A 144,179-nucleotide genomic window follows, 5' to 3' on the forward strand; every position below is an offset into this window, starting at 1 on the left:
ATTCCAAGGTTGGGAAGGCGGTAATTCCACCTTCCTCCATTGCCCTTCCCCATTCCCATTCTTGCCCCATATGGCATAATGGGAATGGGGAAGGTGGTAATTGCGGTACCGTAATTAGCACCCCGGTCCCTTTGCGGGTTTGTTTTTTAACGCCTGCTAAAAGCAGGCGTTAATGTACCAACCCACAAAGGGACCTCGTAGTAAGGCCGTAAGGGTTTACCGGTACCGGTAAAATAACTGTACCGGTAAACCCTTACCGCCTATGTGTAATGAGGCCCTTAATCTCAGGCACTCCCATTCCCCCCAACCGTGGAGGACGGTAAGGACATCAGGTCCCAGAGCACCGAATTTCTTAAGGACTTTTATCCATACTTTAATGTCTTCAGCGTTATAATTAGTTGTATCTATCTGAGGGAGCCTGAAACTGAAATCAGTGTCGAGGTTTCGGTCACATATGTCACCCATTTCTCTTCTGAGAAGTATTTAGCAGAGTGGCATTAACACTACCTAAGTTACCATTTACCAAAGCCCAGTATTCTTTTGATGCTAGGATTCTGAGCATGGTTCACCATTTTTTATTTCTCTCTGACAGCCTGTGTTCTTTTAACCAATTATTATATTGTTTTTTAAGAGGTTTCATTTGCCTAAATCTATTCTCTACCTAGACCTATTTTTAGTTGTAATATGTATAGTCCGTCTGAGATGGTGCATCCGTGCTGCAATTTAAGCATCATACTATCATGTCCTGCTTTAAACAAATCTGGGGTTTGTTTCCCCCATTTGTTTATTACTAATACAATCCATCCGTTAAGCTCCTTCGGTGCCTGAGGGGGCCAAGCAAGAGATAGAGGAGCAAGCCATTCTTAAATTAAATTATAATTTAGTGTTGTAATGCTATGGTTGGACCAATAAAGACGAGTGCCTTATCTGTTAGTTGTAAGCAAACCTTTCATACAGGTCTCTGCAGCCTCCAACCTGATATCAATAGTCAAGTTTATGATGTCATGATCGCTTTGTTCCGTGCGAGTTATGGTCATCCAATCCACATTTATCCAGTTGCAGACATCCACAAAGATGTAATCCAGGGTAGCTTCTTTCAAGTCCATATGCCAAGTGGGTAGATGGGCTGTCTCCCCTCTAGCACGGTCATTTATCATGACCATCCCCTGTCTAACCATAAAATTCAATAACCTAGTACCTGATCTGTCACCTTTAATTATGTGTAAACGTGCTTCTGGAATGAGTGGTATCACATCTTTATAATGTTCATTGTGATAAGGAGGGCCGCAGTGGACATTAGAGTCAACTCTGATTACGGTTATCGTGTTTGCAGTTCTGAGATTGTGTGATTCTGAAACATTATTTCAGAAATAGCTACTAATACGGCCCGAAGCTGAGTAACACACAGCGGGCTATAAACATTAATTGCCAACACATGTATCCCTCTACCAATGATTTATAGGTCACCCTCTAGGGTCTTTTGCAGTACCGTTTACTATCGTGCTAAATCCGTCCAGGGTTTTTTTTAACCAAGATTCCTGTAAAAGAAAAATGTCCTTGTCAGAGAAGAAAGGAGAGGTCAGTGATTGAGCCAAATGGTTGAAGCCACTAGTATTCCATGTTAAAATCTACAGACAATTATTATCTGTATTAGGAATTAATTTTCTTCTTCAAAAGTGCCGACGGAAGCCACGCCAAATCAGTGGTCGGTTCCGGACTATGTCTCTCCAGTTTGGTATTTGATATCCTTGTTTGTCTACCTTCGCTGGTACATGTTATTTTTAGTCCTGGATAGTGCTCTGCACGTTCTATATTCACATGGGGGTCCGTAGATAAATCAAACCCCATCTTCAGAAAAGTGGGTAGGTACGACAATACAAACGTCACCACTTTTGAGGTATAACAGTGAATTACCGATATTTGAGGGTAGGAGGATGCAAGGATTTCCACATAGTCAATGTAATCAGATATCAAAACTCATAGGTCAGGAACCGAAAAGAATAAGGTCATACGACATTGGGCCTCATTCCGAGGCTGCCACCGGTATCCATTTTATTCCGGCATCCCCGAGTGGGCAATTACCTGATCATGCCAATTTTGGCAGACCCAGTAATTGCCCATTCGCGGTTGCCGGTAATAAGGGACTCCCCATTCCCATTCAGCCCCATATGGCTGAATGGGGAAGGTGGTAGCACCTCATGTTCTGCTTGCGGTGCCGGTACAGCCACCAAGTCAGACCTGGTGGTTACAAAGGCACCAGCGAGCCGAACTCGTAGTATGGCGGTACGGTAGCAACGGTGCCGGTAGCGCTACTGGCACCGTTGTTGCCTTACCGCCATACTTGTAATGAGGCCCATTGTCTATTAATAGCACCTTCTTCATCCGTGTCAAAAAGTTCCTTGATTGCAAAACTATTGCTGTTACTTTTATTAATAGTGATTTGGGTGGGTAAAAGGCAGCCTTCCTTTTCCGTTATGTGCCTGGGCCTCATGGGCAACATGTGCATAGATTTACGAGCACAGCCCCCATCTCCTTCTTCATTCAGCAAAGAAGAGGAAAGACCATCATTCTCCTCTTCAAGTTCAGCATTTAGACTTGAGTGTATAGTGTAGTGATTCTCTTCTTGCAGCTCTTGCTTCTTAGTAGTAAGGGTTAGAGAATCTTTCAGTTTTTTGTGTACTAGCCAACCATGAAGATTGTCACCCTGCTTCCGGCTTCGCTTTTTAGATAGCTTTTTATTTTTTCATCTACACAGGTCTGGCAAGGTGTTAGCAGCCTTGATGTGTTTACATCCTTTACCGTAAGAAGTTGATCCAGAGGTTCGATGTCTGCTTGATGTTTAGGTTATCTAATAGCCTTTTTCTTTTTTATTTTCTTGTGGCAGGTTTTTCTTTGTTTCTTATTCCGAGTTTTAGCATTCGTCCCTGGATTAGGACTAGATGAAAAGACAGACACAGTCGGAGAGGCATTGTTAACCAAAGGATAATAATCCTCATTACTCGCAATGGCAGCATCTTTATTCATTCTGGCAGCTCCCATACTCCTCTCAGACTGCGTCAAGTGCTCATTGTCCATGATCTCAATAACAGTAGAATTACTGGGATCCACAAGCTTTTTATCGGCTTTGTTATTTACTGACTCTGGCTCATCTAGGGTACTGCCCAAGGCTTCTTGCTTTTGCAGAGTCAGTTGGTCTACAATTTTTTTTAAGCAGATCCTCAATGTTTGCTCGGCCCACATGTTGATCTTTTTGAATTTTTTGTGGACCCAAATGTACCTCGTGTTTGGCTTTAAGTTGCGCATCACTACCAGCAGTACATTGACAATTTTGGAGCAACACACAGGACAGGAGTAACTCTCACAAGAGAGCAATACCACACAGTCCAATCTCCTGTGCCGACTGCAACACTTAATACACTTGTGAATTTGTAAATGTGATTTGTTTTCAAGGAATATCTTTACTATGTGTTTTGGGATACACAAAGTTGTACATTATATGGTCTATTGCAGCATTAAGTAGAGGAGACCTAAATGTTACTTGTGTGGCACAGGAAACAGTATACAATTTCAATGACAGTATTTGCAGATGTTTAATTTTACTTAAAATAAGGCGATATAGAGCAATACAGGAACTAAATAAAAAATCCAATTAATTCTAACATACACATGTTTCACATGGTGTCGTTGCATTCAAAATTCAAAGGGCCCTGTCTGAGTCTGGTAACTGAAAACTGGAGTTTTGAAACACTTGAAAGCAAATTCAAAACAATTTGCAGATTCATTTCCAGGCCTACCCAGATCAGAAATGAACAATAAAGAAACATAACAGAGGGCTGATCCGGACCTGTGAGCTTCAATGGGCTTGCCATCATTTTTCAAAGTCCAGGCCTGCCAGAAAAACTGCATTAGTAAAGGAGTCAAGGAAAGGTTATGAACCTCATGCACGGCAAAAGACATCTGGTCTCACACACATTAATACATCATACAAAAGGAGTATGTAGGCAATGCGCTGCCACTGCCAACTGCAGGAACATGTCAGCAACTCCACACTAGGAAACTTGATATATTAACGTGAGGGAAATTTACATAAAATGTTACAATCACTAATTTGACTGCTGCAATGCAATGCAAGCAGGAAATTATGACAGTTTGTAGATAGAAGTGATATCTATCAGAATATGTAAAAACATATAGACCTTGCCACATTTTGAATAGATAAAAAATAGTAAAAATGCATAACTGTGCCAAATGTTATCATAGCGCAATTATTCATGTGTCTAATTGTTCACACTGACATGTAGAATACAGTGATACATGGTTTTATTTAGCTAGCATATTTTAATCAGAAATTGGATTCCAAAAACAAAATAGGGGTTTCTTTAATGGGAGTGGTTTGACTCCCACCCTCCTGAATCATGGGACTGAGAAAATCATACCTCTGTCACAAGGCAGAGGTAGAGTCAGAAAGATATATAATTGCAGGCACCTAGGAAATAAAAACGGATTATGGAATAGGAGTGGATTATGGAATATCGGGAGAAGATCTTGGAGGATTGACCCCATGCAGATGGAAGACCAGTTAATTGTGAGAAATATGACCATTCTTTGTTTGAATTTGGGTTCCAGATAAACCACCTGAAGAGAGGGTTTCTGAAAGGATGATTCCAGGCTGACCTTGTTCCCTGCTGACACTCCATAATCAGAAGCCATATTAAAAAGTAAATGAAACCCTAGTCAACCACAAACTGTTCAGATTGATTAATCAGGTTAAAATCTGAGAGGATAAAGGAAAGAGGGCTGTGGGGAATGCAATTTGAAGACAGGAACACAGGTGCTGATATCTCAATGCCCTGTGTTCTCCCATCTACATTGAACACAAAGTGAGATGTTGTTTCTTTTAAGCCCAATCTACTTTGTATTGAGAAACAAAAATTTAAACTGACAGTATTCTGGTGCCACATTAATGTGGAATTGTGAAAAAATAGTCCATAGGCACCCCTGTGCGAGAACGTACCCGGCTAAATGACTTCTTTGGGAAGGTACCCACTCAAGAGTCCGCAGCCACACTTTAGCTCATTGTACCTTTCACAGAAGGGAAATATCCATTTGCATATCAGTCTTTGCCCTGGATGTCCCTAGGAAACTTAGGGTGACTAAACCTAAGTCCCTTAAACAATGCTGTTGGTACTCTTGTTCAGAGGAGAATTGCCTACCATTTCGGTGCTGGACTACTTACGGGTGGGACAAAGACTGATATGTGTATGGAAATGTATCCTCTGTGAAAAGCATAGTGAGCTAAAGCGTGGTGAAGACCCTCCCCGGGGCCATCCACCCAACAACAGATCAATGGGCCGTGTTCGTACCGGTAGAGGGTTTCCCGACCTCTTTATGCAAATTAATGTGGAATTGCCTTTGTAAAATGAAGCACTATTTAAATATAATAAGTGGCATAAGCCGGTCTAACATCATCTTGGGTTATAGCACCATTGCAAAATACTATCGCCTAGGGTGATATCAAGCATTAATGCAGCTGGGGTAGGCCATAGCGATAGATTAGATCTTGGTGCAACAACAATGAGTATAAATAATTAATTCCATGAAATGTGTGCAGAGTGCAAACCCGTGCATTCCATTATTTTTAAATGGCCAAATAGACTCAGGTGTAACGTGAAGGGCATGTTTTTTGACATTGTATATGTTACTGGATAAGGCTACAATTCCAGCCCAAAAACATATGCAGGGTAAGAATTACATGTAGACATACTAAGGCTGTACATGCATCCATATATTGAAAATAGTACACACACAACTGAATTTAAAGCTGCATAAATAGCTGTATCCCTAGTCTCTCTCACTCTCCCTCTGTGAGGAATCAACTTCCGGGGCACCAGTGGTCCAGGGATGAATATCGGTTTCAAAACCATCAATCAGCCACACACCTCTAGTATACAAGAAGGGATCCGAACAGATTAGAACACAAGTACATTATAAACCATCTTTTCCAATTTTGGTAACATGAATGGAACTGCAGGCTTATCTCTGCAGGATTGTGGATAATTGGTTGGTTGCAACACAGCGAAAATGTAATTATTACACAATAATAAAAGGGACTGTCGAGTCAAGGTTGTATAACAATATGCACTTTATTATTATTATTACAGCAGACAGTTCTAGCACACTACAACATACAACCCACCCTGTAAAGGAACACAGAGGACAGACAGTTTCACGAAGGAAAGGGATGCACTCTGGATACTGATAGGAGGGTAGTCGTTAAAGCAATCAGTCTTAACTGTTCAAGGTTATTTGGTTTCAGCACCAAGGGAGGAAGGGGTCGTACATGTCACTAGGGGCCTTCAGAGAAGGACCAGGGGGACAGAAGCAGAACCACACACACACACACACACACACACACATACATACACAGACATACAGGTTTGGACTGCAAGTAACACACTCATATTTAGTGAATGTCACACATGCATGATTAGTGAAACCTGCACCCATGTATTTTGAGAACACAGTATACATGCAGATTCAGAACAGAGTAAACAAATCCTTGAAAGCACTTTTGAATTTAAACCTGCAGGAGCCAAATGAAATTGAACATTGTCTACATCGAATGAAGTATACATTCATGCATTCACTCCCCCCGCACACCTGCACCAGGGAGTTGGTTGATTGTATCTATGATATTAAGTATTTATTCAAACAACTTTCTCTGTTACCATACTTGTCTTGAGACCGGAGAAAATCAAATGTTTTAAAATACATGTTTTATTTTAATTGATCTCAATGGTATGAAGCTGGAAACCAATTTGGTTGAAGTTGCATTATTCTTTTAAATACATTTCGATTCCTGATTACCTCACTGTCTGTTCTTTGCCCAGAATTGTGGGGTGGGATTGTATGAATGGGGAAGTTAGATTGGCATGTTCTGCCAACGTGAGCCTAGAATTTAAAAGATTTCAAAGCACAAATAATCCTACATAACCAATAAAACGTGGTCGGCATCACTACTAGAGTGAAGGGTTTACAATCTATGCAACTTTTAAAACACTACCAGATGGCCAGTTAAGGGTTATTGGAGAATGAAGTAACATTGACACAACGAAACAGTGGTAGGTCATGGTTATGGCGGTGGGTAAGCGTGATGAATTTCATTCTTCTAGTGTGAATCTCCCGGAATGTTTGAAATGTTAGGAGCTCTAGTAAATGGATTCTGCTATGAAAGGCAGAGGTGCTAAATAGTCTGACTTTCAGACAGCACTCTCTGTTTTAAAATATATTGTTCTTGAGGTTGTACCCAGCTGGTCCTTCTGGCCATTGGATGCAAATTTGTACTTACCAACATCCATAGAGAAGACACCCCATGTACACTTTCTGCTGGGAATTAGTAATTGACATGCCATAGGCTGTTAGGCCACACAGTACCTAACATGAAAACATGCACAGCTGAAAATGTGCATATGCACAAACTGAGTAACAGTTTCTCATGCATGTTTCCTTTTAAAAGCATCATTGGCAGTAACAGAACTCTTTCACATCATATAGATGTCTTTTGACACATACCACTTTATTATTCAAGTATTACAGGGTGAGGAAAGTATGTTGTGGACTTATAAACAGCTGGAACTAAATTCATGTTAGCAGCAATGGGACCACACTTTTAGAATATGCTGCATCCGATTTGGTTACTTACAAAGTGTAAATGCATTTTGGTTTGGCAAACATCCAGCACGTATGCTAGCGGTCTACACATTGGAAATAGCATGTTTGATCATATCAGGGAGATGGCCTCCAAAAGATTTCTTTCTATCATGCCTGCAACTAGAATTATTCTACATTTTGCATTGGCCTTTTATTGGACTCAAAACAGGAATCCCTTTAAAGTTAAACACACAGGTTTCAATTGAACTGTGTATCCCATGGCCTTGTGGCAGAATTGGTTGAAAGTAAATATAAAATGTTATCTAATTTGATATAGTGGGCTATGGGGAAATTCGATTCTCAATGCCAACATCAATCTGAAGTCATTTTGTTATAAACTGGTTTCCTGTGACTCTTGCAGCTGTCAAGGTTTGTGTGTATTTTTGTCTGGAGCTGGGGGTTTCAACAACAAATGTTGGGGCCGGCCCTGGATGCCCCCTTTCTTCTCAACTGTGAAGGATTGATACTTTCCCAGGAGGACAGGGCATACTCCCATGGGGTACGGTGGGAACTGGCACTACAAAGAAAGCTCTGCCACCACAATGGGCAAGTCACACCAGGGGGATAATTACTAGAGCCGTTTGGACCTTTGGCAAATGTGAGGGGGGAATATGGTGGAGCCCAGGAGGGGATCTGAGCCAATAAATAGGGTCCTGATATTTTTGAAATGGCTAGGCTATCTTCCTTCCTGTGACCCCTCCTACATGTTACAAGATAAAGCAGTCTGCGAGCTGACATTCAGGTGGCGACACTCTTGCTACAGTAGCAAGGGTTGGCCCCTTACAGAAGGCTTGGAATGGACCAATCCACTGCGGCAAATCAGAGTATATAAGGGGAAAACCCTCCCCCTTAAATCATCTTGAAGATTCATCTTGAACCAACCTGAAGAGGGTGTTGCTGTAAATGTGTTTTGGTAAAGCCTGCTCCAAGTCCCCAACCATTGGGGTGAAGATAAAGATTTTCAAGGAGGTAGAAAGGTCCTCCCAGTACCTACTTAAAGGCCACCAATTTGAAGTGACCTTCTATTGGTAAAGACCTGCCTTCTGCTTGGACACCGCTACCCAGGACTCTTCCTGCTGAAGTGGTTGGGAAGGGTGGAAGGTGGCCATACCTTTTGTTAGGGACCCAGTGCAGCATCACACAGCACACCAAGCAACTGCTGGAGGGAAACCTGACTTCTACTGGACACTGGTACCCAAGATTCTGCTGAGGTGGTAGCTCTTCACAGGCCCCTGGCAACCTTCCTGGATGGGAAAGCAGAAGATTGACTCATCTTTCCTCAGAGACTCAGGGAAGGGTCTCACAACACCCCAAGGGGGACATCAAGATATTTGAGTGGTTCTGTACCTCTGGCCTTCTTCTGAGGTCCATAGTGACATTAAACGCCCCACCTTTTACTTTAAAAGACATATTTTTTAACTTGAACCTGCAACCAAGTCTATCTGCCCGCATATCACTGTTCTTCATACCCAGAGTATCCATTTGTTTCAAAGGTTTGCATTACCTGTGTAATTCATATCTTGTTTTTAGAAAACCTAGCTTACACCTTCTCGAACAGTATAGCCTGCCTTCGGTCCATGCTACCTTAAAGACATAGAGGAGGTGTACCATTCATGTTGTGGCTTTGAACTTTATGACTGAGATCACGTCTGCTTTAGTAGTAGTGTGGGGCTGAGTAGGAGTTTAGTAATAGTATGGAACCCCTTTGGTGGTCTGTTTGGTTGCACCCCTTCTTGCCACACCTTAATCTGGTGACTGGCTTATTTATGTAGGATGGACTTGCCCTTTCCTCTCACTCTGATGCTTTGGAATCCTGAGTATTCTCTAAGGCTATCCTGAAAATTCTTTTCCCAAGTGGAGAGCGAGCACAGAGGGTTGTGCTTATAAGAGCTGTTGAATTGAGATAGTACTAAATCCTATCTGGAACGTGTGCAGGAATTTAGTCTGCGAGAGATGGAATGTCTGCAAAGTCTCTAGTTGTGACATTGGGTCTTCTACCCTTCTAATAAAGGGGTATAATAGACGCATATCGTTATTGAGCAATCTTTATGGCGATATATGAGAATAATCATGCAGACCTTGATAGGGAACTCGATGACCAGGAGCGGGAAAGTATCTGGCTCCGGTTAAGGAATCATCCACCTGTGTGCAATTTAAGCCAATAGCCTACAAGGTGTTCTTCAATTGGTACGGGACACCTTAGATGCTGCATGACATTTCTTCCAAATTCTCTACCTGATCCTCTACCTGTCGCGCCTTGAAACACTTGTGTATAGGCGCGTTACAAATGCCATATCATGTCCATATATTAAAATCCTGGACGTCTCCGTCTACGTGGCCTTTATGGACCTTAGCTCCACTGTAGACCACGTGGACAGGAACTGCCTGTGGAGAATGCTGAGTGAAATGGGTGCGCCAGGCCCACTTTTGCAAATTATCATGGCTCTCCACAGAGATTCTAGGGTGGAGGCCTGTTTTGGCATGCGAGGCATACTCAGTGAAGAAATAAATGTGGACAATGGGTCCGGCAAGGGTGTGTGCTGGCTCCTCTTTTATTTAATGTGTACACAAATTCACTTGAAGAGCAACTGCGTGCCTTAATATTAAGTTATGCAGATGATGAGGTTCTAATGGCAACTACAACAAATCACTTCAACTGTTAGCTGAAGGGTATCCAGCATATATGACGACCAGGGTAATGAGAGTAAATTTAAGGAAGTGTTTAATAATGTGTGTTTATGGGAAAAGGAAGCCTCTCCCAAGGATCTGTCTAAACGGGTACCAACTAGGGGTCTGCAGTAAATTTGACAACCTAGGCTCAAGATTTAACACCAAACTAACCCGGGGGGATCATATAGCCAAATCAGTGACAATAATTGGACAGATTTCTGGGGGGATCTTCAGATTTGCCAAAAATATCAGGCACCACTCAATTGAACACATGTTGACTATAGAGGTAACACAGTGGCAGCTTGGACGTATGGTTGTGAAATATGGGATCACACTAATGTAACCTCCCTCCAGACGGCAGAAAATGACTTCTTATGCAGACTACTCTCCGTCCCACAGTCCACTTCGGTCTACACAACCCATCCACAGACCGGATTGACGTACCTAACAGATATGATTCAATCTAGACCAATTTGATTCTGGCACAGCCTATGGTCGGACGGTGGGGACAACCTAACTAACGCTCTATTTACCAACGTATTGTCATTAAGCTGCCGGAGTAAGGTCGGTTGGCTTATTTATGTCAAGTCATTCTTAATCAAGCTGGGCTTGGCAACCTGTTTCATTGATCATAAACTGTGGATTAAGATACCAAAAAGGAACCTAAAGCTCAAGATTGAACAGTTTCTGGCAGAACGAGGCAAGATGAGAAGGTTATAGCATATTTCCCTTTCAGATCCATGATGGGACTGCCAGGGTATCTTACTTTTGTGACAAATCAACACCACAAGATCTTGCTTATTTAAGTAGGGCATTGGCAAGAAGAACTAAGCTAACCAGTGCCATTTCAGAGTAAAGTACTTGGCTTAAGATAATTCCGATGGTTTTGCCTGTTTGTCCGCTAGCACCGATGATCTCAGGTATTTTAGTAATAGGTAGCTTAACATTTCTTGAACTGCTGAAATCAGTTGCCCTCCCTATTTATAATAACCATGAATTTCTCTCTGCACTTGAATACTTTATCTGAGCCTCAGACACGACGAGACAAACCCAGTTTCCGGTTCTAATTTGCAGAAATGTGTACCTGATACCCGTATTATATAATTTTGAAAAGACGTATATTACATCTTTCGGTTGCCAATCACACTTACTCACTTTATGTGAGTACTGACAATGATCATTGCATTTAACTGTTAATTATATATTCTCTAGGAGCGATGCCCTTCGGAGCAAACCAAAAGTCATGACATCTATTATTGGCTAACTCTATTTAAATCTCCATTTTAAACTCACAGAGATTTTGAAAAACATTTTCTTAATGTGTTACTGTCTTGGATCATGTATATAAGATTGAATTATTGTATTATGTTAATCTTTTATGGCGGTTTCCGCCAAAATAAAGGAGACTGATTGATTGACCTGTTTCTCGAGGTGACTGTATGGGGGTCAGATGGGGAGAAATAGTTTGCATGTTGCATTGCTAATTCTTCAAGTTGGCATTGTGAACCTCTAATGTTTTTTGAGGTGCCAGTACAATTATTTCGTCCAACACAAATTGTCAGATTGACTTGTCCTATCCACTCCTGACTTTTGTTTGCTGTAGGCAGAGTCTGCAATGTGATATTTTCACTCTAAGTGAAAAGGTATTTTTAAAAAGATTTTTTAACAAAAAGATCAAATGGGAAGGAGCAGCCTTTTTAAATGGAACTGTCACACCCCTGCCGCACACGAGTGCATGCAGGGGCTGACTGGCACGAAGAACAATAGGGGTGGGGAGCGGGTGAAGCCCCCCTGAATATTTAAAAAAAAAACAAAATAAAGACTTTTTTTTTTAAGACCTTTACAATGCTGTTTTTACGACCAAAAGGAAATCTGGCATTGTAAATCGGTCTTTTTCTCTTGAGACCTTTAAAATGAGGTATGTTCTTGGTTTGAAAAATGCTTAATAAAAACAAATAAAAAAAAATTAGATCTATTCACATAGAATCGATATTTTCTCTCCAGTAAGCCACATACTTGCAATTTTCAGCAGGAACCATGAACATTTGTTACAAATCGTCTTTACTCAGTCTACAAAGTTTGTAAAACTGGTGTAATCTGGTATGTATTTAAATGGGCACTGGGAGGCTGCAGCAGCCAGGCCTGCAGGCTTGTGGGTTAATTTAGGGTGGGGTTACATCAGTAGTTATGGGCCCACAATTCCCCCACCCAGAAGGGGGACAAAATAAATATATGCCATTTATTTAATTTAAAGGAGAGTTCCGGGACTTTTTTTTTATTGTCCCTACGGTTCGGCCATGTGTTTTTAAGCATAACTCGGTAGATCGTAGAAAACTTTCCTATGGACCTTACCCGACTTTTCGTCCATTAACGCACTCGAAATCAGCCGCCATTTTATGATAATCCTATCACTTGCCGCATCGCCCTGGCTCACCTGCTTTTGCGGCACTAAATCAAATCCCCCGCCCCTGAGCCTGACATCAGCAGACGCGTACCGCCCATTTCCCAACGCCAAAGCACGTTTCGTGTCAACAATCGCTGCGCCTCAGCTAATGAAGTGTCGCCATGGAAATGGCAGGACGCCTCTTTCCTCAATAAGTATAAACACACCGTTTCACAACACACAGCAGCAGATTTTCGAATCCATTCCTCTCTCTGTGTTACTTTGAGTATTCTGTGACTCGTTTCTGTGCTCTGGTCAGCTACCTTCGCCGCTTCTAGGCCTTGTGAACACCTGTACCATCTCTGTAAATTATTTTACTTTCTTTACCACACAATGGCTACAATAATGCCGTATATGTACGAGCCCGAGTACACCGAGGAAGAACTACTGGAAAGGCAAGCACGCGAAAACGATGGGGATTCGGACGGCAGTTGGGAGGACCAGTCAACGGATGAAGAGCCTGGACCATGTCGCATGGACGGCGTCTCCACCTGGTGCACGTGCAATTGGTGCGAGCTAATGCCAACTGAGGAGGAGAACTGCTGCTGCCGTGAAAATTCCGGGTGCTTGGCCTACATTTCGGAAGGCGAGCCAAGTCCGCAATGCATCACCGAGCTGCCAGAGTTCAGGGAAGCCTGCCTCTCACGGACCGTGTTGAGGATGATGATGGTGCTTATGCACGAACTTTGCGGCACTGTTCGTCCGCGTAATCCGAGTAACGAGTAAGTATACTCTGGTTGTGATGTCAGTGATGCCACTACTATTTCATGGTCGTCTCCCACATATAAAACTACATCTACATATCATTCGAATGCATGTAAATTGGTTCCATGTTGTGCATTTTCTAGATAGAATTTTTTTCAAAGCAGAATGACATTTTTTACCTGAATCGACAGTGATAAGAAAGTTGTCATTTTAATACAGTTTGCATCTTTCATTTTCACAGGTGGTACAGGCTGGTGGCCTATCGTTGCTTCACTTGGTGGCTTCACGGGAGGCTCGGACACCGCGTTCGGAGAGTAATACCTGCCTGTGCGGTACTTGCCATTAGACAACATTTCCCCAGCGACAGTGGACAATATCGCGGATTTTCCCGGGATGTGCTGCAACCGCAACTTTACAATGTGTAATGTTTATTATTTATGTTCAATTGAAATTAAGATCTAAAATAAAACACAACATATATTTTAACAATGGTTGTTTTGATTTTTTAAATGAATCTAGTGTGTCTCCATTGAATAGTCTTCCTGTGCCTTGTCTTGTCACACCACATGTCTCCGGCCAGCATCCTCCCTCACGCTGGCCGCCCACCTTAAATCCACATAACCGTTGAACCCATATGCAGCAGACATACATATGTTATTTTGCGGGTTGGCATCAAGCCTAGACATCCAGGGTCTCCAGGGTGAACTGCACCCATATATTCTCCTGGGACGGTGAGGTATTTATAAACTCACCCCCCTGCCTTCCATGTACTATCAAAGGCAGTTCGCACCGGGGTACTTGTGCTGGCAAGTGGAGCTGTCAGGGAGCGATAAAGGCCAAGAGGTGCCAAAGACCATGTACACTTCAAAGTGGTCTATAGCGCATGGGTTGTTGTTCCCATGTCTACCTCCAGACCCCGTGTCTCCTGCCAAGCATCCCCCCTCACGCTGGACGGCCCCCTGCAATCCACATAAGTGTGTCTCCATTCACGAGTCTTCCTGTGTCTTGTCTGCACGACCACCGCCCCAATCCACCCCCCGCCCTATCAAAGGCAGTTCGCACCGGGGTACTTGTGCTGGCAAGTGGAGCTGTCGGGGAGCGATAAAGGCCAAGAGGTGCCAAAAACCATGTACACTTCAAAGTGGTCTATAGCGCATGGGTTGTTGTTCCCATGTCTACCTCCAGACCCCGTGTCTGCTGCCAAGCATCCCCCCTCACGCTGGACGGCCCCCTGCAATCCACATAAGTGTGTCTCCATTCACGAGTCTTCCTGTGTCTTGTCTGCACGACCACCGCCCCAATCCACCCCCCGCCCTATCAAAGGCAGTTCGCACCGGGGTACTTGTGCTGGCAAGTGGAGCTGTCAGGGAGCGATAAAGGCCAAGAGGTGCCAAAGACCATGTACACTTCAAAGTGGTCATTCATTCACAAACACACCCCTGTTTCGAATTCTTTATAACCCACTTCATATTTATAATGAGAACTTCTTTGCACTTTGCTAGTCAACCCGTGAAGGTGCTGGTTATCTGCTCTTCGTCTCTGTGAACTTCCGTGACCACTTCGAGGAAACTCGTCAGTTTGCAACCTGTGAACTGCTCCCTGTTCTTCGACAAGAAACTACTCTGATCCCTGCATCTAACTGTTTGCTCGTCAAGGTAAGGCCATGTACCATACTCATTTTGCGTCCAATTTCTTTTCGTTCAAGACAGTACATGCAAGGAACTAGTCATATGTTCTGAGTTTAGTCAAATTATTTTTCTATTTTTTTAAAGTTATTCAAATACTTATCCGCATGTGAATAACGTGTATAGTTCCAAGAACCAAAACATACCTTGCATTGAACCTTTTATGTGTCATTTAATTTTTTAACACATTGGTATTCATAGAGAATTGTTGATCTTTACTTTTCAGAACTTTCCACAATGCCTGCCTGTTCCATTGGCGGTTGCCCTTCGAAGACCCATAATAAATCTGAAGGTACTATAATGCATGTTTTCCCTAAGACAATAGATCAGATAAGAGAATGGGTCCGATATTGCGGATATCCACCCTCTGAGCTTGAAAGTAGAGTCCTAGAAGTCTTTGCGGACAAGAGGGGTGATCGATACCGCATCTGCAGCAGGCACTTTACCTCTGACATGTACTCCACATCATTGCTAATAAAGAAGAACACACCGCGAGCGAGGCGAAAATTGCTCTCCACCGCTATTCCCACTCTATTCGTCCACATGCCTCCACTGGTGAGTCAAGTTTACGTATTTATCTCTCGGCCTTGCGGTAGTGTGTAGCATTAGCTAACAATAATTTCCCCATTTATGTATCCACTCAATATGAAGGCGGAAGATTCTCCATCCGTGTCGTTATTGCAGTCATCAGCCACTTCAAGCGCCTATCGGGTAATCTTACTTAGCTATTCTGCCATTGACTTGTTTTAGGCATGTAAATCAACAGTTTTAATTTATCGTGTAATTATTTTACCTAATGGTACACCCTTGTACTCGTCCTCTAGTCTTTGTTTTGAGTTATAATTATTGTTATCCAAAATAATTCAAGTACTGTCTTTCAGGGAGATGCTGAGGAGTCCAACGTATTGACGACTACCGTTGATGTCACTCAGATGCTCGAGGTACGTTTCAGGACAGTTCCATCGATGGAGATCATCAGATCTTGCATTCTTGTAGCGTGATTGTTACACACAATGTTTCTTTCGTTTTTAGCCATTGATATGTCCTTCTGTCGTCGCCCTCGTATGTGTCTTCTTTTTTCAATATTGTGTTCATTACTAATGAAAGTCCTATGTTTCAGGGAGTCGATGGAGCATTAGTCCAAGAAGAAGGGGGAGCGTGCAGTTACGGGTCGGCGCAACAGCTTGCAGAAGTGTGCACCGCAGTTACATCGTCCCTTGATGTTCTTATGCATTTCGAGGTATGGATACTGACAGCTCGATCAAGCGAGATCATATGACGTGATTACATCCGCTATACTTCCTTCTTTATTAACGCAAGTACTATGTTTCAGGGAGATGACGGAGCTTCTTCTACAAGAACATCACCCCTAGTAGTTGATGCAGATTTCTGGGTGGTGACACTTCCAACGATCGAGCAAATCGAATCATATTTAGATATCCATTATTTATTTTAGACAACTGATCATTTGTGCAGGTCTATTTAGATGAGCCGTTGACGCCTGCACAAACTTTATGTTCTTTTTATCAAAATAGAAAACCATACTAATGCAATTACTGTGTTTCAGGGAGTCACTGAAGCATCATCTTCAATAATATCATCAATGGAAGTCTATGAGGAGCCCAAGGTATGGATCTTGACAGTTCCATCTAACTAGATCAACAATGCGTGAATAATTGTCGTTTGAATGTTCTACACAAAGCGTTCATTCGTGTTTTGCTATTGAGATGTACGTGGGTATTGGTCCCCAAGTACATTTTGTGTTTTCGATATTATTATACATACTAATGAAAGTTCTATGTTTCAGGGAGTCGATGGAGCGTCAGTGCGTGATGGATGTGCTTATCAGGAAAACATAGTCGTTGCAGCGCAAGAGGAAGTGGAGACATATACACACGAGTCGGAGCAACAGCGTCCTGATGTTGAAGTTCGAGGCAAGAAAGTTTCAAAGAAAAGAAAGCAAAAGAAGGTTAGTGTCCTGGTCACTATATTATGTTGTTTTTCACTGTTAATAGTTCAATACTGTAAGTTGTGTTTAAACTGAACACCCCTTTTCCAATCTGTCCTCTAGTTGCGAGTGGGTGTACGAACTAGATCTACACAGACAGTGAAGCGAACGAGAGATGTTGCTTGTCAAACCTTTTGGCAGGGACTTGAGACTGGAGAAGCATCGTGCCAATGGGAAGAATATGAAGTGATTGACAACGGAGCTATACCACCACCAGCCATTGATAGTGAATGTCCTCCTGGTAGTTCGGATGCAGTCGGAGATCAATTCACAGAATCCACACCCGCAAAAACTAAGACCGCGAGAAAGTTGAAGAAATTGTTTTATTCACCCATCGCCGGAGAAGGAACAGATGTTGCAATGGAAGAGAATGAAGTAGGCGACAATGAAACACCATCAATATCACTGAACATAGCGGAAGACGATATCAGAGATTCTACCTTTCATGTGAGTGACATGTCCTCAACGTTACAGGCCGAACCAGCTGGGATGCAGAGTGACAGTATAAGGAAAGAGGCCAAATTCATTGTATTCGATAGTTGTTTGATTGATATTATTATTCGGATTAAATGTGGGCATTTGGTTGGTGGGGAAGTATGTGGGGAGCCATTGATTAATGTGACTCGTGCAATTCGAGGCACTAACCTTAAAATACATGCCACCTGTACAAAATATCATCCTTTCACATGGTCTGCACAACCTATGCTGGGACAACTGCCAGCAGGCAATCTACTTTGTGCAGCGGCTGCACTTTTTAGTGGTTCAAGTTTTAAAAAATTAGAGTCTTTCTTTCAGTTTGTGGGAATCCATTTCATTGCGAAAACTCAGTTCTACAAATACCAAACCTATTATCTATTTCCAGCCATTAGCGAAGCTTGGAGAATGGAAAAAATGTCTATTGATAGTACATTCGCGGGCAAACGGTTCAGGCTAGCCGGTGATGGACAGTGCGACAGCCCAGGATTTTCAGCCAAGTACTGCACCTACCACTTTCAGGACATGGAAAGTAAGAAAATTGTGAGTTCGGTGGTCGTGCAGGTGTCACAAAGTACATCCTCAGTGGCCATGGAGAAAGTTGGCTTTGTAGCATCATTGCAAGAACTACAATCGCGGGGAATGGTGATCGACCTGATAGCCACGGACAGACACGTTTCAATTGCCAAGACAATGAGAGAACAGTACAAAAATATAAATCACCAATTTGACGTTTGGCATCTTGCAAAATCAATCAATAAAAAATTGTCGGCTGCAGGTAAAAAAAAAGAATTGCAAGGTATTTCACAGTGGTCCAAGTCAATCAGCAACCATCTTTGGTGGAGCTCAAAAACATGTGGAGGGTCGTTGGAAATTCTACTGGAAAAATGGCGGTCAGTAATGCCACACTGTACAAACGTTCACCGATGGAACACGAACCAACATTTCCACAATTGTGAACATGGCCATTTGTCCACAGAGGAGGCACGGAAGAAGAAGTGGTTGATTCCTTCATCACCCACTCACAAAGCCATTGAAAAGATTGTATTTGATAAAACTATAACAAAAGCTTTGAGGGGACTCACGGAATTCTGCCACACAGGAGATTTGGAGGTGTTCCACAATATGTGCCTCAAGTACAGGCCAAAACGATTGCATTTTGGCATGGAGGGCATGATAAATCGGACTCTTTTAGCGGTCTTGGCACATAACCATAATGTTGGCCGTCAACAAAGTAGGACGACCGGAACTTTAGGGACGCTTCGCTACAATAAGGCCTTCACTAAAAGAAGTAAACAATGGGTGATCAAACCAGTGTTTGAGGATATGCAATATGAGTTTATTGAGAAACTTATTGTTGACGTCCTAGATAGGCACATAAATGGAGTTGTGAACGAACCTGTGCAGGGGTCAACTGCATTGCCACCCAACATTGCATCTGTTCCATGTCCACCTAAAGAAGAACTCATTGAGAAATACACATCACGGTTTAAATGATTGTAATTTCATTGTCTGTTCTCTCAAGTCTCCTCATGTCGCAGGCCCATTGAATATGTGTATCTATCCAACCTTGTTCATTTGCGCATTAAATTAAACCAAACAGTAATATAAATCATTTTTCAAAAAATATAGAATGTCTCCGTATTTATGGTTCTGTGTGGCTGCAAAGCACGCAGACAAAATGCAAAGATGGAGTGTAAATTTCAAGTCCTGTGAGAATGCCTTACACTCAATGTAGCTAACTAGGAATGTGTGCTCGTTCAAAGTGAAGGTCAGCTGCTTTGATTTTTTCTCGGGTGCCAGAATGGCACACGACTCAGTATAAGGTTCTATTGTATTTTGACCTTGACAGGCCGGGACCACGTAAGAAACGATAATGAATATAATTTCAGAAACGAAAGCCATTTCATGTTCGTTCATTAGAAGAAATAACGTTGGCATAGAAGGAGTGGTATTTCGGGGCTGCCCTACGCACAGACGCAATGGAAAATGCAAATATAATGTAAGTAACTCTTTAGATGAGTTTATACCGCAATTTAATTACTATACAGTTGCTTTAAAGACGGGTTAAGTTGTACTTGTTCGTTCTATGTGGCATGTTGTTTTGTACCGCGCACTATCTTGGGGAGAACCGTCTACTTTTACGGAAGCACCTCAAAACCTTTGCTTCTGCTTTCTCTCTCCCTCTCCCCTGCAACAACTGGTCCACTGTCTGCAATCTCGGTCCTGGGCCCTTCCACTCTCCACCTGCACTCCCTGTCAACCCCTGCACTGAGGGACTGTCTCAGTATCCTACAGCCCCCCCTTGACGTTTAAAACCCAGTTGCACTGTCCTAGCTATGAAATAATTTACCGACCGAATATATAAAATGAATAATTTTAATAAAGATCTGATGGTGAGACTAATTTCATTGTTTATGTTTTTCAAACAGGTACATCATGCATTACTGCATGTGTCACGAGTAATAGACACCGGCGGACGGCTTCTTTAACCGCCAGTTGCTTCTCCGCGTGAACAACGTTACCACCCTGACCATTTTATGGGACGATCGCCAAGTACAAGTATGCCCTTACGCGGTACTAACGGCTAGATGCAACATACAGACCGTTGTGGTGGCCTAGTGCCTCGTTGTTGGAACAGCCATGCGATTATCAGTGCGACCGAAGAGCTTATTTTATCGTAAACCAACACCCTGTTTACTGCACACGAACATCGCTTGCCTCAAGACGAACTATTTTGGATCGAGAGCAAATAAAAATGAAAATCGCTGAATATTCTATAAACATTTGATGTCCAATAAATGTACTTTGCCAAATGTACAATCTTGCAGTTTGCTTTTAAACCACAGTTTGATATTCCGAATTGTGGCGCTGTATTGTGAGATGATCTAAGACCCTGTGTACAGCAAAGGAACATCGCGTGCCTCAAAACGAACTATTTTGGATCGAGAGCAAATAAAAAAGAAAATCGCTGAATATTCTCTAAACATTTGATGTCAAATAAATGTACTTTACCAAATTTACAATCTTGCGGTTTGATTTAAAAGTACAGTTTCATATTGCGAATTGTGGCGCGCTGTGTTGTGTGAGCTGATCTGTGTTGATTTCCGGGTTCTGTGTGGAGTCGCGTAGAAGACGCCTGGGCGCGTTTGCCTACGCAGCACAGTCACGTCACGGATAGAGGCGGGGAATATGAATGTTTTGATAAAGTCTGTTTCAGGGGCGGGGGATTTGATTTAGTGCCGCAAAAGCAGGTGAGCCAGGGCGATGCGGCAAGTGATAGGATTATCATAAAATGGCGGCTGATTTCGAGTGCGTTAATGGACGAAAAGTCGGGTAAGGTCCATAGGAAAGTTTTCTACGATCTACCGAGTTATGCTTAAAAACACATGGCCGAACCGTAGGGACAATAAAAAAAAAAGTCCCGGAACGCTCCTTTAAGTGTCTCCTATGTTTTTTGGGCTACCTTTCTAGAAGATGCTGGTTCCCAGTACCTTACAGTACTCACCAGTGTTAGGTTTCATAGAAACACTGTGATTTAACAAGATGATTAATGCACTTTTGAAAGTACAGAGCTTGGTAATTTATGGTGTGGTTGCTATGAAGCAAAAGTGGGGGTCAGAGCATTTAGGAAAAGTGGATCGCTGCGGGGCTCTGATTCTGTACGTTAGTATATGTCCTGCTGCCATTTACTGAGTACCCCTGGGATGCTTCAGTAGTCCCATATTGTGAGGTAAAGGAGAGAAAAGGAGGGGGGGAAACCCGGTCGGTTATGGCGCTGGACTTGAGGTATCTTGACCAGTTGTAGGTGCCAATCACATGAGGAGTGCCGACATGTGTTTGGACCAAGGGGCCTTTGTCAAGGTGGTTTAGGTAATGGGGGTATGTTTTCCTGATTGAGGTAATGCTGTTTAGCAGCTGTGAGGCCAGTGAGGCCTGTGTCAACGAGAAGCGCGGTCGCAGTGATCTTCAGGAAAACATACCAGCATTACCTAAACCTGCTTTGTCAAAGACCCCATGGTCCAAACACGTGTCGAAACTCCTCATGTGATTGGCACCACACGTGCTATGTGTGTAGCAACCTTTTACAAATAAAACATGACTTCATCTCAACCTAGCAGTGAGACACAACATTCATTCGGACCTTATGTACTACCATAACTGGTCAAGATACCTCAAGTCCAGTGGTTGCTATGAATTTCATTATATAGGCAAAGCTCCCATAATGCTTTTATTTATATAGGAAATATTTTTAAAGTATTTGCGCCTGATTTACAATGGCGCAATCCCATTGGAAAAAGATTCATAAATCAGGCCCTTTGTGTTGCTTCTAAATAGGTTGATCCCAGTTCTGCAAAGGATCAGGCAGCGGCCATTTTGAACGCCACATTTTTATAGACGGGGACTTACCTTATCACACAAACACTTACCGCCCAAGTATGTACAGTTATATTTACTGCAGGTCCTCTGTGTACTATTGAGGACCAACTTGTGCCCTGCCTCGGTGTAGGCAGACACCGTGAACACTTCGTTCGCTGGACTCAGCACCTCGGACTCAGTAGGAAATAAGGAGAAGTTAGCGATCTGAACCCCGAAGCAAGTTCTTATGGTGAAGAATGTATCGGTACCAAAGGCCGAGGCTGTACTCTTATCCAATGATATGGAAGTAAACTGTCCGTAACGGATTCTCTTTTCGGATCCACTCGGGGGTACAAACCGAATGGAGCGCACTCCTCGGTACACCACCTGCAGGCTTGTTCTGCAGCTTTTGCGTAAGAGCTGGAGAGCTCTGGTCATGTAGAAATGCAAGGACTTGAAAAGAAAACGTTCCATGTAATGGTCTCGAGATTGGCTCCCCACTCTCACAGCGTTGTTGAATTGCTTATGAATATCAGTACCAGTGTAGGTCAGCAATGCCATGCCGTACTCTTCCTTGAAGCCCTGCGGGAGCGGAGGCATTTTTCCAGTTTTCTTCTTTTGTGCCCACGCTTCTTTTGCTTTGGACCACTGATTTTTGAAATCTTGATTGAAATCCATTTCTTGTTTTAAGAGTCCACTTGCAGTGATTACTTTTTCCATTTTATCGGCACAGTCTATATATTGGTCATCAAAGCAATTGGGCGCCATGTCTAACATTTGAACTTGACCATTTACCTGTAAAAGAGAAAAAATGAGATTACAATTACTGCCTGGAGTTTACTATTTGAAAAATGACTAGTAAAGCGTCAATGACGAAGATGAGTCCTGGTTCAGAAACGGGCAGTGGAAACTGAAAACAGACGTCGGCGGTACAGAAGTAGCCATTTTGCAAATGGAAACGTCGTCCGACTGTAGTTTCCTGAGAGGATGCAGATCACTGCAAACTACAACCACAAACAGAAAGTACCAAATGACACGGCCGCCCAAAAACCAACATAGCCCCAACACTGCGTGCGATGCCACAAATACCACTGTGATACATTAGCGTAAAATAAGAAAAAAACGAAAGACTGTCCAAACGCAGGTCTACAAAAAGGCCTTAAATGGAAACAAGTGCCTACAAGAAGAGAGCAGTGGGGTAGGATGACTAACCACGAAACACATATCACCAAACTACACCAGGAAACAACGCTGGGACAGAAATGTGAAAATGATGCACCTACGACAAGCCCACGGAAGGTAACAGAAACACAACCTACTGTATTTATTTATTATGCATTTGTAAGGTGCTTATACATCAAGAAATTGTGTTTCAATGCACCCAGAGGGCAAAGGGGAGGGAACATGGGAACAAAAGCAAAAGAAAACAGAAGATCGGGGAAAAGGGGTGGTCCTACTAGGCCTTGTGAGCATTCAGAACGTGCAAGTGCAGGGAGAGAGGGAGGGCCGGAGAAGGGGGGTAAGTGCTAGGAGTTCCACAGAGGGAAGTGCCAAGGAGTCAGTTGTGTGCAACAATAAGTGACTGTCAGAGATTGCTTGGTACAGAGTGGTCACCTGCCATTTATAAGTGCTGGCCTGTAAAACACAGGCCAGTGGGTGCCTCAAGGCAAGTGCTGGGATGGGGCGGAATGCTGAAGGCGATTGGGCAGCAGGCCAGGACCCAGAGGGCACAAAATGTCCAGGTCACCAATCTCAGTGTCTGTGGGGAATCAGCACGGGAGTGAGGAAGAGGAAGGAAGAGGTGAAGAGGAAAGTCTTGAGGAGCTTCCGGAATTTGAGGAGGTCTATTCTTTGAAACTGAAAGCATACATCGTTTTCTAAAACAATTTTCTTGCCTGCTTAACTTGGGTCTTTCGTGCACCCACTTATTGCATTAAGGAGAAGAAAGAGACGTTTCCTCCGGTAGAACAATGCGTCTCTTAAATGAGGTCAGATATTCTCTCTTAGCAGGATGGGGGAATAATGCCCCATGTTATCTGCAAGAGGTACACACACTAGCTATCATGATCAGAGCAATTAGCTTTACATTTTGTGGTTTTCATTTTATTATTTTCTTTGCAGCAAGAGAACTGGTCCTCAATAATACAGCTAGACCAGTAAACCTGAGCATAACTACTGTGGCAACGACACATGGAATGACACCAGAAAAGTTCCCTGTAGTGAGCATGCAGATTAAAAGACTGAAAAGAAGTTTGCCATAATGACTCAAGATAATTGAGCAAGTATATTGAGGATTCTATCCATGTCACCAACAACCTGTGGTACAAGCACATGAGCAAAGTGGGGAGGGAGCCGTCTGATGAGAGTTGTTTTGTGTGTTCCCTCACCCCCTATGCCATGAATGCCACCAGATTGTTCATAGCCACAGAAATACCTGCGAACACAGCACATTGCCTAACATACCTTGCACTATGTATGACCCGAGAACAATTCCAGGCACACACAGCTTCCCTAAAGTGGGTAACAAAAGCAGGTTCTCCATGAGAGGATCATCTCATCAAACAAAAGAACACAATGATCAATGCTAAAACACAACACAGGGCGATGAAATAAAGCCCAATGAGTGGGAGAAGGATTAGAATAGAGGACCACAAAATGCTGCAGTGTACTGTTGCCCAAGGAAAAGAAATACCTAAGTGCTGGAATAGAGACCAGTTACAAATAAAAGGAAGTGTACATACTGATGAAGGATGGTTTGAAGGATTAATAGGGTGCAAAGCATTAGCACTCCTAGAACAGCCTAAATAAGTGGGGCAGCACACAAACAACCTGTGTCTTAAGGTATGGCCTGAATATAAGAAACGGCTCACCTGGGTAGAAGATGAGGGGGGACCAATGCCAATAAGACCACTGAAAAATACGACCCTATGCTTCTGAAATAATGGCATAGTGAAGGTGGGAATGAATACAGTATGTGGGTGCACCTTTGACATACCAGGCATGAAAGTAGGTACAGCCATGATAATGGACCACTACTGGGCCTGTGGTTCAAAGACCTGCATTCAGCTTCCCCCAAAGTAGGGATGCCTGTGCTCCCTGGTGGTAATAAGTGGTGATTTTCCCCGGATTTACATTAGAAGCCGACATATTTAGGACACCTGCAAGACTCCCTAAAAGGGCACACAGAGATGAGCTGCTCTACAAGGTGAAGTATTTTATTTATTTATTTATTTTATTTATTTCTTTTATAAAGTGCACAAACAGCCCACAGGCATCGAGGCGCTGTTACAACCAGTTACTCACATTCAAAAGGATCACATTAGGCAGCAGTACAAGATTGGCAGACAGACTATTCAAATAGCAAGGTTTTCAGCGCTTTGCAGAGTTTCCAGTAGGAGGGTCAGCTCTTAGGGCTGGGGGCAAGGCGTCGCAATGTTTGGTTGCGATGTAAGGGAAGCTTGTGCCCCCAGCTTTGGCGCATATGAATTTGGGTTGGCCAATGCGGTCGGCATAAAGTGTTCTCGTTGGTCTGGCAGGGTGGACTCTAGCAATTATCTTTGAAAGGTAGGGGGGAAGTGTTGGAAAGGCATTTGTGGGTAATGGACATAGGTTTAAAGATACTTCATTTCCTGATAGGTAGCTAGTGTTCCGTTCTCGTAGCAGCTGAGATGTGTTCTCTCTTGGGAATGATGAGGGCTGCTCGTAGCGTGTTGTTTTGGATAACCTGCAACTTCAGGATGTTTTTTGTGGAGGTGCCAACTCAGAGGGCATTGCAGTAGTCCAACCTCGAGCCAATGACTGCCCGGGCAATAGTGAGGCAGCTCTCTGTGATCAGAAAGGGTTTGGAGGCGTTAAGTAGTTTTGTTGCATATGCCGCAGAAGTGCCGATAACGTTAACTTGGCGGGACAGAGAAAGTGTGGAGTCCATGTAGACCCCTAGTGTCTTGACAGATGCCGAGACTGGGATCACAATATCTTCGATGAGGAAGGCTGAGTATTGGTCACTAAGATTTTTAAGCACCACCAGGGATCCTACCAGCAGGATAACAATCTTATCCCCATTCAAGCAAAGGCGGTTGGCTGCAATCCAGGCCTGGATAGTAGAGCAGGTTTTATTGAGAATGGTCAAGTCCTCCTCATAGTTGCCAGTAAGCGGGAGGAGAATTTGCGTGTCATCGGCATAGTTGGTGTAGGCTATGCCGATGGAATCAAGGATGTCAAAGAGTGGTCTGGTGAATATGTTATATAATGTAGGGGTTATGCACGAGCCCTGGGGGACTCGGCAATGTATGGCGGTCGGAGCAGCTGACACAATGCTTGAAGACTAAGGTTTTGAGGGCTTTTGCCAGGGAGGCGGCATGGGGTCCTTTGGATAATTGAGGCCCAAATGTAGGACTCCTGAAGAAATTTATTTAGAGGAGATCTTGTGGCTGTTTTCCAGGATGTGGAGAAGGTCCTCGTTGAAGTTGGGCGATGGGCCAGGAGGGCGGTAGATGATATGGAAGGTAATGGTGCAGGTGGGTGATGGGGACAACTTTAAGGACAGTATGTCTTTGTTCCCTTGTAGTGATGTGTTGACTTGTCTGAAAGGGAGGGAGTCTTTGGCCACCAAGGCCACGCCGCCACCTCTAGTGTTGGGTCAGTCTTTACAGTAAATTGTGTAGCCCGTGGGGAGGGAAAGGGCAAGAGCTGGGCCGGAAGCATCCGGAAGCTAGGTTTCAGAGATGGCTAAGGTGTCAAGGTTGCAGGAGGTCAGAGATGTCAAGGCATCTGCAGGTAATGAGCGAACGTTAATTAGAGCACAGTTTAGGTGCGAGTCCTTCCCTGGGTAAGGGGGTTGCGGTTCCTTGGGCTTGGCATATTTGGTGTGGGCAAGTCAGTTTGGGGGTCGAGTGGTGGAGTTAGAGGATGGCTGTCCCATGGAGTGGCCTTAGATTGGACAGTAATTATCAGGCTGGGGCTGTCTCTAGGAGATTCGGTGTGGGCAACTGTGGTAGGGGAGCTGCGAGTGGTCCCGTATGTGAGGCTACGTGGTAGGAGGTTGCGGCTCTCGCCGGGATTGACCCTGGGAGTGCTGGGAGCAAATAATGGGCCATTGGGGCTGGCAGGGGTGTGGAAGTGGCTGGAGGCAGCCGGAAGCCAAGGTAAGGCATGTTTTGGGGATATGACATTGGGGATAGTACAAAGAGATTGTCCAATCTCATGGCCTAGAAATGAGGGATGGTAACCTTTAATGGAACGAAGAACACTCCATGGGCCTCTCTCTCCCTACCCTCTGTCTGGCTCATATCTTGGCGATCTGTCAAGCGTCCAAGGTTGGTTAGCGCAAAGCTAACCTATCAGAACCCCAAATGTAAGGCCACTCCTTAAGTAGTATGCCAACCAACCCCTTGTCGTGGAGATTATGTATTTTTGGTATCCAGTAATATGGTTGCTGAAAAATCGCTGTTTTTAAAAGAAATTGCGGCAAAAAGGCAGTGGTGTGATCCGATAAAAGGGTTCCATGTGTTAATATCCCTGCAAAAATATTGCGATAAAAAAATATCACCATATTTTTGCTGCAATATTGAGGCATGGAACCTGCAGGGGACAACCCCGCATTATTTTTTAGATGTGCAGGGGACACCCCCGCAACCCCCGCTCCCACAAATTACCCCCCCCCCAAAAATATCGCCTATGGCGTTCGAGACAACCATATATTCGGCAATATTTTTGGTGGGGATAATATGTAGGGATACCAATAAAAGTGTTTCCACTATACCACACAAGGGGAGCAGAGGTTGCAGGGGTGTCTCCCGCTCCCTTTGTGAGGTATAATGGGTCCGGTGGTTGCAGGAGTGTCCGCCGCATCCATTGCATGGATTGCAGGGGCCATACCACTGCCTTTTTGCCACAATTCTTTTTAAAACTGACATTTGTGCGGTGACGTTATTACATGGAACCGTATTTTTCACGTTATCAATACAGGGGTGGTTCTAGGTGGAACAATCAGATATGTGTAACCCAATGAAATGTTTAACCACTATAGAATCTGCATGTAGCCAATCCCATTAACCTATCTCTGTTCCCTGTAGGTTTTGTAAACAGAGATTATGTTATGACAGGTTTTGAGTATTTAACGAAGGGTCTTTTATTAACCTGTGAGAGCGATGAGATTTGAATGCTTGTATGCCTTCCCGACTTTGCTTGGATGATAATAAAGCTGGGTTTTGCCTTGCACTTTGTCTACGCCATCATTGAGTTCTGTTAGGGCTGACTCTGATTCCTCTGGATCTGTTTGGGATCGCCCTTAACACCTTATTTATCAGCCAATCCTAACTTTGACTTGCTTCACCCAATTCTAACCTGCTCTTTTTCTGTAACCAGTGCCTAAGTCCCTATGGGTTAAGTGCTCTTTATAGATGCAAAAATAAAGAACTAAATGTACATGTACAGTGGGCACGGCCAAAGACCCTGGCTAGTGGGCCCGAAAGACATGAATAGCGGCCATGGCATATTGCAGAAACATGTACAGTGGGTGGACACGGCCGAAGGCTGTGGCCACTGACTATAGCCAAAGGCCATGGCCAGTAGCCCGGTAGTGTTTTAAAATATACAGTGGGCATGGCCAATGGCCGTGCTCACTGACCATGGCCAAAGACCCTGACTAGTGGGCACAAAAGACAAGTATAGTCGCCATGGCCAAAGGCCGTGGCCATCTATTGGGTCCAAAAGAAACATATTGATAGGACATGTACAGTCGACATGGCCACACGGTCTTTAAAAAAAACGATGGTAAAGCAAAACCCTTGAAATTCCCTGATAAAAGCTTATTTAAGGTGCAGTTAAGTTGTACAGATTTAATGGAACAAAATCCTTGAAATTCAGCGGATGTGGGAAGTCATGACCAGCTTAACTCAGCATGCTCCCGTTGCAAAGCCCAAGAACATGTACATGTTATCAGAGAAGGGATTCACAATGACATACAAAATGGAATCATGGGGGACATCAACTGGAGCCACCGAGTTAAGCTGGTCATGACTTCCCAAATCCGCTGAATTTCAAGGGTTTTGTTGCGTTAAATCTGCACAAGTTAAGTGCACCTTAACTATGTTTTTTTTCAGTGAATATATGGAGTAAGGATGAGGAAGTGCTGATGGGAGCCCAGGACGGAAGTGCCAAGGGATGCCAAGGTGGAATGCCACTGGCTAACTGCTGCGGTGGAGGAGTCCCAAGGTTGGAGTGCACATCCGCCAGGCGGTAGACACACAGGGCCACTGCTGTAGGGGGAAGGTACAAGTGTCGACTACATATAGGGCCTGGAACCTGTGAAGTTTGAGGGGCCAGGCCACCAGTCTCACTGGCAGTGCTATGAGTTAGCAGGGACGGAATACAGGGAAAGAAGAAGAGAAAAGCAGAGTTTTCAGAGGTTTCCAAAACTTAAGGAATTCCGACTCAACTCTGAGAGGGGCAGGGAAGCTGTTCCAAAGAGAGGCACCAGCCAAAGAGAGACCCCTTCCTCCCGCTCTCTGTTTGGAGAAGCATTTGACAAGCAGAGAATTGGAGTTAGAGGAACAGAGGGCTCTAGCAGAGGAGTATTTAGGGAGAGAAAGTTGGAGATAGCGTGGTCCCAGGCCCCAAAAACCTTGCTGATGATACAGAGGATCTTGACTTTCATCCTTGCAGCCACCAGGAGCCAATGTAGAGATTTTAGGGCTGCAGAGATATGATCCTTGGACTTGAGGCCAAATATAAGTCTTCTAGCCCTATTCTGGATTAGCTGAAGGGTGCTTAGAGAACAAAGGGGGAGGTTGATAAAAACACTGTTGCAGTAGTCCAGTCTAGACAGGACCAGGGCTCTAGAGATATTGAGCTTCTGGGGGAAGGTGAGGAAAGATAGAATGCCTGTAAAGAGGTGACGCTGAAAGTGGTCTTTTTTGACAAGATCCAAAATTTAAGAAGTGACGGAGAGAGAGGAGTCAAAGATGACCCCAAGGTTTTTGGCCTCACAGGATGGTGACGGTAGAGGGCCCAAGGAGGGTGGCCGGAGGGTAGGAGGGAAACAGGGCACAGGTGTCCCAATAAGAAAGATCTCCATTTTACTGTCATTGAGACAGAGATTTTTAGCCACACACAATGCCTGGATGGCGGTTAGACAATCAGGGATGAAAGACGGGGAGGAGAAAGTAGTAGAGGTAAGTTTCAAGGTAAACTGTGTGTTATCATAATAGCACTGGAAATGAGGAGAAAAGAAGGAGATCAGGTGAGCCAGAGTGACGAGATACATATTGAAGAGCCACAGCAATAGGATACAACCCTGGAGGATGCTGCAGGTATAGAGTGAGGTGGTGGAGGACAAACAGCCCACTTGCAGCTGGGTAGGGCAAGTCAGCCAGTGCAGTGCCCGGTCCGTGATACTGAAGGTATCATGCAGCCGTTTAATGAGGATAGCATGGTTGATCATGTCAAAAGGGGAGCAAAGATCAAGGAACACTATCCTCAATTGTACTACAATCATAAATACCACATATACTTCAATTATATCATTCCACCATATTAAAAATATGGTATACTCCCTGTACATTACCTATAATTACTATAACCATATTACTATAGTGTGTGTTGCCAGTCATGCCCCCAAGAATCTGGCCACTGGCCGCAACCACCACAATATAACTAAACCATATAACAAGAACGTACAATACACCTTCAAATAACAAGACTCACCCAGAACCCCCAGCCATCCTAATGATGTCTGCGGACACTAAAATTGACTCACCTATGAAAACAGCTCCATGTCAACTTTATTTCACTCCCCCACCCTTCCCAGCCCCTCTTTCAACCACCAAATAACCCAAAATGTGTTTTCCAGACTTTTTGCTCACCGCGCTGTTAGCAGTCGACGGCGGCTGTGCGTGTATCCATCATGGCGACCTTTTCAAAATATCTGACGCAGCTCACGTTTTTCACCAGCCAATCAATGGGCGTGTACGATGTCCGTGGACATCACGCCGCTCCCTGGTTGGTCCAAAGGCGTCCGCGGACTCGGAATCAGGAAATGAGTTACAACACACTTCCAAAAGCATTATTTCAGGACTAAGCCGCAGCTCCTGGTGCAAATTTGGTGAAAATCCATCCAGTTGTTTGGGCTATAGACGCAAGCAAATTATTTTCCCATTGTGTCTGAGGATTTCATTTTGGGCCCCCCCCACTTTAATTTTGCACCCCCCCTCATGGACCAAAACCGCACCAAACTTTGCAAAATCATACAGAGTGAGCCATATACTTTTTTTTTACAAAGTATGGTGAGGCTTCATCAAACGGCACCAAAGTTATAAGCCACCCAAAAAGTGTTCTTCACCATAACTACAGGGCTGCTACCGTAGCTAGTGGGCCCGAAAGACACAGCAAGGTCTGTTGAAAACTGGAACCAATCAGGTCTACAGTTAACAGAGCAAAAGAACAAGAGTGTTATCCTAAAAAGCTGCCGGATATCGACTTGGGAATCTGTGGTCTTAAGATGGCCGAGAATTTGGGTCTTGACTTCTGTTGCTGACCGCCAAAGATGGTGACTATCTCTGCCAGGTGGCAGGGTTTGAAGGTGATGTGTGCTCGTAGACTTAGCCAGAGAGGATCGAGGAGTGTAGGCAGGGTGGCAGATGCTTCTCCTAGGTGCAGAGTCTTGATGGGTTGGCTGTTTCCCATTCCCTCAATGTGAGATAGGACCAGAGGATGATCGTGTGTATCCAATGCTCTTGTCTGATTAAGAGGTGCTTGATTTTCTACGGCAGGGAATGGTGGCACCATGTTGTCTGGGCTTTTCTTTGTTATGTGTGGAATGCTTCAACAAACGATACAACAGATACTGATTCTTGGAGCTTCCAAATGAAGGGCTTGCCTGAAATCTACAGCAGCCTCCAGTTGCCTTTTTTTAGCAGGAGCGGGGACACTGTTGCCTTAAACTTGCTGTCTAGTGTACCCAAAATGAAAGAGGTGTAAGAGGTGTTAATAGTCAATTAAAATCTCTCTGCTTGCAAAGTGATGATACTTATAACCACATTAGCAAGGTGGAGATCGTTTGGGTAAAACTGAAGGTTTGGGATTGGTAATCACTAGGGTCATTTGATCTGATAGCAGCGGGTGCAAAGATATATGATTATTAGGTTATTCCAGAGGATCACATAGAGCCCTGAGACATTAAGGTCTACATTTAAAGCTTGCGAGACGAGATTGCTTTTGATGTCAATTTTAATATGGAAAACAGAATAATATCAAGTTTCTATGGCTTCAAGATTCTGTTTCCTGAAGTATAGATCTTGAGTTTTTTAAATGGCTCTAACCGCATGGGACATTGTGCTGCATTTTACTGTGAAGTTTTTTTCGTGAAGGGCCAGGCACCCATACCCCTGTTCTCCTGCCACTCACTCCTTGGCCTGCCCCCAATGCTCCACCCATATTTTACCACGCACCACCCCTCTACCCGGCTCAAACTTACTGCGATAAGATGCAGTGAAATGTCCCACCGCAAAATGTGGTCAGTCGGCAGCAGCCAGATGTGGGATTCCAATTAAATGAGAACGCTAAATAAATCTCTGGAAAGCTTTGGGGTCTAGAAGATTCTATCTAATAAATTTGCTTCTTCATTATGTGGTTTGTTTTATGTTGAACCTCTACTCTGAGAACACTTATATTGTATGATGAGTTGGTTCTCTTCATTTCCATTCTACTCGACAAATTGAAGCCTTGTAGGTCAACAGATGCATTGGGCATCTCGGTTGCTGTCTAAAGTCTGATTTTCTAATGTTCTAAGGGATCAGGGCTGGACTATAGGGAACTCTGGAGATTTCCTGGTAGGCCTCTGCACCTTGGGCCTCTTTTGTGTGGTATTTCCAAATGTTCCCATAGAAAAGGGGTTGGGTTTGCTGAAAATATGTAATGGGGCCACTTTGAAAATTATTTTCAGGGCTTGTTTTGGTTCCCAGCTCACCCCTGCCAGGGATAGGTCATACCTTTGGTGTGCGATATAATACAATTTAGGACGTTATGTGAGGTTTGAGGTCAATCAAATGCTTTTTCTTTAAGTAGGGAGTGTAGAGATTAAAGGGGGCATGGTTTGGGGTCCAATTACGGACAATTTGCATTATTTAATTGTTTAATTATGAAATAGTGCACGTGGAGGATCAGTCATAGAAAACTGAAAGGAACTGCCAAAATGGTCCATCTGACGGAACGGTTCAGGAGCAAAACTGATAATGGAGGAATCTAGGATACATTTGCCGTAGAAAAAATGTCCTAATGAGCTAGAGCCATTTAACATGTTGAAACAAGCATTGGCAATGCCAACAATGTGGGCTTTTGTGTAGGCATGGGAAATGGCCAATACTTATATACAAGCCAAAACTGTTGGCTTTGTCAGTGCTTGTTATTAACAGGACTTCAGTGAAGGACACGCAGAGTGTTTATAAACTGAGTGGCTGAAGACAGATCTGGTGAGACATTTTTATTACACCAGTAGCACTTTTACAGCTCCATTTAAGTCATTAACTCGCAGAAGGCTGCTTTGAAAAAACACTGGCAGGCACTTCAAGTGCAAAGTTTGATGGTAAGGCTTGACTAAAGCAAGCTCAAAGGTTTCCCATGAGGTGGTGTTTTGGGTGGGCAGAGGTGGGAATGGCCATAGGGATTAGCGTGGCCATGGGCAGGCAATGGTTGGGCACATAACCAAACAACACCTACAGACTCTATGTCCCGCCTCATATGGCATTCCCCCCTAGCTGTACACCAATGCAATAGTTTCGGCTTATAGGTGTTGCAACACCTAATAATAGCCAAAACTAAAAAGGCTAAGAATTTGCACCTTATTGAACAAAAATTGATTTAAATGCTGTATAGGTCTTACAGTCAAAAACAGGAAGCTGGTGAAACATGAATGAGAGCAAGATAGGCAAGGAATTCGCCACGAATGTTAGGACAATATGGCCAGGGTAGGATGGGGCCGGTTATCTCTGTACAGTCATATAAGTTGTAAAGACAGCTTTGGCCTATATTTACATGCAAGAGGTCAATCTCGCCATGCGGAGGTGCCTCTAGCCTGGCACACAAAATATTATTCTTATGAATAAGTGATCCTCCCCCACTCTGCTGATGGTTTTGCCGGATGGGGGTGGTGGTATGTTAGCGCACTAACATGTTCATCTGTGACTGAGGATTCAGTGATACAGAAGAAATAGAGATCCAGATCGAAGAACAGATTATCTCCCGGGCCTCCATGGGTTTACTGTACAGCCATGGACAGTGCCCTGATCTATATGTGGTCTTATTTGGTCTCATATCAGAAACAATGACAAAATAAAAACCTAATGTAGCTCAAATATATATCATAGAAATATATGGTAAATGGTCATTGTTTTGGGGTACAAAGTTGACATCTATAAATGATGGGGGAGGTAGAACCATGGTGCAAAAGATATTTTGTCTGTTTTCCCACCAGGGGACTGACTATTCAGTAACTATGTCTATGTACTGCAAATATGCAGCTGGTAGTTCCCTTGCGAGACCCATTCAGCTATTAGAGAGGAGAAAAATAACACTTTTGCATTTGTGAGAAATGCACATATGTCAGATGTATTTAATCAGTAAATATAAATAAAGGTAATAAATACATGTAAAAAGCTAACACTGGAAATTGTGTGACACACTATTATATTTTTCTTATTATCCACCTTATCATTCCTTTTATGCTTATATCGAAAGAGAACCTTCCCACTGCATTCCTTTCCACTGCCCAATGTTCAGCCCATTTCTCCTCATAGCCTTAGGTGACTCTACCCATTATAACATGTGGCCTAGCATTTTCTCTGTCCCTTTCCCCATGTTGCGGAACTGACTGCCTTTTTGCAGAAAACATCCTTCCCCATTCGGCTCTCTGATCACCAGCCCCAACCCCCAACCCCAACCCCACACTTATGACAGGAGACATCCGTACCATTCCACGGGCAGCTTAGATTTTGCTCTTTAACGTCACTGCAGCTCAATACTGAAGAGATGTTCCCTTTACTGTCCTCCATAAATATCTCCATTTATTTTTAATGGGTGAATGCAGTGTGTGAATATATGCAAATGGCTGCACTACGGAGATGGGCGGAGCCTCTACATTGGCCCACAGATCTTTATCCGGATAAAGTACCAATTGTGCCCAAGATCTTTGTATGTATGTATGAGTATGGCATTGCACAACTGTTTTTATTATATATATATACATGGAATTGAATGTGAACAAGCAACAGGTTGTTGCGAAACGCGTCATTGTTGGCTTCCATGTCCCTGTTAAGGGATCCATAAATAAATAAATCTTTTTTGTGCCACAAGGATTGCCTTCATGCTAATCTGTGCCATGTGATGGTGGAGGAGTGCATTTGCATCGTACTTTGTACGTTTGTTTTTTCCAGTCGCCGCCCTATAGTTAAGGTGAGTCGGAGACACATAGGAACCCCTCGAAACTTTTGATTTGAGTAACGGATTTGGCTGCAACTTCGAAAATGAATAAAGGTCCGGGCCCCCCTCCTGCCCAGACTGCAAAGTTTCGTAAAGATTCTTTAAATAATAGAAAAAGGTTATTAAGCGTAAAACATTTTTAAAAAATTCTTAAAGTGCGGCCTACTTCCCATTCATTTTTCCATAGACAAAAAAGGTTAATTTTTGCAATAGCGCACAGCCTAAACGTTGGATGGATTTGGACCATATCCAAAACAACTTGGGCACGAAGCGTTGACTCGTGATCCATGCGTGTGATCTGTGATGTCATCATTGTGGTCATTAATATTATAGTCTGCAACAGGGGTCGCAAAGTTAAGGTGGCTTTAGCTGAATTTCCAGGGTTTTGCTGCATTAAGTTCTCACCTTAACAACCCTGCAACTAAAACTTTTTCCTTGAATTTCAAAGGTTTTTTTACAATGTATTGCACACCTTAACGTCCTTGCAACTAAAGTTTTATCCTTGAATATATATAGTTATGGTTAAGTTGCTCAACCCATAGGAAGAGCACTTTTTGGGTGTCTTATAACTTCGCCCCCCTGGACGAATCCTCATGAAACGTTGCAAAAGAAAGTATATGGCCTAAATGTGTGGTTTTTTCCCATAGACGCAATGGTGAAAAAAATGTTGCTGATGCCTACAGCCCAAACTGCTGGATGGGTTTTCACCAAATTTGCGGCAGGAGCAGTGGCTTGGTCCCGAAAGCGTGCAAATCCATTTTGGTGTAAATCCATCCCAGATTTTTTTTTAAATGACCAAATAGTAGGTACAAAGAAAAGTGTTATTTCTGGGTTCGGTCTGCGGACTCACTTCCTTATGCTGACGCGGACAGGCCTCCAATTAGCCAAGAGGGCAATGTGGGATCCGCAGACACCGGACGCACCCGCTGATTGGTGAATACAAAACGTGAGGTGGTTCATATTTTTGGAAGCACCCGCTATGTTGGATCCATGGACAACTGCCAGTATCTCCGGACAGAGCTCTGGGGAAAAAGTCTGGAAAACACATTTTGGGTCATTTGGTGGTGGAAAGAGGGGCTGCAAAGGTTGAGGGAGTGGAAAAAAGATGATATGGGGATATTTTTGTAGGTTGGAAAAGGCAGTGCAGGTGACATAGCTGCCCGCAGGGTAGTCAACGGGCAGCGTTCTGAATGGACAGCTTGGGAAAGACATTTGTGGTTATTTGATGGCTGAAAGAGGGCGTAGAAATGGTAGGGAAGTGGAATGAAGGTAATGTAGAGCTGTTTTTATAGGTGGAAAAAAGGTTTGGAAATGCCACTGGTTCTGCGGTCAATGTGTCCGCGGACATCATTTCTATTGCAGGGGGCTGAGGGTGAGTTTTATTCGTTGACCACGTATGATAAGTACTTGTTATACAGTTAATTGTGTTGTGGTCAATTACTACATTCTGGGGGAATGACCGCAGGTCATGCACCCCAGAATATGGGCACTGCGCACAATGACCACAGTAGCAATATGTATTATAATTTTAGGTAATGTGGTCGGAGTCTGGCCAGAATAGCCATAGTAGCAATATGTGTAAAGTAATTGTACGTAATGTAATGGGAGTATAAAGTGTTTGTAATATGGAGGAATTATATAATTGAATTGTATATGGTACTTATGATTGTAGTACAATTGAGGATAGTGATCACAGAATATGTAGTTGATTAAGATTGCTGTGGCTACTTGTTGTAGCGTCATGAAGCTGCAAACTCTGGTTTCTTTTCTGTGAAGAAAAAAAAAGTACAATTGGTTAAGCATGATAGTTCAAAAGCTGTAGTGGTATACAGTTTTGAATATACATTTTCTTTTTCAGACCCTCATAAACAGTACATTTGAAGTACTATGTTTGGTACAACATTAGTGTATGACACACTGCTGTTGTTTTGACATTACATAATCATTGGGTCATTGGGGGAAAAAAATCTGTACTGGATAAAAAAAGAAACGGACTACAGTTACGTGAGTGTAAAGGTGATAGTATGTTTGTTTGTAGTATGTTGTAATTAAGGGAATGCTTGAAATAGTTAGATATCTGTTGGCATAGTCTAACTACATTAGAGGGGAGAAGATGTTTTATGATATAAGAATTGAGATGGCGTATTTGAAGTGCTTTATAATGAAAGGTGTTTTGAAGTAGTTGGATACCTGTTGGCGTATTCTAACTAGATTGACTTTTATAAATGTTCTTGCAGTATTATGGATGTAGTTAGATACCTGCTGGCGTATTCTAACTGTTAATTGAGCTATAGTTTAGTGACTAAATTTGGGTTGAAGGAATATTAAGTAAGCATTTGTTAAATTTGCTAGTAAGCTGTGTTTTGGGGAAACTGTGGTATTGTTACATTGAAACCAACAACATTTTTGTCCACATTTGCAATGTAGTGCCCTGATGTAGTTGCGACACTAGCGTGGTATATTATACCTACTGTTTGTGAAGGTTTGCTTTCCAAGAGATCCTTGGCCGGGTGCTTACAGTTATATTTGCAATGTACCTTAGAAGCATTAGTATGACATATTGGCTATGTGAGTTTATTTGTATGGTGGAACGATTGTCGGAATTGCAAAAAGGGGATAATATGCCATGCTTTGCATTGTGCAGAAGCTGGTGAAATGGAATACATTCACAATTTGGTATGGATACATATAGAAATCTTTCGGTAGGGATGTGGTCTTGTGAAAAATGGTTGCGAGAGTGCATGTATGCTTCCACGTGTATGAAATCCTGAAGATTTCATTTATAGGGATGTTTTTGGTTTCTAGTACTTGTAGTAAGTACATCAGGAATTCTTGTGGATCTTCTTCTGTGGTCATTGTACATTTTACCATTCCTGCACAGTATTCCAATTGTTGCTTTATACCTGAGACCCTGTAAGTGTTGTCAGGATTGTTTTTGGCATTTTTATGAAGGACGAGCATTTGCAAACACAACTGGTCCGAGTCGTTTAAGTAAATGTTGTGAACAATTGATGACCATTGAAAGGGTAGATTCATTGTTACATTGGCATAACAATTTACTCAATTTTTTATTACTGAATGTAAATGGACCAGAGTTCTGTTTGTGGTTCTCAAAATACAGGTACTGTTAATACGTTGTATGAAAAGGTACTTCATGAATGAAAACAATGCAGCACATTTTACAAAGTAGTGCAAAAAAAATGCAATTATTGCTTTCATTCCACTAATTTATGTCTATATTTGTTGCACAGGTGGTGCAGGTTTGTGGCATATCACGCATTTACATGGTGGATTCATGGAAGACTGGGATTCTGCGTCGAAGAGTAATACCAGTTTGTGTGGTTTGGGCCATTATTGATGAATTCCCCAGTGACAGCGGACAGTACCGTGGATTGATGCAGCCAGGATGTCACCCGCAGCAGTATAATTTGTAGTGTCATTGATATCCACCTTACTAAACTAAATACAGATATAAAAATAATTGAAGGTAAACAGTTATGAGAAACCGCACTACACGTTCAAACATATACGAGTATTGTGACATATTGGTGTGCAATAACACACGCATTGGCCTATGGCACTTGCCTTGCTCTTACATACCCCCAGTCTAGTATCAATGGTAGTTGAGTTGCCACCTGCGATGGTGCACTTGCAAGAGGGCTGGGTGGATGGGGACGCTCAAGGTGTGGTACACCATGTGCACCTGAAAGGCATCTTATGCACTGTGACTATTGTCCAAATGGCCACCGCAGTCCCGGTTTCTGCAGACTTCCCTTTGAATACCCCGTTCCTGCAATGAACATATGTATGTGTCCCTTGAACGTTGTCGTGGGCCTATTGCGCTTGCCTCATCCACATCGTCCTCCTCTTACTTTTGCCTAGAAGCTCAACATCTGTAGAGCAATAATGCTTTGCAGGCTGTACTATTGCAACAGTCTCTTCTTTAATCTACCCACTTTCTTTCTCGGCCCACTCCAGGTAATTCGAAATGAATGACCAGGGACCACATATCTCACCGTGGCTCTTCAACGTTTACTTGGCACCTGTAGCGCACCTAATGTCTACATTCTTTTTCTAACTTTCAATGTCATACGGATGACAAGCTTCAAGCCTCTCCTCTCTCGCTTACTGCTGACTGTGTATGTGTGATTCAGGAATTGTGTGCATCCAACAATGTGTGCCTTAATGCCAGTATGACTGAGATAATTTTTATTAGACCCCTGCTACTGTTTTACCTATTTCACTCCGCCGTCCTCCTTGGGTCCTGTACCTACATCTTTGACTCCACCTTATCCATATACCCTCTGTTAGGCAGAATCCTGTGCAGTTCCCTTAGGGAGCACTACAGAAGATTAGGACTACAGGTATGAGCAATAAATCCCCTTTGGTATCAGTCTGTACCACAAAGATTTAGTTGGTAGCTGTGGCTAAGCAGTCAGACGTATGTCAAGAGGGAGATGAGCAGTATTCAGGGTTTACGCAATAGGGCTACAATACTATGGTACAAGGAAACACTGACCAAAGCTTTGTATTAAAAAGAATATATATATTTATTTTACACACTTCTAGTTCAACACATTAATCACAGTTATTAAAGCAAGTTAAAATCAGTCAAGAAAAGTATACACAACTCCCTAGTTAAATTGTAGACAAGTTTGAGCAAGAGTGAAAACTAAGCAAAACGGCACAGTGAAAACCGAAGACAAATGGCACTCTATCAATTTCTCACAAGGGAGGGAAAGGACAAGTTATACAGGAATATACTCTTAGGCCCCCTCGCAACACTTCCCAATAAGATTGTGAACAAGTTTAGTCAAGGCAGTACTTTAGCATGTATAATACTTAGGTGAAAACCGAGCAAAATGGCACTTCACAAGTTTAAAAGTGGGAAGAAAGAGGTGGTTATAAGAGTTAGGTACACCAACACATTTCTAGGTGAGAAGCAATCTAGAGAAGACAGTTATAACAGATTTAGCCAGAGTCAATAGGCCTGTGCCAAAGTCAGTGGTACAGGGCAAAAGGGCCCAGGAGCAAAATGTTCTTGTAGCTGCAGTCAAGTCTTTGTTAAACGATTCGAAAAGGTGGTTGCAGAAGGTGAAAGACAATGTTAGATGATGGGGGCGGCCAACCCAATAGGTAGGTAAAGGATTTAAAACACCTTTAGCGCAACCAAACGAAAAGTGAGGCCTGGCGGAACAAAGTACCTTAAAATGTAGAAGAGGATCCTGCGGTGGCGGTTGTTCCTGGCAGTTCGGGAGATCCAGCAGAGGAAGAGAGACTCTCGTCATGGAGGAAGGTTCGATTTACTGCTTTGCCCAGGGGTGAAACCAGCCGCGGTGCTGCCAAATGAAATAAAAAAGGTACGCTCCTTTAAATCGCCGTCGGGGTGGACGGGTGCCTAGCTATCCGGTCTCCGAGTGCAGGGCACTGCCGATTCGACCAAGGCAGGTCCTGGAACTGCGATTGGCAAACTGGTTGGCCCCACCAGCTCAAGGGAAGAAGGCTCTTGTAGATGAAGATCTTCTCTCGTCGTGTGGAGAAATGTGGTGAGATGCTGCAGCAGGGCTTCACCAGTGGTTCAGTTGGTGCAGATGTCTTTGGCTTCTCTCCTCTTCGGCTTCTTAGTTCCAGTGGCGACGCCTTACCCTTCTAGTCTTCAGGACCTTGCTTTTATGCACAAAGATCCCCATTCATAAAGCGTAGCTGTCACTCACACATTGGAGTGGTCATCCTGGCGAGAGACGCTCCAGCCTATCAGGGCCGAGTGCGACATGAGTTGCTGAGGCAACACTGTCAGGGGTCCTACTCCCTCTCCCACACAATGGGTCCACCCCAGACTCAGTGGCGCCGAAAGGAGGGCTTCTGGGCAGAAGCCCACCAAAAGGACGAACAAAGTATCCCCAACCTGGGTTAGGATCTTAGAGAAAGACACGAGAAAGAATTTATATAAAAGTTCTGGCAAATTAAACCTACCAGAGTTAAGTTAATATAAAAATAAACCGGCGGTATGTTAGAGCCTGTCAGTAAATGTGGTAGCCACGAACAATGGGAAAATCCCATAGGGAAATATTCACAGTGGAATATTTTTGGTAGTAACCACTGCCACCAGCCAGAAACTTTTGAGAGAGGGACTGTACGGTACCCTCTCGAAAATGAACATAAGGGAAAAACTATTAACCCTTGCCAGTACCTCCATAGTAAGATGGGTTGTTCTGGTTTTGTTCATAAGGACTGACTAGTAAAATCAATGGGGACTTTACATGCCCTGGGAGACAGTAGTCAGTCCCAGGGTATGGAGTCTATGTTTGGGGGTCGCTACAACACCCCTGTGTCACTGCACGGAGGGTGCTGTGTCACACATGTGAATAAAGATGGTTCCTATGGGGGTAAGATAAACCCCATAGACATTAAACACAAAAAATAGCCTAGAACACACATAGCAAATATGCCTAAGAGTGGGAAAAAGAGTCTCACTCTTAGCAGGAGAAAAGAACAAACCCTTCAAATCCAGCAAACCTGCTGGGGGACTCTATAGGTAAGGGAAATTAGCTATAGAATGAGAATGCTTCTTAACACCCACACTTTACGGACGTCTTGAAAAAGTTACATTACCAGCTGCAGCTACTAAGAGGTATTGTTGCTTTTGTCACGTTCTCCCAGAGGTTCACTGTCTCAAGAGCTGTAGTTCTGTCTAGGCTGGACTATTGTAACAGCCTCTTTCTAAATCTTCCTACCTCTACTGTTCAACCTCTGCAATTTATCAAGACAGCACTGCAAGACATGTCCTTGGCCTTAACTGAAGGGATGATATATCTCCAGTCCTGAAATCTCTACACTAGCTCCATTGGTAGCTGCAAGGATCAATTTCAAGACCAACTGTACTGTTCCCAAGGCTTTCAAGGGCTAGGGACCACACTATTTGCAACTTTCACTTCCTAAGCATTTTTGTTCTTCAGCCCTTCGCTCATGCACCTTCAACTCTCTAAGGGTTAGACGCTTCTGTAGGTAGACAGTGGGGGGGGCAGATTTCTCTCTGGAACAGATTCCCTGCCTCTCTCAAACTTACGCTGGAACACCTCAGGGTCTGAAAGTAATTGAAGACTTTCCTTTATGCTTCTGGTCTCTCTCCCTCCCACCTGCTGAAGTTCTCGTTATGCTGCACTAACTGGTTACCTGGCCACCCAGTAAAAGGTATGGGGACCAGGTTGCCTTATCACCAGTAGGTCCATGCTCTGTCTCCGAGCCCACCACGCACTATGGACTTTATCTGCAAGCACATGGTGCCATACCTATTTGCACTTACTTAGAACTGGCCACCCCGTCATCACTTACTGGAGGTTGCTTATTGCACTCTACCCTTCCATCCCCCTGGCACCTATCCTCTGTTTCCTGTTGCACTTGTGTGATATGAATGACACAAGGCCTAGTAAAATCACTTATTCTGTTTCCCTTCGTTGTTCCCTCCCTGTCAAGATGCGCCTAGAAGCACCTGTGCACAGGTGTCTTACAAATGAGTTATTATATCAAATCATTGTTGTCTTGTTCCCTGGCCCCACCACCCTTTTTTGGTCTTGTGCCGATGTGCACATTTTTTCTTTTTGATTTTTGGGGCTTCACAAATAACCAAGAAATAAATGAATAAAGTAAAGGAAGTTTGGACACGCTGGAAAGTAGATACTATGATAAGTGGCTGCAGATTGCAATAGACGAAAAGTGTATGTGCTCCAGTGCTAGCCAAACTGTAAGTAACGAGTGAAGGTATTTGTATTGCCAATGTGCATTATGAACATGCGCCTGTGGTCTTTGCATATTTACATCTTACTGAGGGGCGCTTGCATGAATGCAGAAATTGATAGGATTGCAGGAATAGATGTACACAGAAGCTAGTAAGCTTATACTGCACTGTTCATGTTACACTTTTACGTGATCACTGTGCTTGTCTTTTCGTCACTATTATCCCTTCAAGTTCCATCAATTCTGCTGGACAAAGTCTGTGGCCTTGGTGGTGGCTTTAAGGATGAAATTGAAGAACCTTGTATTATTCACAAGGCTGTCTGGGGCGTGGGAACACACTACCTGCAGCTGGCTGTTTCTGACAAACTACTTTTCTTCACTATATATTCAATCTTGCCGCTCCAACTCTCTGCTAGGGAAATGCTTCTTATAGCTGAGAGCAGATGGCACATCATTATTGACGTATAGGGAAATCCGTTCCTGTGTGCGTTGATACTGGTAAAATAGAAGTAAATATTGTGATATGTGGTTTACTTGAATTATTTGGTTGTTTTTGTAGTACACTGTTTGCCAGTAATATTGTTCATTTTTGTGGCATGTGTTTCCAGAAATGAAACTGACTTGGGTACGCTGTGAACGCTATATGAAGAGTGCCACTGTTATGTGTCCTTCAATACACTGCACTCTGAATTTGAAGGAGTAAATGTGTCGACAATCCACAAAGAAATGATAAGATTCACTGTACTAAAAGCAAACACCGGAAAGTAAAGTTTCTATTTCAGTAAACTGTGTTTTGAAGTGGTTGGTCCTCCGCTACATCGGAAGAATGGATTTGCAAAACGCAATGTAAGCAAGATTTTAAATAATAGTTATTGAAGAGTGGAAAGTGTACTGTCTGCCATATGATGGACGCTCTGACGGATGAATGTTCAATTTGATGCAAAGAGTACACATTGTACGTTTTAATTGTAACTTTAATTTATAGCCAAAACAAGAATAACACAGTACATTCATGTTTAATTATAAAGTTATTACTGAAATATGTATGTTTTGCATTCTCGATTTTACAGTTATATACTCCCACTCTGTGCGTATCATGGGTACAGTCTACTGGCCGACGGCTTCTTCAACAGCATTTGGACAATAATTATCAACAAAGGATATGTGACAACAATCATTTGGGACGATCGCCAGACAACAATTTGTCCTTTTGCCGTTACAGTAACAAGGAGCAACATGGGAGCATATAGGTTCTAGAAAAGTGCGGATGTGAAAGTGTTGCATTTATTTCAATTTTAAAGCAGTCATTTCTCCTCTGAAATGGAGTGCCATGTGTATAGATTATTCGTCGATTATGGAAGATCATTTTTGGTGACGAACGCAAGGACTTGCATTGATGGATCGATGATCAGATTTGGCAGTAGAAGATTACCGTTGACATTTTCACTGAAAATGTGAATGCTGCGAAGTTCGGTAGCTATGAACTGTGTTCGAAAAAGTTAACATTGTTTTCATGGACGCAATTGAATGTTTTCATCGTCGTGTCAAAATGAAAAGTATTTGGAATGGTCCCGACAATTGCTGTTTTTTTTAAATAAACAGTTTCTATAATTTTTGTAAAAAGACAAACGTTTTGTGTTTGTTGTGGATGTCTGTGTTTAAGTTCCTTGTTTAAGTTCCTTGTTCTGCATTGCATAACCCTATAACGTTGGTGATGATGGGGTACGTTTGGCTACGCTGTCCATTAAAATCATTGAAATAGGTGGAGCTCATTCTGAGCGTATAGTGATGGGATTCCCTTCCCCAAGAGTTCAAATCTTCCAGCTTCCAACAAAACAACAAAAGGGGTTTCCTTCCCCCAACAGTTCAAAATCTTATAGCTTTCAATGAAACACCAAAAGGGGATTCCTTTCCCAAAGAGTTCAAAATCTTTCAGCTTTTCAAAACAACACAATTCCTCGGGACAAAAAAAACCGTTATCCTCTGCCTCTGCTCCCTGAACTCCTTGACCAGGTGAAGGACGCTTGCATATACACCAAGTTAGATCTCCGGGGGGCTTATCATCTGGTACGAGTTAAAGAAGGCGACGAATGGAAAACTGCCTTCCGTACTAAATACAGATTATTCGAGTATCAGGTGATGCCTTTCGGATTGTGTTATGCGCCGGCTGCCTTCCAATACTTCATGAATGATGTCCTTCGGGAACTCATCGATGTTTGTGTTGTCATATATATCGATGACATTCTGGTGTACTCCTCTTCGGAATCTGATCACAGAAAACACATCAAGGCAGTGCTTGAAAAACTGTGCCAACGCAAACTATTTGCTAAATTGGAGAAATGTGTTTTCCATACCACAGAAGTCGAGTTTCTAGGTTTCATCCTGACACCCAAAGGAGTCCGAATGGACTCAAGAAAAGTGGATGCCATCCTCAAATAGCCATCAACTAGCTCTGTAAAAGGGGTCCAAAGCATGCTCGGCTTTGCCAATTTCTATCGCAGGTTTATCCCGGAATTTTCACGCGTGGTACAACCCATTACTGCACTCTTGAGGAAAAATAAACGTTTTGAATGGTCTGAAGAAGCCGAGCAGGCCTTTCAGGATTTTAAAGCTAAGTTTACCTCCGCACCTATATTGAAACACCCGCGTCCAGATCTCCCTTATGTCGTCGAGACTGACGCATCCAGCCTAGCCATGGGAGCTGTCCTGTCCCAAAGAGATCCCGAAACCAACCAACTGCATCCCGTACCATTTTGGTCCAGAAAATTCTCGGCACCCGAGGTTAATTATGCAATCACTGACAAAGAACTGTTAGCCATTAAGTCTGCTTTTAAAGCCTGGCAGCATTATCTGCTTGGCGCTCGACATACCATCACAGTGATCACCGATCACCGGACTTTACAGTATTTGAAAACCGCCAAGGCTCAGTCATCACGGCAGCTCCGATGGGCTTTGTTTTTTGCTGAATGGCAAAGCAGACGCCTTATCCCGAATTGGAATGGGAGAATCTGATACGAACTCAGAACCAGTACCAATAATTCCCGAACAGAGGATTCTAGGCATGACTTTGTTACAGACGCTTGAAGACATTCAAGCTAGAGTGAAACAACTCCTGGACCCTACAACCTTACAGGATTGGATACAAAAGGGATCAGTCTTTACCATAGATGATGGTTTACCTTATTTCCAAGGACGCTTATTCCTGCCACATAAGGAATTACACGAACTAGTTATTTCCGGTTATCATGATACATTAATAGAGGGACACCCCGGTATTGCCAAGACAGAGGAAAAGGTAAAACGACAATTTTGGTGGCCCTCTTGGCGAAAAGATGTTAAATCTTTTGTGATGTCCTGTGGTGTTTGCGCCCAAAATAAAAGTCAAAAGAAAAGACCAGCCGGTCTCCTTCAACCTCTAGACATACCGCCAGCACCCTGGCACACCCTATCAATGGATTTTATTACGGACCTGCCTCCTTGTTCGGGGTACAATACTATTCTGGTAATTGTGGATTTGTTTTCCAAAATGGCCCACTTTATTCCTTTGAAATGTTTACCTTCAGCTTCTATCCTAGCCAAAGAATTCATCGAAAATATTGTTCGGCTCATGGATTCCCATCTATACTAATCTCTGACCGGGGAAGCCAATTCATTTCCCACTTCTGGCGCAAATGTTGTCAAATGGCACAGATCGACGTAAGATTATCGACCAGTCACCACCCTCAGACCGATGGTCAGACCGAGAGGACAAATCAGACCCTTGAGCAGTACTTGCGGTGTATGTTACAGCAATCTGAAAGCAACTGGAAATACATTCTTTGGATAGCCGAATACGCATATAATAATTCGGTACACTCTGGAACTGGCCACAGTCCTTTTTATACTTTGTTTGGGCATCACCCTCAAACCTCAAACCTTGACTCACCTCAGAACCTCGGAATGCCTGCAGTAGAACATCTGCATTCTACAATTAGCCAAGCCTTCAAAGAGGCAACTACGCATTTACAACAAGCCAAGAGAAAATACAAGGAGAATGCTGATCTACATCGGAGTGAAGCACCTCCGTATCAGATTGGGGATCAAGTGTGGTTAGCTACCAGACATTTACCACTCAAAGGGCCTCGAACTTTTAACCCAAAATATCTGGGACCTTATTCTATTACGGCAATAATGAACCCAGTGGCTGTTAAACTTGATTTACCAGCTAGTATGCGAATTCACCCTGTTTTTCGTGTCACTTCTGAAACCAGTGGGTCCCGGAACCCGACTACTCAAACCTCCAGAACCTATTCTAATAGATGGGGAGCCCGAATTCGAAGTGGAGAACATTTTAGACTCAAAAATGTTTAGGTCAAAACTGTTCTACCTAATTGATTGGAAGGGGTAGGGACCTCAGAAGAGGTCGTGGGAACCCAGCGACCATGTGCATGCACCTCGATTAGTCAGGAAATTCCACCGACTCTTCCCAGACAAACCAAAACCCCCAGAGGGAACAACCTTGGGAAGGGCCTTGGGGGGGGGGGAGTGCTGTCATGATGCCCGCCTATGGCGCCAGGCTCATAAAAGACATCAGTCCTGGCGCCATAGGCGCCACACTCATTATGGGAGTGCTTGGGTGCACTTACCAGATGCAGACCATGCTGCAGGATCCCGGCCTCCTTGAGGCCTGAAAGGAACTACTTTACCTGTGGGACTAATTTACCATCCGGGCGTGGTCGGGGAAGGATACATACCCGATTGGAGGAAGGATACATACCTGGAACTTCTTCCAAGGCCATTTAAACCCCACCCGAACAGCCACACATGCTTCGCGTTGTTCTGCATCTAGCAGCTGGACGCTCACCGTGTCTGCTCCTGCATCCTGACTTCTGCCACGCCTGCGAGCATCCTGGATCACCTGCAAAGGAAGAGAACAGAAGAAGGAAAAGTCCTTAACTGCTAAATCCGCATCCCGGAGACATCTCGCCGACAATCCTGAAAAGGAAGACTTTTATTTAAAAGCTCATTGCGTCGATCGCTGCAGCGCCGCATTCCACTCACCTTTACAGGGCGCCTCCATGTTCAGCAGCGATCATCCGGATTCGCAGTCACGCCCCAGCGCCTAGGGAGAAAAAGACAAGAACAAAAGGTGAGAGAGAGAGAAGGGAATAAGGAAAGCTAAATCTCCATGTTAAGACTTACCAGTTAATTCATTCCCTTATCATTTCGAGTCCTTGCCGCATCCTGGCATTTCCGGACCCCGGCCCCTAAGGGGAAAAAGAGACATCAGCGTTAATGAGCGAATGAAAAGACATTACCAAAAAACGCTCATTAAAGACTTACCTGATTTCTACAAGGATTTCACCTCTCATCTCGGGTCGGTGCCTGTTCTCTGGCATTCCGTACCCCGGCCCCTATGGGGAAAAAGACACTAGCATTAGTACATTAATGCATGGACACAAGGGGAACCTCTTACCTGGAAGCCAAGCAAGTTTGGGTCTCACCAATCCGAAAATCCAGTGAAGCAACTGGATACCAACGCGCCCCTGCATCAGAAGCAGGATGGAGAGCTTGTCCTTCCAGACCCTAAGGTAAGACGCTACAAGGAATCACAGAAGGGTTTCGAGGAGGGTGAGAGGGGAAAGTGGGAGGCCGATTGCATTACCCCACAGACAGTTAATCCCTATTTTCGCCTACAGAAGGATACTTCTGCGAGCCAGACATGCCAGATTTGGGGGCCCGGTCCAGTCCGTCATCCGAACCCTGCGCATCACCTTAGAAGAGGTCACAGCAGCGCGAACCAGGCCAGCGCCTCCGTGGTGAGTCAGGTGAGCGTTACAATTTGTTTGTTTGATTGCTAATGTTTCAGGGGGAGGGCAGGGATATAGATGTTGATCCCTAGCTTTGTTGGGCTTATCGGAGGGGGGTGGCTCAGAAGTGGTATTTGGTTTCATGCTAGCCCAGGGGGGCTGGGGACTGGTGGCCTGGCCCGGCGGCAAGTCCAAAGTCGCAGGCAGTCCAGGCGCTCGAGGGGGGGTAATTTGGGGGGTTTGTTGTTACTCATAGTGTTACTTATCTTTTACACAAGCTACCAAGTCCTAGTCCAGACCCTTAGGGCAGCGGTATTCAAACTGTGGGCTGTGAGAGAAATGGGCAGGGGCGGCTCACATGGTCGGGCTAAAGCATGAAACTGTCTCAGGCACCAATTAAAAAGTGGCCCGCGGTTGTAAATGGATATTCATTCCTTTAATCACAGACTGTTTCAATAGTACCAAAGGGGGTTCCTTTTGTTAAAATATGAGTAAATTGTGATATTTAAAGAATATTTATGCAGCAACAATGGTCAAAATTATTAACTGCATAGTGAAGTAACTCATCAAACTGGCCCACATTGGCCAAAAAGGTGGCCTATTTTGACTGGCCCACACTAGCATTTTGCATTTTTGGTACAGGCATTGCCATATTGCCCTATAAGCCAGTCTGGCAGCTCATCCATAATGGCGAGGGGGGTGCCCACCCAGTGGCCCCGTCACCCATTATGGAGGAGCTAACGAACAAGCCTAGTCTAACAGTGAGCACTACCTCAGCTGCTTTTTCTAGCTGAGGGAGTGCTCCTGGGCTGGCTGAACTGTCAAAGGTAAACACTATTTCCCTTTGACAGTTATGTTCAGTTCCCCAGCCGCACATGCTCACTGAGCCATGCTAGGTGGGGCCATTTTGCTACGCCAGCATTTCATTGCTCACTGGAAATGCTGGCTGGGGCACTGCATGTCTGTATGTGCGAAGGTGAGCTCCTTCGCCTCCTCGCACATATGGACAGAGCGGCCTGGAACAGGGCGTTTCAGCACCCACACGCAAGCCAATGCAGAAGGTACGTTTATGTTAATTTTTTTTTTAAAACATGTGTATGGATGCGTGTATGCTTGTGTTATGAGTGAGTGTATGGTGATGGATGCTCGTGTGAATGATAGAGTGATTGATGTATGAATGTGTGTGTGTGTGTGTGTGTGTGTGTTAGTTTGTTTTGGTCCATTGAGCTGATTTTGGCAAGTGGTGGATAGAGGGGGAAGGATGGTTGTACAACAAAGGCATTTTAAAAATGCCTAAATGCCTTTGTTGCACAATCCCCCTACCAACTTGCCAAAATCAGCTCTCCTTCTGAGGCGCTGCGGACCCCAGGGGACAGGGATTGTATTTTTTTTTACTGGATTTCTATCATAGATGCCCAGTCAAAAATACCATGCTCTACCCCTTGGCTCCCCAGCACCTTGCATACACACATAATCATGTTGATTGTGTTAGGCCCAGTGGGGCCCGGGGACAGGGATGGTATCTTTTTACTGGACATCTATCATAGATGTCCAGTAAAAAAATGTCATGCCTGCCCCTTAGCCCCCCCCCAGCACCAATTGCAAACTGTTTTTCTATTTACCCATTTTTGTAAAAAACTCGGAAGGGGAGGAGCATGGTGAACTTAACACAGGGGGGCCCATGCGATTGGTACGCCCCTCTGATGGATGATGTAAAACGCGCACTGGCATTGGGTTCGCTAAACGTATGTGGACTGAACTACCCACACAAAAGATCCCTAGTGGTGAGGACATTCAATCGGTTAAAATTGCATTTCATGTTCTTACAGGAGACCCACTCGGTGATGGCAAGGGAGCTGGCCCCGAGAGCCAGGCCAACAAAAGAGGTATTTGTTAGGACTGACTTTCTATACTTTGGCCTGGTGGACAGATGTATTGAAGGCCGACCTATATTGTGACAGGGACAACGCTGGGAAGCTGTAGCCAAACCAGTTTAGGTAGCAGTGACAGGCGGTCTAGGCTAAGTTCTTCAGAGGTGGTGAGCTTGTAAAGGGTCCACAATGAGGTCACACAATGGGAATCACAAATTACACTTAGACATGATGTATGCAAATATAGTTATTTAATTATGGCCAAAACACACTATAGAAAAATGAAGAGAAGCAGGTAGACTTATATGATATGGCATTTATAAAATGCACCTATACACAAGTGTTTCAAGGCCCAACGAGGCAAGGGAGGGGGAACAGAGGGAAGACAGAGAGCGAACCTACTAGGCCAGGTGTCATTCAGATTGCGCAAGTGCATGGAAGATGGAAGTGCAAGGGAGAGGGGGAGGGAAAAGTGCAGTACATGGGATAATAGACTATTAACAATAAGTAAAGTACGGTCAGCTGATGGCAAGTGCAAGAGTAAGTGCAGATATCAGGTGTCAAGTGCTGGTAGTGGGACTGTAGGGATACAGAGACAGTCCCGAGTGTGGGGGTTGCCAGGAAGGCAGTGCAGGAGTGCGACTGACGGTGGAGGGGACCTGGGTCCGAGATCAGAGGGTGTCCAGGTAACCAGTGCAGTTGCAGCCAGGAATTCAGCAGGGGAGAGGAGGAGAAAAAGCAGAAGCAAAGAGAAAGGTTTTGGGGTGCTTCCGGAACTGGAGATGATTCTCTTCAAGTTTCAGTGAGGCAGGGAGGCTGTTCCAGAGGGAGTCCCCAGCCGAAGAGAGAGATCTACCATCAACTCGTTGCTTGGAGAAGCGACTGACCCTGAGGGAGTTGGAGACGGATGAGCGAAGAGCTCAAGAAGGAATTTATTTAGGAAGAGGGAGTTGAAGGTATTGAGGCCCCAGGCCCCTGAAGGCCTTGTGGACAATGCAGAGGATTTTGAACATAATCCTCGCAGCCACTGGGAGCCAGTTCAGAGATTTCAGTCCTGGAGAGATGCGATCCCTGGGCTTGAGGCCAAGGACAAGTCTTGCAGTCCTGTTCTGGATAAGTTGCAGACGGTGGAGAGTAGAGGTAGGCAGATTTAGAAAGAGGCTGCTGTAATAGTCCAGCCTAGAGAGAACCAGAGCTCTGGAGACAGTGAGCTTCGGGGGGAAGGAGAGGAAAGGAAGAATACCTCTGAGGAGGTGCAGCAGGTAGTGTGACTTCTTAGAGACGTCAGAGATGTGAGGAGAGAAGGAGAGTGTGGAGTCGAAGATGACCCCGAGGTCTTTAGCCTCACAGGTGGGCGCAGGAAGAGGGCCAGAGGGGCCTGCCAGTGAGTGACAGGAAAGGAGTTATCACGCAATACTATCAAACTAATTGCACATTCACCAGGTTATAATGCACAATACAAATCAAATGCTCCTGCAAAGGAATGGATAGGTAAGTATTATACACAAAAAGGTCCACAGAGAGGGTCCCTAGCTAGAATTGTCTAGCCCTAAGTTGTCTGGGGCCTTGTGCCCTATTGTTCAGGATACAGGTCCACAGAATTTAGGATTCCAGAAAAAATGCAGGTAGGGTCTCTGGGGTCCAGTGAAGTGTTCTTAGAGTTAGGGTTCGATGTAGACAAGTGCCCGAAATTATCCCCAACAGTCAGAAGTGTTGCCAAGGCAAGTAATGGCAAAGCCAATAGTATTAGAAATAGGATTATTATAAGCCTATTGATTTATAATGGGAGTAGAGGGGTATGTTAAAAGCTCATTAACTCCCCCTCCCCTTACTCTGAATCTTCCCCAGTCTTGTTAGTACAAAGAAAGTGTGTCCTGACTTGCTTTTCCCACCAAAATCTGTGGTCCTCGATTTTCAGGGGTTGCCCGTTCGAGCTTCACACAGGTTGGTGGCATTTGCTGGTGCAAGGACTCTCGGTCATGGTATACAAAAACAAACAATGCAGCACCCCTCTCAGGACTGGACTCGTGTCAGAAAAGCAGGTTTCGGATGGTGCACACTGCGCACAGCGATGCAACAGGACTCAGTAGCCGCGGTCAGACTTTCCAGTGTTTCTCTCGTCCCCTTTGTGCTAGGGCATCGATATTTCGCAGATGGTGTTGTTGCAGTGGTAGCTGATGTTGTACCAAGTTTCAGGTGGAAACCCAGAACGCGAACGAAGTTAGCACAGTAACCCATAAACACTGCTAGTCAGCCACAGGATGGTTCCAGGGCACTTCCAAAGGTGGTTTTTGTGCTGAGCACCGAGCCGATGTCGGGAACGGATGGTCCCTCCACTCCAGGGGTCGTAGCACCTTTGCAGGGCTAATAAAGATTACAAGACAGACAGGGCTCTACCAGGGCTGCAGCAGAAGTCGGTTCCCAGGCCTCCTTCAGTTAGGTTTGAGGTTTCTTTGCAGGTCTCTCAGCTGGACAGGATACTTTGCTCCTTCAGGTTTCTTCCAGGATCTCTGAAGAATGTATGACGTGGTCCTCTTCTTATCCTAAAAGCCAGGTAGGAGCTGAAACTCCCACTAGCCAATAGCCAAACTAACCCACACACACACACCCCACAGTGGTCCAATCAGGACCACTGGCGGGAACACTCATGCATACCACTCAGACACACAGAAACCAGGATGTGGATTGGGGTCAGACTGACCCAGCCCACATCCTGCCTGCAAACACACACAGCCCTCCAGTAGCCCGCCAAAAGCTGCTGCTTTCCGGGGCACTGGAAGTCCTTATAAGGATCTTCCTGGACTCTGAGGACAGGAAGAAGGCTAAACAACAAGATGGCAAAAAGAACAGGCAAAAATATTGTGGCACAGCCATGTTTGACCAGTAGCCACAGTCAGTAGCCAAATATGGTAAACGTGGTAAAGCTAAAACGAAATTCCCCAAAAAGTGGGAAAAAGTCACTGCTGTCACCAGCCCATCTTTTAAGCACATCTAGAGTAACCAAAAATCCTTTGAGTGTTAGTCTTGGCCCTACAGAAAATGCACCCCATTGCACTTGCAGTGTAAGCTGCATTGTGTAATGATAAAAAGTTACCACAAGTGATCCAAAAGTAACCACAAGTAGCAACATAGTCACAAGACTAAGGGAAACACTGTTTCCCAGTACTGATAACCTGAAGGACATATCAGTTTCCCCATACCACATGTGCAAAGGCCAGTACAGTGAAGCTTAAGCTTCTTGAGTTTAAGGCTTCACTGTACTGCAAAAAGTAAAGGTCAGATTCAAAAATAAAAGCTAAAAGTTTGGGGTTCCATTAAGATGGAAGGAAAGGTGCAGTAAAGAGAATCCTTCCTAACAGTATTCCATGCCTCTGGCCCCTCAAAAAAAAGGAGTTGCTCTCCTGGTGTCTAACAGGTTGCAGTGTACACCAAAGGCGCAACGCAAAGACCCTACTTGATGATCAAGGGGGAGATTGGGGGAGCCATGGTTACAGTGGTTTTCTTCTATTGCCCAAATGAGGCCCAAGACCAATATTGGGAAGGGGTTAGAAACAAAATAATGTCATTTGCCGAGGGTGCCCTAATTGTAGGTGGTAATTTTAATATGGTCTTGCACCCCGAGAGTGATAGGAAGAGCAAGGGTCTCTACTCCGACACCATGGCGCAACGGCGGGTAGCCGCCCATTTCCGGGGGGTTCATGATGAACTTGGGCTGTCGGACACTCATACGAGAGGGCAGGGGCGAGACCCTTTATTCACATATTTCTCTAAGGTCCATACTGTGGTCAGATCATGACCTAGTGAGGGTCCGAATAGGTGTGCCCCCGAAACCCCAAGATAAAGCGAGTTGGTCATGCAATGATTCGTTGCTACGGGACAAATTGCTAGCCCATACACTGCTCTCAGCGATAAATAAATACTTTGAAATTAATGACAATGAGGACGTTCAAGGCTACGATAAGGAGAGTTCTTATTGGAATGGGAGCAAGGAGAAAGAGGGAAAGGGTGTACGAAGAGAAGCTCCTTAGAGAGAAAATTGAGGCCATCCAGCCGGGGGATAAACTGAAGTCCCATATGTTCCCAGTTAGATGGGCGGAACTGCAGGAACACAAAGCAAAATTATAGGCCTTCTTGGTTGGCCAAACAGAAAGAAAGCTGGCCTTCTTGAAACAGTACATGGAAAAAGGGGAAAAGGCCGACAAGATCCTGGCATGGAGGATGATGGAGCTGAGGAACAGTCGTATAGTAGATGTGTTTTGTTCTACTAAGGGGACGAGGCTTCTTGAGGATTGCCAGATAGCGGAGGAATTCCAACAGTTTTGCAAGGTACTTTACACCTTAGAATATGAGGGAGATGGGGCCGATGCTGACCGCTTCCTGGACTCTCTCCAGATCCCGTGCCTCCCGACGGAAAAGGCTGAACCCCTGGAAGCGCCCATTAAAGCTCAGTAAGTGACAGATACCATTAGTGGTATGAAAGGGGGCACCACTCCTGGGGACAATGGTTTTATGGTGTCGTTTTATAAGACATTTTGCTCCACCCTGGCCCCGTTCATGGTCAAGCTATTTAATCCGGCCCTTGAAACGGGCTCCCTTCCTCAGTCTATGCTAGGGGCCCTAATTGTAGTTATACCCAAAGAGGGGAAGGACCCTGCTCAGTGTCAATCTTATAGACCCATCTCCCTATTGAATACTGATGTTAAAATGTTGGCGAAACTCTTGGCCAATAGGTTGGCCGAGCAGCTATCCTTGCTGGTTCCTGGGGATCAAGTAGGGTTTATTGCGGGCAGACAAGTAGCTGACAACATAAGGAAGACCTTAAACTTAATGTATGAAGCCAGACGCAGAGGGCTAGTGGGCGCACCTGGTGTCTATAGATTCAGAAAAGGCTTTTGACCGGGTCAAATGGCAGTACATGGGCAAAGTCTTGCAAAGGATGGGGCTAGGAGAGAAATTTAGAGGGTGGATCGTAACACTATACAACGGCCCAACTGCAAGAGTGGCAGTCAACGGCACAGTCTCTTCCCCCCTGCAGCTCACTAGAGGGACGAGGCAGGGTTGGACGAGGCAGGGTTGTCCCATCTCCCCCCTGTTGTATGCCCTGGCTATGGAGCCCTTGGCTATCGCCATTAGATTGGACCAGGGTATTGAGGGAATCCAATGTGGGGAACAAGACTTTAAACTGTCGTTATTCGCTGATGACATTCTCTGCTACTTGACTAATCTACCGGAATCCCTCCCGAGACTCCTGAACCAGGTATAAACTTTTGGCGGATTCTCTGGCTTGAAGATAAACCTTTCCAAGTCCAGTGTGATGCCCATGGGAGGAGGCGACAGGGAAACCATTGGTAGCAAGACAATAGGTGGAATGACAATCGAGGGCAAGTCCTCCCCGTACTTGGGAATTCACCTCCCCAGTGATTTGTATAAGTTGTTTGATCTCAACTACACGCCAATCCTTGAGAGAATAAAATCAGATCTATTACGCTGGGGCCTGCTTACCCTCTACTGGTTTGGCCGAATAGTGTCGGTAAAAATGAACATCCTCCCCCGTGTTTTGTATTTATTTACAGCTCTCTCCACCCCCCCTACCAGATTCTTTTTTTTTCGGGACACTGCCGGCATTGGTGCAACAGTTTATTTGGAAACGGAAAAGGCTTAGAGTTAAATATGCAACCTTGACTCTCCCTAGAGACCTTGGGGGTTTTGGCCTCCCAGACCTTAAACCATATTACAAGACAGCACAGCTCTGGGTAATGATGGAACACTTGAGGGAGTATATGGGTACCTATTGGACATACATAGAGGACACATATACTTACCCCAAGAAAGTAAGAGATCTCTTGTGGTCATCGCCCAAAGAGCTCCCCCCCCATAGCAGAACTCACCTCACATTGGCGATGCTCTGGGAGTTGTGAAAGCGTAATAAGGCAAATGGACCCCTTTTATCCTGGTCTTCGTCCCTGAGATTGTTCCCCCCCAACCCCGAACCTGGGTGACAAGGGTTTTCGTAACATGCAGCAATGGTCAGTACCTGCTGATCTGGAGAGGGCAGGAGCCCTTTCCCATCCTGCACCTGGATCCTGCCACGCGACGCTGACCTTGCCACGAGGAGCTGCTGTAACGCACGCACCCACAGCAAACATTGGATCCACATCTTCCTCAGGTGAGCACTGATGTGCCCTGACCCCACTTCACCCAAATACCCCATTTGGCTGAGCATTTGCTCCCGTGCTGAATGAATACACGTTGTTTCTTGCCATTTCGGAGTTGCCTGCACCCAGGATGGCGCCCGAACCCGTTGCTAAGTAACGCTCGTGCATATTAATGATGCACATCCGCCGGTAGGCGGAAGCTGGCCGCTTGTTGCAAAGGCCCGCGTTTGATAAGGCACTGTTCTGCGCTGACTTTGCCTCAGTACCTGCTGATCTGGAGAGGGCAGGAGCCCTTTCCCATCCTGCACCTGGATCCTGCCACGCGACGCTGACCTTGCCACGAGGAGCTGCTGTAACGCACGCACCCACAGCAAACATTGGATCCACATCTGCCTCAGGTGAGCACTGATGTGCCCTGACCCCACTTCACCCAAATACCCCATTTGGCTGAGCATTTGCTCTCGTGCTGAATGAATACAAGTTGTTTCTTGCCATTTCGGAGTTGCCTGCACCCAAGATGGCGCCCGAACGCGTTGCTAAGCAACGCTCGTGCATATTAATGATGCACATCCGCCGGTAGGCGGAAGCCGGCCGCTTGTTGCAAAGGCCTGCGTTTGATAAGGCCCTGTTCTGCGCCTGTTATGCGCCGGATTGCGCAATTGCAATCATCATAAGGTACACTTCTTCTACACCTGTGCCTGCACCTGCCTGGGACCCCTATTCACACAGAACTCGAGGTGATCTCACCACCCCTCATTTGACTTGCTATCCACTGGAGGGCAAATGCAATCCACACCCAGCCACCCACCCAAACCCACCTATCCGCTTTGGGACAACCCATTCTCATGACTCTACTAGCCCCCATACTGCCGCCCAAATAGAGCCTGTCACCCGCACTGCATTTTATTCCCATATTGCCGGGATCTTGTTGTCCACACTGCTTTGAACCTACTGTGCCGCGATTTTGCTGCCCTATCGTATGAGCTCACTGCCTTACCTGTGAATCCTGCATTTAGGTGAAGCCTTTTGGTCTACTGTACCTGTTTGCACATGCCACGCCAGCCTTCCCTGTGAATCCTGCATTTAGGTGAACCACCTTGGTCTACTGTTAGCCTTACCTGTGAATCCTGCATTTAGGTGAACCACTTTGGTCTATTGTTAGCCTTACCTGTGAATTTTGCATTTAGGTGAACCCTTTGGTATACTGTACCTGTTTGCACATGCCACGCTAGCCTTACCTATGAATCCTGCATTTAGGTGAACCACTTTGGTCTACTGTTAGCCTTACCTGTAAATTTTGCATTTAGGTGAACCCTTTTGGTCTACTGTACCTGTTTGCATATGCCACGCTAGCCTCACCTGTGAATCCTGCATTTAGGTGAACCACCTTGGTCTACTGTTAGCCTTATCTGTGAATCCTGCACTTAGGTGAACCCTTTTGGTCTACTGTACCTGTTTGCACATGCCACGCCAGCCTTACCTGTGAACTTGCATTTAGGTGAACCCTTTTGGTCTACTGTACCTGTTTGCACATGCCACGCTAGCCTCACCTGTGAATCCTGCATTTAGGTGAACCCTTTTGGTCTACTGTACCTGTTTGCACATGCTACGCTAGCCTTACCTGTGAATTTTGCATTTAGGTGAACCTTTTTGGTCTACTGTACCTGTCTGCACATGTCACGTTAGCCTTTTCTGTACACATTTCTCGCCTCTAGCCCCAGTGTATTTACTGCCTCACTGCATTTTAGTCGGTGCCACCCGTATCTATAGACCATGATCTTCTGGCTCGCCCTAATCATGTTCCCATTCTGCTTAATACAGGACAACGTACCGTGTAGCAACAACAGCTACATAGCCCTCCAGGACGGCCTAGCTAAACTAGGGTGCCCCAGACACCACCCCATCCCATGCCCCACTCCGTTCCTACCCTCCGCATCCCCCTTCCCCTCCACTAACCACCCTCCCACCTCCACCACCACTGCCATCCATGGCCCACCTGCCAACAGCCACCCCAGCCCCATTGCTAAATCTAACCAAACTAAACTGACCACCAAACCCCCCGCCCGCTTTAAGCCGCCCGTCCCAACCACCCCATCCCTTACCCCCAACCTCACAGCACGCAATGATAGATTAGGCTCCAGGCTCCCCACCACAACTTCCACTCCCAGCTCCAAACCTTACACCAAAACTAACACAAAGCACATCGCCTCGAACAAGCCCACACCTCCCCCTCTAAAAGGCGCCCTACTCAACGTCAGATCCTTGGCTGCCCACCCCACAGAAATTGCAGACATTATCCTTACCAACGACCTCGACTTTCTAGCCCTAACAGAAACCTGGCTTCATGAGGCGTCCGGACCCCATTTATCGCTAGCCATCCCAGACAAATACTCTATCCTCAGAGCGGACAGACCAAACGCCAGAGGTGGAGGTGTAGCGATCATTTCCAAATCTGCCCTAGGCCTTAGACTAACCGACACAGTCGCTCTCACATCCTGTGAGCTAATCACAGCCAAGCTACAAACTTCCCCCACAACCACGATCACCATCCACCTTATATATAGACCCCCAGGCCCCCCTGGGACCTTTGAAGAAGACATCACCTCCCTCATCACCGAAAACTCCAAACCATCAGCACAAATCATGATCCTCGGAGACTTCAATCTTGGCTACCAAAACCCAAACGATGCACATGCTGCATCCCTAGCCAATGTCCTAACCGATCATGGTCTTATTCAACTCGTTACACTCCCCACCCACCTAAAAGGTAGAACCCTCGATTGGGTAGCAACTCACAACTGCAATACAACTTGCAAAGACCCCCAACCTCTGGCATGGACCGATCACCACATGATCCCCCTTAAGGTCAACACCAATCAGGCACTGCCCAATAAGCACCCCATGGCACCAGCATGTCCCACCATGAATAAACGCAACATTACTGCTGAAGCCCTACTACCACTGGTCTTACCCACCCTTAATGCTCTCCCCGCCAACGCTGACCTAAACCTGTTGATCGACACCTTCAATAATTCCATGGCTAAGGCAATGGACACTGTTGCCCCTTTAAAAATACGCAAAGTTAAACCTAAAGCTCATTTGAACTCGTGGTTCACCCCTGAGCTCAAAACACTCAGGAAAGAGAAAGCTAAGGCTCATCACACCTGGAAGACCAACCCCACCGCGGTAAACAAATCCAACCTCACTAACTTATCCTCAAGCTACAAAAGTGAGATAATCCAAACCAAAAAAGATGCTTACAACACCAGGATCACTCAGGCGGCAGGATCCTCCACTAAAGAATTATTCAAAATTCTGAAGGAACTAGAAAACCCTATTTCACCTCCAGAAACCGGCCTAAAAGACAAATCCTGGTGCACCGACATCCAGAACGCCCTCAACAACAAAACTTTAGGACTCCAAACTAAAATTGAAGACAAACGGCAACAACTCTTCAACAATAAGGTCACCAACCTTAGCCTACCCACACCCAACAACACTAGCGCAGGCTTCTCGTTTAAGAAAGTCACCATCCCGGAAGTTCAAAAAATCATCACCACCCTAAAACCCCTCTAACTGCAAAGGAGACAGCTGTCCGGCTCAGTTCATAAAAGATGCAGCCGGGGAGCTCTCCCCCTTCATTACCAAACTCATCAACCTATCCTTCACCAATAACTCTATCCCCAGCAACTTAAAACAATCGTGGGTTCTCCCACTCCTGAAAAAACAATCCCTCGACCCCGGCCATACCCACCAACTACAGACCCATTACCACAGTCCCCTTCCTACTGAAAATCCTGGACAGAGTTGCCTACATCCAAATTCAGGAATACCTGGAATCCAACCAACTGCTAGGAATACGTCAATCCGGCTTCAGACCTCAACACGGAACTGAAACCGCCCTTGTTGATCTCAAAAGCCAGATTGATGAAATTAAAGACAAAGGCAATACCGCAATCCTACTCCAACTAGACCTCTCAGCGGCTTTTGACCTGGTCAGCCACGAAGTCCGCTGTAATCACCTTGCCACCGCAGCCCACTTCTCCCCCTCCGCCATCACATGGATACAATCCTTCCTGGCAAACAGAACCATGCAAGTCTTTTCCACCACAGCTGCAGCAGACCCCATCCCCATCACATGCGGGGTCCCACAAGGATCCTGTGTATCCCCCACTTTGTACAACATATTTAAAAAGCCTCTATTTGACCAACTGGACCGTTTGGGTGTCACCTACACAAACTACGCAGATGACACCCAGATACTCCTCACCATCACAGGTAATTACCAAGCAGACTCCGCCCGGATCAACAAAATATTCTCCATCATTCAGGCATGGATGGCCTTGCATGGTCTCTGCCTGAATGAGGAGTAGACAGAGCTCCTCATCGTCGGCTCCCCCAACACTCTAACTAAACTCGACCCTAGCTATAACAACATCACTATAGACGGCCACGCCATTCCCATAGCCAAAAGCGTAAAAACCCTTGGTTTCTATCTAGATGCCAACACCAACCTTAGCAAACACACCAATATGACTGCCTCAGCTGCTGCCTATACTGGCAAGCTCATTAGGGCCAGCAGACCTTTCCTATCACCCAACAGCTGCCTCACCCTTGCCAGGGCCCTAATACAATCAAAACTCGATTACTGTAACAGCCTGTACCTAGGTGCTAATCAATCCGTACTCAACAAGTTGCAGGTAATACAAAACAACGCCTTGCGCGCAGCCCTCAACATTCCCAGACATGAGCACATCACCGCTACTAGGAAAGCCTGCAAATGGCTATCAATACGCCAAAAAATTGATCTAAAAACCATTTGCCTCACGTACAAATCCCTCAATCACCTAGCACCACCTTACCTTGCTAATAAATTCACCCTGAAACCAGCCACCAGATCCACCAGATCCTCCAACACTCTGCTTATCAGTGCCCAGGTTCCACCTAAAAAGAGCTGGAGGGGTAAGCTTCACAGTGCTTGCCCCCCAACTCTGGAACTCCCTACCGCTTAACATCAAAATGATCGAATCCTTCCAGGTCTTTAGGAAGCAGGTCATCAGCTGGCTTCTAAACAAAGAATAACGCCATTAACACCAGACCCGTGCGGTATCTGTATTTATATTGAAAACTGCATATTGTACGCATTTGCTCTTGTTTACTGTTCACTGTATAGATATATGCTTATATTATAAACTTGTACGAAGTATGCAAAACTAAGATACTTCACAACGCTGTAACCAAATTCTTAAGCGCCCTTCTACCTCTGGGTTTGGAGCGCCATACAAATAAAATAAACAAACAAACAAACAAACAAATGGGTCTGGAGAGCTGCTCAGCTGTTTAAGGGTCATAGCTTCATTGAGTATGAGACATTAGCGTAGGCTATGGGGGCTAACCCTTTGTCAGTCTTTAAATACCTTCGCCTGAAGTGCATCCTGATGGACCCCAAGTGGTGCAAGGAGTTCTCCCGTGCCCTCACCCCCTTAGAGAAAATTGTCGCTGAGTCCGCCAAAAGGAAGGGAGCACTGACGAGAATTTACAGAGTGTTGGTCACGGCAGATCTGAAGGGGAGACAGAATTTTAAACATTTCTGGGAGGAAAAGGTGGGCATGGAGATAGAGGAAGAAACCCGGGGTACAGTCTTTAAAGTATTGCTTGCTGGTTCGCTGTATACGGCAGCGATGGAACATAACTTTAAAATCCTACATGCCTGGCATTTTCCCCGGCTAAGCTATCTAAGATGTTTGCAAGAGTCTCTCTGCTCTGCCCAAGGGAATGTGTCCAACGGGGAACATGGTACCATATGTGCTGGGAGTGCTCGTCCATCCAAGTTTACTGGGCTGAACTCTTGAGCTGGATCAAGGACATGGCCGGTGTCTCCCCGAATCTGCACCCCATGGAATTGTTGCTTGGTGTCCCTTCCCCTGACTCTGACACATCTACCTTCCCGAGAATTGTTGAAGCCATGCTAAGGGCCACAGCGGTAGCTCTGGCTCAGAATTGGAAACACGTGACCACTCAGACCAAAAAGGAATGACTCACTAAACTGTGGGGTATTTTTACGTATGAAAAATTGTCAGTGATGGTTAACGATAAGATGGACAGTTCTTTGTTTGAGTGGAGTCTTGTACCATTAAAAGAAGGTTGTTATGGCCTAAATCTTTAATACCTGGTTAGCTCTAGTGTTGTGTTGCAGCCCTCGAGGTCAAAGGGGTCAGTGGTAATATATAGGCTCTGTATGTAGAACCCTCCTTGCCAGTTAAGGCTAAAGGTTTGGACTCAGTTCTGTTCAAAAGTATGATCCCACCAGATGGTTGGGCTTGGTAGCTTTAGTGCGGGAGGAGGGAAAAGAGGGGCTGGGCATAAAAAGGTTGGTGATAATTGGTGTTTTTGTTTGAAATATAATGAATTGTTTGATGAAAAATGTTCAAAAAAATCAAAGTGGCAAAAAAGTACTTACAATAGCTTTCAATTCGTTCGGCATTCAAAAGTACTTGTTTCAGGTTCCCGGAGCACCCCGGTATAAGTGCTTCACTTTTTTTAACTCACCGGTTGCACATGGCAGCTCACTTCTGCTTTCTCCCCGTTCGGCTTTCAGGCTTCCACGAGCTTTGCTTCCCTCGTGGAAGCCACAGAGAGAACTGCTTGCGCTGCTGCTTTCCTGCAGCGACTGGGGTTCCTGGTCATATGACAGCTCCTGCTGTGCACACCAGATAAGGAAGGCAGCAGGACCTCCAGACCCTCTCGTGACCAACCTCAGCCTCCATTTCTCCTACTTGACACGGCTCCCAGCTCTGGTGCCTCCAACTTCCTTCTTTCCAGCCCGTTCCCCTTCGCGCTGTGTGGCAAGGATTTTCATATCCATTAGAATTGTTAATTGACCTCACGTGTGGGTCATGAAGTCCAATTGCCTGACCCTTGCGGAATCCATTCGTTGAACGTGCCTGGTTGTTCCACCTGTACACCTCCATAGCTCTCTTCTTCATCTCAGTACCAGAGTGGTGTTTGGGGATATCTGAATTAATAAAGGAAGTCTGTATAAGTCTGTGTTGTCTCCTCCTCGTCTTGATACCTAACTGATGTGTGTCTGTATTAACAAAATAAAGGGCTGATATATGTTTGTCTCACCCAAATGAGGATGTGTCTTCCTAGTTGGTCTCTTACTCGTCACAGTGTGGAGGGGTTGTTTCTGGGGGACATTTTGGAGGGAAGAAAAGGGAAGGGGCCCACAGTAGCCCACAAAGGCCCGAGGAATAGACGGTTCATTCTGAAAAGTTAATGGGGGATACCATGTCTCACCTAAGTACGTCTTGTCTCCACTCCCCAAGATACCTCCACCCATGTGACCCTCCCTAGCATATCCACCCCCAAGGTCAGGATCAAAAATCAATGGCCTTTTCCTGGCCACCTGAGAGGAGGATACACAGGGAAAAGAAGTTCCTCACATGGCCTCATAATGAGAATTTGAAGCTAAGTACTGCTCCTAAATGCTCCAGTGCCTGATAAACAGCCCTTACTTCTCTCATGTCCTTCTCATGTCCTTCACCTGAGTTTTCAGGCTTTAAAGAACCATGATAGCCAACATATTCTGATTATAAGGCTCTATTACATGTCAAACCATGGGCTAAGATTAAGAATGCTTCTAACAGGATTTCCAAATGGAATCTCCCACATGTTTGTTATTGATATATTACACAGCAAACGAACAATGTACAACTTCCATTCATTGACCAGGATTTTCATAAGATTTTACTGCAAAGGGTATATTCTACCTTAGGGAATTCCACAAAGACGAGGGCTGAGAGAGCTGCACAAACAATCGCCATAGAATCTGCCGACATCATCAGATTTCCTTGTCAACCTGCAAAACAGTTCAAGTGATCAGTACCATGAAAACAGATGGATGGAGCTGATGATGATATAATTAATGTGCATAACAATGCCTTTAGTACTGCCAATCACTGAAGCTGACTTTGAGACCTGGAAGTCTGTATCAGGAAAAATGAGTAGAGGCCGGCTGAGGCTCGTATCCCCCACTGTTTTTATGGTAAGGATTTTACCGCTAAGGCTCGGGAGGGCCAGGGTAGTGTTCCACTTGGGGGGTTACCTAGAGATAGATTGGTGATTCTTGTCTGGATGTTTTGGACAGGATCTCCTTAATATGGAAATAAAAGCTGCTATCATATCCATAAATGGCTGCTCCAGTTCAAAGAAACCAGCTAGAGGCTGGTTAAACCAAATAGCCAATTTTTAGCAAGGGCTAATTCCTGACAGGCCGCTCTGTTCGAACTAAGGCCTATCAGGAATTGGCGCTCGTGCTTTTTTTTTAAAGGACGGGGGTAGGCAGAAAGAGTTTGATAGAACCAAAAAGAGGTATGGGATGGGGATAGGTGGTGATGATGGAGTTTTGTGTGGGGGGCACAATGGACTGGTAAGATAGAGGTGGGAGATCGGGGACTGCAGAGGTGTCCCCCATACAACAGCATGGTGGGGGTGTTTGAGACTCTGATGGGCAAGGTCTGTAGGGGTGTCCCCTGCACAAGAGAAGGGAAAGGGACAGGGGAACTGAATAAAAACATCTGCCGCACCAAAACCAGACCTGGGTCTGTAAAATGTACTGCAGGCAAATTTCATGGAACTACTTAAACGCTTGTTAAACACAACTATTATTACTTTACATTAATACTTTTCTCATGTAATTACATGATGTGGGGAAGAGTATGGCCAGACATGGGGAAATTGGCAGGCCTGGACTCAGTAAGCTGTTACCGATGTGATTTGAGGCTTAATGGTCTTAATCTCTGCCACGGGAATACGCTCATTTGAGATGATGAGAGGGAGGAAGGAACTACAAGAGTGTCGCCTCCCTGGCTAGATAGGGCGACAGAGACTGATTTTGTAGTGTTAGCATTAACCTTTTGTGAGGATTTTCAGGAAAAGTTGCTCCTAAGTAGCATGGACCTTTAGCAGTGTGGCACATTTGCCTTTTAGTTTGATACTAACGCCTTTGCAATAAGTAACTGGCAGGCATGTGTAAACATATTGTTAGGTTAGACTAGAACATCCAGTTCTGAGAAATAGTAAAACTCTTACATGTTCTCATTTGGAGTTGTCCGAAAATACTGAGATGAGGAGAACTAGAGCAATGAAGATTGCCAACACCGAGAAGTAAGAGGCGCGCTCTATTTGCTGGAGGCATTTGATAGGATGGGGGGGGAAGGGAAAAAGTGGGGGCGAGGGGGCAGTGCAGTACATTGGATAACAGTAAAATAAATAAACACAATAAATAAAAGTGCAGCCAGCTGGTGGCAAGTGCAAGGGTAAGTGCAGACATCAAGTGTCAAGTGCTGGTATGGGGCTGTAGGGATACAGAAACAGTCTAGTGCAAGGGTTGCCAGGGGGGCACTGCAGGTGTGCAACTGGCAGGGAAGGGCCTGAGCCCGAGATCAGAGGGTAGCCAGGTAACGAGTGCAGTTTCAGTTTCAGCCAGGAGATCAGCAGGGGAGAGGAGGAAGGGAAAGTAGAAGCAAAGAGGAAGGTCTTGAAGTGCTTCTGCAACCAGAGATATGATATGATATGGCATTTATAACACGCCTATACACAAGTGTTTCAAGGCGCGATGAGGCAAGGGAGGGGGAACAAGGGCAGGACAGACAACGATCATACTAGGCCAGGTGTCATTCAGATCGCACAATTGCATGGGTTGGGGGAAAGGGAGAAGTGCAGGGGGAGGGGGAAAGGGACAGTGCAGCACATGGGAATAGAATAATAACAATAAGTAAAGTAACGGCCACAAGAGGGCAAGTACAGAGGTAAGTGCAGACATCAGGTGTCAAGTGCTGGTAGTGGGACTGAAGGGATACAGAAACAGTCCCCAAGTGCGGGGGGATGCCAGGCAGGCAGTGCAGGTGTGTGTGACTGGTGGGGGGAGGGACCTGGGATCGGGATCAGAGGGTGGCCAGGTAACCAGTGCAGATTCCGTTTCAGCCAGGAGGTCAGCAGAGGAGAGGAGGAGAAAAGGCAGAAGCAAAGAGAAATTATTTTTTTATTTGTCTTTGATTCATAAAAAATGAACCTTTACAAAATAGAATTATAAATCCGACAAGAAATATCATTCATAGATTCATACATATAAAATTTGAAACAACAAGTAAATAATAATACAAACGCATCAAACACCTCCAACTAAAACAGATACAACTAAATAAAACAAGATAACGAAAATAACAAGTAGGTTCTCATTGTCTGCCTTGCTGCAATAATTCAATTTCTATAAATTCACAAAAATTCAGTAGGGCATATATTAAAGGTCTATATTTCCTGTGCATCATTCTTGCCCAAAGTGATTCAAGACAGTCATCATAGTCTGTATTAACAAATTTCATGAACCGAGTCATTCTCTTGACATTAAAATGCGAACAGTATAAAATTAGGTGTTTGAGCGTTTCTATTGGTTCTACACAAGGATCAAAACAACACTTTTCTGTCCTTGTAACCGTATGACCTTTGTTCCAATGCTTAGTCCTTTCTCGAGTACGGTATAAATTAAATTTAAACCACATATAGAATGTTGTATATTTATTGCAGGGGAAGATATCAATGTAAGTATATCTTGGAACTCGTTTTTTAGTACAGATACTATATTCTGAATACATTTTATATCTTCCTATTCTGCAATAGTTTCGCACCAATCGTTCTCATATAGTTTTTTCTTTGCATATGCTGGTCTCAGACACAAATCCTTGCCTGTAATACGGAGTTCCGCAAGTATATCCTGCATTGCATGATGGTGACAATTTATTGACGGAGTATAAAGCAGATGGATATTTGTTTTCAGATCAACATACAGGGAATTGGGTTGAGGAGAGCACATTTTGGCATAATTGCAAAGCTGACGCCATTTTCTTCGTGCAGATAAAGCAATTAATCCTAATTCATGCCTAAACACACAGTTAGGTAAACTCAATGGAAGATGTAATGCAGTTTTCAACAATGTACCTTGAAGGCTATCTAGGACAGTGTTCAAGTCAAGGAGACAGATGCCCAGGGAGTACAGAAGAACACTTTCGATCTTTAAGGTGTAGAAGTCTATTACCGGTATTAAGGAAAATGTGCAATATTTTGCACATATTATTTTCAACTGAGAAGGAAAAGGACGACTTTTAGATTTTAGTGATGAGACCCAATGTTTAACTGAATTGGCCTCATTAATAAAATTGCCCAAGTAAGTTGCATTTTCTATCAATGGTATAGAAATATTCTGAAGATACCATTTGAAGCCCGTTGTCTTTGTCTTAGGTCCAAATTTCATTATCATTGTTTTGATGGGGTTTGGAGTTAAATTATGCGCTATTGCAAATTTTTCAAATAGATGGAGTTTAGTTTGTATTCCTTTCGGAGTAGAATCAAAGATGATAATATCATCTGCAAAGGTGAGCCATTGCAGACGCATTGTACCCAGTTTTACCAAGAATAGACTTCTATCATACCTAGTGTGATCCATATCTGCTATGTACAAGTTAAAAAATGATGCAGCCAGGTTACAAGCCTGCTTCAAGGCCCAACTCGGTCTTTATTGGGGCAGTTGTTCTCCCATCAGCTGAACTACATACCCTATACGCTGTATCCGTATGTAGCTTAATGAACCAATAAATTAGTTCAATTGGGATGCCTTTTTTTGCCATTTTTTGCCCACAGTTGATTGCACACGACACAATCAAAAGCTGCAGACATATCAATCATGGCCATGTAAATGGGATACGAGTCTTTCAGCTTTGTCCCTGCTTTAATATGAGCAATGATGGTCGCATTTCAAGTAGTACTCATTTCCTTTCGATAACCTGTTTGAAATTTGGAGTACAATCCCAATTTCTGAATGACTTTATCCAGCTCATACAGGAGTAACATAGCAAATATCTTTGCCTCTGTGTTGATAAGTGAGATGGGATGATAGTTTTCTGGTAGAGAAGGATTTTGTAGATTGGAATTATATTAGAGGTGACCCATGAGTTGGGAATAGTCCTGGTAGCTGCTTTATTATCAAATTTATTCTTTAGGATTAGTGACCACATATTTACATATGTCTTGTAAACACAAGGAGGTAACCCATCCAGTCCCGCAGAGTTTGCGTACGACAGTTTGTTAATTGCCATTTTATATCGTCTACTGACCATTTATATCGCTCCAACTCATTATAACACAGAGGCAAATTTGGAAGATTTCTAAATTCTTCTGGTAATATATTCACTCCACTTATTCTCTGATTTGCAATTCTGCATAGGTGGAATCAGAGACGTGTCTGAGCTTTTTATAGTTTTCCAGATTGTTCTTATATCATGGCTGCATATTGCCTTGATCAACGTACAATTCACTTTGTTATAGTTTAGGATTTTGAGATGTTTTAACTTGGTTTTATAACTGACTATTATATGTTTACGCAACGCAACGTGTGATAGTTGGAAATGGTTTGTGCACAATTTCTTAGATTCCTCAGTTCTTTGTTTTTTCCCTTTTTAGGGTCTTAATCAGTGGGTCAAAGTGTTTTGGATATATTTTAAATTTGCACTTCTCGCGGAAATGTTCTAGGGCAGTGTGGATTATCTTCGAACATATAGTCTTCATAGTAAAGATGGAATTTCTCTGAACCATAGGGATGATAGCGATCTGCCCTGATACAAACCCAGCAAATTGTTGACATAGTTTTGGATTCCATCTAAGCGATTTTAAAGGCCTATCTACTTCTGGATAGACTAAGGAGGGATCTAAGTCTAGGAGGGGGTAATCAAATTTTAAAAATAGCGATAATTGGGCATGACCACCATGTACTATTAGACTGATAGCTAAAGGAGATACTAGTGGCATGATGTTGTGGGATAGGAATATATAGTCAATCTTTGAAGAGTTGCATCCCCTACGCCAAGTCGAATAATCACCTGGCTCAAGAAATTCCATACACATCTATACCCCAATCATCAAAGTACGAATTCCACATTGACCCTCTCTCTTTCATCAGTCGTTTACCTTTTTTTGGATGGTGTTCTAGTCTAGGTTGGCAATCAGAATTAAAGTGCCCACCATTTATGGTCGCACGTTCGCCTATTTCCATATTTGATGTTTCTAGGCAGTCATCCAATTAATTGAAGATGGAATCAATTAAGGTATTATTGGGATTCCAATATAAGCTTTTTATTAGCATTGTTTTCATTTTATTATTGGTCAGATCTATTGATATCGCTTTAAGATTGGATGACTCCCATATAAGTTTAGTTTGAAGTCCAAGTGTGTTATTCACTGCAATTGCTAATCCGCCAGCCGGGCGCCCCAACATTATACGTTTAGCCGGTGAGCAATAAGTAGTACATCCTATCAATGTGAGTGCATCCAATTTCATAGTTTCCTGAAAAAGTATAATAGAAGGGTATGTCGAGGCAATCAAAGTGTCAAAAGAGAAAGGTTTTGGGCTGCTTCCAGAATCGGAGATGGTTCTCCTCAAGTTTCAGGGAGGCAGGGAGGCTGTTCCAGAGGGAAGCCCCAGCCGAAGAAAGAGATCTACCACCAACTCATTGCTTGGAGAAACGACTGACCCTGAGGGAGTTGGAGGCGGATGAGCAAAGAGCTCGAGAAGGAAGATATTTAGTAAGAGAGAGTTGAAGGTATTGAGGACCCAGGCCCCAGAAGGCCTTGTGGACAATGCAGAGGGTTTTGAACTTGATCCTTGCAGCCACTGGGAGCCAGTGCAGAGATTTCAGTCCTGGAGAGATACGATCCCTGGGCTTGAGGCCAAGGACAAGTCCTGCAGTCCTGTTCTGGATGAGTTGCAGAGGGCGGAGAGTAGAGGAAGGCAGATTTAGAAAGAGGCTGTTGCAGTAGTCCAGCCTAGAGAGAACCAGAGCTCTGGAGATAGTAAGCTTCTGGGGGGAAGAGAGGAAAGGTAGAATACCTCTGAGGAGGTGCAGCTGGTAGTGAGACTTCTTAGAGATGTGGAGATGTGAGGAGAGAAGGAGAGTGAGGAGTCAAAGATGACCCCGAGGTTTTTAGCCTCAGATGGTTCTCCTCAAGTTTCAGAGAGGCAGGGAGGCTGTTCCAGAGGGAGGCCCCAGCAGAAGAAAGAGATCTACCACCAACTTGTTCCTTGGAGAAGCGACTGACCCTGAGGGAGTTGGAGGCGGATGAGTGAAGAGCTCGAGAAGGAAGATATTTAGGAAGAGAGAGTTGAAGGTATTGAGGCCCCAGAGGGCCTTGTGGACAATGCAGAGGGTTTTGAACTTAATCCTTGCAGCCACTGGGAGCCAGTGCAGAGAGTTCAGTCCTAGAGAGATACGCTTGAGGACAAGGACAAGTCTTGCAGTCCTGTTTTGGATGATTTGCAGAGGGCGGAGTGTAGAGGCCAACAGATTTTGAAACAGGCTGTTACAATAGTCTAGCCTAGAGAGAACCAGTACTCTGGAGACAGTGAGCTTCTGGGGGAAGGAGAGGAAAGGAAGAATATGCCTGAGGAGGTGCAGCTGGTAGTGTGACTTCTTCGAGACGTCAGAGATGTGAGGAGAGAAGGAAAGTATGGTGTCAAAGATGGCCCCAAGGTTTTTAGCCTTGCAGATGGGAGCAGGAAGAGGGCCAAGAGAGGCCAGCCATAGAGTGACAGGGAAGGAGGGAGCAGGTGTGCAGATGAGGAGAATCTCGGTCTTACTGGCATTAAGGCAGAGATCATTGGCGGCACACCACTCCTGGATAGCAGACAGCCAGTCAGAGATGAGAGAGGGAGAAGAGGTGGCAGAAGGGAGCCTGAAAATGAGTTAAGTGTCATCCACGTAGCACTGAAAGTTGGGGAAGTGAGCAGCAATGCGGTGGGCAAGAAGTGCCAGATATTGGTTGAACAACCAGGGTTAGAAGTTAGACCCCTGGGGGACACCACAAGAAGAGATAGGGTTAGAGGAGAGGAAAGGCCCAAGTTGGACCTGGGAGGGTTGATCAGAGAAGAAAGAAGTCAGCCAAGCCAGGGCCTGATCGGTGATACCCAGGTTATCACAGAGACTGTTGAGCAGGATGGTGTGGTTGACCGTGTCAAAGGCAGAAGATAGATCAAGTAAGATGAGGACACAGGGGGTGTTTGAATCAAGGTTTGAGAGCAGGTCTTCACGGATGTTCAGGAGAGCAGTTTCTGTGCTTCTGGCAGATCTGAAGCCAGACTGATGGTCATGGAGACAACCAACATCATGACGATTAATCTGGGAGATTGCCAGCTTTTCCAGGAGTTTGCCCAGGAAAGGAGTAATGGAGATTGGGCGATAGTTAGCCGGGCAGGAAGGGTCGGCAGTGAGTTTCTTAAGAAGAGGGTGCACAAAGGGAGAAGGGAAGAATCCAGTGGCAAAGGAGTGGTTGCAGAAGTCAGCCATAGCAGGAACCAGGGTGTCAATGTGGTCCTTGATGGTTTTGGAGGAACAGGCGTGAACCTGTTTTGACGAGACTTTCATAGATCAGACTTGTCTAGAAACTTCATCTGGGGAGAACAGGGGAAAGGCAGTGAAGGAGGGAGGAGAGGTGGCAGAAGAAGGGTCAGGAGAAGAGCAGTGAGTAGAGGGAGAGGGGGAGAAGAGACAGAGGACAGGATGTCCTGAGTTTTAGAGATGAAATGAGAAGCCAGGGCTGTGCAAAGAGCCTGGGAGGGGACAGGAGATGTAGAGACAGCAGTAGGATTGGCCAGCTCCTTGCAGATTTTAAAGAGTTCGGCCGAGATGTTAGATACCGCAGAGACGCAGGCTTGGATGAGGGCTCTCTTCTTGGTGCAGACAGAGAGACAGTTTTGCCTTTGAGCATGCGGCAGGCCAGTTTGTCAGAGGATGTACCTGAAGCACGCCATCTCCTCTCAGCCACCTTGCACTTGCGTTTAAGGGTGGCGAGGTCAGAGTCATACCAAGAGTTGCACTTGGCTTTGGGCTTCAATGGGATCCTCATGACAGGGGCAAGAACATCAAGAGTATCAGATATAGCAGAGTGGAGCATGGAAAGGGCTGTGTCAGGGTGTGAGCCCAGGGTGAGAAAGTGGCGCCGAAAGCCTCAACTGACACATGCTTCATGGGTCGGATAACAGAGAAGGTAGGTGGCAGTGCTGGAGTTGGCTTGGCCTGAGGGGTAGAGAGGGTGTGCTGGGAGGAAAGGAGAAAGTGATCACTCCAGGAGAGAGGAGTGGTGAGAGGGATAGAAAGGGGAAGGTGTGAAGAGATCAGCACATCCAAAGTGTGCCCTGCAGAGTGAATCGGGCCAGAGGGGAGAATAGAGAGTGAGAGAGAGTCGCAGAGGTCGCAAAAGAGTCCAGGGGAAGGACAGGAGGCATCCAGGTGGATGTTGAAGTCTCCAAGATGGAGGAGTTGAGTGGTCGAGACCAGGAGGGAAGAGGAGAGGTCCACCCACTCAGAGAGGAAGGAGGAGATCTGTCCAGGTGGCCGATAGATGGTAGCCACAGTAATGGAATGGCCATGAGAGAGAGAGAGCCTGCAGACGAGGCATTCGAAGGATGAGTAGGCCTGCATAGGAATGAAAGAGGCAGGAATCCACTCAGGGAAGATCAGGGCTACCCCCCCCCCCTCCAGAACGGTTGGATCTGGTCAAGGAGAGGATCTTGTAGCCATCAGGGAGGAGACTGTCAAAGCTCGAGACAGAGTTCACCATGAACCATGTCTCGGTGAGACAGAGGACATCGAGGTCAAGTTCCTCCAGGAGGCGGCAGATGTCAGAGGAGTGTTTGACAACTAAGCGAGAGTTGAGAGTGGCAATATGGAGAAGGTTGCCATCCTTGAAAGACATACAGGGAGGGGTACAAACCAGAGGTATGCCCTATGGAAGTGTAGAAGAAGCCCAAGGGGGGCAGAGGAGGGAGGAGGAGTGGGCAAGATAGCCAAGCAGGAGGCAGAGGGGGGAGGCAAGGAAGCCATTGACGGGAGAGAGGGGACAGCAGGAGAAGACAGGAAATTGATGAGGCATGTGAATCATCTATCAAAGAGGAGAAGGTTGGTTTGAGGGCCTTGGACCAAGACGGTACCATTCAGGTAAACGTTAATGATGACCTTAGAAGAGTGGATGGAGGCCAGGAGGGCCTCCCACCGGGTGCCACCTTTAATGGGAGAAGAAGAGAAAGGAGAGAGCACAGAGACCAAATGTAGAGTCCATAGGTCTGGCGAGGGGACGACAAAGAGAATGTTGGTGAAGGTTTGCCTGGAGGAGGCACTGGTATAGGTATGAGCGATAGAGAGGCCTGGGTTGGTGACCAGCATGTCCTTTTAAACTTCTTACTACCAGATTTAGTGAGGCGAGCAGGATAGACGATAGAGAAGCAGTTAGAAAACATAGGAGAGACAGAGCAAACCATAGAGTAGGTAGGGAGAGGAGAAAGGAGGAAGGGGGGGAGAACACTAGGGAAGGACACAGCAGACAAGACAGAAAGAGACAAGACAAGTAGACAATTAGACAAGACGACAGGAGCTTAGATAAGGTAGAAAAGTTTGCTAGACTATTGCTTTACTGGAAGGCAAAAAACCACAGGATGGCACTGTGATGCTGGAAATGCATCGGAGGGACAGGCCTCCGTATCCTTGTCCTTTACTGCTTTTTATCGTGTGTTCTGTCGTGTTTTCCGCGCAGGAGTTCATGTGGGACTCCTGGCGGTGCAGCTCTCTTTTGGTTTGGTGAACAGACCCATGGAATACCCTTATGACACCCATGGGTAGGGGTGCAGCCCTGTGCCCCTAGTGTATGTTTTTGGGCACCTGTGTGTAAACCACAGAGCAGGGTACGGGCTGGTGGCAACTCCGTGCTGAAATGACTGGTGCCCTGAGCATCCTCCATTTGGGATGCCCAGGCCCTGTCATTGGAATCAGTAGATTCCTGATGGAGACAAGATGGCCCCCATGGCCTCTTGCCTTCCATCTCCTGTTACCTTGATCTTCCCGAAGTCCCGGGAAGCCCTGACTCTGTCCCTTCCCCCTGACTGACTGTAAGGTGGAAGTTCCATATATGGTAGTTTGGGGAAGTGCTGACCAGACTGGCTGGAGCCTTCTCAACGACTGTATGTTGTGGGTATGCATGTAGGTGGGACCTGGGTGAATGGAGTGTGTGACGAATACGCATTATATGTTGTGGGTGTCTAGTATCTGGTGTTTGACACAATGACTGAGACAGCCCTGCCCGAAACCGGTATGAATGCAGTATGGAGTGTTGAATGGCTCGGTACTTGTCCCAATACACATAACTTGTTGTGAGTGTCTGGAGAGAAGTGAATGGCCTGAAAGCACTGTGTGCCTGATTGGCTGCCTGCCTGCATGAATGCTCTTAGTCGTGATTGGATGCTTGAGTGTGACCCAGCGGAATGAATGGGCGATCAACAGTATATCTGGGGACCTCTCACTGCTAGGAATCGTGTTCGAAAGCTGAAGTCCACTATGAGTAACTGGAGTAACTAAAGCTTGACCTTGAAGCCTTGCTGGACGAGAAGAATTGCTGTTGCTCTCCTTCACAATTTGAAAGTTTCTGTGCCTCCAAGGACTGACCCAGAGAAGACCTGGTAAGGCGTCCTCTTCCCGAGCTACGAGGGACCATCCTGCACCAGCTGATCTTTGCCTAAGCTCCCTGGTAGACAGACCTTTGACAGGCTCCCGACCCGATACAGGGACTGCTGAAGAATTCCAAGGATAAGCACCCGGACTGTTGTCCGCCACTGTCGACGACCACCGTCGACGACCGAAGCCGCCGTGCTCCCGTTTTGCCTAAGAACTTTCGAATCCAGGACGCATTATCGCCGTTGTATCCTGGTGGAGAAGAGCTCACCGTCGATGCGCCGAGGAGCATCCAGCGGTGGGTTTCCCGCCACCCAAAGACCACAGAGACGCCGACGACTCGATGCCCTTGCTGGGCCACAGTTCTTCAAACTCTTTGCGGTACAGAACTATCAACACCGAGGTGCCCCGCATGCCTCTTCCTTGCAGGACATTTACGCTTCCGCGTCACCGAGTACCGCTAGGAATGAAGCTGCCACTTCACCGTCATAGCTCGACCTGTTCTCCGTCGGACGTTCGACGACCCGTGACTCCTGCCTTAAAGGGAGGGCACTCAACAAGGGGCGTCGATTCCCCAACGAGGAACGCTACAACGCCAGGTACTTTGGGGTTGCAGAACTATTGAGAAGTCTAGTGAGAACAATATATGGACTGGACTTGTATCTTTCTTCTACAGGTTGCCCAGGTGGGGGGGACCTCCACACAGAGCTGTGTTTAATAGTAGTGACCAGTATTCTGCCAATTGTCCAACCATCTTGCTTTCCTTCCTCTCTCTGCTGCTGGTTTCCTCTTTATTTTGATCTGTGTGTCATTCGGACTGTATGCACTTTAATGAGATCTGATAACATTAGTGGTACCACTTTAGAACTGTATATATTTACCATTGTTGATTTCTGAGTACAAAGTGAGTTATCGTGATAATGTACATCACCTCGAATATTAATTATATAAAGACTGCGTTTTAAGCGATCCAGTGTGCGGACATTCCTTTGTGGGTGCTTGGAGACTACACTGTACTTAAGAACCAGCCTGCATCACCTCTTGAGAAGCTAGGCCTTGATTGCTCGTCCATTGCTATCACAATTGAGAATCTGGGCTGGGGTCCTCTGTTCCTCTCCTCTACCATATAGAGAGAAGAAGTACAGACCACCCCTCTCCAGCGGTTGGTTGGTTTACACTGGTGGCAGCGGTGGGATGCTTATGGTTTTGGTTTTAAGAATTAGTGTATAACCGTGCCACTTACAAAGGATATCTGCACTTTGTTAAATTAAGGTTTAATTGTGTACAAGATAACTGCGTTACAAGCAATGGAATCTATTGTGAATGGTAAATTGACTCGGATGAGCTTAGAGGCTCTCCAGAGTGCTTGTGAAGCCAGGGAATTAGACTTTGTGGATACGTCTAGGGCAGAGCTGATAGCTGCCCTGGTGGACGATTGTGGAGCTCTTGAAGGGGGGGATGCAAACACTGAGGACTCTACCTCGAGGGTTATCACCGAATCTGATTCTGGGAATGCAACCATTCCTGCTGCCTCTGTTCCAAACCCCAGCAATGCTCTTCAGGGGGAAGCCCTGAAGATTGAACTTTTAAAATTGGAGCTATAACGGGAAAAGTTAGCCTTTCAATACAAAAAGTTGGCAACAGATGCTGAGTTTAAGAAACAGGAGTTGGCACAGCAAGTGATACTCAAAGATAGGGACACTGAGCACCAAAGAATCGAGCTAGAGAAAGCTCGAGTGGAGACTTCAGCTAAACCAGTTGAGAGTGGCAGGTCACCAGCAACCAAGTTTATGAAAGATTTGGTTGGTGTGTAGGTGGAGGGTTCTGATATCCTCCAATGGATTGAAGCGTTTGAAATGGCTTGTGCAATTCACAATGTTGATAAGAGAAATTTCTTACCACCACCAGACCAACAGTTTGGTTGAGAGATTTAATAAAACTCTCAGGGGCATGCTAGGCGCTTTGGAAGAGCCCCTAAGGAAGAAGTGGAATCTTCTCCTGCCATGTCTGCTGTTTGCTTACAGATAGGTACCTCAAGAGGGTGTTGGTTTCAGCCCCTTTGAGTTACTCTTTGGACATCCCATGAGGGGACCCCTTGCCTTGATCAGAGAAGGTTGGGAGGCCACCCCTCCAGGTCCTGCCAAGCAAGTGGGGGACTAGGTGTTAGGCCTCAGACAGAGGATGACACAGATGATGGGTCTGGCAATAGCGAATCTCAAGGCCAGCCAGGAATTGAACAAATACTGGCATGACCTTAAAGCATTGCAAGTGGAGTGGACTCCGGGACAGGAGGTCCTCGTGATGGAGCCTACCAAGCCTCGGGCTTTGGCAGATAAATGGACTGGACCCTTCAGGATAATCTCCAAGATGGGCGAGATAATTTATCTGGTTGACATGGGAGTCACTGGGGTGGCACCTCAAGTATTCCATGTTAACAGACTCGAGCCTTTCCACAGGCGGGCCGAAGTCTCATGCCTCTTGCTAGCTTCAGAGCAAGAAGAGGATGAGAGTGAGCCCCTTCCTGATTTGCTGCATAGCAACCCTCAGGATGGCTCAGTGGAGGGAGTGCAGCTCTCTCCAGATTTGACAACCGAGCAGCAGAGGGCCTGCAGGACTTTGCTCCGGCAGCATGCCTCTCTGTTTTCCCTGACACCAGGCCTTACACTGTGGTGTAGGCAGCCCTCCAGATAACAAGCATATCTTGCCCATTTACGCATGCAATTATTGCAAATACGGATGTTTTAATTCTTTACTGCGTACCATGTACGCTTTTGATTTATTCATAAAAAACATACTTTTCACCACTAGATGGTACTGTTGCGTTACTTTTGTCAGCAGCATAGCCTTTCTTACAGAGCAGGACGATTTGCAGCAGGGATGTTTTGGCGTGAGGGGCTCTCTGATGTACTCAGACAGATTCTGGCATGGCACATGTGCATGCCATTTAGAGCAGCAGCGCGGAGGACTCCTGGCCACAAACTGTCAGCCAGCATATCTCTGAGAAGGGACATCTCTCTCCAGGAGAGCACACCCTTGGCGGCGCTGCACCAAAAACGTAATGTCATTATTTTTTTGTAGCTGTCCATTCCCGTCTTTACATGTTGTTTGTATGGAGTGCATGCAGGGCACCTCGCCAGTCACTATTATGTACGATGCACACTTTAAACGCTTGCAGCTAAGCAGACCAAACGTGTTCCTCATTGCAAACTCTGTGTCCACTGGCAGCTCACTGAAAACCTCCACAGCTTAAATCCTCCTTTCTCAGCAGACCGCCAGGATCGCAGCTAGATCGGCTGCTTACCACCAACCGCCCCCTCACCTCCACTCCACCCCACCAGCTCGGCGGCAGTGGTCAATGTGAAAACAATCTCTCCTTTTACTCCTTTTATGAGGCATCATGTGATCTTGCCCAAAAAGAACCCCATCTCCAACACTATTGACAGACAGTCAGATACACTGGGTGCAATAAAGAAATCACTGTGCACGTTACTGCTGGTTGTTATGAGGACAGGAAATCAAGCCTCTACACGGGACAGTCTCGCTCCCAATGTGCACAAGACATCCAGGCACACTGTGTGGCGGCGGCTATGTGCTCAGTATTGACAGGCGTGCTGTGGAGTCAGGTGCTCTGCTGGGGTAGTTTCCCTGAGGCGGCAGGTGCTCCAAGTGCAGGCGTGGTGTGTGAGGGCAGGTGCCATTCGCAGGTTTTCCATGCAGGCATGCGCTCTTAGCAGGCTGGAACTCTATGAGGACAGTGTTTTATGGAGGCAGGCGCTCTAAACATTGAGGTGTTGTGTGGAGGCAGGTGTTCCACGGAATGACGAATGAAACTGGTATTTGCTGGATAGAGGGTCCTCTATGGAGGCAAATGCTCTCGGAATGCAGGTGTCTGTCAGCCCCTGAGGTGGGCTATCCAGGTAGATAGTCTATGCAGCTGGGTGGCTTTCGAGAGTCTGATGCTCTATGCATGCATATTAAGTGCTCTGGCTAGTCCGGTGTTATCTCGGGGCCTGTGCTGTGTGCAAGCAGCTGCTGCGGGCTGCTGCTCTACTCGGTGTAGGCAGATGCGTTATGCAGGGAGGTGCACTGTGCAGGGAGGTGTTATATGCAAGGATGTGCTGGGATGCTGTGAAGGCGCGCTGTGAAGGGGATCTCAGTAGAGGCAGCAGCTATGTGCGTGGAGGGGCTCTGTGCAGGAAAGTGTTCTCTGCAGGAGGGAACTCTGCCTGGGTAGGTGTTCTGTGCAGGCAGGCGCTCTGTCCAGACTCTACAAAGAGTTTTACAAAAATTAATTGCGGTTATTATTCAAGGCTGCATGCGAGTGCCGACACAAGTAGAAGGTAATGAAACACACTCACATAGTTTGGCGCGAGGGACATTTGGACGTGGCTGCAATGTCAGCCACGTCCAAACGTCCCTCGCGCCAAAACGACAGCGCCACAAAGGCTTCTGCGCCAAAATGGCTGCGCCGAAGCCGTCGCGCCAAACTGGCCCGTGTCGGAATGGCTGCGCCAAAAAGGGATGTACCGCCTTTCTTATGCATGATGGTGAATTTCTAACTGAAAGACTAAATCTGTGAGAGCTAAGCGAGCAACACGATAAAGCATGCACCCTTTTAAAATGTGTTCATACCCATAACGTCTAATAGCTTGATATGCTAAAAAGTAAAGTTTGCTTTGATGTCCTTAGTTGAATATTCTTTAATAACCATACATAACACCACGCTGGAAGTGTGTGACGAATCTCCAAACCTAAGTGAGTTTATGGCACAACTTATTTTTTGGGGTGTTTTTAAAGCGCTGAAAATAAAGTGGGTAAATCCAGGATGTTTTGCCTTTTGCATCTTCTAGTTTTCCATGCAGGATGTGGAAAATAAAGGTACAGTGATATTATTTTGGCACAAAATGCTGCTATATGGATTTACATGTTATGATGCATTACTATGCAAGTAAACTCTATAGGACAGTATTATGGTAGGTCTTGACATCCAAAAGTAAAAGTTTTGTTCCAAGTAGAGCGTAGAAGAAGGTGGCCATGCCCAAATTGAATGAGCGGGTTAAAATCCCAGCTTCGCTGTTTAGCCTAAGTGTGTGATGCTGGGCAAATAATGTAATCTCATCCTGACTTCAATTGCAAAAATTGGAGTGCTTATAAGTTTACACCCTTACAAAAGGATAGTTTTAAGAAGTGTAGGGACACATTGGTGTATACTGGTGCTCCTCTGCTAGTGGCTCCAATACTGCTGCATAGAATTGCATTATTGCTGCACTGGCCCTCCCCCATTCTTGTAACACTGGATTTGACAGGTAGACATAGGTCACCAGTCAGTCAGTGCACCAGAGATTCTAGTATAGCAGACTGTGGTCGAACCAACATTACATTTTCTCCCCTGTTGCTCCCAGCCACTGAAGTTGCTTGGGCAGTCCAGAGTACTGCCCCACACTCTGCAATGCCCTGTTATGCTATGATATTGAGTATTTCATTGCACACCATCTGTCATTTTCACACTTTCTAGGACCTTCAGGTTCTGCAAGAAGTGAGTGTTTCAAACTCAAAGGAGAGCAGTTAACTGATTGTAACTTTGAAGATGCACTAGAATATTCTTATTACAATGAGTAATGAGGTTAGTAATGAGGTTAGATGCCCCTACACAAGTACGTTTGCCATTCCTCCAGTGTCTCTGAAGTTAGTGCCTCGCCCAACATTTGAAGGGTTAGCCCCAGCCTACATTTTAGCCTAGGTGCACCCCTGGATGTGCACACTTGCATTCTGATAGGCAGAGAGGTGGGGGAAGTCTTTCCCCCAAACTGGCGGTGTTAAAGTTTTACTGTGTGTGCTCAGAAAAATGTAGTTGAACAAACGCAGTAAAACTTTAAAGCTGTTACTTTCAAGAAAGTCTTCCATCACCTCTCTGCATATTGCACTATAAAATATACTATTCAATAGTTGTTTGTTAGGCAGAACCCTGTGCAGTTCCCTTGGGGAACACTACAAAAAGATTAAGACTACAGGAGTAAGCAGTAAACCCAATTGGTAGCAGTCTGTACCACCCAGATTTACCTGGCAGCTGTGGCTGAGCAGTCAGACTTCTCTCAAGAAGAGTTAGGCAGTATATAGAGTATACACAATAGGGCTGAAGACACAGTAGAGCAAATAAACACTGACCAGAGCTTTGTATACAAAGTATAGAATTATTTATTTAAAACACACTTTATGCACTAAACTAGCACTCTCAATCAAAAGTAAGTTAAAACACAGTCAAATAAAGTATTAACACCTCCCTGGATAACTAGCAGACAAGTCAGGGTTAAAGCACCACTATTTGTTTTGACAGAGGTGAGCGCATAACCTAGATGGCCCTCAACTAGTTAAGGTTAAAGGGAGAGAAAAGGCAGGGCATAGAATAAAAACGGTTCCCAACACTTTTAGCAGCTCAGAGCAAGTGAAGAAAGGCGGTATATACTGTAGAGCAAAAGTTCATAGGCCAGGCCCACTTTAAATGGAGCAAAGCGAAATGTGCCCAAGATCACAGTTTAAGTTTGCACTAAAAGTTTTTGCAGAGTGTTCAAAAGAGTTTGGGGCGATACAAAAGGTATAGTTAAAAGGTCTGGAGCCAACCCAGTTGGAAAGCCAAGGATTTAAGGGTCACCTTTAGCAATCCGTAGAAAGTGAGGCCAGGCAGGACACAGTACCTTAAAGAGAAAGGAAGCTCCAGCGGGGGCAGTTGTTCCTGGCAGTGATTGCAGTTCATTGTCCCGACCAGGGGAATAGAGGATCTCGTCGAGGAGGAAACGTGGAGTCGTTGCACTGCACAGGGATGAAACCAGCCGCGGAGTTCCCGATTAAAAGGTGCGGTCCTTTTATTCGCTGTCAAAGTGGTGAAGCTTGGCTATCCAGCCGCCGGGGTGCTTGGCACGGGCGATTCGACCAAGAGACATCTTTGGAAGCGAAAATGGGTGAACTGGTTGATCCCACCAGCTCAGGGGGAGAAGACTCGTCCAGCAGAAGATCTTCTCTTGTCATTGGGAAAGTGGTGAGTTTCGTTGCAGCAGGGCTTCACCAGTGGTGTCGTCGTTGCAGATGGCTCAGCTTCTTCCCGCTTCAGATTCTTAGGTCCGGTGGCGACTTCTGAAGTTCCAGTCCCAAAGGCCCTGATTTTATGCAGAAAAACCCCCATTCAACAGCCTAGCTGTCACTCACACATGCTAAGTGGTGAGCAGGGCGGCTCACCACTGGGCCAATCAGAGTAGAGTGCGACTTGGGTTGCTAAGGCAACGCAGTCCAGGGTGCCAATTCCCCCCTCCACCCTTCCTGTGGAACCTAGACAGAGTGGCACCACTTGGAGGGCTTCTGTGGAGAATCCTGCAAATATAGTGGAACAAAGGGCTCGACCTTGGTCACAGTCAGAGACGGACACAAACGCCATTTTGGAACAGAGTTCTGGCAAAAAGACCCCACCGTTGATTTAATATTAAATAAATAAATCTGTTGTATCTTTAACATTGCACCAAAAAGTGGTGCGTTTAAAACCAATGGGAAAATCCCATAGAGAATATTCCGAAGGAATATTTTGCGTGGTAACCACTGCCACCAGCCAGAAACTCGACAAGGGGGGACTGCACATTGCCCACTTGAAAAACAGACCCAGGGGTAATCGAATTAGCCCTACCAGTACTTCCACAATATGATGGTTTGTACTGGTTCTGTTCACAATTTAAGACTAGTAAAGTCAATGGTGACTCTACATGCCCTGGGAGACAGTAGTCTGTCCCAGGGTATGGAGTCTATGCTTGGGGGTCACTATGAAACCCCTGTGTTACTGCACTGAGGGTGCTGTGTAACACACACACTAAAAACAGATGATACCCTATGGAGTAAAAGACCCCATAGCCCAAAAGCACACAAAGTCAAAGGTACCCCTCAAATCTTAGAGTGGGAGGAAAAGAGTCTCACTCTGAACAGGAGAAAAAAACAAACCCCAAAAATCCAGCAATGCTGCTGGGGGACTCACTAGGTTTGGGAAATTAGCCTTATAAGAGAATTCTCCCTAACATTGTTCCCCACACCAGACCACGGGAGGTGGTGGGTAGAACAGTGGAGGCAGAGCCTCCAAGTTTGCCCTGCCTATTTTCTGAAGTGGCCCCTCCCATCACGACTTAATTCCCCCCTCCTGCCACCTGAAATGTAGGTTTTGTTGTGCCCCTGCATGGTAGAGAGGTCAGGTAGGTCGGCTTACTCTCACAAGCCACCTCTCCCCTCAAAGTGCTGAAATAAAGGGGCGGGAGCCAACACATCTGCAATTATTCCTTTACTTGTTGCCTGTTGCAAACCTGCTCTGTAATGTATAATTTATAAAGTTATCCTGGCTGTAGTAAGACGTGTGCTTGCTTTTGGGCTATACCAGGAGGGATGGGCCGTTACCCCATGCAGGGATGAACGGTTCCATTAGCCTGAACTGAATATATTTGCCAATAGAACATGCAGGGAGGCCATGTGTGACTGGCTCATGCAGAAAAGAGATGCTGTTAGCATGTGCAGAGAGGAGATGTGCTGCTGCATGTGTACGGAGGCTATGCCAATAACAGGTCGAAAGGGAGTATGTGTTCTTATATAGCGCTTTTAGCCAAATTCCTTCAGCTTTTAAACAGTGGTAACGGTTATTATCCCATTTCGAATGGAACTTGATTTATTACAGCAAAACAGAGCAGAATGCCAGGGGAGCACTGTTGGGCATTGTGGTGGGGGCTGGCGAGGACATGTTCGAGTCAGGCTGAATAAGGAAAGGGGAGGGGGAAAATCGTGTACATTTTGCCCATTTCCAGCACTGATAGTAACTTGTGTGAACGGTCATTCTTCATTATTGCATTTCTTGTAAGAAAGAAGCGACTCCTCTGCGGTCTTCCCTCTGCGCCACACCCATCAAGGCTGCGTCACGTAATTGTAACTTGGGAAGTGCAGGCCGTCCTCCTGCCCAGTAGCTTTCCACCCTTTCTCTGGATGCAACGTTTTGGCCTGTGCAGAAGGGAGCCCTGCCGTTAAGACTGGCAGAGAGGAGATGTGCTGTTATAGCATATGCAGAGGAGAGGCTACGTTGGCACTCGCAGAGAAGAAATGTCCCCATAGTACGTACTTAGTAAAGATGTGTCATTTGCATGTGCCATGGAACAGAAGGGCAATTAGCATGCAGAGCCGAGATGTGCCGTTAGCATGCAGAGCCGAGATGTGCCGTTAGCATGTGCATAGACAGGATGTGGATTTTGCACATGCTAACTGCACATCCCGTCGTTGCAAGGGATGTGCAGTTAGTACGTGCAGGGATGGGATGTGCAGTTAGCATGTGCAGAGAGGATACGTCCCCTTAGCATGTGCGTAGAAGGCATGTCATTAGCATGCACATCTCCTCTGTGCACATGCGCGCAGTTAGCACGCATGTACAGAGAGTTGTCTCACTAGTATGTGCGCAGAGAAGATGCACCATTAGCAGACGAGAAGAGATGTGCCAATAGCATGAGAAGAGATTTGAGGTCACTATGGGTAGAGATATGTCCTGTCAATGTGTGCAAATATCAGGCTTGCTAAACAACGTGTTCTATCAATACGTGAAAACAATATCTGCCATTAGCATATGCATAGAGATGTGCTGTTAGCATGCGCACGGTGTAAAGGTGTAATTTACGCATGCAAATGACACAAATGTGCTCTTCAAATGCTAACAGCACATCTCTGAAAATACTGAAATGAGATGTGCCTTTACCATGTGCACAGAGTACGTGGCGTACTCGTTAGTATGTGTCAAGAGGGGATGCGTAGCTAGCATGTTCAGGGAGGATATGTACCATTATCAAGTGGAGTGATGTGCCGTTACTATGTGCCCAGACAGGATGTGCCGTTTGCATGTGGAGTGAAGGGCTCTGCCTAAGCCAGACAACTTTGATCTACAACGCTTTTGGTCTATGGGTCTGATTTTACGTATCATTGGGTGTATGTGTTGGATAAGTTTTACTCTCTTGCAGAGGAGAAAACTCATTTTTACTCTCTTGAAATTGCATTTACTCTCTAATTTGAAAAATCATGCGTAAAATACTCCGACCTCAAAATCTTATCTGGAGCACTGGGTGTAGGCATGAAATTGACACTGGTGACAATGTGCCTGTCAAAAGCAGGTGCTACCGTATGTCGGATACTGTTAAAAACCACATCCAGGCTGAGGTCGCCAAGATGTTGGATCTGGGTGTTATTGAATCCTCAACCAGTCCCTGGTACGGTCCAGTGGTCCTTGTCCCCAAGGCAAGTTCCTAGGCAGGTACCAAGGATTGGAGGTTCTGTGTGGACTACCGAGAAGTCAATGCCGTCACCAAAACTGACGCGCAGACAACACGACAGCCATGTTCCACTTGATAAAGCAAGGCGGCACCAGATCCAGGACCCTTTCGGCGGAAGCTCAAAAGATCTGGCACTGGGCGTTGAAACACAACATATCCTTAGTGGCTTACCATCTTCCGGGTGTGAAGAATGTGCAAGCGGATTCCCTGAGCAGGACAATGGCTCAAATACACGAGTGGGAACTGGACACCGGTCAGCTATAAATAATCTTTGAAAGGTGGGGGACCCCATCAATCGACCTCTTCGCAACGAAAGAAAACAGGAAATGCAAACAGTTTGCGAGCAGATGGCCTCAAAAAGGATCCCTGGGGGAAGCGTTCTCGTTTCCTTGGACGGACAAATTCCTGTACGCTTTCCCTCCGCTCCCCCTTATACGGAGGACAATCCAGGGGATTCGCAGGTACAAATGCCGGGTCATCCTAGTGGCACCGTATTGGCCGAGACAACCATGGTTTTCAGACCTCCTACATCTGTCGTTGGAACAGCCTATAACTCTCCAGAAAGGGCCAAACCTACTGTCCAGGGACAAGGGAACGGTGTGGCACCACAATCCGGACAGCCTCAACTTAACAGCATGGCTCCTGACTTTTCAGAGTTCGGCAGCTTGAAAGTCTCGTCGGATTGCCGGAGAATTCTGCAGGCGGCTAGGGCCCCTTCGACTAACAAATCATACATATTCAAATGGCGAAGGTTCTGTACGTGGTGTCAAACGCAGCACGAAATTCAGCCTTTAGAAGTAACCCCTGAGCAAATTCTTCCATATCTTCTTCACCTAGCTGAGAGTGGGCTGTCATCGTCGTCCATCAAAGTGCACTTGGCGGCCATTTCAAGGTTTACGAGGAGGAGACAGTCTTCACCATTATTCAGTGACAGACTGGTGAAACATTTCATGAGGGGTCTCTTTAGAACTTTCCCCCCTACGAAGCGGTTCCCACCGTCGTGGAGTTTAAATGTGGTGTTGGCTGCCTTAATGAAGCCTCCATTTGAGCCAATGTCCTCTTCATCCATGCAGTTCCTATCTTGGAAACTGGCTTTCTTAATTGCCATTACATCGGCTAGGAGAATGTCGGAATTACAGGCATTGGTCATAGATCCTCCATATATGAGATTCTTTAAGGACAAAGTAATTTTATCAACTAACCCTACTTTCATACCGAAAGTACCGACAGTCTATCACAAGCACTCGACCCTGGTCCTTCCTACTTTCTTTGTGTCCCCGTCGGCGGCGGCGGAAAAAGCCCTTCATACTCTGGACGTCAAAAGGGCGTTAAAATTTTACCTGCAAAGGACGCAAGATATCCAAACTACCAGACAGTTGTTCATTGCCTACGGCCCGTCGGCGAGAGGAAGGGCAATCTCCAAGCAAGGCCTGGCTCGTTGGGTCTCTTCGGCAATTACTTTTAGTCACTCCAAGGCTGGGAGACCTCTACAAGGACGCCCTAGAGCCCATTCCACGAGATCGACAGCCTCCTCCGCGGCTCTATGGGCAGGAATTCCTCTGACAGGATCTTTCATGGATTCACATGCTTAGAATATTCCCCGTCGTCAGACTGGGAACCCTCGGTACACATATATAGTCATTTCCTATAGGAAAAAACTTCCGACACTTGTGTGTCCTATTCACATCTACGTCCTCTCTGGGGCTGTTCACGCATGCCCCGTAGGACGTAGCGGTATAAAAGCCCCGCCCCCGCGGGTCCCGTCAGATTTCAACCGTCTCCAAAGATAGTGGGATCTCCTTGCGTAGTCTCTACTGCTAGATTTTTCGAATTGTCGAACTCCTGTGAGTTTGTTAATTTTTTCGGAATGTCGGGAAAACCTATTTTTCGCCCGTGTGCCACGTGCGGATTGAAGAAGGTTTACGAGGGGGACGGCCATTTAGACTGTATTTATTGCCTCCACCCTCACCACTCGGCAGACCAGTGTGAAATATGTAAAGGTTTTTCCCAGAAAACCCTGAAGGATCGAAATCGACGGCTGATATCCTGGTTAAATGACGGTGCGGGAGCGTACCCTCAGTCAGAAGTGGGCTCTGTGTGCAGCGTGGCCTCTGCGAAAACATCAGGAGCCCCTCGACGCCCAACTTCGTCGGAACCTCCGGCTAAGAAGTCACGACCTGTAGAAAAGGACGTTTCACGAAGTCACTCTTCTAAGGACTCTTCTAAAGACTCTGCAAGAAAAACCTCGTCGTCAACTTCGTCGAGGAAAGGAAAGGCCTAAATCCTCCTCGGGCGATCAACACAGATCAGCCACGAGTAGAGATTCGGATAAACACAGGGAGAGCGCTGTGAAGGCGGGACCGCCTAAACCACCTGCAGGCCCAACGTCGACGACGACGAACCAGTCGGTGTCCTCACTGCCTCTGACACAGTCGATTTCACCGGTCATCAACCCAGCGACGACCTCGGCGACGATGTCCTCGTCGACGGAAGTTCTGGCCTGGAGACCAGAAGTATTCGATATTGGGTTGCCTGACACATTGCTACAGGAACAGGGAGCGTCAATTGCCTCGAAAGAAGACGACGGCTTCAGAATTGTGAGCCCTGAGGACCTCGGTCTACGAGCCAGGTTTCCATCAGGAGCAACCTGCTCTCAGGTGTTTACTCAACCTCCAAGCTCTCAGGCGACCCTGTCCTTGGAGGTACTGTCCTCCTTACACTCGCTGCTGAAATCGCTGGACGAAAGGCTTCCACCTGTACCGTCGACACCCCCCGTCGACGAGCCCGGCCCTTCACGCCGCCCGACCAGATCGATCGGGGTTCCACCTGTTACAGCAGTCCAGGAGGAAGGTGAGCTTTCGGACTCCCTATCCGACCATGGGTCAGCGTCAGATATATCCCTCTCCCAACATAAATGCTCTACCCCTCCAGATAATGAGGCGAGGCGCCAAGACATGTTTGGTAAGAAGGTTCTTTCTGTGGGGGCCTCAACGGTGAAAGCAGCTAACTCCCTGGCGATTGTGGCCAGATATGACAGGGAGATGTGGCACAGACTGGCACCTATTCTGGACCACCTCCCGGAAGAACATAGAAGAACGGCTATGTCCCTGGTTCGAGAAGGCGAAGAAGCATCTAATCATGCTATTAACATAGCGGTGGACCTGGCAGATTCGGGTTTTAAACAAATAAATAACGGAGTTGTTCTAAGACGCCAGGCTTGGCTTAAGTGCACCAACTTCAGACCCGAAGTACAGTATAAAGTTTTGGACATGCCCTTCGAAGGTGATCTTCTTTTTGGAGAAAAGGTGGACGAGGCCTTGAAGGGCATGAAGGAGGACTCAGATACAGCACGCTGGTTGGGTTCTCTCCAGAGCGGTAAGCCCTTTCGTTCTTTTCGTCCCTTTAGAGGAGCATCTGGAAACTCAAGATTCTCAGCAACCAGGGATAGATCTTTTGGTAGATCAGCGTATCCTTCCCAAGGATATAGACGCGCCTCTCAGACCTCAAGCCGGCGCAGAAACTTCCAGTCTTCCAAGAGACGACCAACTTATTCGTCGTCGACGAGCAAACAGAAAGACCAACAATGACGGGAAGCGTACCGTTCTGGGAGGAAGAGTGTCAAGCTGCATCGAGGAATGGGAAACCATCACAATAGATCAGTGGGTTTTGGACACTGTGAGGTACGGACATTCCCTACTGTTCAAATGCAAACCTCCAAAATGTCCACCAATACACCTATCCCAGCCACATCTAAACATCTTGCGGCAGGAAGTAACACTCATGTTACAGAAAGGCGCCATCGAATTAGTCCCTGCATCGCAGAAAGGCCTAGGGGTATACTCAGTGTTTTGTGGTAAAGAAACCAAACGGAAAATGGCGCCCTATTCTCGACCTGCGAGACCTCAACAAGACCCTACAGAGTCAAAAATTCAAAATGCTTACACTGCAGGAGGTGATCAGATCCGTCCAAAGGGACGATTTTTTGGCGTCACTAGATCTACAGGACGCGTACTTCCACATTCCGGTGTGTCAAAAACACAGGAGGTTTCTGAGGTTCATGGTAGGTCAGACACACTACCAATTTGCAGTGCTCCCATTTGGTCTAAAGTCCTCTCCAAGAACGTTTACAAAATGTTTGGCACCTGTGGCAGCCTGGCTGCGAAAGGGAGGGCATCATGTATACCCGTACCTCGACGACTGGCTTGTGAGGGGATCCTCCCCAGCGTCGACCAACGACAGCGTACAAGCCACCTTACAGCTTCTGCAACGACTGGGGTTCGCAGTGAACTTCGAAAAGTCTTCTCTAAAGCCCTCAAGGAGCTTGAAGTTCTTGGGAGCTCAATTCGAAACCCACTCGGGAATAGTGAAACCGTCCCTAGACAGAATATTGAAGATCGAACAACTGACGAGTCGACTTCGCCTACAGAGCACATTTTCCGTGAGAAAATATGTGGCAATCCTGGGTTCCATGGCTTCGTGCATCCGCCTAGTAGCAAACTGCCGATTGTTCATGAGGCCTCTACAGGAGTTCCTGTCGGACAGATGGAAGCAGGCCACGGGCCGGTGTCAGACATGATAACCGTCGACGACGAGGGTGTCATCAGATCCCTCCAATGGTGGAAAATCTTTCACAACCTGGACAGAGGGGTTCCTTTACAAGAGCCGGAATTTCAGAACACCATCATCACGGACGCCTCCCTGACAGGCTGGGGAGCACACATGAACGATCATCAAACCCAGGGCAGATGGTCTTCGACCGAATCGCACCTACACATCAACGTGCTGGAACTGAGGGCAGTGAGATGGGCCTTGAAATCATTCCTTCCACATATCAAAGGATCAAAAGTAAGAGTGCTGACAGACAACACGACAGCCATGTTCTACTTGATAAAGCAAGGCGGCACCAGATCCAGGACCCTTTTGGCGGAAGCTCAAAAGATCTGGCACTGGGCGTTGAAACACAACATATCCTTAGTGGCTTACCATCTTCCGGGTGTGAAGAATGTGCAAGCGGATTCCCTGAGCAGGACAATGGCTCAAATACACGAGTGGGAACTGGACACCGGTCAGCTACAAATAATCTTCGAAAGGTGGGGACCCCATCAATCGACCTCTTCGCAACGAAAGAAAACAGGAAATGCGGACAGTTTGCGAGCAGATGGCCTCAAAAAGGATCCCTGGGGGAAGCGTTCTCGTTTCCTTGGACGGACAAATTCCTGTACGCTTTCCCTCCGCTCCCCCTTATACGGAGGACAATCCAGGGGATTCGCAGGTACAAATGCCGGGTCATCCTAGTGGCACCGTATTGGCCGAGACAACCATGGTTTTCAGACCTCCTACATCTGTCGTTGGAACAGCCTATAACTCTCCAGAAAGTGCCGAACCTACTGTCCAGGGACAAGGGAACGGTGTGGCACCACAATCCGGACAGCCTCAACTTAACAGCATGGCTCCTGACTTTTCAGAGTTCGGCAGCTTGAAAGTCTCGTCGGATTTCCGGAGAATTCTGCAGGCGGCTAGGGCCCCTTCGACTAACAAATCATACATATGCAAATGGCGAAGGTTCTGTACGTGGTGTCAAACGCAGCACGAAATTCAGCCTTTAGAAGTAACCCCTGAGCAAATTCTTCCGTATCTTCTTCACCTAGCTGAGAGTGGGCTGTCATCGTCGTCCATCAAAGTGCACTTGGCGGCCATTTCAAGGTTTACGAGGAGGAGACAGTCTTCTCCATTATTCAGTGACAGACTGGTGAAACATTTCATGAGGGGTCTCTTTAGAACTTTCCCCCCTACGAAGCGGTTCCCACCGTCGTGGAGTTTAAATGTGGTGTTGGCTGCCTTAATGAAGCCTCCATTTGAGCCAATGTCCTCTTCATCCATGCAGTTCCTATCTTGGAAACTGGCTTTCTTAATTGCCATTACATCGGCTAGGAGAATGTCGGAATTACAGGCATTGGTCATAGATCCTCCATATATGAGATTCTTTAAGGACAAAGTAATTTTATCAACTAACCCTACTTTCATACCGAAAGTACCGACAGTCTATCACAAGCACTCGACCCTGGTCCTTCCTACTTTCTTTGCGTCCCCGTCGGCGGCGGCGGAAAAAGCCCTTCATACTCTGGACGTCAAAAGGGCGTTAAAATTTTACCTGCAAAGGACGCAAGATATCCGAACTACCAGACAGTTGTTCATTGCCTACGGCCCGTCGGCGAGAGGAAGGGCAATCTCCAAGCAAGGCCTGGCTCGTTGGGTCTCTTCGGCAATTACTTTTAGTCACTCCAAGGCTGGGAGCCCTCTACAGGGACACCCTAGAGCCCAATCCACGAGATCGACAGCCTCCTCCGCGGCTCTATGGGCAGGAATTCCTCTGACAGACATCTGCCAGGCGGCGGCATGGTCTGTCCCACACACGTTTACACGCCATTACTGCCTGGAAAGGCAGCACGCGGATGAGGTACAAATGGGAAGGGCAGTTCTGCGCCATCTGTTTCAATGAGGGAAGCCAAAAACGGTTAAGCTTTTGTCTTTTGCCTTGCCTATTCTGGTTCGTTAGTGTGTCTGTTTGAGCAATATAGGTATATATATATGTATGTATTATGAATATGTATATATCGGAAAATATGTTGCTACCTACGTGCCTATATATATTAGGTTTTGGGGTGTTCTTTGTAGTGTATGTTACATTGCATTCTCACCTCCTTCTTTTAGGATACTGCTATACAATCTATTCTAAGCATGTGAATCCATGAAAGATCCAATGCTGGAGAAAGGAGTAGTTTCTTACCTGTAACTCCATTTCTCCAGCGTTGGTATCTTTCATGGATGCACATGCGCCCACCAGCCTCCCCGGAATGCAATGTGCAAGATATGTGCATAAGCAGGTTCCCCTTTCTACTTTGGAGGGGCCGAAATCTGACAGGACCCGCGGGGGCGGGGCTTTTATACCGCTACGTCCTACGGGGCATGCGTGAACGGCCCCAGAGAGGACGTAGATGTGAATGGGACACACAAGTGTCGGAAGTTTTTTCCTATAGGAAATGACTATATATGTGTACCGAGGGTTCCCAGTCTGACGACGGGGAATATTCTAAGCATGTGAATCCATGAAAGATACCAACGCTGGAGAAATGGAGTTACAGGTAAGAAACTACTCCCATCATCTTCATCAGTAGACAACTTAAGGGTAGGGAACTTAGGTGGGCTACTGTTGAAAAGGAATGTTTTAGTATAGTTTGGATCCTTAGGTGTTTTAGACCCTACCTTACCGGGTCTACCTTCAAGGTCCAAACAGAACATAATAATAATAATAATTTGGCATTTATATAGCGCTACGAACCCTCAGGTATCTGAGCGCTGCTTATTATTACCCACAGTGTGTGGTGCTCATTTATCGACCGCAGAAGGCTGAAAGGCTGAGTTTGGCCTTGCCGGGATTCGAACCAGCGTTAGCAAGCTCTGCACAGATGTCAAAGCGAGCGCTCTACTCGCTGTGCCACTTGACCCTTAAGTGGTTTATGCAGATGAAGGGTGAAAACCCAAAACTGCTCAGGTGGTTTATTAGCCTGCAAGGGCTAGACTTCACCATAGAGCACAGAGCAGGGAAGAGTCACAATAATGCAGATGGCCTTTCCAGAAGGTATGTTGACCGTCTGGATGAGGGTGCCTATCTCGTGGGAGATTAGGCACCCTAACCTCAGTCTGGGGGGGGTGGGCTGTGATGCTGGAAATGCATCGGAGGGACAGGGCCTCCGTATCCTTGTCCTTTACTGCTTTGATTGTGTGTTCTGTCATGTTTTCCGTGCAGGAGTTCATGTGGGACTCCTGGCAGTGCAGCTCTCTTTTGGTTTGGTGTACAGACCCATGGGATACCCTTATGGCACCCATGGGTAGGGGTGCAACCCTGTGCCCCTAGTGTATGTTTTTGGGCACCTGTGTGTGACCCACAGAGCAGGGTATGGGCTGGTGGTAGCTCTGTGCTGAAATGACTGGTGCCCTGAGCATCCTCCATTTTGGGATGCCCAGACCCTGTCATTGGAATCGGTAGATTCCTGATGGAGACAAAATGGCCCCCATGGCCTCTTGCTTTCCATCGCCTGTTACCTTGATCTTCCCGAAGTCCTGGGAAGCCCTGACTCTGTCCCTTCCCCCTGACTGACTGTTGTGTGGAAGTTCCATATATGGTAGTGTGGGGAAGTGCTGACCAGACTGGCTGGAGCCTTCTCAATGACCGTATGTTGTGGGTACGCCTATGGGTGGGACCTGGGTGAATGGAGTGTCTGACGAATACGCATTCTATGTTGTGGGTGTCTAGTATCTGGTGTTTGACACAATGACTGAGACAGCCCTGCCCGAAACCGGTATGAATGCAGTATGGAGTGTTGAATGGCTCGGTACATGTCCCAATACACATAACTTGTTGTGAGTGTCTGGAGAGAAGTGAATGGCCTGAAAGCACTGTGTGCCTGATTGTCTGCCTGCCTGCATGAATGCCCTTAGTCGTGATTGGGTGCTTGAGTGTGACCCAGCCGAATGAATGGGAGATCAACAGTATATCTGGGGACCTCTCACTGCAAGGAATCGTGTTCAGAAACTGAAGTCCACTACGACGAGTAACTGGAGTAACTGAAGCTTGACCTTGAAACCTTGCTGGACGAGAAGAATTGCTGTTGCTCTCCTTCACAATCTGAAAGCTGCTGTGCCTCCAAGGACTGACCCAGAGAGGACCTGGTAAGGCGCCCTCTTCCCAAGCTACAAGGGACCATCGTGCACCAGCTGATCTTTGCCTAAGCTCCCTGATAGACAGACCTTTGACAGGCTGCCAACCCGATAGGGGGACTGCTGTGGAACTCCAAGGAGAAGCGGCCAGACTGTTGTCCGCCATTGACGACGACCGCCGTCGCCGACCGGAGCCGCCGTGCTCCCGTTTTGCGCTGAGGAGCATCCGCCGGTCGGTTTCCCGCCACCCAAAGACCACAGAGACGCCGACGACTCGACGCCCTCGCTGGGCCACAGTTCTTTAAACTCTTTGCGGTCCAGAACTCTCGACACTGAGGTGCCCCGCACGCCTCTTCCTTGCAGGACCATTACGCTTCCCCGTCAATGAGCACCGCTAGGAACGAAGCTGCCACTTCACCGTCGTAGCTCGACCTGTTCTCCGTCAGACGTTCAACGACCCGTGACTCCTGCCTTAAAGGGAGGGCACTCAAGAAGGGCCATCGATTCCCCGACGAGGAACGCTACAACGCCAGGTACTTTGGGGTTGCAGAACTATTGAGAAGTCTAGTGAGAACAATATGGACTGAGCTTGTATCTTTCTTCTACAGGTTGCCCAGGTGGGGAGATCTCCACACAGAGCTTTGTTTAACGGTAGTGACCAGTATTCTGCCAATTGTTCAACCATCTTGCTTTCCTTCCTCTCTGCATTTTAATGAGATCTGATAACGTTAGTGGTACCACTTTAGAACTGTATATATTTACCATTGTTGATTTCTGAGTACAAAGTGAGTTATCGTGATAGTGTACATCACCTTGAATATTAATTATATAAATACTGTGTTTTAACCGATCCAGTGTGCAGACATTCCTTTGTGGATGCTTGGAGACTACACTGTACTTAAGAACCAGCCTGCATCACCTCTTGAGAAGCTAGGCCTAGATTGCACGTCCACTGCTGCCACAATAGAGAATCTTGGCTGGGGTCCTCTGTGCCTCTCCTCTACCATATAGAGAGCGGAAGTACAGGACACCCCCCTCCAGCGGTTGCTTTACAGGCACTACTTTCACAGTGCAATTCAAATACCGGAGAAAAACACACATAAGTTTGAGAGTCCTGTATAGAGGGGGAAAGGGGCTTTGGTTTCACAATGCAATTTTAAATACTTTCATAGTGCAATTTAAATACTGGAGAAAACATACCTATGTTTGAGAATCTGCTATGTGGCCAGGTAATTAGGGATGAATGTTACCCTTTGACATTGTGAAATACAAAGTTGGAAAGAAACCTGGAGAAACTCAGAAGAAGGGAAATTGCCCTTTGAGACCTGTGAAACTTTGTTTGTTTTCATCACTTTTTTGTGGAACTTTATGTTGCAACTTGAGAAAAGACTGATTGGCCTGTTAAGAGACATTCCCCTTTTCACTGTATATTGAGTTTAGCATGTAGGATGGAGAACTTTACTTTGGACATTCTGACGCAGACTGTTTTCAGTAGTTAGTTTTGTTGAGGCAGGGAAACCCCTCCTAGAGTTATGGAAATATAGGGGTTTCGCCAAACCCCTTCCTTTTTGTTAGTAACCACAAGTTTATTCCAATCACAATGAAACTCCTGTGTCTGGATTTTTGCTGCTGATCCCTCACACTGCCCTAAGTCAGTGAATCTTGCAATACATTCACATGTTCATTGGCATTGCACATACAAGATGTATGCCACACTGCATGGAATACGGCACTTCTTTCCCTATGGCACAGCCTTAATTTCCCTAATTTCTCACCATAGTAGAACCACGTGAGCAGTACCTTAATAACTCTGTTCTACCCTCCTGGCCTTTTTATGGCTCCCACTTTTACCTCTTGGGAAGTACTGAGCTGAGACGCTGCAATCTTTTAGGGGGAAGATGACAGATCGAACTGTGTCTCCTATTTTGGTCTTTGTGGGACTCTTCTTGGGCTTTTTTCACTATTATGATGCAAGGACACAGTGGTACATCTGCGCTAGCCACTCCAGTTTACTTGCCTCTGATGCCCCACTCGTATGCACTTCCCTGCATCAAAGCAGTCGGTGGTTTATAGACCTTCCACTTGTGTTCCACCTGATTCGGGTTTGGGACTTGTGCCCTTCCATGCTCACAGGGGGACTTCTTTTTGTTCTCTCGGCTCATGATCCACTTATGTTTGAAACCCCTTCTGCGATCTTCTTGCATTTGATATTCCTTGGAGTGGGTTCACTGAGCCATTGCGTTTGTATGATCCTGTGTTTTACAGTTTTTCGGAGGTGTTTTAGCCTTTGTGTGTAACACTTTGGTGTTAAAATTGTCTTTTTCTTCTCTCATGATCCGCTTGTGTTTTTGAACCTACAAGCTCTTTTGTTGGATTGTTATTTCTTCGGGGGTGGGTTCTTGCTGCCTTACTAGGATTCCCCCTGCTCCTGATCCACTTGTGTTATGAGACCCCTATGCGCTTTTGTTTGCTTATTTTCCAGCAGGGGTGGGTTCTAAGAGTCTTACTAGGATTTAACCCTGCTCCCGATCCACTTGTGTTTTATGATACCCCCTAGAGTTTTTATTGGATTATTTTCAAGGGGGGTGGGTTCTTAGAGCCTTACTAGGAACTTATCCTGCTCATGATCCACTTGCGTTTGGACCCCCTGTGCGCTTTTATTGGATTGTTTATAAACTGAGGTGGGTTCTAGGGCCTTACTAGGAATTTTCTCTGCTCATGATCCACTTGTGTTTTGAAAAAAAGCCCTACGTGCATAGGTTGAATTATTTTTTAACGGGGGTGGGTTCTTGGAGCCTTACCAGGATTCTTCCCTGCTCATGATCCATTTGTGTTTTGCATACCCCATAGGCACTTTTATTGGATTGTTTTCCCACTGGGGTGGGTTCTTAGAGCCTTACTAGGACTATACCCTGCTAATGATCCACTTGGGTTTTTTAAACCCCCTATGCGCTTTAGTTGGATTATTTTTCAACGGGGGTGGGTTCTTAGAGCCTTACTAGGACTAAAAATATATAGATATGCAAACACAAATGCTGTAATTGTATTATTTTCAAAATCAAATGAATGCCTTTGTAATCAATCTTACTGTGCATAATGTCACCTTCTCAGAAACACAGGATGATATGGTTTCTTTTTCCTGCGCCGTTTAGTAGAAAATGCAACCATTAAGGTTTTCTTCTCCAACTAGGAGAAAAATGTAAATATTATTTGCTAATGGGATGGTATAGAGAGTGGGTCTCATTATGAGTTTGCCAGCGCTCAGCACTGCACATACACCGTTAGCTGGGGAGAACACGCAATGTATACAAGGGCATTAGACCTGGAGGAATAAGCAAAGTATTTGAGGTCATGAGCCCTGGGCAACTGTTATACAAAGCGGCTCGCTGGCGCTGCATACCTGTACTACATAGCTGTCGCTGTAGTGAATAAGCCAGGCTTCTGAGAGTTTTGGTATAGATGAGAGCGCAGTGCAGGATGCCAACTCAGCACTTCCCAGAATTGAACAGGGAAGCCCTGGATCAACTCCCAAAGTCACAGGACGGCCCTTCCCTGATAAACGTGATGTAGGGACAGTGCAAGCACTGACAGGGAAGGCCACACAGTATCTCGGACATCCACACTAAATGACTAAAGAGCGCTGAATACAAGAAGAGTTGGAGTGATGTGTTGGCGAGGATTTCAAAACAGGAGGCAGACACAAACCAGGCTAAGGCATGGACTGCAAGGCACCCAGTACTGACAACAAATGGAACTGGGAGTTGCAGGGCAAAGGAGGAAATGAGGTTAAGAGCCATGGAGCCAGCAAGGGCAAGAAAAAAGGAAGGCTGGGCGAGAGAGACAGGGGGCAAAGAAACGAGACCAGGAAGGTCAGTCTAGCCAGAGACAGTAACAAGGCACAGAATGTAGGAACAAGCAGAAGCTAATTCTAGGGGCGAAGCACGGTTCGGGACAAAACTGCATTGAGACGCAATGAACCGGCAACAGGTAGCACCTGAAATATGGCATGGGACGGAAGGGAAGCTTGGACCTCAAGCTGCCATTGCTATAGAGTCAAGAACACTGTGCATGCGCAGAGCACGAAACACGTAGGCACGCACAAGCATTGTCCATTAAAGGTGGCCGCGGCCACAGATCTCGATGCCCGGATGAAGCGAACCTGCGGCAGACACCAGTGGGGATACAACCGCCAAGTGGGGGCCTGGAAAACACATCCCAGAAAGGTAAGCAGTGTGACAGGAAGTCCACGAGTCCCAGGTTTCCAGGGATGCCGGTAAAGGAACTCTTACACACCAGGCTGGATAACCCTTCCAGTCCACCAAAAACTAAAGTACTGCACACCGGATTCGTGAGCCACAGATCTCCTGCACCTCAGGCTCAGAGACACCACATGGTAGAAGGAGAGATGGACGACTTCAGATACGACCATAAGAATCAGGTAAGTAGCGTTTCAGGAGGTTGACATGAAACACAGGGTGAATATGCCAAGAAGGTGGCAAACGCAGAGGAAAGGCCACTGCAGACAGTCGCTTCGTAAACGGGCCAATGTAACAATGTGCCAATTTAGTGGGCAGGTTGCGGACAGGCAGATGCTTTGAGCATAACCACACCATGTCCCAAAGCTGGAAGGCAGGTTCCTGAGTCCACTTTATCACGCTGAGCCTTCATGCGATCCCGTGCCTCCACCAGAGCGTCCATGGCCAAACGATGTTGAGCTTGGATCCGGAACACCATTTGATCAGCAGTTGGAACGAGACAAGGCAGTACCGGTCCAAACAGCATCACTGTGTGGTGCAATCCAAAAGAAACACTAGAAAGGACTTTGTCTGGTAGCTGTATGCAATTCATTTTTGTAAGCCACCTGTGCAACATCCAAATGGGCATACCAATTGTCCTGCAATGCATTGGCGTAATAGCACAGATACGGTTCAAGAGTCTGGTCAGTCCGCTCAGTATGACCGTCTGAGGATGATAGCCTGAGCTCAGAAATCGGTGCACCCCTAAAGGTTTGCATAACTGAGTCCAAAACAATTAAATAAACTGGAACCCTCGATCAGACAATATTTTCTCAGGAAGGCCATGGCGACGGTACACTTCATGTAGAATGACTCGAGCATCTGGACAGCCGAGGGAATTTTGGGAAATGGTATGAAATGTGCCTTCTTAGTAAAGCAATACCACCCAAAATTATTTTACAACACAGAGACATATTTGAACTGTTTCTAACCCAATTTGTCAATGCCTCTTTTTAGAGATCAGGAAGTCCCATTGGACATTAAGAAGGTGATGGATCCAAGCAACCTTCCTCCGATTACAAACAGTCAGTTCCTTTTAAAAATATTAGACAAGCTCTCCACATCCCAACTACAGTCATTTATCCTCTCAAATAAAATATGGAGTCCCTCAAGATGCATCTATATCACCACTCCTTTTCAATCTTTACATGCGCGCCTTATGTGTATTCCTAGATAGACTTGGAGTCTTCTTTACGAACTACGCCGATGATACGCAACTCGTCATCGAGCTCAGTGGTGATCATCAGCAAGACTCTCCAACTCTTGGAAATATCTATGTGGCTATTGAACAGTGGATGTCATCAAACTGGCTTTGCCTTAACAGCAATAAAACCGAGCTTCTCATCTTTGGATCACCCCAGGCGAGGGCCAAATTAGACCCAGAATATTCCCAATTCAGGTTGCAGGGTAATAAGATCAAAACGCAATTGAAGGTGAAAACCCTGTGGGTATTTCTAGAGGCATCGTTGAACTCGGACTCCCATATTCAAAACCTCAGCAAATCTTTTAATTACCATCTGAGGCTTCTGAGTACCATACACCCCTTTATTAACAACAAGAATTGCCCAGGCCATGGTAATATCAAGATTAGATTACTGCAACATCTTACTATGTGGATCTACAAAGGCTAATATACAGACATACCAAGTTATCCAAAACGATGCTATCTGCATCGCTATAACCATTTCTAGGAGATCCCACATCACTAATACCAGGAGAGACATACACTGGCTACCGATACAACAACGTATCCATTTCAAAATGGGATCTCTAATACACTGTTCTCTTTACGGAAAAGCACCAAAGTACCTAAAAACATGACCATACCATACAGTCCGGTCAGAGATCTATGATCATCAGATCTGAACATGCTACAAGGAATCAGAACCAAAAGAACCAGAGGTCTAGGTAGATCTTTTCGGGCGAGGGCTCCTAGTTTCTGGAATTCTCTTCCAACATCCATCAATGGGATTTCTAATTGGAATTGCTTCCGAAAAGTCTTAAAGACATACCTCTTCTGCTAAATGCTAGTTCACTTGCCTTGTCCTGTCATTTTATTTATCCCTTTGTGTCTATGTCAGCGCCCTGATGCCTGCGGGCTTTTGGTGCTATAGAAATAAATAAAATATATATATTTTTTTTTTAAACAACCATAATACAAGTGTGTCCGTCAGATGGTTGAAATTCCACTAAAAAAGTCAGTGGCAGTGGTATGCCAAGGAAAAGGTGGAGCTTCAGTTGGTTGCAATAAGCACAAGCGTTTCTTATGTATAATCTTGGTCTGGGCACAAAGGAGACAAGAATCCACATAATCTCTTACTTGACTCGCCGATCCTGGCCACCAAAATGTGTGTGCGATTAGTTCTCGGGTGGCCTTGAATTCGCAATTTCCCCCAATACGAGAGTCATGAAATCCATGCCAAATAGCTTCATGGAGGACAGAAGGGGGCATATACAAATGACCCAGATAAAACAAAAGTCCCTTATGTTCACTTATTCCAGACATGCACAACAGGTCGGATCTAGTAGGATCAGTCAAAGTATCTCGTAGAATGTAATAGTAAGTAAGAAATGTTTTGGCACAATCAAGAAAGTATCCATGTCCTTTTGCACCAAGTTGTGCCCCAACGAGCGTGACAGAGCATCAGCCTTCAGGTTCTGGGCACAGGAAATGTAGGTTATAATAAAATTAAAATGAGAGAAAAAGAAGACCCAACAAGCCTGTCTGGCGTTCCAACATTGGAGAGAGTGTAAGTACTGGAGATTTCTATGGTCGGTGTGCTCCCCTACTGCAAATCGTCCTCCCAGAAGATGTTGTCGCCATTCTTCAAACGCTGCTTTTATCATCAATAACTCTTTCTCGATGACAGCATAGTTACACTCACATTGGGACAACTTACGGGAAAAATAAGCAATGGGGTGTTCCATTTTAGGAACTGGATCTTGTTGCAGCTTAATAATGAATGGTAAATCTTTGTTGGGATGCCATAGAATGGGAGCCGACATGAAAGCGTCTTTTAGTTCCTTCAACGCTAGTTTGGTGTTGAAATCCCAAACAAAAGGCAGCTTGTTGCTAGTGAGACTCGATAGAGCAGCAGTCAGCCCAGAAAAATAAGGAATAAAGTGCAGAGAAAAATTACCAAACCCCAATAACCGTTGAAGAGACTTGAGGTCATGAGGTTGTTTCCGTTGCAAGATTGCATTCACTTTAGCAGGATCCATGTGAATGCCAGGACTGCTTGAACAGAACAGCCTGAAAATTGCATCCTCTCTTGTTGGAAAAGACACTTCTCTTCCTCAGCATATAAATGATTAGTAGCCAACCGGTGCAATACTTCCTTGACATGCCGAACATGGTCTTCCATAGACGTCGAGAAAATGAGATGTCATCAAGATAGACCCAAATCGTCAAACCAATCAGATCTGCAAAGATTTGATCTATTAAACATTGGAAGATGGCCAGGGCATTACAAAATGGCATGACTTGATAGTCATAATGCCCCAATCGTGTTTTGAATTCTGTCTTCTATTCATCCCCCTCTTTTATCCAGCCCAAGTGGTAGGCCCCTCATAAATCTAGCTTGGTAAAGAGCTTTGCAGTATGCAGTGATTCCATGATATTACGGATTAAAGGCAGGGGATACCTGTCCTTGCGGGTGATGGCATTTAATTTCCGGTAATCAATACATGGGCAAAGAGTTTCTTTATTCTATCTTCTATACAAAAAACAAGGGGAAACCCACATGTGACTTGGAACAAACAATGTACCCCTTTCCAAGACATTCTTCAATGTATTTATGGAGCGCTTCTTTTTCAGGAGGGGACAAAGAGTAGATTTTTCCATGAGGAACTGTCTTGTCAGGTAGGAAGAGTTTGATTGCACAATCGTATATCCTGTGTGGGGGTAAAGGAATGACCCCTGGTTCGGCAAAAACATACAGTCCACATAGTCCGTCGGAATGGAATTCAGGGAACATAAGTGAAGCGCACTGTCCCTGTTGTTAAGACTCAATGGATGCTGTGGAAGCCAGAGGTGTTCATCAGGAACAACCGACCTGAGTACAACGACTGGATGCAAAACCCAAAGTGTGGGTCTCCCAATTGATATGTGGAATGTGGACTGTGGAACAGTAACCAGGGTAAACCCAGTACAATAGGGTATGAAGGTGATTTGATGACATCAAGACATCAAGAGAAATGCATTCCTGATGTTCCTTTATCCAAAGACAAGGCTTGCCAGTGTGCTGGTGAATGGGTCCCGAAGACAGAGGTGCCCCATCAATAACCTCTACTAAAGTTGCAGTCTCTTTCTTGTACAGGGGAATGTCAGTATTGGCCATATAAGTGGCATCAATATAATTCCTGGAAGCTTCACAATCCAATAACACCAGAGTGTTCTCATTCCAATTCCCCCAAGCAATCTAGACTTTCAACAGCAGGAGAGGTAAAGGTTGCATCGGTATATGGCGAGTGAATTCTGAAGAAGGGCTGGAAAAAAGGAGAGCCTTTCGTTGCCTTCTTACAGAACAACAACCCTTCTAGTTTTCCGACTTTCTAGGAGGACATAAAGGGCACAATCCCAGGTAATAACCTGCAGCTCTACAATAAAGACAAAGACGAAGCAAACGCTGTCGCTTTTCTTCGGCCTCCGATAGCGGCCCCTGAACTTCTCTCAATTGCATAGGTTCTGGACCAGATTCCGTAGATCCTGTTTGTGCTGCTGGGGTAACAGATGGTCTTGGAAGTGTGCGTTCAGACCTGCGTCTTTTTCCTCCTCTTTCTGACAAACGATGGTCTGTGCAAAACACTTTGGGCCTCATTACACGGTAGGCGGTAAGGGTTTACCGGTACCAGTATTTTACCGGTACCGGTAAACCCTTACCGCCTTACTACGAGGTCCCTTTGCGGGTTGGTGAATTTAACGCCTGCTTTTTGCAGGTGTTAAAAACCAACTTGCAAAGGGACCAGGGAGCTGATTACGGTACTGCAATTTGCAGCACCGTAATTAGCGCCTTCCTCATTCCCATAGAGCCCTATGGGGCAAAAATGGGAATGGGGAAGGGCAATGGGGGAAAGGGGAATTACCGCCCCACCAACCTTGGAATAGGGCGGTAATTCCCCATTCCACCAAGGCGGTGCCGGTATTTTACCGGCATGGACCAAAGTGCTAATAGCACCTTGGTCCAACGCCATCCGTGTAATTAGGCCCTTATTCTAGTAGAGCTTGTAATGTTCCTGGTGCTGGTATGTGCATTAACTCATTCTTATACTGGTCTCCCAATCCAGGACGAAAAAGGTCTTCTGAGTAATTTCTGGCAATTGAGAATCTGTTGCCAGCTGCCAAAAACAACTTATATATGTGAATATATCGCTAGCTATTTGGCGAATGTCAATTATTTGATTCTGGGCCACAGAAGCCAGATTTGGAGACTGAAATCTGTCCAAAAAGGTATTTTCAAATACTGTCAAATCATCAAGGATAGGACTGTTCGAGGGCACATATCGAGCTGCCACAGCATGGGCACTCCCTGTCAGGTTTCCCAGAATATAACCAATCTTGGCCTTGTCGTGAGTGAGATGCGATGTGTGGAACAGAACGCTGGCTACAGAATTCCACCGGATGTCTTGGATCTCCATCAAACTTTATCAGAGTGGTATGTGCCATGGTACTCTCAGCCTGAGGTGAAGCTATGGCATCTTGGGCCACCATCTGCCGTAGGGTGGTATTCTCCTGGCGAATGGTGGTCATTTCCAAGCGAAGGACTTGAAGCTCATCTCTAATCTCTTGGACAGCCTCCACCCCGGGATTGCAAGGTAGGCGTCTCAATCTGTTATGAAAAGCGTCTCTCTGGCGCTGCATATCTTTTCTTCATAGCAGCCGCTGTGGTGAAGAAGCCAGACTGCTGAGGATTGCGGTACAGATGGGAACGCAGTGTGGGATGCTGACCCAGCACTTCCCAGAATTGAACCTGGAAGCCATGAATCAACTCCCCACGCCCTGGGACGGCCCGTATCTGATTAACGTGATGTAGGGACAGTGCAAGCACTGACAGGGAAGGCCACACAGTAGCTCAGACGTCCACATTAGATGACTAGAGAGTGTTATATACAAGAAGAGTTGGAGTGATGGCTTGGCGATGTTTTCACAGCGGGAGACAGACACAAACCAGGCTAAGGCATGGACCGCAAGGCACCCAGGACTGATAACAAATGGCACTGGGAGTTGCAGGGCAAAGGAGGAAATGAGGTTATGAGCCAAGGAGCCAGCAAGGGAAAGAGAAGAAACAAGGCTGGGAGACAGAGATAGAGGGCTAAGAAAAGAGACCAGGAGGTCAATCTAGCCAGGGACAGGAACAGGGCACTGGACGTAGGAACAAGCAGAGACTAATTCCAGGGGCAATGCATGGTTTGGGACAAAACCACGTTGAGATGCGATGGACTGTCAACATCTAACTCCTAAAATATGGGACAGAAGAGAGGCTTGGACCTCAAGCTGACAGTGCCGTAGAACCAAGAACACTGCGCATATGCAGAGCACCCAAAATGGACACCGGCACAGGCGCTGTCCAGCAAAGATGGCTGTGTACACAGAGATCGATGCATGGATCGAGCTAACCCACGGCAGACGTCAGCGGGGATGCAACCGCCAGGTGGGGGTCTGGAAAACACGTCCCAGAGAGGTAAGTAGTGTGACAGCAACAAACAAAGTATAAGAGTGTGAGCCCTGTGTGAGGGGGGAACAGTCAAGGTATAAGATGGCATTAGACCTGGGGACAACAAGCAAAGTATACGAGGGCATGTGAACTGGTGGGAACAAGCAAGGTATATGGGGCATGAGACCTGGGGGGGGGCAAGTAAAGTATAAGAGGGTATGCGACTTAGGGAAAACAAGCAAAGTTTAAGAAGGCATGAGACTTTGGGGAAACAAGTAAAGTGTATGAGGGCATGAGACCTGGTATGAAGAATCAAAGTATAAGAGGGCATCAAACATGGGGAACAAACTAAGTATAAGAGGACATAAGATCTGGGGTAACAAGAAGGTATGAGGGCATGCGGCCTGGTAGGAACAAACAAAGTATAAGAGTGCATAGGACCTGGTGGGAGCAAGCAAAGTATAAGAGGGCATGAGACCGGGGGAACAAAGTATAAGAGGACATGAGCCCTGGAGGCAACACTTAAAGACTAAGTAGGTGTCAGAACTGGGGGAACAAGTAAAATATCAGAGGGCATGAGACCTGGGGTGAAAAAGTAAAGCATAAGAGGACCTGAGATCTGGGGGAATAAGCAAAGTATCACAGCGCATGAGACCTGGGGAAACAAGTAAAGTATAAGAGGGCATGATAGATGAGGGAACAAGTAAAGTATATAAGATCATGAGACCTTGTGCGAAACAAGTAAAGTATAAGAGGGCATGAGACCTGGTGGAATAAGGAAAGTATAAGAGGGTGTGAGACCTGGGTGAACAAGTAAAGTGTAAGAGGGCATGAGACAAGGGGGAACAAGCAAAGCATACGAGGGCATGAGCTGTGGGCAACAAGCAAAGTATAAGAGGGCATTAGACCTGGGGGCCCAAGCAAAGCATAAGAGGGTATGAGCCCTGGGGAAAAAGAAAAGTACAAGATGGCATGAAACTTGGGGGAACAAGTAAAGCGTAAGAGGGCATGAGACCTGGAGGAACAAGCAAAGCATAAGAGGGCATGAGCCATAGGCAACAAGCAAGGTATAATAGGGTATGAGACTTGGGGAACCAAACGAAGATAAGAGGCCATGAGCCCTGGGGAACAAGCAAAGTATAAGAGGGCATGAGAAATGGGGGAACAAGCAAAGCATAAGAGGGCATGAGGACTGAGGAACAAGCAAAGTATAAGTGGGCATGAGACCTGAGAGAACAAGCTAAGTTTAAGAGGTAATGAGACCTAGGGGAACAAGCAAAGAATAAGAGGGCATAATACGTGGGTGAACGAGAAAAGTATAAGAGGGCATTAGACCTGGGGGCCCAAGCAAAGCATAAGAGGGCATGAGCCCTGGGGAAAAAGCAAAGTATAAGATGGCATGAAACTTGGGGGAACAAGTAAAGCATAAGAGGGCATGAGACCTGGGAAATACGCAAAGTATAAGAAGTCATGAGACGTGGGGGGAACAGGCAAAGTATAAGAGGGCATGAGACCTGGGGGAACAAGCAAAGTATAAGAGGGCATAAGACCTGGGGGAACAAGCAAAGTATAAGAGGGCATCAGACCTGGGGGAACAAGCAAAGAATATAAGAGGGCAGTGATGTCTCAGCGGTGTCAAAAATAAGCAAACTGCAAAAGTGGAAGCACTAGAATAATGTCTACTATAGGTGACAAGCGTCATCTGACACACACATGAGGTATTGGAGAAGAAGCGAGAGCTCTCACCTGCACGCTGGCCGCCCAGAGTCTGTGAAGCTTGTATGGCCTTGCGAGCCCTGCCTTTTAAGCCCCAAGTTTTAGTTTTGCTTTCGCTTCTCGATCTGCGGTCCCTTGATTGTTTGCTCTGTTTTTTTGCGGAAATGACCTTATCAACGAGAACTAGTTGGGTGGACTATGTTATGTTTGACGTGGCTTCCTGCCATGTGGAAGCAGGGAATCTGAAGGCGAGACTCTTAGGCACGTACCAGGCCACAACCAGTGCTTAGTTTGTAAAAGACTACGTGCCAGAGCCCAAATATTTTGCAGCACCTCTTTGACACATCGGAGAGGGGGGATGGGGGCTCCGGGGCATCTCCATTCCACTCTTGCTACCTCCCACAGCTGCTCCCAGTAGTGCCAACTTATTGGGTTAACGCTGCAACTCACTTCAGCTCTCTGACTATGGCAGATACGCACCAACTATGGCAGATATGATATTGAGACATACTAATCAACATAACACAAAATAACATAACATACTAGTTGTATCTTGAAATGAAACACCTGTTTAATTGCTTCTTTAAACACAATCATTGTTAACACTTTGCTCTGATTCTATCGGTGGCAAGTGGAACATTGTGGATGTCTAGTCCTAGAAAACAGAGCCGACGTGCTTTCCTCTCTTGGTAGATTCATGGACAAATGCAGGCAACATCCCAAGCAGACAAACCTTCCTGTGCAACAATGAAGCAAGGTCTTCCTGTCTGCTCAGGGCAGGTGCTCCTCTTTGGCAGTGGCCTTTGCCCTGGCATTGCCCCAGTGCTGGTACTGCTGGATGGCCTCTTGTTGTCATCACACCCTTCTGCGGCACTGCTGTGGTTTATTACAGTAAGTAACCAGCTGCACCATGCCATGCAGGCTGACTGGGGAGCAGTGTGTGGGCATGGTCAGCACGAATGCCCAGCATGGTCAACTTCCAACTCATTGTTATTCATGAAAGTGGATAACTAGCACTGCCACAACAGGGTGGGTGATCAGATTTGTGCACTGGAATGAGCTAGCCCCGGGTGAAGACACATGCCCAGTTCACACTGCGGCCTTCTGTGCGGCTACTACTGACTGAGAGTGAAAATAACACAGTTGCCAAAACACAGCATCATAATGAAACTGAGTCTGAGACAAGAAGTGCCAGGGCTCACAAATAAGTGTCAGGGCCGAGCCCTGGCAAACACACCCACAAAGTAAGGGTACAACGTCCTTTCATCGCCTGATTTTACAGCCCCAGTGCACATTACATCGAATGTGCTCATCGAATTTTTTAGCGGGGGGTATGGGAAAGGGCAAATAAGGGTTTGGGCGGGTGGGCAATAGTAAAAAATAAGTGTGGGTGGGAGGTTTCAATGTAATGTGCACGTTTAAAAGCCTGGCGATGTAAAAGCAAGCGATGAAATCACATGGAACCAAAGTAAGCACTGGCTACAACTAGAAAACTACAGGAAGGAAACTGCACGCCCCGTAAATTGCAAAATAAACTAGATAACTCCTTGCTGTTGCTGTGTTTAACACAATTGTGCTAGTTTTTGCAATTTATTATGAAGGTTATATATTAAAGGGGAAAGGCATAAGAACCATAGGAGGTACCCAAGAAAGATTATAAGTAACAGACAAGACACACACGAATGGGGAGATGAGTTGGAAAGAAAAGTAATAGAGCAGCATTGGTAAAGACAGGTGATATTGCACAATAGCGCGAGGGCCAAGTATTATTTGAAACTAATGGGGAGAAATGTAGAGGTCATCCAGGAAATATGGGGTTAATATCATGGTCACATGGGTGATGGCCAGCCCTCCAATGGTTGTGATGAAGTAAGGCACCAGAAGAGAGGACACATGCACTTGATGAGGGTGGTCAACCACCAACCGTCTGTGCAGCGTCTTTGAGTTCATCCAACGTACGCGAATGCCTGCGTGCGCGTTGTACAACATCACCACATAGCACCCCTACCCCCAAACAAATCAATTAACTTATACATATGAACTGATTGCGTGACTTTGTCGGTTCATAAACTACAAAGACTTGGAGCTTTGATGGTAACCTCCTGGAAGCCTTGTGAGCTGGATCTCTGTGTAGTCCTTGTGAGCTGGTAATCTATTCAGGCCTTGTGAGATGGTTCTCTGTGAAGGCCTTGTGAGCTGGTTCTCTGTACAGGCCTTGTGAGCTGGTTTGCTGTACAGCCATATTACCTTGTCCTCTGTCAAAGCCTTGTAAGCTGGATCTCTGTGGGGACCTTGTGTGCCAGCTGGTTCTCTGTGCAGCCATGTTTCCTTGCCCTCTGTCAAGGCCCTTTAAGCTGGATCTCTGTGGGGACCTTGTGTGCCAGCTGGTTCTCTGTGCAGCCATGCTACCTTGCCCTATGATGTGGCCTTGTGAGCTGGATATCTGTGCAGGCCTTGTAAGCTGGTTCTTTGTGTAGTCCTAGTAAGCTAGATATCTGTGCAGGCATTGTAAAATGGATTTCTGAGCGGGTTGTATGTGCAGTCCTTGTGATCTGGTTCTTTTTGGAGGCCTTGTGAGATGGTTCTTTGTGGAGGCCTTGTGAGCTGCTTCTTTGTGGAGGCCTTGTGAGCTGGATCTCTGAGCAGGCCTTGTGAGCTAGATCTGTGTGCAGGCCTTGTGAGCTGGATCTGTGTGCAGGCCTTGTGAGCTGGATCTGTGTGCAGGCCTTGTGAGCTGCATCTGTGTGCAGGCCTTGTGAGCTGGATCTCTGTGCAGGCTTTGTGTGTTGTCTCTATTTTAAGGCCTTGTGAGCTGCATCTCTGTGCAGACCTTGTAAAATGGATCTTGGTGCAGGCCTAGTGAGCAGGTCTTTTGTGGAGGCCTTGTGAGGTTTTGTGTGGAGGCCTTGTCACAGAGGAGCTGGGTCACAGAGGAGGCCTAGTGGGCTCTTTCTCCATGCAGGTCTTGTAAGCTGGTTTTCAGGACCAACCTTGTAAACTGGTTGTCTGCGAAGGCTGTGTGAGCTGGTTCTCTGTGCAGCCATATTACCTTCTCCTCTGTGCAGGCACACTACCTTTTCCCCTATACAAGCCCATACCGGAGACCGTTTGAGTCACCATGACGGGTGAAAACTTACAATTTTGGTTTTGGCAGGTGAGAGTCCATTGGAGTGTATGGACAGGTAAGGGGCTTGGTCAGTTAGTGACTCCTTTCATGAGTTGTGTTGAGAGGTATGCACGCCTTGTGAACTGGGTTTCTCTGCTGGTTTTTTGTGGCGGCCTTGTGTGTGAGCTGGTTCTCGATGCAGCGACTCTATCTTGTCTCCTCTGTAGGCCATGTAACTGCGGTCTCTGTGTAGGCTATGGACGCTGCGCAGATGTGCTACTTTTTGCTTTGTGGAGGCCTCATGAAGTGTACCTCTGTGCTGGCCTTGTGAGCTTAAATTATATGCAGGCACTGTGATTTATTTCTGCTGTGGGTCCTTGGCTAATGTGGCCCCATTCACAAATGTACAGTATTTCCATTGCCCAGTGACCTCCACTGTAGCAGCTGGGACTAGTAAAGTGTTGTCATCAGCTGAATGCCTTTACAGTCTAGGAAGTTTAGTCTGGATGTAACGTAGCACTGTACCGGTAATATGAGGTTAATTAGCGCCATGACTAGCACCAATACCGGTACCGCCACTGACGTGGTGGTATGGGGACTTACCGGTCCATTCCGCCCTTTGTGGGACCGGTAAGTCCCCATTTGAAATGCCATTCCCCATTCCCATTTGAGCCCCCATAGGGCTCAATGGGAAGGCGGCAATAACGGTACCGCCAATTGCAGTACCGTTATTGACCCCGGCATCCCTTTGTGGGTCCCGTCCTTAATGCCTGCTAAAACCAGGCGTTAAGGAAGGACCCGCAAAGGGACCTCGGAATAGGGCGCAAAAGGGATTACCGGCACCGGTGTCATTACCGGTGCCCGGTATCCCTTTGCGCCCGGTTCGTAATGACCCCCTATGTGATGGCTGCCCTGTCTTGGTCTATGCAGGCACTGTCATTGGCTGCCATGCACCTATTCCTGCCCCATGCTGTCGCTGCTCTCAATTCTTACTTGTAATACAGATAATGAATGATGTTTGGTGAGACATGCACAGCTGCTCTGGGTGAATGCACATACATGTTCTATGCACATCTGCTAGAACCGGTCAACACCTACACAACAAAGGACTACACAGAAGAGGTGACAGCGCAGGTTATTGAAGGCTGTTGGTCAGCCATGCTTAGGTGTCTCTTACTAATGGAACTAGGCTGACACTGAACAATATACTAAAGAAAGGCCATTCCCATTAGATGTCACATGTCTAGGATGCATGCATCGCAATGGTCTTGATGCAAACCATCTAACAAGAATCCTGCAAATATTCCTGCAGCAAGGAATACATTCCAAACTGGCCATCTGTCATTTCCCGTAGAGATCAATCCCCCCATTGTTCCACGGCGTACTGTGGTGTGTCGGAAGAAGGAGTTGGACACGTGAAGGACATTCTAACTTGCCTTTAATGAACTCCTAAAATGAACGTCTATCTGTCCCTACTACTTCTAGAGGGATTTCCCTCCCTATCTAAAGGAACTAAAGGTGCTTGTCTGTCGTCAGGAAGTCCCAACGAAAAAAATGTCCTCAGTCCAAATCCAATTCTACTGGACCCTATCACTAATACAACCAACTTAAACGAGGTCAGGAGAATGGCTTAATATCCCTGGTATTCTGTTATCTTCTGTTAGTCTCTTCATATCAGTGTCTCTCTTTCTTGTGTTTGTTTCTTAGAACAATCTACGACACTGGTCTTTTGATATCTCCTAGATTAATTCTTGTAGCTCTTGCACACTATTCTTGGGTCTTATAACCTCTTTAGTGAAGTGTCAGTGACAACTTTCCTTGCAATATTTTCTCACACACTTGTCTGTACTTGTGGACCTCTCACAATCTGCTAATCCAGGCTTGCTCGGCTTGGATGTGGTTTGATGCAATTTGGTATCTCCCCTCTCCTGGGTCCTCTCTCTGTAACCATCTTCTTCACTTGAGCCGTATCTCCTCTCCTTTATTACACGATGTTATGCCACGCTTTTCGCCTGTGTAATAATAGGGTACTTTCCCTTCCTTCACCTATCTTTTATCCCAGTCTTAATCTACTTCCCACACAGGTGAAGGGAGATTGGTTGTCAGACCTACACACTGCACCACTCCAATGTAAGTGAAGTGAGATTAGCTAGACAAGAGCTGCTGATTGCAGGTATCCTAGTGCACAACCAAACTTTATGGGTCAAAGTATGAGGGAAGCGAAGCACAGTCCCCATTGCAGGCCCTCTATAGAAATACGAGTCAAAACCAGTCACATAAATATTGTACGTTTTAATCACAAGCCAAAGTTTCAACAAGCCTAGTGATTCACAAAACAAATGTACTCAATAGTGTGAGGGCTAGTAAGGTAAATGTATAATCTAATTCCTATTACACTTAATAATTGAACACTTACGTAGAATGCGTTTGGTTGTTGCCAGACTAAAACACAGAAAAAGGTAGCTGTTGCCGACTACATGTCCATGAGTTTCACGTGGGGGTGCTTTTTCAAGGCAAAAGCACTGCAAGTCCTAATTCATAATATAATATTGGTATTGATCAGCCATTATCCGTGTGTAAAGGACAACGTGTTGTAGAAGTAAAGGAAATAAAGCCCTGGGGCTATTGTCAAGCTCCAGAATAAGTGTTCAGTAGTGTGATAGATTGCAATGGGTTGCAAGTTCGGGTATCGTCAAAGAAGGACGAAGTCAGTCAAATTCTTAGCAATATTATATACACAGTGTTTTCTGTAAGTGTAGAGTACAGCACAAAAACGGCATTCCGTCACCGATTGCCACGTGGAACGCCATTTTTAGGTTGTACGCAGAATACCATTGTTGCACTTACAGGGAACACTCTGCATCTAATATTGCTAAGAATTTGATTGATTTCTGCCTTTTTTCAATCGTATGTGTCTCAATAATTACCAGTCCATCACTTCGTTGGATGCGCCTGGTAACATTTTTGCATCCTTGATACTAGCTAAACTTTCAGAATGGGTGAAGGATAGCCGTAGTTATGATAATAGACAATCAGAGTTCATTAAGGGGTTGGGCCCTTCACTTAATGGACTCATTTGAAAACATTTTAAGAGAGTACAGAATTGAAATACAGCCATTTATTTGGCGTATATAGATTTCGCAGGAGCATTTAACAGTGCACACTGAGCTTTACTATGGTCTAAGTTCAGAGTCTGGAATTACCCAGCCTATTTGTTAGAGATCCTTATGGCATTTTACTCCGACACCTCTATAAAAGTCAGACTTCGTCAATATGGAAATCCGTCCAGGAGTATCCCCACCCATCGAGGCTTGAAGCAAGGGTGCATACTGGCCCCTGCCTTGGTTAATATATCCCTATCAGATTTAAAGGAAGCATTGGAACAAGTCAAAACCTATCCACTGTGCATCGGTAGCAGCCCGATTCAATGGCTACTTTATGTGGATGATTTGGTCCTTCTGCTAGAGAGGTGGTTTTTATTAATCAAAGATTTTTGTGTGTGGACTTTACCTTGTATGATGAGAAAAATATTTCTTGACTGCCATTAAGGATTTGTTTGTAGTGTGGATTTGTAATTGATATGGTGAATTTGAATCCTTTCAGCATTGGAATTGTGAAGCGAAAGGTTTGTTTATAAGCCAAACTGTAATAAGTAAATAAAATATTTAGTAACTCGTCATTATTACTGGGACGAGTTTCATTCTCTGTGTAATGTTGCTCTGGCGGCCTCCCACTTCTCCCTTTCTCCCAGTTACCCATCTGTATGCAGGGGAACGTTGCAGGGCATAGTCTTTGTTTGGGTATTCCTCTTCGGTATTGGCCTTCTCATTCCTCGATTGTGTTGGTGTCCCATTCTCAGCATTCTCATCTGGCTGCTGCCGTATACGGGTCTTGGCAGTAGGAAGCTGTTTGTGCTCCCTGCACTGATGGACCCGGCGTGGTTCATTGGGCATCTTGCCCACCATGATATGGATGTGATCCTGCCACCACCTGGTGCAGGATTGCCCTCTTCCGCTTCACAACGGTTTCCCCATTATTGGGTGTGCCGGGTCTCCGGCGTATCGGACTGGCATTCTTTGCCTTCGTGATCACAGCTTATCGCAGGACCGCCTCTGCAAGGCATGATCATGTCAGGGGGCTTCCTATGTCTATGACAGTCTCTTCTCCTCCAAGATACTGCCCTCGTTTTGAGTTAAGTACACGTCTCTTCTTAAAAGGAAAGCTTCTTTTCCATTTTTGGGCTGGTTTGTTTCACCATTGCTTTCAGCCAAATATGCTGAGGTCCCACTATTCCTCATAGCAGATAGTCCCATATATGCTAGTATGGTGTGTGGCTTAGGGAGTTACTCACAGGAACGGGAGTCCTTGTCCCCAAGGAGAGTCTCTCTGAGTGAGGTCCTATTTGCCCAGACCCCTACGGAGGATATTGCAGAGTGGGCTCACCTCCCTAGCCTCAAAGTGTGAGGCTTCCCCTGGGGAGAAGGGACGAAACTGTCGATTCGTCACAGTACTCGCACACATCCATATCATCTCACCCCATTAAAGGTTGTCTAATGCCCAGCTGGAAGAGATAGCACAAAAGAGACAGGCAAGTAATTGAAAAGTGAGTGCCAAGCAAATGTCCAAGCCTTCAACCTAATGGTGGATGAACTTGTGCTAATCAAAGACCATCATCATGGCAGCTGGTTTCAAACCCCATTTGAAACTAAGTCCCTGGTGATCACTGACAGAAATTACTCCATGATCTCTGCCATAGAGGGGGGTCAGATCAGAGTGGAACTTGAAACATAGCTTGGTTGAAATACTTTCGGGGCTTCGCAGACCTTTGCAGACCTGGGCAGCGACGTGGGAGATCCCAGAAGTGAAGAAAGACTGGTCAAGCTGGCAGAGGCAGGCCCAGAGACAGAAGCACCACAGAAGTGTCTGCCGAATCGAGATGACTTCTCAATGAATGGCAGCAGAACTAGTCCAAAGTACAACTTGCATAGATGCCCACTTCCTGTTTGTCTCAAAGGCTATGGCATGGGTAATGCTGAAGGCTCAGATGAGTTCTAAATAGCCTAAGTGTAACGAGATGCTTCACACTACCTCATGTATGTTCTTGGACACCAGGTGGGTTGTATTTTTGTGAGAAACCAAAGGGTGTCTCACCCGCTAGTTTCCAGAGATCTCTCTCTCATGTGGCCAGGGCATGGCCATCGCCCTTGAGTCCAGACCCTGCAGGTGGACCAGTGCAGGAGGATCTTCAGGAAGTGGGGGTGAGACAGCCGATGGTGAGATGCGGTAGTCCACCCTTTTTTGTTCGTCTAGCCCATCCTATTTTGTAGGATTTTCTGAAGTCTCAACACCCCCCCCCCCTTTTTTCCACAACCACTAGGCCTAGGAAGAGGGTGACTGAGAGTAACCAGACTGACTCTCTCACCTCATACTGGACATGTCCCGTTAATCGGGTCACGCAAAGTCAGGCACTTTACACTAAGTGCATACATCTGATACCAGTTAGCTCTCCTCACATGGATAAAAGGCAAAACCTAAAGACACACTCTGAGCCAGGCGGAACACAAGTACAAGCAAAACTTCTGGAATGAAGGCACGCCTACTGGAGCAGAGCAACAGACCAAGGGACGAGAACAGCGGTCCGAAAACCCCAAGGATTCCCTATTGGAGGTTGTTGCCTCCGACAGACCGCAAAAGACACGTGGAGAAGGCCAGATTCCACAAGTGAAGATTGCATTGTGTTTCAAGGATGCCAGCGACCCTCCCAGGTGAACAGCAGAGTAGGGGAGGCAAGGCCAAGCCTGTTGTACTAACCTTGACTTGACTCGTGAATTGGAAATAGCAAAACAAGAAAGAGGCGCACGCAGCCGGTGAGCTGGCAATAGACCTGAGAGACAGGTCTGTGTTAAAGTGAAGGAAGTAGCAACATTATATCACAAGTGAAGGTTGCACGCGTCTTGATGAGACACAAAGAAAGGCAGACCTTTGAATTAACTTTCAAGTAAAAGGCAGCTGTGAGATCAGCGATACCAAGTAACGGAGTGGTCCGGCGAAAAGAAGTAGCCCATTCAAAAGTGTCTGTGAAAGGTACATTGTTTAAAGTTATAAAGTGAACAAATGCCAAAAGTTAATTAAGCAAGAGTAAAAACATGAACTTTGAGTCAAAGTGGTCCTGAGGTGGTCTGTAAAGAGAGCCAGCACATTCAAAAGTCTTGGACATCCAAAAGGGGTCCAAGCCCGATTGAGGGAGACCCAAAGTACAATAAAGCTTGGGGAAGGGAGCCCACCGGCAAGTTTGTGTTGAACTGTGACATGAGAGGTCTGAGCCCGACAGAGGGGGACCTACGTGAACAGTGTAAGGTCTGAGCCCAGCAGAGTGGAACCTTTGTGAACTTTACGTTGGAATACAATTTTGAAAGTCAAGAAAGAGACTTTAACGTGGAAGGCCAGGCGGGCCTAAATCCACGGTTTGGATCTGCTTAAAGTGTCTGGAACCGAGCCAGAGTGGGTCTTCCTGCCTACAAGGACAGCCTTACTCCATGAGGTTTAACGTGAGGAGAGCTGGTTTAACTAACTTTATTCTTTAGAACACTTATCTTTCCTTTGCATACATTTCTCCTTTTTACACTTTTTGTACAATAGATAGGGCAGATATTAGGTTTTGATAGCATAGGCCATTTTAATTTGACGGACTCCACTAGGCCAGGTTTGTTTATCGTTTGATGGTCGAGACTACTCCCATCTTTGTTATAGGGCAACATAGGACTTTCTCCGACCTCAACATTTTCAATAAAGGTTTTACACATTTTATCCATTTTGTCAGTGTCATATTTGTGATACCATGCGGTCATGGTCAGTGGACATGGTAAACACTTACGACACTGCCACCCGCCCAGAATAGGAACACTACACCAGAAGGCCATTTCTGCGGCCTCTAAAACTGGGCAGGACCACCTGGTCCTTGTCCTGGTGCCTTTGGCGCCAGGCTCATCATCGGTGAATGGCAGCAAGCCTCATAAACAAACAATGCCTTGGAAGAACTTAACATGGAGGAGATTGAAGACACAGTCACATCTTTATTATGGGCAGTGCAGACTAGTGTTTTGGGTGTGGTTGGCCGCATGGGCCTGACTGGCTATATAAGCCACACCCCGGCCTGAAAGCGTGCTTCGCGTTGCTCTGCTTATCGCAGCGTAACGCTCACCGTGACCTCTCCCGGCTTAGAGATCGGCTCCCTGCATCCACGAATCCCTGAACCGAGACTCCGACTTGCAAAGAGACAAACACTTGAGAATATTAGAAAAAGTGCTTACCAGAGATTCCCGCTCTGAACCAGATCCTCGGCAGGAGTCTGGATCACTTCCTCCTCTTCTAGGAGTCGCGACCCCGCAAATCCTGCAAAAGGAAACAACAGGTTAGATACGTTCATAAGGAAAAATCTAGCTCAGCGCTCTTCGCACCAGATACTTACCTGCAACTTGCTGGCTGCGGCGCCGCTCCTCTCTGCACTCCATCGATCCGCGCAGCGGGTCTGCGCTCATGAGTGCTCAGGACCGCCCCGACTTCAATCCAGCACCTGCACAAGAGAGAAACAACAAATAAGTCAGCAGGCAGACTAAGGACAATAGAAAGCAATGAAGAGAAAGTGCATGCAAGAAAGGACATTAGAAAGCACAGAAGAGAAAGTGCATGCAAGAAAGACATTAGAAAGCGCAGAGGAGGAAGCTCATGCAAGAACAAAACACATAAAGAACAGATAAACAGATAGTCCCAACGGACAACACGAACTGAAGCAGCAAGGCAGGAAGTCTTGCCACAGCCACCTGGGCACGACTCAAAGATCCAAAGGACCAGTGAAGTAACTCGGCCCTTCAACGCCTGAGCCTGCAACTGCACCCTTGTACAGACTAGCAGGACGGAGAGCCCACCGAACACGGACACCAGGTGAGGAGCTAGGGTGAGGAACAAACACCTGGGGGGAAGGGTGTGAGAGAGAGGCAAAGGTCTAAATAAGCACAGGCATCTCCTTAATCCCCTTCCTCGCCCCCTTAGGAGCAGCCCACAAGCAAGTTGATCACCAGACGCGAAATCCAGCAGAGGCCATGCCCAGACCGCTCAGCACCCCCACGGAGACCAGGTGAGCGTAACACATGCCTTCCCTACTATATATATATATATTCATATTAGAGCAAAGGAAAAGGTCAATGGAGTCCAGTGGACATTTTGGATTCTGTTGCTACTTTTAATAGACTTAGATACTTAGAAGCTGGACTATTGTGCCGTTATGGACCCTGTCAGACATATTGAACTACGCAATAATAAATAATAAAACTATCTTTTAGGTAATGTACAGTATTTTACTGTGTCTTGTCTCATTCGAAAACTCTGTAAATGAACAGTATCTTTGAAGGGAAAATCATATGAACGTTTTCCATGATGATATTTATATGTGTGCGTAATTTTGTATATTCTTTGGTTTTGATGGCATCAATTTTTTCATCAATAGTTTGATTATCCAGTCAAATGCATTTCACTATTAATGTTACTATTTACATAGGTATGATACTTTCTTGTACATGAATGGAAGAGATGAGTGTAGTTTGCACCCCCATGTCAACTCACGTCTATGTATTATTAAATTGCTACCTTACTTTCTTGTACTCTATTCAATGATACAATACTAATTATGTATACAATAACGGTATTAAAACATGAATCGCTATATGGGTTTTGTGGTAAAACCAGGCCTCCTTCCCACAATTAAAACACCTTTGTAACTGTAGTCAGTCTAATAACCCTGAGGAAGTTGTTCTTTCAAGGATTTGGGTAAAAAAAATACATGAATGTATTGTCTGTATTTAAACCATCTTTGGTTGCACTCAATCTAAATATCAATGTACCCTCCATTTGTCTCATTTGATGTTCATCGTCAACTCCTCTGTCATTTGTTTTGATCTTCTTAAACCTGAAAAATCACAATGGTTTCATGTTGATTTCCCTGATGGTTTTTCTGTCACAGTTGGCATAAGGGCTCCTGGTTATTCATCTCATGCAAATGTTCACTCCTTGTTTGGTGCTGTCTATAGAACATTTCTTTCATACACATATTATACAGTATATGACATTAGAGTTGATTATGTCTTTGACCTTCATTGTTTTTTGTGTCTGGGTGACAAACTTAAGAGGAATGATGTAATTCCTAAAGGTCTGAGCTTTATGAAATATGATCCTGTGTAGTGCTTTCAAATATCGATTGAGGTCCTTGTCAAACATGGGAATATTTACATTAAAAAAAAATGTGTTAACTTTGTAACCCTCTGGTGAGTATTCAGTAATGAATCTTACATCTCTAATGCCTATATATTCTGTTGCCTTAATTTTTGGTACTAACACATTTCCATGTTTAACTTACTTGTTTTGGTGTACAATGAAATCACATTGTTCTTTCAATACATCTTTTTACAAATTGCTTGGTCAAGTTGATCTGTTTCACCACAGTGGCATCTGCCCTAATATGTTCACCTGCTGGCATATTTCTAATTGTGTTTCATCTATGGCTATTATATGCAAGCCGGGCCAAATCCACTTGTAATTTCTTTTGAAATGTTTTTGTCTCACTTCTGTTTTCTTGATGTCAATTTCTAGATCAAAAAATGATATTGTCCCCCATTCACTGTACAAGTTGGTTATATTGCAAATGTGCCGTTATGTCTGGCAGCATACTCAACTAACTGTGTTAGGTCACCTGTCCAAATGATGATTGTCATCTATCTATCTTTTCTAGACTGATACATACTTTTGTAGTCCGGTTGCACTAAGTGAGGGAATAGGTTATCTCATATTTGTCCATAAATAAGTTAGCTAATGAGGGTACAGTCCATTCACCCAACACAATTCCTCTTATTTGCTAGCAAAATTCAGCATCAAAGAGAAATATATTGTTAAAAAGCTTGTACTTCAACATTTCCTTAAGCACCATATTGTTTGTATGAAATGAGACTGCTTTGTTACTGTTCCAATATTCAATGGTAATCACAGCTAATATATGATTTATTGAAATATAAAGTGCTTTTACATCATAGGTTACTGACCTTTAACCCTCTTTGCAAATTATTTCAAAAATCTGATTTGGAATATCTATGAAGACTCTTGTGTATGAGTTGTGTTTAAATACTTCCCTTAGTTCTTCATCTATGTATTTTGACATGGGTTCAAGAATCCATCCACTGTTATGGGACTTACTCATATTTTGTGTGTACATTTAGCAGAAAGTAAATGGTTGTTTCATCTAAATCTGCTTTGTACTATTTGTAAATTTGTTTTTTAAACTTTTATAGGAATCCGAGTGATTTGCCCGCGGCTGAAAGTGCAGCGGGCAAATCGTTTGCATGAGAAAGGTGCGAACTACCAAAAGTTTGCACCTTTCTCATGCGAACAAACATGCATTCTCACACCCACACACACACACAACACACCCCCGACCCACACCCTCAGCACACCCCCACCCCCAACATAAACAAACCCCACTTACCTTCATCTTCACTTTGGTTCCCTGCAGCGCCAGTTCTCTTTCACTTCTGTGATCGGGAACCGGCGCTGCAGGGTCCTTTTCTTTTTTTCTTTTTTTAAACGGAAAGCTGCGGGGGTGTCCCCCGCAACCGCTGCTCACTATACCACGAAGTATAGTGAGCGGGGCGATGCGAGGGACACCCCAGCAACCCCCATTTTTTTTTTTAATGCTACCACCAAAGGTTCGAACCTTTGGTGTTCGAACCTTTGGTGGTAGCATTTTTAGAACTTTTGGTCAATGCGACCATTCTTTTTAGGTAATTTCGACCTAAACTTTTTATAGTGATAGACTGTTATCTTCACATAATCTCCCATGGAGCTTGAAGGACCTAGACAAGACAAACAAGTCCCAAAATATCCCTATGGATACTGGGAATCTAATTGGACATTTAATACAATTCATGTAAACTATCACAAGCCCCGGGGAAACATTAACAGAAATTATTACAATACAGGTTCTTTAATATGGGTGTCGGAAGGGAACAAATACCTAAATAAAGATGTCACACAAGCTTCAATATTTATAATCTGTTTATTGGGCTAGTAGTGGCTACATCGTTAAACATGTAGCAACATGGAGGTATCTATGGATCTTTGGGAAAGATCTCTTTATAACAATTCACTTAGATTTAAATAATTACATTAAGGTGTCTGTCAGTTATAGACTTGTTTGGCATGAACTTAGTTCACGTCTTTTATATATGTATCTTTCTTTACTATATAGGGTATAAATCTCAGAGTCCCATACGGGATGTGAGGTCAGTGTATTACTGAATTTTGTATACTGAATGATACATCTCAAACAGCACAAGTGTTAAGTAAACCAGAGAGGTAATTAAGAGCTTAGCCGAATGAAGGGAAAGATAGGGGCGTTCTTTCCTGATATTAAAAAATTGATGGCGACATGAACCAGCAATGACAGGGATATCAGCAGACAAAAAGAGAGAAGAATTCTAAAGATAATACCTATATTTTTAACTGATTGAAATAAGGATATCAAAGAAGCAGTAAAACGGATTGAGAGAGTGAAGTAGAAGAAGAAGGAAAGGACCTCTGTTTTTCTGGATTAAATATGAAGATAGTTGGCCAACATCCAAGATTGGATGGGAAGTAAAGAGAAAATTGGTTAGAGAGGAGAATGAAAAGAAAATGTGTGTTTCATGAGCAGAGAAATGGTAAGCAACCGAAAAAAGTGATTGTACAGGGAGAATAGGAGGGGCCCAAGCACAGAACCCTGAGGTACACTGAACTGGAGGGGGAAAGTGGAAGAAGTAGAGTTAGTGCAAGAAACCAAATAGGCACGTTTAGCAAGATAGGAATGAAACCAATTGAGAACAGAAAGCCAAGTTGGAAGAGATTGGAGAGAAGAACAGAGTGGTCTACATCGCCAAATGCTGCACACAGATTGAGTAAGACAAGAGGAGAAGACTGCTTAGCATAGCGAGCGGATAGTAAAGTGTAGAGGAGGAGCCAAGTAACCGTAGCTCAACCAATTCACCTATATCGCCTATGTTGCCTATATACTTCATACCGAAATACGAGACATACAAGGAGCAGTTGAATTGACAAAGGGCACAGTATGGACTCTGTGCAGTACCTGTGAGACTACCAATATCTAAGAATCCTGGAAGCAAGATTCCCATTGCGAACGCCATACCTTTACACGAAGAGGTATGACAATAATTTATATAAAATTCCTGAAGAAACAGAGCAGATGAAAAGCAAAGATGAATGGTGACGTCCCACTGAGTCGAGCTGACGTGTATAGAAGAGATGCAGAGACCAAAGAATGCAGATATTCTATAAGGCATCAAGAAAGTACCGAGGATAAGTGACATCTTGGGCTCAAGGTGAAGAAGCTTGTGCCACAGAAACGATGAAGATATCAAGTTCGTTTAAATGCGTACAAATGCAAGAAACGCAAGCAGCAAAGTAATCATGAAGCTAGCCTTATGCTTTATAGTGAATAGATTGCAGCAAGCAGCAACGTATTACACGGCCACGTTAGTGGCTCTGTAGTTATGGTTAAGTTGTTGTTTCCATAGGAAGAGCACTTTTTGGGCGGTCTATAACTTCGCTCCCCCTGGACGAATCCTCACCAAACTTTGCAAAAAAAAGTATATGGGCCACTCTGAATTTATTTGCAAAGTTTGTTGATGTTTGGTCTAGGGGGGGGAGAGTTATAGGAGGGGTGCAAAACGTGCTTTTTTCTCATAGACTGAATGGGGAAAAACTTTGCGCACGCCTACAGTCCAAACCGCTGGACGGATTTTCACCAAATATGCGGCAGGGGCAGGGGCTTGGTCTCAAAAGCATGCTTTTGTAAATTTGGTGACAATCCATCGAGTAGTTTTTGTTAAAACGACTAAAAAGTAGGTCTCAAAAAATTAGTGATATCTTTGTCCGCTCTGCGGTCACACTTCCCTTTTCGCTCTGCGTACAAGGTACCGATTGGCTAAGGGGCTGGCGTCATGACCACGGACACGCGACGTCTCCGCCGATTGGCTGCAGGGAGCCGTGATGTGCGTCAGATTGTTTGGATGCGCCCGACATCTTGGATTCACCGACAGCGCGGCGGCGACCCGAGGCGAAATGCTGTTTCGGAAACTGTTTTGGTGTGTCAGAGTGCTTGGGGAGGTTCAGAGAGTAAGAGATGGGTGAAATACTGTATTTGTTTAGGCAGCAGGTGTTTGTATTCCATATGCCCGCCTTGTCTGGGATGTTTGTAAGTACTGAAAATGAGGGATATCTTAAGGATAATGCTTTAGTCCGTGGTGTGCGCAGGCAACTTGAAACTGCTCTAAGGACACTCGTGGTGTTAGCGAATATTAAAATTGAGTATATGCCTTAGTTACATTTTTTGTTTCTATGGGTGTGCTATTGATTTATACGGCGCCATGGGTGTGATATGTTGCTGTTGTTGTGGCCAGGGCCTAGAGTCTTGGGTGCATGGCCGTAGGCCGTAGGCCATACTTCCAAGATGCTAGGCCCTGTCCACAACCACCGCAGCATATCACAGCTATAAATACACCCGTAGTATCGCATATTGATCAGGTGGTTGTGGGGAGGGCCTAGAGTCTTGGTTGCATGGCCAAAGGCCATGCACCCAAGATCAAATTTATACGTAGAGAAATTATAAGCCACTATGGGTGCGATATGCTGTGGTAGTTATGGCCAGTACGTTGAGTCTTGGGTGCCTGGCCGAAGGCCATGCAGCCAAGATGAAAGTTGTAAGCACTGCAGTTATAAGTCACCATGGGTTTTACATAGTGCGGTGGTTGTGGGCAGGACATAGAGTTTTGGGTGCATGGCTGCAGGCCGTAGGACATACATCCAAGAGTGTAGACCCTGCCCACAACCACTGGAGCATATCACATTCATACATCACACCCATACAATCAATTATGTATGTGGTAGGTGTGGGCAGGGCCTAGAGTCCTGCGTGCAAATTGAGTACATGCTACAGTAAAAAAAATTTTTTTATGGGTGTGCTAATGATTTATAAGCCATCATGGGTGTAATATGCTGCGGTGGTTGTGGCCAGGGCCTAGAGTCTTGGGTGCATGGCCGTAGGCCGTAGGCCATACTCCCAAGACTCTAGGCCCTGGCCACAACCACCGCAGCATATGACAGCAAATAGATACACCAGTAATATCGCATATCGATCAGGTGGTTGTGTGGAGGGCCATGCACCCAAGACCAAGTTTGTACGTAGTGAAGTTTTAAGCCACAATGGGCCTCATTACAACCCAGGCGGTAAGTTACCGCCTGGGTCGTACCTTTACCACCATGGCGTAAACTACGTTTACGCCATGGTGGTTGGCGGATTTACCGCCCCATTCCGAGGTGAGTGGGGCGGTAAGTCCCCATTAACCCATTTACCATTCCCCATTCCCATTTTTGCCCCATAGGGCATAATGGGAGTGGGGAAGGCGTTAATTACGCCACCGTAAATTACGGTGGCGTAATTAACAACAAGGTCCCTTAGCGCCATGGATTTTAACACCTGCTAAAAGCAGGTGTTAAAACCTCCATGGCGCTAAGGGACCTCGGAATCAGGCGGTAAGGGTCGGCGCTGTTTACGCCGCCGTAAACCCCTTACCGCCTAGGTCCTAATGAGGCCCAATGGGTGTAATATGCTGCAGTGGTTGTGGGCAGGACCTAGAGTCTTGGGTGCATGGCCAAATGACATGCACCCAAGACTGAAGTTATAAGCACTGAGGTTATAAGTCAGCATGAGTGAGCTGTGGTGCGGTGGTTGTGTGCACGACCTAGAGTCTTAGGTACATGGCCGCAGACCATGCACCCAAGACCAAAGTTATAAGCAGTGAAGTTATAAGCCACCATGGTTTTGATATGCTGCGATGGTTGTAGGTAGGACCTACAGTCATGGTTGTTTGGCCGCAGGGTGTAGGTGGTAGGTTATACATCGAAGACTCTAAGCCCTGCCTACAGCCACTGCACCATATTACTGCCATGCATCAGACATATTGATTGTAGGAGTAAAGTAAGAAGGTGTCTGTCAGGCATCTGCCCCCCTTAGTGAGAGGCAATGACGGACACACCCCAAGAGGGAATGAGACCAAGACCAAGTGCGGGTGAGATCAAAAGGGTTTTTATCTAAACTAATATAGGGCATGCAAAGGACTCTGCAGACTCCGAGAGCGCTCTGTCTGACAATAGCAAAGACAGTCCTACTTATTACAGAACTACGTCACGCATGACACAAGCTATAGGGGGCACATATTCGTAAGGATTGGGTGGTGATGGCTAGGTGGTATACATTGTATACAGTTGCTTCTCCAGGATTGGCGGACGTCCATGCGGTGTCACGCGGGGTGTATGGGTCAGCTGGGCTCATCGGGGGGGGGGTGCTGGGCTGGACATGACTTGTAGTGATGATAAGTGGCGATTCTGATACTTTGCCCTTGTGGCCAAACATTCACATTCATTCATCATGCTATACAATTTCAGCTGTCTTCTAACTCTTGCAATACATTGACCTCAGATCGAGAAAGAGACAGGGACATTGATATATAATAAGAGGTGCCCCAATACATCTGTTGTAAGGACACCTTAGGTTCAAACATGTTAATCCCATGTGTGGGGTCAGGGGCACAGTAGGGGTTACTTGATCGCCCTGTCGGTGAGGGATGGTATTATGATCTGTTGGTACAGGGGTGGGCACCCCCCTTCGAGGGCCATTAACTTGGGGTGAATGGGGATACCAATGGGCCGTGGGGGGCATGTAACTGGTGCCCGGGAGATGGTGGGATTTAGGACCAGGTAGCTCGTAATTCATAGAGTCAGGCTGTGGCGGCCTCTTGACATGGGGGAGGTGGATTCTTGAAGCGAGTCCAGCAAGATTGGGAGGGGAGGCGAGGCTGTGCTGTTCGAACACCAGCTATCCCCGGCGAGCCTGGGAGGCAGGAGGGGGGAGACGACCTTGCAGCTCTGAGCCCGTCTCCCTGCATGGGGCAGTGTATCGTACCATTGGCAAGGGGCAGGTGGCAACACTTGGGGGCTTTTGGGTTGTGCATATATATTTACATTAGTAATATAAGCTGGGTGACTTTGTCATTTGGCACAATTTCATAACAGCAGTGGACTTACGAACATGAGGTAGTGTTAGATTGGTTGGTGAGCAAAAGAGGGCTACACATATTATACCATGATACAGTCTGGCTCCAGTCCCTTGGTGGGCCGACATACATTTCAGCGGTTTATTATTACACTATGTACAGGGGCTGTCAAAAAGCTATCACATATCATATGGCCACTCTTTTTTTTTTACACAATAGCAGCAAACGTTAGTCAACGCAACAAATATCACAAAAATGGTTACCACACAATACAAGGTGCCTCGGGGGTGGGTGGGGGTGAGGGACGCCACACAGTCCAACTTAGAGGGCTTGGTACAGGGTCAGGGCATGCAGGATTGGGCTGGTTTCGTTTGCTTCCTAATGAGCTTGGTCACGACTTGGACAATGATGTACTGCAGAAGGTAAAACGATACAGTGTTTATTTTGTCGTTTGTTCATGTCTGGTTGCTCGTGAGAACGAGCTCCCAGCGGTTCTACCATGAAGTGGAGGCCGGGGGGGGGTAGTGCAGACCTCTGTGAGCGTGGTCAAGCAGGGGTCAGGCTGTAGCTTTCTATGTGTGCAAGTTGTTCTGCCTGTGTTAGGTTTTAGCACCTTTGACAAAATTGAGTTATCTAGGACAAAATGGTGCCTGTGTTGTGCCATATATGTGGTTGTGCAGCCTCACATGTCGATCCGCAGCCACCTCGCCTCCCGGGCCCTGGGGTGCGGGGGCTGCCGACAAATCCTGAGTCATCACCTGGGTAGGAGATGTAGGCTAGAGGGGGGTCCTATCGACCTGCCCTCCCTTACACCTTAAAGGGGAATACTATTTAAATGTACGTGTCCACGGACATGGCGGTAGTCTGCAGGCAGCGCGTATTACCAACGGGGTTTTGGGGTGGAGATGCATGCAGATGAGAATGTGCGTAGCTAGGGATTGGTCAGTAAAGTTCAGTGGGTGTGTTCTGAACGCAGAGATTTAGTGAGAACATCTTTTTCCTGACAGGAGACCAGATATCTATGGCTGTGTGCTCGAAAACAGATTATCTGGATTTTGGGAGACCCATGGATACATTGGTTGAAGGTGCATGCAGAAAGCTGCGGTATATCTGCAGATCTTGGATTTTCTCATGTGAAAGTGCACTGGCATGGAGTATGTGGAATGAAGAGGCTAGACTTGCTACCTCTCTGTGCTACTTTACAGACAGAGCGTTATCCTGATATAATTATCATTTATTGTGGAGGAAACAGTTTAGGGCATGTCTCTGGTATTTCTTTGCAATTTGCAATGAAGGAAGGATTTGGACATGTTTCCAAATTGCCAAGTAGTTTTTTCCCGAATTGCACAAAAACAAATGTGGCTGCGTTCTTTTGCATTTGGTCCACAAATGGAGAAAGCGAGGCGCAATGTCAATAAGGCTGTTTGTGCCTTTCTAAGAGATGTTGGCATGTTCTCATTCCACAATGAAAACCTTTAGTTTCTCAGCACTTTCATTTTCCGCAGAGATGGAGTCCATCTCACATATGCTGGCAATCAGATTTTTCTTTCGAAATGTTCAAAATGCATTGCAACCTTTTTTGGATTCATGGTCACCTATTTGGCAATCTGTTTTTTCAAATGCACAGTTTTTGTAACACACAAAACACCACCAAAAGGCTCTTTTCAGAGCCACCACTTACCGCCAGCGAAAAGTGCATTGGTTTTGCTCCGCTTGCACCCTGCATTTTTGTGCGTCCTACAACTGTCCCCTGACTTTTTGAAAAATGCACAGGAGCCTACACCAGTCACTTGATAGTTCGGGAGCAGTTCTTCTGGTGCTTCGTGACCGTAGTCTCAAAAGCACTTCTAAGACTCTTCCCCCCTGCAGAGTACTGCGTTGCAGTACATACACAATATTGTGACCCTCGAAAGGTAAGGGTCAACAGCATCGAGAATGGCCTGTGAGGCAGCTGGAGGGATGCGCTCTCCCACAGGAGTATCTCTTGTGGTGAGAGGATCGGACACAGAGGATGCTGTGGAGGAACTCAACCTACTACGTTCTTCACATGGTACCACCTTGCGAATGTCCACACTGTGGAACGAGGTTAGGTGTCGCTTCATGGTTGTCGTACCAAAGCTGTACGCACCAGGTCTCCCGCAACTCAGTAACAACTTGAACTGGTTACACCTGACATGGTTCGCACGTGCTTTTGGTACATTTCCATAAATGGTAAACAACCGCCACACCCACGATTTGTGATGTCATCTTTGATGTCCTGGGTGTTAGTGTTAGCAGTGCACAGTAGTGCGGCCAGTTATGGTTGCTTAGCCTACCATAACTGGCGAATTTCAGGGGGTTTTCAGTTTTACTTTGAACCATAATGGCACATTTAGAAAGTTGTTTTTGGGGAAGTTCACAGGTTTTTAGTAGCGCAACTTAACCATAACATCCCCTTAACAAGTTTTTTTTAGTGAATATATATATGTATATTAACGAAGTAAAGGATGGATGTTTCCACTACGCATTAAAGCAGTGCTGAACAGTAACAAGAAGGCCTCATTTAAGTATGTTGCAGCTAAAAGGCAGTTGAATTGGGGGGCGCGCTTGGAGTCATGGTGGTTGAAGCATCGACGCCCAGCAGGCACACCCCGAGGCTCTCCTACCTCAGACGTTCTCCAGCCAGATCTCCCTGTGGAAATCAGCAACTATCCCCCAGGACTTGCTGCACACCTGCCCGGTCCTCTCCCCCCCGCTCCCACTGTTCTCCCCCTAATCCCCATTTGGTTATGTTCCTGTTTCGTAGTGCTTCATCTCTGAACTCACTTTGTGCTAATCAAACTTACGCTGATGAGATGCTTGTTTATTGTCAAAATCAAATATAAAGAGTTGTTTAAAAAAAAAAAGTTGAATTAATAAAATGAATCTCAGAAGGTAGAGTTGGATGCGCCAAGAAGCCAAGGTCTTCTCAAACTGGAACTAACAGACATTGGATACAAAACGTGTGAAAGAACAGAACTCCTGTTCTGAAGATATGGACAAAAACAAAAGACGTCAGAGGTCTATTAAGAATTAGTTTTTTAAATGCCCCAGGAGCTCGATTCCATGATCTCTAGTCACGCAGAAGGATGAAGTTGGACGAACGAGGTGGTCACACCTACACACGAAGGCAGCCCGTGCCTTCACTCCCTGAATTTCTGAGAGCCAAGAACACTCTCAAGGCCGAATTTCAAAGCCCTAATTGACACTAGACCGTTGAGGTGATGATGGATTGATACATGAATTGGTGGGAGGCTGGTACTAAGACAAGCTCACCAATACCTGAATGTTCAGCCTGCCTGCTGCTAGACTGTCATGATTTCTGCTCCTCATGTCCCCAGCTCTCCAAGATGTCAGGCTGGAGCCAGGCGACGATCACCTACATGGGCCTTAGGGGCCTCTCCATCCCTCCAAAGACCCACTTGGAGTCAGACTTGGCGCTTGTGGCACCAGACTCACTCACTCCCATAGGATAACATTGGGGATTGGACTTGTAGTGCATTGATGGGGACAAGATGGATGCCCCCACATATTTCGGTTCCCAGAACTGCATGTGCAGTCTAGTCTTTAGGGTGTGGTTCAGCCCAGAGACACCTGGGATACCCAGAGACTATTTAAGCCACGCCCAGGCTGAGAAACATGCTTTGTGTTTTCTGCACCTGCAGCGTGACACTCACCGTGTTCGGATCGGTCTCCAGTAGGCCTGCATCTTTCTTCTGCGCTCAGCTCCTGCAAGAACAAGAACACCGTTAGGAACAGCCTTACCTTGCGGCGCTTCTGCCCATCATTCATCGCTTCTTCTGTTCTGCGGTCATCTTCGGCGGTGTCATTCCCATGCCGGCACGCCGCTTCCTAAGGAAACGGGAAAAGAACAGAAAAAAGGCATTAGTAAGCATTCAGCAAAACTTCGCTTATTTTATAAAGACTGTACGAGCTTCAAACGCTTACCTGAATCCCAGCCGCTCTGGGGGAACTCTGTCTCCGGAACTTCTCATCCATCTGCAAGAGGGAAAAGACACTCCAGGTTAGCGTGGGAAACATCTAGAGGCGCCGCATACCGCGCTTACTCACTGCATTTCTTCTTCATAACCGGCATCCACGCAGAAAACGTTGCGGCGCCTAAAAGACACAGAAAATGAACTCAGTTCAATACAAATACGAAAGGGTTGCATCGCACATCGCGCTCTCACTCACCTTCAGCGCTACTCATCTCAGCAGCAAGTCGCCATCCCCGGACGCCGGCCATCATCTAAGGATGGAAAGGAACGAAGTTAGAGAACTGTTCAAAAGACTCATTATACTTACCTGTCAGACTCTTGCCAGTGAAGTAACTAGGTAGCAATGAGCCCGCATCAATCAACGCGCCCCTGCGCTGAAAGCAGGACGGAGAGCACACTTTCCAAGAAAACAAGGTGATCAAAGGGAAGGGTTGGACCCCGGGGAAGAAGGGGTTCAAGCACACAGAGACAATAGGGAGTTAAACTCTAGCAATCCTGTGTTTCAGGCCCAGTCTCCAGTCGAGGAAACTCCAGGGAAGGGTTCAAGGTCATAAGAGGTCAGAACAGGCTGAGTGACGTCCCCGTGGATACCAGGTGAGCGTTACATAGACATAGGTGGAAAAGTGCTGACGGAGGTTAGAAGCCAACCAATTATAGAGGATCGCGTAATTAAGGGTCCTATAATTTTGTAGCCAATGAGATGTCGTACATTTAGTGACGTTCATAGTGGCCATTTTGTGGGGAGGACTTAGTTGCCCCACCTGATAAGTGCCCTATCACTTTCATTCACTGACTCATGCTAATATAGAATATATACTTAGATATTCACTGAGAGCCTATCATTAATGCGCATAGATTTTTGTAGTTTGCCACGTAGGATGACGTTGGTAGTACGCAGGTTAACGTCATCAAATGACGAGTGTTGGGTATAAGAACCCAGCTTTTTTTAAGATGCATTGAGTAAGAGGATCGAGCGAGTGCGTTGATGTTCGTTGTACTCCCTGTTTTGGATCATTGAAAATAAAACAGTCTTCCTTTTGCCAAACTACCTGAGATGCTTCAACTATTGATGTTTGAATAAAATCAGCATCCCTGTCCATCTCGAGGGTATTGCTACTCGCCTTAAAGGGCTGGAGAACCCCCAGTTCACGTGGTAGCGGAGAGGATGGTTTTGTAAAAAATCCATCACCATAAGTAAACTTTAGAGTCCCGGCGATAGTGTACGACCTTTGCCATTCGGCTGATAGGACATGAAGCTCCCTGTAGAAAGTGGTTAGTGTAAAAGACCAAAGCCCTTGCAAGTCGGGTGTGACTGGTCCCCTGATTTAATCAAGAATCCCCTCTGACATCTACGAGCAGCTGAGTGGATGAAAGTTTGAAGAGGCGGTAAAAGAGGCATACAATCCCGAGAGTCGTGAGAAGAAATAATTTGAATTGTGAGTAAAAACTAAGGCGTATGGCAAATTGATGCATGCGCAGTGAATGAAAGAAAGTATTAAGGGAAAAGAAGAGTAACGGAGGGAGCCTGGTTAAATGTGACGTAAGAATAAGAGTATTAAAATATTGAGTAGAACTTGACTTTAGTGTTTCCGAGCAAGTAGAGAGACATTGTGAGAGAGGCCACGATAAAGAGGATACGCCCTACACCTAAGTTTAAAGAGCGTTAGAAGAAACCTTAAATCTAGAGTCCCATAGTGAATGATGTAGAAGACGGGTCCAATTGAAGGCAGACTTAAAGAGATTGGTTTTAGTTCCAATTGGAGCAATTTTAGAGGGCAGGACAGACCCTAGGGAGGGCTGTAGAGGAGAATACATGTGACCAGTTGAGTACATCTGTTTGTCTGTTTGTTTTATGTATTTTTTGCATTTATGATGACGTCATAATTGAAATTTTGGTGACTAAAAGAGAAGAGCAAAAGTGGAAAAAGAAATTGATTGTTTTTAAATTGAACTTGATGGTTGTTTTTTTAGCAAGATTAAAGTAAATATTGTGATCGAAGGGATTGGAGCTCCGACGTTTGGTGCACGCTCATGTTGTGTTAAGCAATGAAGCAAAGTTTTAAATCTGTGATAAAAGTAAATAAGGGTTATGAGTTAAAGAGTGGCCGGGTTAAGAATGGAGGAGATTACTCCACTTGTGCATCTCTGTAAACAGCTGCCCAAACATGCACCCAAGCTTAAAAAGTACAGTGCAGAATATGGGTTAAAGGAACCACAGATAAAATGTTTATGCCGTGGCGGCAAGGAGGGTCACTATCGAAGGCAGTTTTGCAGCACATGACGACATATTTGCATGCTGCGTATACTGGGAAGAAGCTAGACAAGCGACTTCTGAGCTTAGAGCTTTGGAAAATGTACCAACAAGAGAAAGATGAGCAGCCTCCTTTTGATTGGATACTTAATGTATGCAAAGAGGGGGGTGAAGAGCCTTCTGCTCCACCCACCCCAGTTGAAATGGAAGGCGAGAATAACAAAGATGATGGCTTATACCCATTGAGGGAGCTTTAAGCAGCGACAGGGTACAGTAACCCGACGTATGAGTCACCTGCGCACAGCAGTGATGAAGGCCCAGAGAAAAATACTGAGAAAGAGGGACAAGAGGCGCGAGAAGGAAAGAAGCAATCAAGCAAGTGTCACAACCCCCACCCAAAACCCCCTCTGGCAAACCCATTGGCCAGGTGGAGTCAGGACTCTGGTCTCTAGAGCCTGGCATCCTCTTCAAAAGCCCTCATGGGGCCAGTCCTGGCGCCTATGGTGCTAGGCTCATACACCATGAAAAACAATGTGCTTGGGAACTACTTTATTGTATTGTCAGCCAACACGGAGGCAGCCACATAGCTTGGTTCCTAAGAACCAAGCTATGCGGCCTAGTGTTTTGGGTGTGGTAGCCTAGGGACTACTTTACCTGGACTATTTTGTTGGGGCTATTTAAACCACACCCGAGCAAGACAACATGCTTCGCGTTACTTTGCAGCTTGCAACGTGACGCTCACCGTGCCCAGCTATTCCCTCGTACCTCAGAGAAGCAGAACCTGCAAGGTGTCAAAAGGAACATCTTTAGCAGCAGCATCTTACCTGCAGTCTTCATCTTTAAACACTCGCAGCTACTGAGAAAGCTTCCTCGAATCTGCACGCCTCCCGGACAGAACGACCTGAAAGAAGAAGATAGAGGCAACATTAAAGAAAGCTGTAGAGACATTCACAAATAACGAACTGCTCAAAAGGCTTACCTGGCTGGTCGCCTCTCAGCTGGCACCACTCCGGACATTCCACTCGCGCTAAAGAACACCGCGACCTACAAAGAAGGAAAACACAGGTTAGCAGAGGGGCTCAACCAAGCCAGTTTGCCGCGCTGAAGCTCCGCACACCTAAGGGAGAAGAAAGACATTTTAAACGAAGAAAGGCATGCAGGATAGCAACAAAACTAAAGAACAGCAATAAGAGCTACCTGAACAATATCAAACGGGCCAGCGTCAGTGAAGTAACTGCCAATGAAAGACAACGCGCCCCTGCAAAGAAGGCAGGCCGGAGAGGAGAGAACGCCTAATTCTACCACAAGGTGAGGAGAGGGCGCCAGAGGGACTGAACTCATACGGGGGTGGAGGGAGGATACTTACCCCAGTCGGTCAGTCTTGAACACAGTCCTCCTGTATTTTCAGGCAGAACCTTCCCCGCAGACCACATCAGGGCAAAGCTGAGAAGCATACCAGCGAGTAACCCGGCTGGGTGGCGTCCCTGTGGATACCAGGTGAGCATAACAGCAAGTACATCTCTAGATCTAGGAAGAGAAATCAAGAGATGGAAGGGAGAAAGAGATAAAACTGACGAGTTAGCGCTTATACAGAATGAATGGATGGGCGGTCAGATTTTGCTTAAACTCAATGGTAAAAGCATTGAGGATGTAAGGCAAAGGGAAGATCAAGAAGAGCACGACAAAAAAGATAAAGAAAGGGAGGAACGATTAAAAGACGAAGGGGCGAAAAGAAAATATAGAGACGAGAGCAGTTGTATCAAGATGAGCAAGTTAAAAAACAGGAGAAAGCAGAGGAGCAGAGAAAACGTGACAATAGACAGAGGGCAATCAAAGAACATGAAAGGCTTGAAGGAAAAAGGATAGAAGAGGAAGAGCAAAAAGTAAGGGATAAAAGAATAGAGGTGAAGGGATGAGGAGATACAAAGGGCATATGAGAGAAAGGATGTGAAGAAAAAAGAGGAAGACAGGGTGAGAGAGGAAGCAAGAAAGCAAAGAGAATTTGACGATGATCTAGAACGCAAACGAAGGCAGAGAGCACACGATCTTCACTTTGAAAAGGAAGTAAGGAATCCAGATCCAGAAGTTGCATGGGAAGATTTAGAGCATTTGTTTTCCAGAATATGAGTCATTACCAGGCCCGTCTAGAGCAAATCTAGAAGACGAGTTTGACTCGAGGAGCATTGGGGAAGCAATCGACAAAGTATATCATGAAATGAGAGCCCAGAAATTATTAAAAGAGAAAGGAAAAAATTATCGACCTGAGAGTACGCAACTGTATGAACCAGAGGGAGCCTCATGTAGTATGAGGACAAAGGAGCTGTATTTAGACTGACTCTGAATAGAGATGAAGAGGAGAGAAGCTGCACAAGTTGGGCACAGGAAATGTCAGACAAAGACAGAGATACCTTTCATGGGGAGGAGAGAGGTGATGCATGTGGCCCTGAGGGATGCTTTTCAATGGATAAGCGAGTAAGATCATCGGATTTAAACGCACATGTACTTGGGGCGTTAGAAACATGGTCACAGTCAGACCAACCGAAAGGGCAACTCCATGTTGAGAGGGGGGAATTGCCACCATGTGTGAGCAGACTGAGGTCATTGCCAGGTAGAAGACGGTGCAGGAATATCACCCCAGCAGTGGATAGACATATGATGAGAAACGAGAGCGAGTTTGGGGCTTCAGTTTCCCTTGCTAGAGAAAGGGGAGCCAGACCTCAGTATATACCTTGGCCTCAGATGGATAGAGATAATTTAAAGTGTAAACTCTTGAGTCTGACATCCGGTGCTGGAAAATGAATACATGAGTTAGAAAAAATGATGGGAGGAAATACGCTAGCCATAGGGGACATAAAGGGCCTCAATAACTGTAGGGCAGCAGTCTGGAAAGTGCTTAGAGTGCTGTATCCGGACATGTCTGATATGGGAGCTATAATGACAAAAAAGATGAAGGAAGGAGATGATCCGTTGACTTACATTCAAAATGTCCAGGATGCCTGGGCACCCGAGACACGCGATGCTTGGGAAAATCTATACTGGTATTTTATCATATATTATGCCAACGGCTCCAGAGCTGGTACAAAAGCAGCTCAAGAAGTTAGTGGGTATGGAAGTGAAACCGTGGTCGGAAATTCAGCTGACCACTGCACATTACTGCAGACGTCTGCAGGAAAAGAATCGCAAAAAAGACAATGTTAAGAAAGGTGACGAGGCAAAGCTATTGCAGAATTTTTTTCTCCTTCTCCAAATATGCTGTTGAATGGGCAATGCACATTCACAGCAGACAGCAAACATGCTGCAAATGAATAATCAAAGGCAGTTTGATCAGGGCAATAATGGGTTTGCTCCACAGGGAAGAGGATTTCGGGGAAGAGGATGGCAAGGTAACCAAGAGAATTGGCACAATAATCAGGTCAGGGAAGCTTCCAAAATAATCAAGGTGGGTTTCAAACTATGCAGAATGACAGTCAGAATATGTAGGATGGGCAAAATAGGAGACCTCTGCCAATATGTTGGATGTGTGGGATGACAGGGCATTTTGCTCGCACATACAGAAGCCAAGGGTTTGTGCAAAAAGGGCAGTTTTCAAGAGGGGGCATGTCAAATCTGCCTGCGTATTCGCAGCAAGGTCGGGAGGATTTGCTCAGAATCAAACGATGCAGCAGACTCAAGCGCAGAGAGGGCCGCAAGGCTTGCAAACCCAGCAAGCAGCGATTAATCCCCCGCAAGGGCAGTCGCAACAGTCATCTATACAGCTTCAACAGAACACAAGTACAGGACAGTCAATGACTCCTAGAATAGGGAATGTCACTGGCGATGGAAGCAATCCATTCACAAGTAATGGAATGAGACTGTATCCGCAATAGGACAGCTCACTGAGAGACCTGATGTGTTCAATACTATCCATGATGTCGCATCCTCATGAGGAACCAAGTGTTGACGTCAGTATAGGAGGGAAAAGTTTTTTGTTTTTAGTAGACACAATTGCAACGCGCTTTCAATGTCTGGCAATGCCATGAATATTCAGGACTTTACAGGAGCTACAAGCAGAGTTCCTTTCACAGATGAATTACCAGTCTCTATAGGAGTGTGTGATATGTCGTGCCATTGCTATATATGAGTCAGACACCTGTCAATATATTGGGTCAAGATTTAATGACAAAGTTGAACATGACAATTTAATTTACCAATGAAGGCATAGTGTGTTCAACACCAGGCATGCATTATTTAAACGTGTGTGAACTTATCATGGCGTTTGCAGGGCGGGTAGCCATAAGAGCAGCACCTTTAGAGCCAGAAGTTTTTCATTACGGAGTGCGCATTCTGTTGACATGGCTGCCAGGCCTAGAAGGCAGGACGATGAGAATACCTGATGAGTTTTTGTTCAGACCAAGAATACCTATGCATGAAGAGGAGGGACACGTTTTTTCCTTAGAGCTACAAGCTGCCATAGTGCGAGGAGAATGGCTTTGCTTGAAGGAAATGACACTGAAGACAGACAATGGTGCGTAGTAATCGCCATCAGGGAAGGTTACGGACTGAATGATGTCACTGATGACGATCTGTTTGGAGATCATTCATCTGATGACGATGTGATATTTGAAATGAGCATTACTTATTGTGTGAGAACAATTAAAAGAGAAGTCCCTCAGAAAATGATGACAGCACAAAGGCGTCCTGAATATTTTGATGAAGATATGGTGAAAGTGCCAGTTTCACTATGATATGCTATGATGATATGATATGGCATTTATAACGCGCCTATACACAAGTGTTTCAAGGCGCGACGAGGCAAGGGAGGGGGAACAGAGGGAAGACAGACAGCGATCCTACTATGCCAGGTGTCATACATATTTCGCAAGTGCATGGGAAGGGGGAAAGGGGAGAGGAAAGTGCAGTACATGGGATAAAAGAATAGAAGTGCAGACAACAGGTGTCAAGTGCTGGTAGTGGGACTGCAGGGATACAGAAAACAGTCCCCAAGTTCGGGGGTTGCCAGGAAGGCAGTGCAGGTGTGCGACTGGTGGGGGAGGATGACCTGGGCCCGAGATCAGAGGGTGGCCAGGTAACCAGTGCAATTTCAGTTTCAGCCAGGAAGTCAGCAGGGAAGAGGAAAAGCCGAAGCAAAGAGAAAGGTTTTGAGGTGCTTCCGGAGATGATTCTCCTCAATCTTCAGGGAGGATGTTGCAGAGGGAGGCCCCAGTCGAAGAAAGAGATCTACCACCAACTCGTTGCTTGGAGAGTCAGCAGGGGAGAGGAAGAGAAAAAGCAGAATGGACAACAGGCCCTTAGGATGTAGGCCTGCTGAAGGGGGTTGGAAAATTAAATTGAAATCGGGAGCATGACAGTATCCTATGTCTTGAGAGGCAGATGAACGTATTTTCAAGATGATTTCTTCCATGATGGATCAGGGCATTTTAGTGACCTCAGAGTTACCATGTAATACTGCAGTGTACCCTATCAAGAAATCTAAGGAGGGGTTGTGGCATTTTATTCAAGATCAGAGGCTGATAAACCAGATTGTAGAGGCAGAGTTCCCTCTAGTTCCTAACCCCTCCAAGATCTTATGTAATATACCTGTTCTGGCACGATATTTCATGGTGACCGACTTGAAAAATGCGTTTTTCTCAAACCCATTGCACAAAGATTTGCAAGATCTGACATTATTTACGTTCAGACAAACTCGCCTGAAAAGTACTCGTTTACCACAAGGGTATTGTTAGTCTCCATCGATTTTTAATAGAGTCCTCCAGATGGACTGAAGCAATATTGATTTAGAGAGCGTTGTGTTGCAGTACATAGATGACATTTTAGTCTGCAGCATCAGGGAGGAAGAGTGCAGACGCGATTCTGTTCAGCTGATGATTACACTCACTGACAAAGGATTTAAAGTTGACAAAGAGAAGTTGCAATATTGTCAACAAGAAGTGTTGTGCATAGGCCAATTGATTTCACATGAAGGAAAAAAGGCTACTCCTGAAAGAGCTAAGGCCATTTTGAAAATAGGCAAAACACAGACAATAAAACAGATGCAGAGATTTTTGGGATTATGTAACTACGTCAGAGCATGGGTCTTTGACTACAGCTCATATAAAAGGCCTTTATTACAGGCTTTAAAGAAAGCATAGGCAACGCAGGAAAAAATCATGTGGACTGAGGAAATGGAGGAAGGATTTGACAAATTGAAAAAAGCAACTTATACAGCCCTAGTTTTAGGGATTCCTAATTATACTGAGGATTTCTTTTTGTTCTCACATACAGATGGCATTGTTATGACAGCAGTACTTCCACAGAGGACTACGTTGGGGTACAAGCCCCTTGCATATTACAGTGGAATTTTAGACCCAGTAATGAGAGGTCATTTTCCGTGTGAAAAATCGTTAGCTGTCGCCAAGTTCGCATGCATTATTTGCTATTCTAGACAAAAACAAAAGGCACACTGACATCTCAAAGGGCTTCTGCCTATGAGGTAGTTATATCGAATCCATTGATCAAAATAGTTTGAAGCAAAATAGTGAATCCTACCATGTTTGTTGCTGAGCCAGTGGTAGAAGAAGAGTCTGTACACGCTTGCACAAACTATGAAGAGTTCTATGATGAAATCCTCAGAATAAAAGAGAATGCTTTAGCAGGGGGAGAGATTGTTTTCATTGACAGTTCTTCGGAAATCCATCAAAATGATGACCAGAGATATTCAGGTGCCGCTGTGGTGAAGCACACAGCTAATGGGGAATTTCAGGTGCTTATAAGTACACGATTACCATCTCATTATTCAGCACAGGCTACAGAATTATTGCCGTTGATACTCGCACATGAGAATCATGCAGACCAGATGTAACAGTGTACAGCGACTCCGCCTATGTGACGTCGACAGTACACGCAGGGCTAGCACGTTGGAAAAGGAGGGGCTACCTCCGAACAGATGGCACACCAGTGCAGCACGCAGCCCTATTGGACAGGCTCATTAATGCACTACAACTTCCAGTGGGCATAGCAGTCGTTAAATGCACAGCTCAAACGAAAGGAGCAGATTTTATCTCGCATGGAAATCGAGCAGCAGACACTGAAGCTAAGCGCATAGCAATTGGAGATAAAGTGATAAATGTGAAAAGAATTTGTGGACACAAAGAGGGTGTTCTTTAAACCCCTCTGAAGCATTGTGGTGACAAGGCAGCACTGGCAAACCAGTGATGTCTGTCGCCATAATAAGGGTGGTGCTGGAACAGCTATACTACTGTGCGTATGTAACTAGGGAGAATCTTGCTGAAACTATTGCTGAGGATTGGTTAGTACCAAATCGGGTAGAGCATGTTGAATTCTTTATGACAAATTGTATAGTCTGTCAGAAATTCACAGCTAGGCATACACTGCGCACAGTTAGCAGAGTTATACCGAGACCTAATGGCCCTTTTCAGCATTTGCATATCGACTATGTCAACATAATACGAGTAGGTAGTGGATATAGATACATGATTGTAGTCGTTTGTCCCTTTTCAAGGTGGATTGAAGCAGGTCCATGTACACACCCAGACTCCACCTGCGCAGCAACATATTAGTGAGGGAAGTTTTTCCTAGATAGGGAGTATGTGAAGTCATGAGGTCAGATAATTGTCGTCATTTTGTGAATCAGATATTTGAGCAGGTAAGCTTGTTGCTTGGTATATAGCACAAGTTTTCCTCGGTTTATCATCCACAGGGGAATGGAATATGCGAGAGGCTCATTGGCTTGCTTAAAGAAGGAATAGCCAAGTTGAAGCTTACCTTGAAGAAAGGGTGGTGGCATTGCCTACCACTGGCATTATATGCATTGAGGAACCAGCCAGGTTCTGACCACCATCTCACCCCCATGGAATTGTGATGGGAAGGCGAATGAGAATGCCCCTCACACCTCCATCCAGAGTTAGAAGCGATGCTCAGCCAACTTCAGATTTGTTAGGTTTGGAATTACGTGATTATTTGAATTGTATTTGTCATTTCAGGTCAGTTACATCGCAGAGGGTGTGGAGCAGTGCAGAACACAGAAGGAAATGCTGCAACAAGTGACTCTCAGAAGTTACATCTTCCCCTACTATTGCCTGGTGATGTGGTCTTAATCCGCAACCATACAAGGAAGAAGTGGGAGGACCCTCGCTTCAACGGCCCATTCATTGCAGAAGACGTCACGCTGTCTTCAATCAGTTCAAGGCAGACGTGCATGGACTTTCATAGGTGACGTTAAAATCCATGTTGGAGAAACCCCACTGCCCTTGCACCCATCGGAAGCAAGTACAGGCTTAGGGGAAGAACCACAGCACATGCAGACAAGGTCTATGATGAGGAAGAAGGACGCAGAAGCTGACAAGTAAAAGGTCAAAGAGTTCATTGGAGTGTGGCTTTGTTCGGGACACTCTTTTCAGCCATTCATAAAGGAGTGAGAAACTCTGATTTGAATTCTTTGTGCAGTCTTTGCAGAGCTGGGGAAACAATTGTTGTTCTTGAGCCACAGGAGTTTGATAGACTTTGGACTGAGGCATGCTAAAGCCTTGACAAAAAGAGAAAAATATGACAAATTCTGATTGTGGTTTTGATCATTGAGAAAAAGTACAGTATCCTGGTTCCTTCCATACTGAGTTCTTGTTTGGACTTGCTTATGGTGTTACCCAATGACCATGTTCTACAGATCATTCTTGCTTATTTTGAGTTTGTGTTGCGCGCATTTCCCTCACTTGTGGGGAGAACTAATTGCATTCCTGATTTCCTGCAAGATCCTAAAAATGGCCCAATAATAAGGAGATTGCTTTTATTTATTGCTGAGCAGATTTTGCAACTACCTGAGTACAGTGGGGAGAGCACAAATGCCCCTAACAACTGATGAAGTGCACAGACTAGTCAGTGTGGTGTTCTTTCATCTGATTGAGGCGTACCCACATCTTGTTGGAAGGCATACTGTTGTGCGTACATTTCTAAGGGATCCAAGAAATACTGCAGACTTAAATATAATCTTGGAAGGCATCATCATCCAAGTGAGTCTGTATTCCGAGCGAACTCTGAGGTCAGAGTAAAACTTTTCATCGAGGGACAGATCGAGAGGATGCTGGTCAAAGAAAGACTTTTGTTTCATGCTGAAGGAAATTCATCATGCCATCTGGTCTGAAGCAGATTCGCGGCATAGACATGTAGCTGATGTAGGTTATTTAACTTGTCTGAACAGTTTCTAAAAAAAGACTTTCTGGAGAAAAGAGTAAAGAACATTGATGAAATCATTTTCTTCATGCTTAAGAGATGTCTACATTTCGTCTGATGATCTGATGAAAAGACTGATGCAAGAAGAGCGTTGAAGGCCTTGTCCTTGATCAGCCAGGACAAAGCGCTCAGTCAAGTCGACAGTTTTCAAGAAACAGTACAGAATGTTGCAATATTCAAATTTGGATTTTTTTCCTTCTTTAGGCAATAAAGATGGGTGTAGTTAGTAGTAATGTGATATTGCCTAACACTAAGAGGCGTCCATACTGTCAAAGAAGTAGATGTTGCAAAATTGCAAATATATGTATCATCTTCTTTTTCATTCTGTTCATAATTGTATTGCTTTCACGGACGGTTCGAACGTCATACTACATTGACGTGCATGGAGCTAAGACTCCAGTGAATTTCCCTGAGCAGAAGGAAGGTATGAATGTGGCAACCACTAGGAAGCCGAGACCCTATGTAGTCATTCCTGTTCCAAAGAAAAATGACACACTGTCTGAGTCTGAGACAAATGATACTGATAGTAGCTCAGATGCAAAAAAGGTCTTAGAAATTATTTTTGGGTTCTGGAAACAAAGAAAAGAATTGTTAGAAAGTGGTCCCACACAAGCAATGCATGCAAACACACCTGGTCCTGTGATCCATGATCTGAGGTTAGACCCTAAAAGGAGGTCAGACATGGAGATTTTGCAAGATATTTTCATGCCTAAAAGGTATGTTGAGAGAATGAAACTTTATGAACTTTCCCCTACTCAAGTAGCACAACTTAATGTGCCCAGACCATTGATAAATGTTCCTAGGATTGGTTCAATAAGAAAGGGCTATGCTGAAGTTCTTCAAGAAATAATTGTGAAAGGTCATGAGAGAAAAATGAGATCGAAGAGAAGTACCAAGGAGGATAACTTTAAGCTGAATGTTTACCTGGACAGCACAGAACACTTGGGAAATAACATCTAGTATCAGCATATGAAGGAAGTGGGAAGGAGGACCTCAACGGAAGGATGCTTTGTGTGTGCACTCCTGCCTTACAGTAGGGGGAAGTCTAAGATCTTCATAGCCATCGAAGTAGGTGTCCAGACAGCACATTGTCTGTCGCATGTAGCACTCTGCCGAACCATAGGCCAGTTCCCGCTGAGATGCCTCAAATGGGCAACTGAATGGACAGATCCAGATGAAGATGATTATGTTCAAGACACAAGGACAGGAGATCAAGAACAGACAAAGAATCATGTGATCTGATATGACCTCAAAAACACAGGAGGTTCTGGGAGTTTCTCTACTACCGTCCAATATCCCGGGTTAGAGTCTCAACCAGAGTCTTTAGCTCACCATACTTTTACAGAAGAGAAATTTCCACAATATATCAGTCTTCGTCCTGCCCAAGGTCATTCTAGCACTGAAATGCCTGGCAATTCTCTTCTGAACAAGAGTAACAACAGCAATCCCAGAGACATGTTTCAGCTTGGTTGGGCCTCGTCAGTGAGGTGGAGCTGAGCCTCTCTAAGAACAGTGAGGAAGGGTTCCACATCTGTATTACCCTAGTAACTTACGGTGAAAACCCAAAGCTACTTAATATGCAAAAACACGGGGGTTCTGGGAGTTTCTCTACTACCGGCCAATATCCCGGGTTAGAGTCTCAACCAAAGTCTTTAGCTCACCATCCTTTCACAGAAAAGAAATGTCCACTACATATCAGTCTTTTTCCTGCTCAAGGGCAGTCAAGCACCGAAATGCCTGGCAATTCTCTTCTGAACAAGAGTACCAACAGCAACCCCAGAGACATGTTTCAGCCTGGTTGGGCCTCGTCAGTGAGGTGGAGCTGAGCCTCTCTAAGTTCAGTGAGGAAGGGCTCCACGTCTGGATTACCCTAGTAATTTACGGAGAAAATCCAAAACTACTTAACAAGCAAAAACACAGGGGTTCTGGGAGTTTCTCTACTACCGGCCAATATCCCGGGTTATAGAGTCTCAACCAAAGTCTTTAGCTCACCATCCTTTCACAGAAAAGAAATGTCTACTACATATCAGTCTTTTTCCTGCTCAAGGGCAGTCAAGCACCGAAATGCCTGGCAATTCTCTTCTGAACAAGAGTACCAACAGCAACCCCAG

At 45.6% G+C, this 144,179-nt stretch overlaps 1 protein-coding gene across 1 annotated transcript; it reads right to left on the reverse strand.

The window, feature by feature from the left end:
* Positions 1-4,730: 4,730 nt before the first annotated feature.
* LOC138528108 (ecto-ADP-ribosyltransferase 5-like) lies at positions 4,731-64,941 on the reverse strand. The gene is made up of 3 exons (XM_069639561.1): positions 64,849-64,941; positions 22,126-22,849; positions 4,731-4,774 (listed from the first exon to the last, which is right to left on the reverse strand). The coding sequence occupies exons 1-3, from the start codon at positions 64,918-64,920 to the stop codon at positions 4,731-4,733; spliced, it is 840 nt and encodes a 279-aa protein (XP_069495662.1). The 5' UTR covers positions 64,921-64,941.
* Positions 64,942-144,179: the final 79,238 nt, after the last annotated feature.

This window comes from Ambystoma mexicanum, chromosome 7q (genome assembly GCF_040938575.1).
Source record: "Ambystoma mexicanum isolate Mex_15411 chromosome 7q, UKY_AmexF1_1, whole genome shotgun sequence".
In the NCBI taxonomy this organism is placed as follows: domain Eukaryota; kingdom Metazoa; phylum Chordata; class Amphibia; order Caudata; family Ambystomatidae; genus Ambystoma; species Ambystoma mexicanum.

Coding starts and splice junctions, on each gene's coding strand:
- LOC138528108 (XM_069639561.1), bottom strand. CDS start 64,920: ATGATGTCGGCAGATTCTATGGCGATTGTTTGTGCAGCTCTCTCAGCC. Junction 22,850..64,848: donor TCTTTGTGGAATTCCCTAAG/GTAGAATATACC, acceptor TCTCTTTTACAG/GTAAATGGTCAAGTTCAAAT. Junction 4,775..22,125: donor TAACTGTACATACTTGGGCG/GTAAGTGTTTGT, acceptor TTATCCTCTCAG/ATTTTAACCTGATTAATCAA.